Consider the following 116,108-nt stretch of genomic DNA (forward strand, 5'->3'; position numbering starts at 1 on the left):
TCCTGTCAGCTAAGAACAGGAAACTGAGGCTACAATTCACACAGGCTCACCAAAATTGGACAATAGAAGATTGGAAAAATATTGCCTGGTCTGATGAGTCTCGATTTCAGCTGCGACATCCAGATGGTAGGGTCAGAATTTGGCATAAACAACATGAAAGCATGGATCCATTCTGCCTTGTATCCATCCTGCCTTGTATCAACGGTTCAGGCTGGTGGTGGTGGTGTAATGGTGTGGGGGATATTTTCTTGGCACACTTTGGGCCCCTTAGTACCAATTGAGCATCGTTGGCCGGTGAGTGTATATGAAAAGTCTGACAGGGACCGTATAACTGTAATTTGCAAAGTTGTCCACAGATTAGATCAAATCCCCACTAACCTCCTTTACAACCGACACCACAATCATGAGTCATGAGGTGAGACCAGGACATGGGTAACATCCCAGACACATGGGCTGAAATCAATCACTGATCACTATATAGTCCACCATATAGTGAGTTCGTGATTTTGTAGTGTTGTCCGAATGTGAACATTTTTATACCCTAAATAGTAGACTTATTGTTTCCCACAATGCACTGAGAAAAGTAGTGTACAACCGATGGTCACTATCAAGCAAAATATGCCATCATGTATGTAACGCTTTACCAGAGGACTTCAGACTTGCTTGTCTCAAAGATTAAGCCATGCAAGTCTAAGTACACACGGCCGGTACAGTGAAACTGCGAATGGTTCCTTAAATCAGTTATGGTTCCTTTGAATACCAGAATTCTCGTTTAAGAGTCACTAAAATGAGAAACTATGACAACCCTCATATTATTTTTGGCAAAAGTGGGGATCATTTTATAATCCATATCTAACTTGGCCACATTTGGAAAAATTATCTCAAGGACTTCCTTTCCTTATAAGTCCCAAAGGCGTTAATAGCAATGGATGATTTTCTTTTCAGACACAAATCATTGGAATGCTCGTTCGGTAGTCAACTATAAAAACAGACCTGCTCAAAAAACTCTACAGTTAACAAATAATTATATTACTGTTAAACCCTGTACATCATTTAAATGACTGGTTCCTCTTGATCTATGACGTCATCAGCAGCAGCTTCTTTAAATGGTACCCGCAAAACGCCAGTGTCAACGTCTACAGTGAAGAGGCGACTCCGGGATGCTGGCCTTCTAGGCAGAGTGGCAAAGAAAAAGCCATATCTGAGACTGGCCAATAAAAAGAAAAGATTGATATGGGCAAAAGAACACAGACATTGGACAGAGGAAGATTGGAAAAAAGTGTTATGGACAGACGAATCAAAGTTTGAGGTGTTTGGATCACACAGAAGAACATTTGTGAGACGCAGAACAGGAGAAAAGATGCTGGAAGAGTGCCTGACGCCATCTGTCAAGCATGGTGGAGGTAATGTGATGGTCTGGGGCTGCTTTGGTGCTGGTAAAGTGGGAGATTTGTACAAGGTAAAAGGGATTTTAAATAAGGAAGGCTATCACTCCATTTTGCAACGCCATGCCATACCCTGTGGACAGCGCTTGATTGGAGCCAGTTTCCTCCTACAACAGGACAATGACCCAAAGCACACCTCCACATTATGCAAGAACTATTTAGGGAAGAAGCAGGCAGCTGGTATGCTGTCTGTAATGGAGTGGCCAGCGCAGTCACCAGATCTCAACCCCATTGAGCTGTTGTGGGAGCAGCTTGACCGTATGGTACGCAAGAAGTGCCCATCAAGCCAATCCAACTTGTGGGAGGTGCTTCAGGAAGCGTGGGGTGACATTTCTACAGATTACCTCAACAAATTAACAGCTAGAATGCCAAAGGTCTGCAATGCTGTAATTGCTGCAAATGGAGCATTCTTTGACGAAAGCAAAGTTTGAAGAACAAAATTAATATTTCAAATAAAAATCATTATTTCTAACCTTGTCAATGTCTTGACTATATTTTCTATTCATTTTGCAACTCATTTGATAAATAAAAGTGTGAGTTTTCATGGAAAACACGAAATTGTCTGGGTGACCCCAAACTTTTGAACGGTGGTGTATATACCTGGGATTTCAATCTTTAGTTTTAGGAGGTTGTTTTCCTCCTCCAGTTGGACATTTCTTTTCTTGAGAGCTGTAGTCCCCCCTCTCTTCTGTCTCTTTCGACTCTCGACTCATCTCTTCTACTCCACTCTCCGAGAGGAGCTCACCTCTCTTTCTGCTCAACTTCAATGGAGGAGAGGTGTAGTTTTCCAGCTCAACAAGCCAGGGAAACTTCCTCGCCACAAACTCTACCAACCTCCAAGCAGGCCTGCCTGGAGCAGACTGCTAAAACCTTCCAAAGGCAGCGACGTGAGAGCCTTCCTAAGAACTTCAGCACAAGAGCTGCATCGCACAGCTGAACCACAAAAACAGGAGCCACAAACCAGCAAGACGACTTCACTGGACTTCAAACAGCACATCAACCTTTTTTCCCTTTTCATGGACGGGTAACACAACTGGGCTTAATAATTATACTAGGCAAAGCAAAGACGATTCCGTGTGATGTTTATAAGTTAGATTTTTTGTTGCTGTGATATTTTGGTTATAAGTTATTTGAAAGTTAATGTTAGTTATGTTATGCTCTTCAGTCTTTCTTTGTGTAGTGGTCAAAAGTTTGGGATGACAGTTGAATGCCAATCGGGTTCACCACATATATCCAGAATAAACGGGAAGGGAGGCTGATGATTCCAGAAATAGACAATGTATTCAAGTCTGACACATGATTTCAAAAGACTGATCAAACAGCACAGGATCATGTGCAAAGTATGGAGTACTGGCCTGTACTTGATATAAATAACAGATTAAAGAGAGAAGTTAAAGGCTCAAGACCCAATTTAACAAAGCTAAATTATCATGTGTAAAACGAGCACAGCACACTTTAAGAATCCTAACACTGGTGTGATTGCACGCGATATTATACATTGAAATAACAGAAGAGGATCTCTAGTTTACGGAGCCAATAACTCACCAATATTCAAGCCATTACACCAGGACTGCACAGTACCCGTCAACCATATTGCACGTTGCCCATAGAACAAAATAAAATAAAACAAAGAAACCAGAAATCAAACAAATTAATCAGAAAGAAAACTAATTCTAAACAAGGCCAAATAATCTAAATTAAATCTTAATGTGGGAATGTGGGATCCGTTATCTTTTTTGTGGCCAGCTGCCTTTTTGAAAGCACACTCACTCACACAGGCACACGCATACTCACATACACATATTTATATAGTAAGTACACCTTTAGTAATTTGTGTTTTTATACTTTATCTTCATAATAAATGTTTTTCTTTCACAAATGTTTACATTAATGTTGCATAAGTGTGAATTTTGCCAACCTCTACACTGTCAAGAACTCTATATCCTTCAACTTAGCTATCTATATGGTAATTTTGGTTATAGTTATTAATTTAATTGTTAAACAGAGTTCCAAATTTGTAGTTAGTACTTTCCTGACTTAATCAATAACTTGGCTATCTTTTCCCTTCCTTTGAAGGGTGGTGCCCTGAGGTAACTTTAATCAATTAAAGTTATTTAATATTAATATTTTTAATATTAATATTTTTTCTGATAACCAAATTTATTGAATGCCCAAAGGCACACCATTTATTGGTGTCACGTTTAATGTATCAATTGCACAACAAGTAGTATCAAAATCTTTTACTGTCATAATGACAAGGTTCATGTTCTACATAAGACCTGAAGGGCAAACCCCCCGTCTGACCTCAGGGACCAAAGTGTGAGTGTGGCTGAGGGAGAGAGCGGTCGTCCTCCAACCAGAAGGTCGGTGATGGCAAACTGTACTGTAAAGCTCTTAGAGTGGCCATCAAGACTATAAAAGCGCTATGTAACTACAGACCATTTACCATCTTCCTAATGGACACCAGCCTCAGCGCCATTTTTCGTTCTCACCCTAAAGGCACCCTGTGGTTATTTCATATAAATTAGCAAAATTTATGTTTACAATCAGTGTTTCTCACCAAAATTCATCAGTAGTATCCTTAAACTCCCAAAAATGTGTTCAGTTTATATTGAGGGAATATTGTTTTTATTTCAGCGCAAGACTGTAAAATAACTAAATGTTAAACATGAACAGAAAAGAATGACTTTGGGGCATTCTGATGCTCTGTCCACCTTTTAGTCTCATGACCTGATTCCTTGAGGATCTTGTATATTAAAATTGAAACAGGATTGGTTACTGTCAAAGGGGAGTGGTGGACTAGCAACTTCACAGGGTAAAAAGAACGTAGAAACCTCAGAGAGAGCCACATGTGAGGGATCCCTCTCCCAGGACGGACAGAAGTGCAATAGATGCCACGTGTAAAGGCGAAAGATAAGGGTATTTGAAGCATTGATTAGAATAAACACTTTGTAGCATAATGGAAGGTAAATGAATTGATGGATTATTGTCAGTAATGGTCGAGTATCTGAGTAGACATATTGTATATCAAGCAGTCTTGTTGTAATAATAGTCCATGGTCAGCAGCCACCACGATCATGATCCACCATCAGCTGCCACCTCGATCGTGGTCCACCACCATTATCAGATGCCAATACGATACAGGTATAAGTGAGAGACATCAAAATGGTTCTACATGCACATGTTCCTGAGCAGGTCTTATCAGGTACAGGAAAACAGCAGTGAGGGCTTTAAACTGAGACTGTAGCATAAAACTAAAATTTAGGGTTTGGAGTTAAAGTGATACAATAACAAACTGACGTCAGTAAAATCATCCACACAATATCTAAGGTTTCATAATAAGAGATAGAAATAGATGGAGTTTTTGTTCTGAGGGAAATTTAACACAAGGAATTTTATGTTTCTTATTTTTTTTACTTTTGAAAAAGTGGTCACCAGTTACTTCAATTGTATTGGATTTGGCTGCAATGCTGTTTACCCGAGACTCCAAAAGTGTTTTGTTGACGCAAACACTTCAGTTCATTGGCACAGTGACTGGTGATCCTACTTTTTCTGAGACTGAGACTCTGAACATTCTGATAACTACTCTTATGACAATGACTGAAGCAGAGAGCTGTGTCCAGACCTTCAAGAGAATCAAGACATTCCTGTGAAATGCAATACAATAGGAATGTGTGAAAGCACTGGCCACGCTCCCTATGGACAAGGAACTAGTGAACATGCATGAATTTTAAAGAGTGGGTAATATATCACTTTGCATATAAGAGATTAGCACATTTTAAGTACAAATGAGTAATGTAATTTGAAGGTTCAGTGTGTAGTATTTAGTGACATCTAGTGGTGAAGTTACATGTTGCAGCTGAATACTCCTCACCCTCCCCTTCCAAACATGAGAACCTGTGGTAGCCTTCAGTTGTCCTAAAAACTCAAAAGGTGTATAATATGTCCAGTTTGGACAACTGTAAAAAATATCGCGGCCTCCATTGAGAGGACCCGCTCAGGAAGTAAACAAAGTATTTAAATATAAGTGTCACTCCAGAGGAGTGAGCCGGAGAAAGGGAGAGAAACAGAGGAGTGAGCCGGAGAAAGGGAGAGAAACAGAGGAGTGAGCCGGAGAAAGGGAGAGAAACAGAGGAGTGAGACGGAGAAAGGGAGAGAAACAGAGGAGTGAGACGGAGAAAGGGAGAGAAACAGAGGAGTGAGCCGGAGAAGGGAGAGAAACAGAGGAGTAGCCGGAGAAAGGGAGAGAAACAGGAGTGAGTCGGAGAAAGGGAGAGAAACAGAGGAGTGAGATGGAGAAAGTTGAGAAACAGGAGTGAGACGGAGAAAGGGAGAGAAAGGGAGTGAGACGGAGAAAGGAGAGAAACAGGAGTGAGACGGAGAAAGGGAGAGACACAGGAGTGAGACGGAGAAAGGAGAGAAACAGAGGAGTGAGACGGAGAAAGTTGAGAAACAGAGGAGTGAGACGGAGAAAGTTGAGAAACAGGAGTGAGACGGAGAAAGGGAGAGAAACAGGAGTGAGACGGAGAAAGGGAGAGAAACAGGAGTGAGACGGAGAATGGGAGAGAAACAGGAGTGAGAGGGAGAAAGGGAGAGAAACGGAGGAGTGAGACGGAGAAAGGAGAGAAACAGAGGAGTGAGACGGAGAAAGGGAGAGAAACAGGAGTGAGACGGAGAAAGGGAGAGAAACAGGAGTGAGACGGAGAAAGGGAGAGAAACGGAGGAGTGAGACGGAGAAAGTTGAGAAACAGGAGTGAGACGGAGAAAGGGAGAGAAACAGGTGAGGACGGAGAAAGGGAGAGAAACAGGAGTGAGACGGAGAAAGGAGAGAAACAGAGGAGTGAGACGGAGAAAGTTGAGAAACAGAGGAGTGAGACGGAGAAAGGGAGAGAAACAGGAGTGAGACGGAGAATGGGAGAGAAACAGGAGTGAGACGGAGAATGGGAGAGAAACAGGAGTGAGACGGAGAAAGGGAGAGAAACGGAGGAGTGAGGCGGAGAAAGGGAGAGAAACAGAGGAGTGAGACGGAGAAAGGGAGAGAAACAGGAGTGAGACGGAGAAGGGAGAGAAACGGAGGTAGACGGAGAAAGTTGAGAAACAGGGGGAGACGGAGAAAGGGAGAGAACAGGAGTGAGACGGAGAAAGGGAAAGAAACAGGAGTGAGACGGAGAAAGGAGAGAAACAGAGAGAGACGGAGAAAGTTGAGAAACAGAGGAGTGAGACGGAGAAGGAGAGAAACAGGAGTGAGACGGAGAATGGGAGAGAAACAGGAGTGAGACGGAGAAAGGGAGAAACGGAGGAGTGAGCGGAGAAAGGGAGAGAAACAGAGAGACGGAGGGAGAGAAACAGGAGTGAGACGGAGAAAGGAGAGAAACAGGAGGAGACGGAGAAAGGAGAAAGCGGAGGAGGACGGAGAAAGGAGAGAAACGGAGGAGTGAGGCGGAGAAAGGGAGAGAAACACACGAACAAAGTGGGGAGTGGGATATAAGAGGGGAAGAAAGTGATTCTAAAACTGTTCAATTGTTTTGAGATTTATTATCTGTAAAATTGGTTGAGACTTTTGAGTCAAGATGTGAAAACAGAAAAGGGAAATTCAAGCTTTTGCTCCCTTTATTTGAACATGCACAATTTTCACATTTTATTTATTTTCTCTTATTATGAAATGCAGCCCTACTTTTATTTAGTTAATGAGAGAACATTATACATATCTGCAATCATACATATATGTTCAGTTCTATGTCAAAGTTTTTGAATCGTACGAATTCATTTGATTTGACAGTCAGGTATTTAGTACATGCAGATGTTGATACAACTACTAGGCTACTTAAATATATATCACACTAAATAGTTAGACATTATGATCTTCCGGACCTTTGCTTCAAGAAATTCTCTAACTGGACCTCTTTACATTTTAGTTGAATACCCCTGTTGTAGAGCATGTGGAAACTATTGCACTTCTGTCCGTCCTGGGAGAGGGATCCCTCACATGTGACTGTCTGAGGTTCTACGTTTTTTTCCCCTCCGTTAATAGTTGTTTTTTTGTGGCATTTTTCCTTACTATATATTTGTGAATATGGGCTATACAAATAAAATTGGATCGATTAAAAAACATTAAAAAAAACTCATCTGTCATCAAAACAAATTTGCCTCCAAGAAATTGGAGAGGAACCGCCACTGGTTTAAAGCTGAAGTTGACTGGTATTATGCAGGTAATACACATGTTCATTAAATGTGACTAATTTTGTTGACTTTTATTAAGAGTTATGTAGCAAGAAGATTATATACAGCATGTCGTTAAAATCTAAAGCTCAACAGGAAGGAGATAAAAAAAAACAACTGCTTCAACGGTTTTTCAAACATTTCCAACAGAAATAAGTTTTGATCACAGGCGGAAACGATCAGAGAACTTTGGAGTGTGAGGGACCGTGAGAGGAACGTCACTCTTCTTAACCAGAACAGGTTTGTAGTGTTTGACGGGCTGAGCCTTGTGAACCTGCAGAGGAGATGCAGAGGAAGAGTGTCACACACACAGACCATCTGATACAGCCCATAGACGTCATTTTGTAAAAACACAACATTCAAACTGCTAATTGGTTTTAATGCTGAGGCTCGTCCATGCAACTGATTTTAAAAACATGTTGAATCTATTAACAAATTAGTCGCACATTGGTAAGATAACAATGGATTCTCAACTGCTCTTTTAACATTATGTATATCATAATTTTCATTACAGGTTAAATATACAGCTACACTGTTGTCTCATAGTATTTCCCTCTCAATGAACGGTGTTGTGTTTGAAAGTGACCTGTTCTTGCCGCAGCCTGGTGATCTCCTCTTTTTGTTGCTGCTCCTCCTCTCGTCTCTGCTCCTCCTCCATGAGCTCACTAAGAGCCTCCTTCTCGCTGACCAGTCGCTCGTACTCCTGGCGCTCCCGGGCGCGTCGCTCCGTCGACAGCTCAAAGTTCTCCACAGCTGTGGAAGAGTGAGTGACTTAAGAGAGCAGTGACAGATATCGTCAAGACGACAGGAGCACAGTGAGTTCACAATAGTGAAGGAGACTCGGAGCAGAAGGCTGCAGCTGCTTCACCGTGAGACAATGTTCAATACCCGATCATGTGATCAAATTATAATCAGGCCTTAAGCATGAAGCTGCGATCAACAACAATATTTTCCAATACTGATACAAACTGTTAAAAACTTCCAATTTCGTTTGAACTATAATGTTTCCACTGATCAGATAATAAAACTCACACAGATCAGTTGGAGTAAAAAACAGAGGTTGTGTCTTCAGTAAAGAACTGACTCAGCTCCTGTGAGACCATCACTCCACCTGATGGGAACAGAGTCCAGTGGAAACTCTACATGTAGCTTCATCAGGCTCCTGGTGAAGAGGAGAAAACGAAATGTCAGTCCTACCTGCTGCAGCTCGCTCTGGCTTTTTGGGCAGGAAAGGTTCTTTATGAGTGACGGTGTTGGGTCTGGCTTTGAATGTTGCTGCTTCCTCCTGTTGCTTCTGCTCTTCTTTCACCTACAAGGCACAGAGATCGTGTGTGAATGTTGTGAAGAATAAAAGGTGCTTGTGTGCGTTCAGAGGCAGATCCATCATACCATCTGCTCCCAGCGACTGTTCTTCACAGAACCACGTTCATCCAGGAGAAGTCTGAAGGGCTCCGGCTTTGTGGCCTCCAGCTTCTTCTTTTCAGGGAGAAGCACAGACTCAAAGTCTGGCAGCGGCTGGGCCTTGAACTGAGGGACCTGAAACGTTCAGAGGACAGTGATTGAAAACTGTCTAAGACATCCAGCATAAAGACACAGCGGCTGAGGAAGTGAGACTCACCTCTTCATTCCTCTTCTCCTCCAGCCTCTTTTCTTTCATTGCCCTCCTCTCTCGCTCCCTCTCGTCAAAGGAGAAAGGACAGACCTCCACATGGTGGTGCTCTGGGAGCCGCGGCTGGAAGGGGAGGCCAAAGTGAGGCACTGGGGGGGGCTTGATTGGTGACGGCTGTTTTACCTACAAGACACAAAAGCAGGTTTAGGTCATTTACAGGGGTCTGAGCAGGGGGAGGAGTTTGTCACAGTTGGTGCTGCAAGCATTGATTAATATCAATTACTCTGATCAGTTGGATTACCTTAACAATGGCGCCGCGGACGGCTGCCACGGTGTGTTGGTGCGCGATGTTTTGTCTTGTTTTGTTAGTTAATTCAGTGTTTTGCCTAAGAACCGGGAGCTCTTTCACCAGAGAAATGCTCATGAACATCAGGGTCATAACTCCTGAGAATTTATTTCCGACTTTTATTGCCTCATCTGTCGAAATTTTGGATATTCTGGTCAAAGGCGCCCTCACCTTCGTACACACAGTGAAGCGATGGAGGAGAGGTAAACGTGCCGGTTCGCTTGTGCGCTTGTGTCGCTGTCGCTTCGAAAGACAATGGGACAGTCCTGACACCATCCCCCGTGACACCACCCTCCAGCCCATCAACTACACCTCCCCCACCATAGCAAAGGCCTGCGCCTTTCCACAACTGCCCACCTCAGAGCCCCCTCCCTCCTCCCCTTCCACAGTGACGACTCTCTCCATCCTGGAGAGGGACGTCAACAGACTCTTCAGGAGACAGAACCCCCGCAAAGCAGCCGGGCCAGACTCTGTCTCTCCATCAATCCTGAAGCACTGTGCTGATCAGCTGTCTCCGGTGTTCACAGCCATTTTTAACACCTCACTGGAGACATGCCACGCTCCAGCCTGCTTCAAGACCTCCACCATCATCCCTGTCCCCAAAAAAACAAAGATCACTGGACTCAATGATTACAGACCCGTCGCCCTGACCTCTGTGGTGATGAAGGCATTTGAGCGCCTTGTGCTGTTCCACCTCAAAGCCATCACTGACCCTCTCCTGGACCCCCTGCAGTTTGCCTACAGAGCCAACAGGTCTGTAGACGATGCAGTAAACATGGCCCTTCACTTCATCCTCCAGCACCTGGACTCCTCAGGAACCTACGCCAGGATCCTGTTTGTGGACTTCAGCTCTGCCTTCAACACCATCATTCCGGCTCTGCTACAGGACAAGCTCTCCCAGAGTGTGCCTGACTCCACCTGCAGGTGGATCACAGACTTCCTGTCTGACAGGAGGCAACACGTGAGGCTGGGGAAGCATGTCTCTGATTCCAGGACCATAAGCACCGGTTCCCCTCAAGGCTGTGTTCTTTCCCCTCTACTCTTCTCCCTGTATACCAACAGCTGCACCTCCAGTCATCAGTCCGTCAAACTCCTTAAGTTCGCGGACGACACCACCCTCATTGGGCTCATCTCTGGTGGGGATGAGTCCGCCTACAGGTGGGAGATTGACCATCTGGTGACCTGGTGTGGTCAGAACAACCTGGAGCTCAATGGTCTGAAAACAGTGGAGATGGTTGTAGACTTTAGAAGGAACCCAGCCCCACCCACCCCCATCACCCTGAGAGACTCCCCAGTCGACACTGCGGAGTCCTTCCGCTTCCTGGGCACCATCATCTCCCAGGACCTCAAGTGGGAGCTGAACATCAGCTCCCTCACCAAAAGAGCTCAACAGAGGATGTACTTCCTGCGGCAGCTGAAGAAGTTCAACCTGCCAAAGACAATGATGGTGCACTTCTACACCTGCATCATCGAGTCCATCCTCACCTCCTCCATCATCATCTGGTACGATGCTGCCACTGCCAATGACAAAGGCAGACTGCAGCGTATCATCCGTTCTGCTGAGAAGGTGATTGGCTGCAACCTGCCATCTCTACAGGACCTGTTTGCCTCTAGGACCCTGAGGTGTGCAGGTAAGATTGTGGCCGATCCTTCCCACCTGGGTCACAAACTCTTTGAGGTGCTTCCCTCCGGCAGGAGGCTGCGGTCCATCAGGACCAAAACCTCACGCCACAAGACCAGCTTCTTCCCGGCTGCAGTTGGCCTTATCAACAAGGCCCGGGACCCCCACCTGACTTGGACTCTTATCCCGCCCCCACGCCTCAAGTCTGTGTTATATTAACACACATTACATTGCACTTTGCACATTCTCATTGCACTCCAGTTTTGCATTTTACTTTTTTTTTTTCTATCTATATCTAGATAGATAGATAGATAGATAGATAGATATATATATAGATATATAGATAGATATCTTATCAGCTTATCTTTTAAAGGAATCACACTCTTTTCTCACCATGTAAAGATCAGTGTTACTTTCCACACATCCAGTACTGTAAATCCGACACAATGGAGCAAGACAAATCTTTAGAGAATTTACTGCATTATCAATTCTTCCCAACGAGGTTTATCATGCTATAGAGCAACTAGCTGATAACAAAGCTAGTGGCAAGGATAACATCACTGCGGAGCATCTTAAGTTAGCCTGCCCCAGAGTAGCAGCACTGCTGTCCATCTGCCTCACAGGGCTGATGACACATGGTATACTGCCAGACACCATGCTGACAGTCACATTAGTGCCAGTCATTAAGGACAAGGCAGGTAAAATAGGGAGTTTGGACAACTATAGACCCATCACCTTAGCCAGCATTCTTTCAAAGGTGTTAGAAAAGATGCTACTAGATAGACTGAGTGAGTTCATTTACACCACAGAAAATCAATTTGGTTTTAAGTCTAAGCACAGTACAGATCTATGTATCTATGCCTTGAAAGAAGCTGTTGAATCCTACAGAAGGCAGGGCTCTACAATGTTTCTAGGGTTTATTGATGCTTCCAAGGCATTTGACAGAGTAAATCACCATAAGCTTTTTACTAAACTCATGCTTAGGGGTGTGCCTGGATGCATCATACGAATCCTGGTTTACTGGTATGCCAACCAAGGTATGCAGGTTAAATGGGGAAACAGCCTATCCTCACCCTTCAGTGTAGGCAATGGGGTACGGCCGGGGGGGCTTCTGTCTCCAGCCCTGTTCAACCTATACATGAACAACCTGTCGAAGCAGTTGGGGAAGTGTAAGACAGGTTGTCTGATAGGGAACACTCTGTTAAACCATCTGATGTACGCAGACGATTTGGCTATTATGTCTCCCAGCACTGTTGGGTTCCAGCAGCTGTTGGATATATGCTCCGAGTATGGGGTTGAGTTTGACGTACAGTACAATGCAAAAAAGTGTGTTGTATTGATATGTAGGACCAAGGAAGATCAGAAGCTACACTTTCCAATGTTTTACCTGTCAGGGAAATCCCTCTGTGTATCCAACTGTACAAAATATCTTGGGCACATCATCACTGACAAGATGGAAGATGATGCTGACATGTACAGGCAGAGACGAATGTTGTATGTCCAAGCAAACATGTTAGTCAGGAAATTCCACTACTGTTCTGATGATGTGAAAGTGAGCTTGTTTCGTGCTTACTGCACCCCCATGTATGCAGCCCCATTATGGGGCAGCTACAAAAAGGAGACCCTGCGCAAACTTCAGGTAGCATACAATGACTGTCTGAGGATACTGCTGAAAAAGCCCAGGTGTAGCAGTGCTAGTAAGCTCTTTTGTGACTCAGGGCTCAGCACTTTACAGGCTCTCTTGAGGAACCTGATGTTTAAGTTTATGTCTCGACTTGATGAATCACAAAACTGTATTATAATGATGCTCACAAGCCCCAGGTGCAGCTCGGTCAGATATCAATCATATCTGTGGAAACATTGGTATGGGTGCCTTTTAAGACTCATGAATAAGAGTATGTTTGTATGTATCTGTTTTCTTTTTTCTTTATGGTGTATGTCTTGCTATTGGGTCTAGAGCCTGTAATAAAGTTTATCATCATATATCTTTTTATTTTATATTTGCTTTTTTCACGTGTGTAGTACTTATTGTGTTTTTATGTTTATGTTCCTTGTATGCACCTATATACCAAGGCAAATTCCAGGTAGGTGTAAACCTACTTGGCAATAAATACTTCTGATTCTGACTTCTGATTTTAATTTGCATCTATTAAGAACAAAAAACACTGAAAATATGTTTTAAATGACTGAGAGCAGAAGGTGATGGCGTTTTGTTCAACCACTTTTAAAGTCAAGTCAGTAAAAGAAAAAAAGCAGCTGGAGAATTCTCCAGTTGGAGAGACCGTTTATTAAATATCTACTTTCACATTTCTGAACCTAAACAGATTCAAACATCTACAATGTACTTGCCAAGTGCTGGGAACTACTCTATGCAGCATATTATCTGCAGACCTGAAGATTACAGTTTGATGCCATGCTTTAGGGTTATAAGTGCTCCTTATTGTGTCAGCGACCCAAGAGGTCATGATGACTGATTGGTTAATCCAAATCAGGTGTAGATTGCATCGCTAATCGTATTGATTGCAAGAGTGAATGCAATATTACAATATATGACATCATTATCTGACGCGTCACATCAAGTCACACTAAAATGACACTTAATAAAAATGATTTGCTATGATTCTTTCCCAACAGGTGTTGAAACACTTCATCTTCAAATTGAATACCTACAGAGAAATATTGGACCATCATGCACTGAGCAGTTCTCTCTCTGTCACTCCATTTATTTTACTTAATGTCAATATGTATTTTTCCCTCTCTTTTTCTGCACGTGTCCCTGATTCCAGAGCTGCAGGATTCAGACGACAACAATTATTATTAGGGCCCGAGCACCTCCGGTGGGAGGCCCTATTGTATTTCCCTTTTGGGGCTTTTTCAGGGCCTAGACATGCTCAAATTGTTACCAAAGTTTGCAGGGAATTCAAAACCCCAAAAAGTAATTGTATTCTGGAGTAATTTGAAATGGGCGTGGCAAAATGGCTCAACAGCGCCATCTAAGGAAAAGCCCCTCAGTTAGCTTTCACCGATATCCACAAAAATCGGGACACCTGTGTATCATGACCAGACGCACAAAAAAGTCTAGAGGTGCATTGTGAAAAATGCAACAGGAAGCCCGCCATTTTGGCTTTAGTGGCCATTTTCCACATTTTTACTTTGCAGTACTTGTCCCAGGGCTTTCATCAGATCAACTTCAACTTCTGGGAATGTCATCTCAACAAGATGGAGATATGAACTACCTCGGTATATTTGATTTCATCACACGCTGTGACCGTGGCGTGGCGTGGCATTTTGATGACACGCCATCAAAACATGAGGTTCTGTATCTCGGACATATTTGGTCCAATCGAGTCCAAACTAGACATGTAAGACAAGAGTCCCGGCCTGATGACATCTACATAGAAATCATGCCTTAAAAACACAGCGCCACCTGCTGGCTACAGGAAGTGACATGTTTTATACATTGATGAACTGCTGCTGGCTGCTTTACAATATACAGCTCAAATGAGCTGAGAGAAGTGGTCAGAATTGTGACATTTCCTCAGACCGTGTAAACATTGAGGTGCGGCGAAGGATCATCCTTCGCCAAAGGACGCGATGTTGTCATAACTCCGCTGTGCATAGTCCTATCACTACCAAACTTCTGTCACATGATTAGAGTCCAAGCCTGAACAGCTCTATGTGTCAATATTTCCTCAGTGTCATAGCGCCACCTACTGATTCACCATGAAACAGGAAGTACTTTGTAAATCCACCCTGCAGTATCCAACCGGCTCCGAACTAGTGAACTATGATCACAATCCTGACCTGAACACATCGATATATTAATATTAGTTCAGGGTCATAGCGCCACCTACTGATCAGTGTGAAAATTAAGTTGTTGTAACATTGTCCAATTGACACAAAATTGTTCACGCTACATCAGAGCCCCTACTTGAACAGATATATTAGTCTGTACGTAATAATAGTGATTGCGCCACCTACTGGAAACAGGAAGTAAGCTTTGTTTGACAAATATCATTCGATTTACATAAAATTTTCACAGTGTGATGTGCTATTTGATAGCGTGGACCGTAATGAGCAATTAGCAGGAAAGGATCGACATCGCGTGACGGACGCAGGAAGTGAAGCGTTTGTCCTTGCCGCAGTGCGCAAAACGCATGCAACGCGGAGACGTGCGCTTGTTCAATGATCGCTCTCTCCACTAACCGCAACAGGCTTGAAACTGCCTGTGCTCAGGCCCGTTAGTGCTACAACGTAGCCCTAGTTATTATTATTATATAAATATCTCACTTACCATTTCCATTATAACAACCAGTCTGATGATTGCACAACTGCTCCTCTTCTCTGTACCCCTCCCTCTTACACCTCTCCCTTTTCTCTGCTCACCCCAACCAGTCGAGGCAGATGGCCGCCCACATTGAGTCTGGTTCTAGAGATTTTTTCCACTTAACGAGTTTTTTCCTTTCCTGTTGCCAAGATGCTGCTCATTGTGGGAACTGTTGGGTTTCTGTATACTTTTTCAGGTATCGACCTTACTATGTAAAGTGCCTTGAGATAATGTATATGATGATTTGGTACTATCAATAAAATGTTATTTAATATTGTCCTTCATTTTAATTTGAGACTTTTTCATGACCTGCAGAAACTCTGTCTGGTTACTTGAGCTAAACTACATTTTATAAACATCTGAACTAGAATTATCTCCCCTCAGACCCACCCAACTGACTACTGCATCTTTGTAGAAAGCCCTGGAATAGTGGACACATGCATGCTGAAAAATGTCCTGCCCAACACACATGCACAATATTTGTCCTGGTTATTGTGGATATGTGAAATATTCTTGGTGAATATCCAGTAAAGCGAATAAATGTTAAAGTTGCTTTCCATACAAGACAAACAAATGTGTCCTTACTTCCTCGACCTTGCGATCCACACGAACCCTCTTCTTCAGAGCAAAAGCTGGAGACTCTGGAACAGTTGGATGCAGAACTTTCCTTTCTGGCACTCCCTGTTGACAGAAGGAAATCGACTTTACTACGTTTATTTATGGGAAGAACCTTTAAAGCTTCATGTTGTCAGTACAAGAACCCAGCAAGTTTAATGTGAAGCCTGTATCTGACATTGAAGCGTCAGTAGCAGGTTTCAAACTCACCACGACTCCTTCCAGGATCCTTTTGGGCAGAGGCTGGGATTTAAAGGTATGTGGCCTCTCTTCTTCCTCAGACTTCTTGGAAATCTGTCTCTCCTGGAGCCTTTTTTCAATCTGCAGCTCAAAGCCTTCAGGTACTGTGGGTTCCTTCACGGCTGGCTTCTTCAAATGCTCTGCACCTTCCAGTAGTTTCCTGTTTAGCTCCAGAGCCTTGAATTTAAACCTGGGATTAGAACATAAGATTGATTAATTAATGGCCCATGAAACTCAATAATGCACTTTCCAATTGATAATAAACTTGAAACACCATCAGTGTTGGACATTAAATAAAGCCTGAGCCCGTCAGACACTTTAAGACAGGGTGTCAGCTCAGTATTTGTTGCTTGAACTTTGATAGTTAACATTAGATTGCAGCCACACTCATGTGGTGAAAAGAATGATGAATTTTAGTTTGGCTCATCAGTCTGCCCCCCCCCCCCCTAATCTTTGCCAAGAAAGACTGCATAATATCTCTGCAAGGATGTGGCTACCTGTCAGGAGCGTTGTATTTATCTACCATACCTTGATGTCTTCATCACGCACCGACGAAACAGCGCCTGTGTTTTGATACAAGTTGGGGTTCAGCGTGCATAGTTAGCATCTGAGCAGCAGTGTCAAGTGAAAAGTCTGACAGTGCTTTAAGTGACAAGAGTAGTAAATGCGGGCAGTTGCCAGTAGAGTTGCACCTTGAGTCCAACCACACATTTAAGGCAGGGCGACATCGATTTTGAGCCATGTACTGAGTTGATGAGTCTCAGGGTGCGAGCGTGTTAAGCCTGCTCATCCAGTGCAAGCACCCCCAATAGAGCCAGAGACACCAGTTTCCGTGTTAAGCACTTCATGTACTTTAGTTTTCACATTTTGTCCTCACTGCTGCTCTGATGGACTTTTCTCTTTCTGGAACAAGTTGTAGGATTTATGTCAGCAGCTCAAAATGTATTTTATGTTAATGAGTCATTCTGTCACTTTTCTTTTGCACCGTCACAGATATTAATGACATTTTTCATGTTGATTTAGTCACATGAGAAAAATGGAACATCATGCTTTTCCTAATTAAAAGGAAGATATGGGCTAACAACCCTTGACTTTTAGTGGGGACTCTTAAGTTTGACAGGTCATATCTTCCTTAACAGAAATGGTTCTCATATGGTTATAAAACTCTTTTCTAATTCCATATTCATCTTAACAGTATTCTATCCCCAACATAAAAATAATACCATTGTTGAATTGCAAAAGATTGAAATGGGCAAATTTTCTAATGTCATCAACACCTGCACAAAGTATTTGGGTCGATGCCGAGACATCATCACTGAGTCCTTGATGCAACAAAAGCAGAGCCATTGATCAGTCCACTGTCATAAGGTTATGTCAGTCCAGGCATCTGTGTCTCAGAGCTATGACAGCAAATAAGATTATAACGATTCATTTACAGCAGGCAACATTTACAGTTCTAACACTGTTTGCTCATAATATATACTGACCATGACCCTCTGGAGGAGGAAGCGGAGGGACTAATAAATTACTGAGCCATGGCGCTTTGATCCATCTAAATTAATTCATCTTTTCATACAGTTCCCACGTTTTTAAAAAGCTTTCACAGGTTGCCACGTTTCCTAAGCCATTTTCAGACATAACCTGTGGATATAGTCAGGAGAGATGGGTCCGGACTTTAACCGCAGTTTGCTTTTCACACATGCACAACACAGCGGGAGGTTCACAACAGCAACAAATCCTTCACATTATTCAGGCGAGAGGTGGTGCGGCCGGGTGCAGCAGACAGGAAGTCATGTTCATTCTGCTGCGGAGATCATATGAATTTCTTGATAACACACAGACACCGGTGTGAGCTCTCATCACCACAAACTCTCTAGACCTTTTCATTGGTGTCTTCTATGTTTATGACACCCCTTTTTCACTGAGGCATATTTGTTTTCTTTTTGTTGTTAGAATCAACATCAAGCAGGGGTTCCCACATCAAATTCACCTCAATTTGATGTGACCTCTTGGGTCGCTGACACAATAAGGAGACTTAATATCCGGGGGCCAGGTGGAGAAAGTCTGACATTTGCGTTCAAACATGGCCATCTTCAGGACTAAGTGTGGAGAATCTCTGGAGTTGAATTCATGTCTGAAAAAAGCTCTAGTGTGAGTTCTCGCATTTAGTGCACATTTGGTTGAAGGCTCCAGAAAGCAGGTCTAACCACCAGTTTAAGAAAGTGACAAAGACGTGATGGTGTGCTGAAGAACAGGCTCTTACTTGTGAAGTTGGTCCACCTCTTCAGCCTCCAGCTCAGCACTGCTCTTCACAGTGGTGGGCCGGCTCCTCTGGCGGGTCATCAGGTGTGGGGTATGAGGTTGGGTGAGCTTCAGCTGGTCGCCCTTCACTGGATGTGGCCCTCTCTCTTGACTCTGGCGACTACGCAGATGGTAGCGGTCAGGGGTTCGTTTTTGGTACTGCTCAATCTGCTGAGCCATGGGCACATAGGCTCCTGACCCCTCCACCTTTCTCTTGTTGCCCCTCGACAGGTTGAAGGGTTTGGGTATAGTGGCACCTTTCATGGCCTTTACCTTTAAAAAATAAAAAAGGAACAGAGAATCGTAAGAAAGTTTCTTAATGTCTGTTTTTATTATGTCTCATTTGTTTGCTTTCAGACCATCATATTACTGCTCAATAAAGAACTGAACTCTACTTCTATAGAGACAGGATGAGCTGAACACAATTAAGGCAACACAATCAGAGTATATTCAGAATTTGGATCAGGTGGATCAGATGAAGAACTTACTGGGGAGGAATGTTTGCGAAGCTGACTGATGAAGTCCACTTCTTTATCTGCTGTACTGGATGAAGTAGTCGCCTTAATGCGGTTGTCTGTGGTGAAATTGAATTCTTTAGGCACAGTCATGGACAGGACCACCTTCTTCGGGGGTGGATCTGAAATAACAGTGACACAGATTTCCTTCAAGAAGCAAAGTGAACCTTGATCCCATTTAACAGTCATATTCAAATGGTACCAACTAACAGCTCGTTGTTCAGCACATTGAACTGAATTAACTGCAGCCACACAAAGTCAGTCACTAATATCCACTCACTGCCAGCCAGAGCAGCTTTGTAGCTGGCCTCGTTCTGTCTGCGGTGCAGAGCCACTTCCTTCTGGAGGTTCCTGATGCGCTCCAGCTCCTGTTCTTCAGAGCTGCACAGCCTGTTTAACACATCAGCAAACATCTGTCTCATTTAAAGTCGAATCTCCACTTCTATACATTCAATACTATGAAGATAATTAAGATTGAGAGGAGTTGATCTCATTATACTTTTCTACAGACTTCTGTTTTGGAGTAGACAAAACCATCCAGACAGATTCTGCATGTAGATAAAGGCAGCCAGCCGATGACTGGTCTCACCAGAAACTATAATATTTCTTAGTTCAACATGCACACAGCATATGAGACCAAATCACCATGTTCAAAGGGCTCTGAAGTCACTGAAAGTCATAAATTAAATCCTCATATCTCAGCATTTTTCACCTCCCTCCAATCCCAGCTGGCTTTTCACTCAGCCTTTGAATGTGGCCGTTCACAACAGTTAACACTTACTTTACTAATGTGATTAGGCGACAAGTCAGATTAACATTCTGTTCTAGCACAAGCAGACCCATCAGTCCCTTCAGGATGCTTTATAGTCGCACAGATATTCTGAGTATAAGTCTTGTTACTGTGGCAACAGGACTCCTAAAACAAACAGCCGCAGTAGAAAACTTGAATGAAACACAACCAAAAAGGGGATACAAAGTGGGGGAGCCACAATCATTTGCAAGGCATCACAATCATTTGTAAACATGTAAGAACTATAAGTACTGAATCTATAAACGTCTTGGGATGAAAGGACAATCATGACACTTACGGTTTGGATTTCTTTGATGGTGTTGCAGCCGACTGTGTTGGAGCTGAACCGGTTGTTGTCACTTTACGTTTTGAAATCCTAAAATGAGGAAAAAAATAAAAGATTAAAATTTGAATTACATCAATAGTACAGAGATGCTAACAACTTAATCTCAAGTTCCCCAAACACCTGATTGTGCATTTACTATTTCCTCTGTATGGGACTGAGTGTCAATGCAACTTTAAACAAAGCACAAACAAGCAGAACATGAAACCTTTGGCCTCTGTGCTTGTGCACTTTGTCACATGTTTAATTCAGTGTTGCCATTTGATGCTAATACAAATGTATTATCTGATGCCTCAAGAGCGTGCAAGAATAAAGCTGCAGACTTCAGCAGCAGTTTCATTTGTTGTACTGTGCAGCTTGTGGCAGCACACTTCCATCACACTGTAGTGCATGTGTAGCATCACAAGAACTGCACCTGCTTGGCTGGGCAGGGGGTTGATTCGCCGTCCTCCTCTTTGGTCGGCCATTAGCCCGAGTCGCAGTTTCAGCTCCCCAGGATGTGACAAGGTTTGGAGGTGGAGATGTGGATGTGCCAGGACCTGGAACATTGATCAGTCCACATGGATTTACATTGACCAAGTCATGAGGACACTGAATTACAGAAGACCAGAGGAACGCACACTAGGACCAAGCAATCTTTTAAAACCACCTTAAAGTAGCTTAACAGAAAATAAGGAGTGCATCCTTTGTACTTGGCTATAATGCAAAGTTAACTAACCACTGTCTACATCCGTGTTGACTTGAGGAATCACGATGACTTTGGGCAGGTTGGGTGAATTGCTTCTCATAAAGGGCCAGTCAGGTCTTAAAGGTGTAGTAAGGCGACCATCTGCTCCCCCGACCTGTTGTTCTGCACGTGAGACACAGAGGAAGTAGATGTGAACTCAAACAGGTGTTTTAACCTACATACTGGTTATTCTTTCATACAGACTGTTTGCACCATCAGTTTCAGAGCCTGGGTGCGTGGGAACAAGAGAGAAACTGTCTGCACTAAGATTAACTTTAGAGTGTTTGTATTTTAACAACATGTAGAACCAGGGTTGCTCATCAGGACTGGACACAGAGGAAAACAGCGTTCGGCTGGTCAACAAAGGTCCAACAAGTGTTTCCTACCGTCTGAGGAGGTCAATGTTAAAGTGCAGTCCCACTGCGACTCACCGAACCACTGATCATCACCGTCGTTATTCTCCAGCTCCTTCAAGTCGACGACGTGGGACGGAGCATCGAACTCGTATCGGTCAGCGGAGCCACAGTCGCTTTCCGCCATTATTCAACACAAAGCTTTAGAAAACATGAGACATCAAAGTCAGTTTAACGCATCAACATGTGTTTAACCACCAATTTACACACGATAACCGTCTGAGCTGAGTTAAGAACAGGACCGAAGCGGGACAGATAACAGAGAACCTGGTTTATCTTTAAGAATAAATGATCGGAACGTTCAGTCAGTGAATGTCTCCGGAGACAGTTTCTCCGGGTGAGCTGTAGTCTCCATTGGGTTCCTGTTATGGAGGAAGCGAATGGCTAACGCTAGCTAAGCTTAAACATGAGCTGCTTCAGAAGCGTCAGGTCGTTAAATGAACCAAAGACTCTCACACGTTCAGTATCGATTCAGTCATTTGATCAGAGTTCAGCTTGAATCCTCAGTTTGTGACGTTTCACTCAATATGGAAGAAGCGTTGGAACTTACCGACACTGTTTTCTTTCTCTGAGCGTTCTCGGACTTGGAAGCTGCGCGGAGGAATGTAACGTTAGCTTTTAAATATAAACTGACCAATACCTGACGGCCTGTTCATCAACTCGTCGCTCATTGGTTCATAAAAGCCAACTTCCTGTGACCTGGCCACGTGATCACCGCGGCTTGTATACGGAAATGAGGACATGTTTTTTTCCCTTTTTCTTCAAATACACACAAACAATAACAAAGAGCCCATGGTGTAGACTAGATGACAGGTATATGAAAGGGGGATATTTGGACAAATATAAGAAACCGCGCGCACACGCGCACACACACACGGTTCCAAACCACCAAAAGGGAGACACAGGGACTTCTCTTGAATAACAAATACATTTTTAATCATTTATTTAAACTACAATGAATATGATATTTACCCAAAAATGGCCTACAGATGTGCCACATCAGGCAATGATGATGCACTTCTGGATGTTAGCCTAAAGTTGCCCACTTGTAAAATAGCAAATGTGGCCCCAACATTCCAAAACTAAACTGGGCCTTTTTGGCAAACATGCCGTGCTCTAGTCCAGGTGTAATCTGGATGTGAACCTAAAATGGCCCATGTGGTAAATGGTGAATATGGCCCAAATAGCACAAAACAACTTCAGGCCACCTTTGGTTCACATCAATTCAATTTTATTTGTATAGCGATATATCATAATATACATTATCTCAAGGCACTTTACGTAGACGGTCACAGGGAAATGTTAACAGGTCGAAATGTCATTGACATAAGTGATAATCTTTGGCCGAAATTTGTTAGAAACAGGGGATTAAAAAAACATGTGTTCTAATGTTTCGTCTGTCTAATTGCAAGGCTCCACCTCAAAATTAAACATGTTTTAAAGAGAAATTCTGCCGCAGGGTAGAAACCTTGTGTATTGTGTGTAAAGTGGGTCTCCTTGACCTTTGGGGAAATCGCCCATTTGACAAATTTGATTAAAATCATGACAAAGGATGCATTTCAAGACAGCCCTTGTAAATGTGTTGTTACATTTTTAACATTTAGGTTACACTTATCAATCACTAAATTTGGCAATCCAGAATTCACATTAGATTGCATTAAATGGTTTTGGATTAACTGAATAAAGATAAGGGGATATCTTAACAAAGCTTATTCTTCTCTCTTTGGGTACAATTTAAGTTATATTTAAAAAAGTCCATATGGTCCCAAAGGTTACCCATGCAATCCAATAGATCACTTACAGACAAATTGCCCTTCTCATACCAATAACACTTACTTATAGATTTCCTATTAGTTGTATTTAACAAGTATGTGTGCTGGGACTAACAACAACTCTCAGGTAAATGTGTCATTTATCCTGCATACAATTAAAGAAAAGTACAGAAAATAATGAGTAGACACTTTAAGTCCTGTCTGATGGTTAATGCATAAAGTGTATGTGAGGGTTAAGTCAGGGTGAGATTTCGTAAAAATTACTATTTCTGGTGGTCCAAGTGGAAAGATCATGGAGCAGGATTGCCCCTCTGGGAACCATGATTGTCTGTATCAAACTCTGTGACACTTCATCCAATAGTTGTTGAGACATTTCAGTGTGTACCAAAGTACTGAGCTGAACAACTGACTTTGCCGCCCACTAAAACATAGAGATATGTGTGTGCGTTTTGAGAGAACTGAACGTATCCAGTAGAGGAGGTCAAATTGTGCCCACCTATGATGATACTGGTGAAACCTGAACCAAACCAATCAGATCCCATTTTTCTCATGAAATACTAAATGCAAAAGATGTTGAGGGTGTATTCAAAATAATGAAAAATGATTATGCATATCGTGTATCTTAACATACTTTTTTTTAAACAGATGTTGATGTATCTTGTGACTTTTTTCTTTTCAAGTCTTTTGTGTGTGTGTGTGTGTGTGTGTGTGTGCATGTGTGTGCACGTCTGTGGATCTGGGTGGCTGATGCATGCAGTTGTCTTCATACAGAGAAATAATGTGTTGAACAAATGTTAAGTAGCTATATGGTTGGTTTTATCTTGGTCTATGCATGTTCAGTTCACAGATGAGACGGTTTCTGAAGTTCATGAGTTGTTATGGGAATGAACTGCTGAAGCTTGGTGACACTAGGATCCATCATCTAACTCAATTCTACACCATAAGAAATAGTTTGTGACTTTGAATCATGAAGTTAATAAGAGTTCTAATATGGGATTTTCAAACACATCCACATACATTTGGATGAAATGTAAAGACGACATTTAAACTTTAAATTCTTGATTCTTAAAAATTTGATTCTATTTAAATTAGATACACTGGCAGACATTAAAGTTTATCTAGTCAGATATTCATCCAGATCAGTGATTCCCAACTTACTTGTGACCTGAGTTATTTTTTACTTTTTTTAGTCTAAATGCTGAAGCCCGAGTGCTGACAGGACCTAGAAGGACAGATCATATTACTCCTGCAGCTTCTCTGCATTGGCTCCCTATACAATTCAGAATAGAGATCCTGCTCCTCACACACGAAGCCCTTAACAATCAAGTCCCTTCATATACCAAAGAGCTCATAACACTGTATTGTTCTAATAATAATAATAATAAACTTTATTTATATAGCATTTTTTAAAAAAGAGTTTGCAAAGTGCTTTGAAAACAAAACAAGTAAATTAAAACTTGAAATGAAAAAGCGGTAAAATGACAATAAAAATAAGTGAACAAGTAAAATAAAAGGTGAAAAGAAAACGATAAAATCACAGTATCACATGAAAGCAAGTCTATAAAAGTAGGTTTTAAGAAGTGATTTAAAAGAAGTCACTGACTCTGCGACCCTTATCTCGTCAGGTAATCCGTTCCAAAGCCGAGGGACCCTGATGGCAAAAGCACGGTCACCTTTCGTTTTTCAACCTCGACTTTAGAACAGCCGGCAGGGCTCCACCTGAGGATCTAAGGCTGCCTGCAGGCACATAAGGGATCAGTAATTATGTGATGTAGCTTGCTTCACTTAAAACTAATTTCTAGGACCGCCTTCTTTCACTTGCATAACATCTCAAAAATCAGACATGTCCTTTCTCAAAAAGATGCAGAAAAACTAGTCCACGCCTTTATTCCATCCAGACTTGATTATTGTAATTCCTTATTATCAGGCTCCAGCAGTAAGTCGTTAAAGACTCTGCAGCTTGTCCAAAATGCTGCAGCACGTGTCCTGACAAGAACCAAGAAAAGAGACCACATTTCTACAGTATTAGCTTCACTACACTGGCTTCTGGTTAAATCTAGAACAGGGGTCTTCAACGTTTTTCAGGCCAAGGACCCCCAAACTGGTGGAGAGATGGAGCAGGGACCCCCTACTATATATGTTGTATAAAATTGTGTTTTATATTAAAATGGGCCTAGTGCCATGTATAAACATAGCTACCCTGTTATTGTGAATTCAATACTAAGCTATTCAAATAATACACAGGTTCATATATTCATGTTGTTATTTTAAACATGTGCAAGGTATAGGAGCTGCAGTGTGTGCATTTATGACTGAAAGATAACGTCTTCTGCCACCATTTATCCGTTCGCTACAATATGTTGGATGCATGTTAATGTGTATTTAAAGACATTTAAATTTGTGGGAAAAAAATTGGTTGGAAAAAAAAATTTTAAATTAAAAAAATATAAAAAAATTGTCTAATCAACGAAAAATGCCGCGACCCCCCTGCAGTACCTCCGCGGACCCCCTAGGGTTCGCGGACCCCCTGTTGAAGACCTCTGGTCTAGACTGCTGGGGGAACTCCCATCATGCACTGAGCACTTCTCCCCTTCTTTCTGTCTCTCTGCCCCCACATTTATTTATTTAACTATATGTCACTAACTTTGTTTTTTCCCTCACATAGTCTCTTCCTCTCTCTGCAGGTAACTCTTACTCTACAGCTGCAGGATTCAGACAACAACAAAAACAATTTATAATTATTATTATTTATAATGTTGCTGCTATCATTAGAAACATATTTACATCTGGGTTAGGGTTAGATATTAAATGGTTAAAGGATTAAATATACATCCATTCCTGCCATTCAGGCCTGCAACACATTCCCCAAAAAGTTGTGACGGGGGCAATTTAGGGCTAGTTATCAGGGAGAATGATTAAAAAATGATGTGATTTGAAATAGGTGATGTCAACAGGTGATTGTAATCATAACTTGGTACAAAAGCAGCATCCAGGAAAGGCCCAGTCCTTTAGGAGCAAAGATGGGCCAAGGATCGCCAGTTTGTCAACTGAGAAAATTACTGAAATGTTTAAATATAGTGTTCCTCAAAGAAGGATAGGACTGGATTTGGATATTTCATCCTCTACGGTGCATAACATAATTAAAAGATTCAAGGAATCTGGAGGAATTTCAGTGCGTAAAGGACAAGGGCGCAAGCCTAAGCTGACTAACCGTGCTCTCTGATCCCTCAGACGACACTGCATCAAGAACCGTCATTTATCTAGAAGCAATAGAACCACATGGGCTCAGGATTACTTTGGCAAACCTTAGTCAAGCACTACAATACGTAGTTACATCCACAAATGCCAGTTAAAACTTTACTGTGTCAAAAGAAAGCCTTATGTTTACCTATCCAGAAGCGCTGTTGACTTCTCTGGACTGGAAGGCATCTGGGATGGACCATAGCACAGTGGAAACATGTACTGTGGTCAGACGAGTCAGTATTTCAGGTCTTTTTTGGAAGAAATGGACGCTGTGTACTCCAGACCAAAGATGAAAAGGACCATCCAGACTGTTACCACCGTCCCAACTTCTTCTGATTTGGGGTTGGAGTTAATGATGGAGTTTTCTCTCTCCAGTCACTAAAGGGTTTGCTCATTGTGGGAACTGCTGTGTTTCTCTCTCATTTGAAGGTCCTTTAACGACCCTCTATGTCAAGTGTCTTGAGATAATGTATATTAGGATTGGATTTATACTAAGGCTGTTAACGTTAACGCGTGCGATTAATCTGGAAACCTTAACGCGTTTTTTTTTTTTTAACGCAAATTAATCATATCACCAAGTCTGACCACAATTTCCTGCCGTAGTCCTCCAGCGCGGATGTTTACCTGCCTGTGGGTGAAGAAGTAGTGAAGTGATGAGTGAGGAGACGGACCCCGGTGTGCTTAACGGCAAATTTAGGTTTAAAGGAGACATAGCATGCAAATTCCACTTTTTTTATGCTTCTACACGTTAATTTGGGTATCTGGCATGTCTACCAACCCAAAAACTCTGGGAAAAAAACACTCACGCGTTTTGTTATGGTTCCTCTAAGTCAGAAACGTCATGCTTGAGTGACTCGATTGAGCTTCCTGGGTTTTGTGTCGTCACAATACACTGGAAGTCTCCCTACATGGCCTTGGCCCACCCCCCACCTCCTGTCCCCCCACACTCGTTTCGCCGGGTTTACACCGGAGGCTGCGAGGCAGCGCAGCGCCGTTCCCAAGCACGCAGCCGCCTGGCTGTTCACACGGGATGTGCATTTCTCCGCTGGTCAGCCCGCGATTCACTCACATGTGGCATTTGTCTGGATCGTTGGGACTGGGAGGCTGCAGCAGCTGCTCGGGCGCGACCGCTCGCTCTCCCATGCGTGAGCTGGAATTTGTGTCAACGCATGTATATATAAGGTCAGCCCGCGATTCTGCTTTCTCCGCTTGTTGTTGTACCCGTTGAATGTCGGGGTTCGGGGGTAAATGATGGTCTTCATAGCCCCCACCCCTCTCTTTCTCTCTCTGTCTGTCTGCTTGTGTGCTTGTAGTGGATGGGCAGAGGGGGACATTTAATTATGTGATTGGGAAAATTAAAACTCCAGGACAACAGAAGGGGAATACAAAGTATGGGATGCATATTTGATCATTTATATTATATAAAATATTAAATTTCTGGGGGGAGAGGGGGGAGGGGGGAGCTGGCTCATTAGCATTTAAAGGAACAGGCACTCAAAACAGGTCACTCTGTGGAGGGCTGTTTTATACAGGGTAAAAAGGGTGCTGTTTTAAATGATCCTTGTGGTATTTTGACCAAAGTATGTTACAGACATTTCATTAAGACCCCAAGGAACCATATCAACTTGTGGTAAAATGGGCATGCTATGTCCCCTTTAAAAAGCTTCGGAATGGGAGTTTAGATCAAACCAAAGTTGTGTGTACATACTGCAGCGATGAACTGTCTTTCCACCGTAGTACGAGTCTGAAGTACCATCTTCGTGCAAAGCACATCTTTGCTAACACAGACGCTAACACCGAGACGAGATCAAGCCGTGCTCCTCAAGCTACACTGGCGGAGTGCAGCAGAGCCGGCTCTGTCAACAAAACGACAACAACTAAGCTAACTAATGCTATCGCTAAATGGGTCGCAATAGACTGCAGACCCATCAACATAGTTGAAGACAAGGGGCTTCGAGACATTATCCAGATCGCCTCAGGGGACTCATCCTACAAAACGCCTTCGAGGGGAACTATTGTCACAAGAATCCATGAACTCTATGGAAGTGAAAAGGCAACGAAAGTGGAGCAGCTGGCACGAGCTTCATTTGTTGCACTGACAGGAGACCACTGGACATCAGTCAGCAACCATAACTACCTTGGCATAACAGCTCATCTCATAGATGATAATTGGCAGCTGCACTCGTCTGCGTTAGGTGTAGTGAAAACAGAGGCAAGGCATTTCGCCGAAGCATGCGCTCGCCAGTTTCTTGACGTGGGGGATAACGGACAGGGTCATCACTATTGGAACAGATAGTGCTCGGAATATGGAAGCGGCAGCAAGGAGTCTACCATTCGAGCATATGCCTTGTGTAGCGCACATTGTACAGCGGACGATCACAGGGTCTCTCCGTGACAGCGGGTTTGATGGTGCATTAGCCAAGTGCCGTAAAATAGTCGGACATGTCAAACAGTCCTGCAAACACAGCAGAGCTGACAGTTCAGCGGCACACCGGTGTCCGTGATGAGCAGGTTCAAAGGAAGACTTCATGACTGGAGCCATTTGACACAAGTTCACAAGTATCAAGTAATGTTATTCATTGTAGAGTTTGAAAAGGGACTGTTTACTTTGTCTCTTCAAAGACACCATGGCATTCATTTTCTTTTTAAACCTTAAGCCTACTCAATGTAAAATTCATGTGGGTAAAATGTCGTTTTACAAATTATTTACAGGCAAGCAGTTATTTTTGTACTTGATGTGGTTGTCTGCTAATTAAGTTTGCATTTTATGGGTGTTGTTGCTCAGTGAATTAAGATATTCTAATTGGCTGAGATGTAAAATAAAGTTTTAAAAAAGCCCTAACCAGTTTGTTATACATTTCTTTATTCAAACACCCTACTTGTAAATAGTAGTATTTTAATTGTATGATTATTCATGATTAATTACAGTCTATTGACATGATTAACTTTTTTTAATCGATTAACAGCACTAATTTAAATATAAGGGTCCTATTATCTGGTAAAGAAAACAACCATTCGTACAATGTAGGTAAAATGAAAACATCACTAAGATTATTTTATATTCAATTTCAATCAATAGATCCCGTTCACCTAAATCTTACACACAGGGATTAGATTGTGGCTATTTCAGTCATTGTAGAGCATGTGGAAACTATTGCACCTCCGTCCGTCCTGGGAGAGGGATCCCTCACATGCGACTGTCTGAGGTTTTAGGTTTTTTCCCCCTCTGTTAATAGTTTTTTTGTGGTATTTTTCCTTACTATATATTTGTGAATATGGGCTATACAAATAAAATTGGATTGATTAAAATTTTTAAAAAAATCATCTGTCATCAAAACAAATTTGCCCCCAAGAAATTGGAGAGGAACCGCCACTGGTTTAAAGCTGAAGTTGACTGGTATTATGCAGGTAATACACATGTTCATTAAACGTTACTAATTTTGTTGACTTTTATTAAGAGTTATGTAGCAAGAAGATTATATACAGCATGTCGTTAAAATCTAAAGCTGAACAGGAAGGAGATAAAAAAAAAAAACTGCTTCAACGGTTTTTCAAACATTTCCAACAGAAATAAGTTTTGATCACAGGCGGAAACGATCAGAGAACTTTGGAGTGTGAGGGACCGTGAGAGGAACGTCACTCTTCTTAACCAGAACAGGTTTGTAGTGTTTGACGGGCTGAGCCTTGTGAACCTGCAGAGGAGATGCAGAGGAAGAGTGTCACACACACAGACCATCTGAGCCAGTTATCTCAACAGACTCAGTCTATAGAAATCCATGTGTTATATACAACATTCAAACTGATAATTGGTTTCAATACTGAGGCTCATCACTGCAACTTTTATTCAGCAGTGATTTTTGTCAACAAAGAAGAACAGTGGATTTTCAGCGTTTGCCCGATAGTAGCACAGGTCTGGTGGGCCACCAGGCCCCCCCCTAAAAAGAGAGAGGAGAGGAGGAAGGACTGATACTGACTCATGTTAATCCTATAGAAACAGTATTTAGTTGTGATGACGGTTTCTTCAAATCATGTTGTATGAAGTAAATATAATTTAATGGAGCGTTCCGCAGTAACATATGATCAACGTTTTGTAAAGGTCATAGGTTAAACTCCTTATTTTAATGAAATTAAGACGTTTTATATTTTTGCATGCACCTTGCATTTGGTGATAGAGCACAAGCGGCCCTTAAAAATGTAATATGATAATTAATGTCAGTCACATTATGTGGATTATAGAATAAAATATAGCTCAAATAGTATTTTCCCTCATCTCCTCTCAATGAACGGTGTTGTGTTTGAAAGTGACCTGTTCTTGCCGCAGCCTGGTGATCTCCTCTTTTTGTTGCTGCTCCTCCTCTCGTCTCTGCTCCTCCTCCATGAGCTCACTAAGAGCCTCCTTCTCGCTGACCAGTCGCTCGTACTCCTGGCGCTCCCGGGCGCGTCGCTCCGTCGACAGCTCAAAGTTCTCCACAGCTGTGGAAGAGTGAGTGACTTCAGAGCAGTGACAGATATCGTCAAGACGACAGGAGCACAGTGAGTTCACAATAGTGAAGGAGACTCGGAGCAGAAGGCTGCAGCTGCTTCACCGTGAGACAATGTTCAATACCCGATCATGTGATCAAATTATAATCAGGCCTTAAGCATGAAGCTGCGATCAACAACAATATTTTCCAATACTGATACAAACTGTTAAAAACTTCAAATTTCGTTTGAACTATAATGTTTCCACTGATCAGATAATAAAACTCACACAGATCAGTTGGAGTAAAAAAACAGGTTGTGTCTTCAGTAAAGAACTGACTCAGCTCCTGTGAGACCATCACTCCACCTGATGGGAACAGAGTCCAGTGGAAACTCTACATGTAGCTTCATCAGGCTCCTGGTGAAGAGGAGAAAACGAAATGTCAGTCCTACCTGCTGCAGCTCGCTCTGGCTTTTTGGGCAGGAAAGGTTCTTTATGAGTGACGGTGTTGGGTCTGGCTTTGAATGTTGCTGCTTCCTCCTGTTGCTTCTGCTCTTCTTTCACCTACAAGGCACAGAGATCGTGTGTGAATGTTGTGAAGAATAAAAGGTGCTTGTGTGCGTTCAGAGGCAGATCCATCATACCATCTGCTCCCAGCGACTGTTCTTCACAGAACCACGTTCATCCAGGAGAAGTCTGAAGGGCTCCGGCTTTGTGGCCTCCAGCTTCTTCTTTTCAGGGAGAAGCACAGACTCAAAGTCTGGCAGCGGCTGGGCCTTGAACTGAGGGACCTGAAACGTTCAGAGGACAGTGATTGAAAACTGGCTCTAAGACATCCAGCATAAAGACACAGCGGCTGAGGAAGTGAGACTCACCTCTTCATTCCTCTTCTCCTCCAGCCTCTTTTCTTTCATTGCCCTCCTCTCTCGCTCCCTCTCGTCAAAGGAGAAAGGACAGACCTCCACATGGTGGTGCTCTGGGAGCCGCGGCTGGAAGGGGAGGCCAAAGTGAGGCACTGGGGGGGGCTTGATTGGTGACGGCTGTTTTACCTACAAGACACAAAAGCAGGTTTAGGTCATTTACAGGGGTCTGAGCAGGGGGAGGAGTTTGTCACAGTTGGTGCTGCAAGCATTGATTAATATCAATTACTCTGATCAGTTTGATTTTAAATTTGCATCTATTAAGAACAAAAAACACTGAAAATATGTTTTAAATGACAGAGCAGAAGGTGATGGCGTTTTGTTCAACCACTTTTAAAGTCAAGTCAGTAAAAGAAAAAAAGCAGCTGGAGAATTCTCCAGTTGGAGAGACCGTTTATTAAATATCTACTTTCACATTTCTGAACCTAAACAGATTCAAACATCTACAATGGACTTGCCAAGTGCTGGGAACTACTCTATGCAGCATATTATCTGCAGACCTGAAGATTACAGTTTGATGCCATGCTTTAGGGTTATAAGTGCTCCTTATTGTGTCAGCGACCCAAGAGGTCATGATGACTGATTGGTTAATCCAAATCAGGTGTAGATTGCATCGCTAATCGTATTGATTGCAAGAGTGAATGCAATATTACAATATATGACATCATTATCTGACGCGTCACATCAAGTCACACTAAAGTGAAACTTAATAAAAATGATTTGCTATGATTCTTTCCCAACAGGTGTTGAAACACTTCATCTTCAAATTGAATACCTACAGAGAAATATTGGACCATCATGCACTGAGCAGTTCTCTCTCTGTCACCCAATTTATTTGACTTAATGTCAATATGTATTTATCCCTCTCTTTTTCTGCACGTGTCCCTGATTCCAGAGCTGCAGGATTCAGACGACAACAATTATTATTATATAAATATCTCACTTACCATTTCCATTATAACAACCAGTCTGATGATTGCACAACTGCTCCTCTTCTCTGTACCCCTCCCTCTTACACCTCTCCCTTTTCTCTGCTCACCCCAACCAGTCGAGGCAGATGGCCGCCCACATTGAGTCTGGTTCTAGAGATTTCTTCCAGTTAACGAGTTTTTTCTTTCCTGTTGCCAAGATGCTGCTCATTGTGGGAACTGTTGGGTTTCTGTATACTTTTTCAGGTATCGACCTTACTATGTAAAGTGCCTTGAGATAATGTATATGATGATTTGGTACTATCAATAAAATGTTATTTAATATTGCCCTTCATTTTAATTTGAGACTTTTTCATGACCTGCAGAAACTCTGTCTGGTTACTTGAGCTAAACTACATTTTATAAACATCTGAACTAGAATTATCTCCCCTCAGACCCACCCAACTGACTACTTCTCCCAACTGCATCTTTGTAGAAAGACCTGGAATAGTGGACACATGCATGCTGAAAAATGTCCTGCCCAACACACATGCACAACATTTGTCCTGGTTATTGTGGATATGTGAAATATTCTTGGTGAATATCCAGTAAAGCGAATAAATGTTAAAGTTGCTTTCCATACAAGACAAACAAATGTGTCCTTACTTCCTCGACCTTGCGATCCACACGAACCCTCTTCTTCAGAGCAAAAGCTGGAGACTCTGGAACAGTTGGATGCAGAACTTTCCTTTCTGGCACTCCCTGTTGACAGAAGGAAATCGACTTTACTATGTTTATTTATGGGAAGAACCTTAAAAGCTTCATGTTGTCAGTACAAGAACCCAGCAAGTTTAATGTGAAGCCTGTATCTGACATTGAAGCGTCAGTAGCAGGTTTCAAACTCACCACGACTCCTTCCAGGATCCTTTTGGGCAGAGGCTGGGATTTAAAGGTATGTGGCCTCTCTTCTTCCTCAGACTTCTTGGAAATCTGTCTCTCCTGGAGCCTTTTTTCAATCTGCAGCTCAAAGCCTTCAGGTACTGTGGGTTCCTTCACGGCTGGCTTCTTCAAATGCTCTGCACCTTCCAGTAGTTTCCTGTTGAGCTCCAGAGCCTTGAATTTAAACCTGGGATTAGAACATAAGATTGATTAATTAATGGCCCATGAAACTCAATGATGCACTTTCCAATTGATAATAAACTTGAAACACCATCAGTGTTAGACATTAAATAAAGCCTGAGCCCGTCAGACACTTTAAGACAGGGTGTCAGCTCAGTATTTGTTGCTTGAACTTTGATAGTTAACATTAGATTGCAGCCACACTCATGTGGTGAAAAGAAAGAGCTTTGTCTTTATCTACCATACCTTGATGTCTTCATCACGCACCGACGAAACAGCGCCTGTGTTTTGATACAAGTTGGGGTTCAGCGTGCATAGTTAGCATCTGAGCAGCAGTGTCAAGTGAAAAGTCTGACAGTGCTTTAAGTGACAAGAGTAGTAAATGCGGGCAGTTGCCAGTAGAGTTGCACCTTGAGTCCAACCACACATTTAAGGCAGCACGACATCGATTTTGAGCCATGTACTGAGTTGATGAGTCTCAGGGTGCGAGCGTGTTAAGCCTGCTCATCCAGTGCAAGCACCTCCAATAGAGCCAGAGACACCAGTTTCCGTGTTAAGCACTTCATGTACTTTAGTTTTCACATTTTGTCCTCACTGCTGCTCTGATGGACTTTTCTCTTTCTGGAACAAGTTGTAGGATTTACACTACCATTCAAAAGTTTGGGGTCACCCAGACAATTTTGTGTTTTCCATGAAAACTCACACTTTTATTTATCAAATGAGTTGCAAAATGAATAGAAAATATAGTCAAGACATTGACAAGGTTAGAAATAATTTTTATTTGAAATATTAATTTTGTTCTTCAAACTTTGCTTTCGTCAAATAATGCTCCATTTGCAGCAATTACAGCATTGCAGACCTTTGGCATTCTAGCTGTTAATTTGTTGAGGTAATCTGTAGAAATTTCCCCCCCACGCTTCCTGAAGCACCTCCCACAAGTTGGATTGGCTTGATGGGCACTTCTTGCGTACCATACAGTCAAGCTGCTCCCACAACAGCTCAATGGGGTTGAGATCTGGTGACTGCGCTGGCCACTCCATTACAGACAGCATACCAGCTGCCTGCTTCTTCCCTAAATAGTTCTTGCATAATTTGGAGGTGTGCTTTGGGTCATTGTCCTGTTGTAGGAGGAAATTGGCTCCAATCAAGCGCTGTCCACAGGGTATGGCATGGCGTTGCACAATGGAGTGATAGCCTTCCTTATTTAAAATCCCTTTTACCTTGTACAAATCTCCCACTTTACCAGCACCAAAGCAGCCCCAGACCATCACATTACCTCCACCATGCTTGACAGATGGCGTCAGGCACTCTTCCAGCATCTTTTCACCTGTTCTGCGTCTCACAAATGTTCTTCTGTGTGATCCAAACACCTCAAACTTTGATTCGTCTGTCCATAACACTTTTTCCAATCTTCCTCTGTCCAATGTCTGTGTTCTTTGCCCATATCAATCTTTTCTTTTTATTGGCCAGTCTCAGATATGGCTTTTCTTTGCCACTCTGCCTAGAAGGCCAGCATCCCGGAGTCGCCTCTTCACTGTAGACGTTGACACTGGCGTTTTCGGGTACCATTTAAAGAAGCTGCCAGTTGAGGACCTGTGAGGCGTCTATTTCTCAAACTAGAGACTCTAATATACTTGTCTTCTTGCTGAGTTGTGCACGGGGCCTCCCACTTCTCTTTCTACTCTGGTTAGAGCCCGTTTGTGCTGTTCTCTGAAGGAGTAGTACACACCGTTGTAGGAAATTTTCAGTTTCTTCGCAGTTTCTCGCATGGAATAGCCTTCATTTCTAAGAACAAGAATAGACTGGCGAGTTTCACATGAAAGTTCTCTTTTCTGGCCATTTTGAGAGTATAATCGAACCCACAAATGTGATGCTCCAGATACTCAACTAGCTCAAAAGAAGGCCAGTTTTATAGCTTCTCTCACCAGCAAAACAGTTTTCAGCTGTGCTAACATAATTGCACAAGGGTTTTCAAGGGTTTCCTAATCATCCATTAGTCTTCTAAGGCGATTAGCAAACACAATGTACCATTAGAACACTGGAGTGATAGTTGCTGGAAATGGGCCTCTATACACCTATGTAGATATTTCATTAAAAACCAGACGTTTCCACCTAGAATAGTCATTTACCACATTAACAATGTATAGAGTGTATTTCTGATTAACTTAATGTTATCTTCATTGAAAAAAAACAGTGCTTTTCTTTGAAAAATAAGGAAATTTCTAAGTGACCCCAAACTTTTGAACGGTAGTGTATGTCAGCAGCTCAAAATGTATTTTATGTTAATGAGTCATTCTGTCACTTTTCTTTTGCACCGTCACAGATATTAATGACATTTTTCATGTTGATTTAGTCACATGAGAAAAATGGAACTTCATGCTTTTCCTAATTAAAAGGAAGATATGGGCTAACAACCCTTGACTTTTTGTGGGGACTCTTAAGTTTGACAGGTCATATCTCCCTTAACAGAAATGGTTCTCATATTGTTATAAAACTCTTTTCTAATTCCATATTCATCTTAACAGTATTCTAGCCCCAACATAAAATTAATACCATTGTTGAATTGCAAAAGATTGAAATGGGCAAATTTTCTAATGTCATCAACACCTGCACAAAGTATTTGGGTCGATGCCGAGACATCATCACTGAGTCCTTGATGCAACAAAAGCAGAGCCATTGATCAGTCCACTGTCATAAGGTTATGTCAGTCCAGGCATCTGTGTCTCAGAGCTATGACAGCAAATAAGATTATAACGATTCATTTACAGCAGGCAACATTTACAGTTCTAACACTGTTTGCTCATAATATATACTGACCATGACCCTCTGGAGGAGGAAGCGGAGGGACTAATAAATTACTGAGCCATGGCGCTTTGATCCATCTAAATTAATTCATCTTTTCATACAGTTCCGACGTTTTTAAAATGCTTTCACAGGTTGCCACGTTTCCTAAGCCATTTTCAGACATAACCTGTGGATATAGTCAGGAGAGATGGGTCCGGACTTTAACCGCAGTTTGCTTTTCACACATGCACAACACAGCGGGAGGTTCACAAGAGCAACAAATCCTTCACATTATTCAGGCGAGAGGTGGTGCGGCCGGGTGCAGCAGACAGGAAGTCATGTTCATTCTGCTGCGGAGATCATATGAATTTCTTGATAACACACAGACACCGGTGTGAGCTCTCATCACCACAAACTCTCTAGACCTTTTCATTGGTGTCTTCTATGTTTATGACACCCCTTTTTCACTGAGGCATATTTGTTTTCTTTTTGTTGTTAGAATCAACATCAAGCAGGGGTTCCCACATCAAATTCACCTCAATTTCCACAGACTTAATATCCGGGGGCCAGGTGGAGAAAGTCTGACATTTGCGTTCAAACATGGCCATCTTCAGGACTAAGTGTGGAGAATCTCTGGAGTTGAATTCATGTCTGAAAAAAGCTCTAGTGTGAGTTCTCGCATTTAGTGCACATTTGGTTGAAGGCTCCAGAAAGCAGGTCTAACCACCAGTTTAAGAAAGTGACAAAGACGTGATGGTGTGCTGAAGAACAGGCTCTTACTTGTGAAGTTGGTCCACCTCTTCAGCCTCCAGCTCAGCACTGCTCTTCACAGTGGTGGGCCGGCTCCTCTGGCGGGTCATCAGGTGTGGGGTATGAGGTTGGGTGAGCTTCAGCTGGTCGCCCTTCACTGGATGTGGCCCTCTCTCTTGACTCTGGCGACTACGCAGATGGTAGCGGTCAGGGGTTCGTTTTTGGTACTGCTCAATCTGCTGAGCCATGGGCACATAGGCTCCTGACCCCTCCACCTTTCTCTTGTTGCCCCTCGACAGGTTGAAGGGTTTGGGTATAGTGGCACCTTTCATGGCCTTTACCTTTAAAAAATAAAAAAGGAACAGAGAATTGTAAGAAAGTTTCTTAATGTCTGTTTTTATAATGTCTCACTTGTTTGTTTTCAAACGATCATATTACTGCTCAATAAAGACATTAGAACTGAACTCTACTTCTATAGAGACCGGATGAGCTGAACACAATTAAGGCAACACAATCAGAGTATATTCAGAATTTGGATCAGGTGGATCAGATGAAGAACTTACCTGGGGAGGAATGTTTGCGAAGCTGACTGATGAAGTCCACTTCTTTATCTGCTGTACTGGATGAAGTAGTCGCCTTAATGCGGTTGTCTGTGGTGAAATTGAATTCTTTAGGCACAGTCATGGACAGGACCACCTTCTTCGGGGGTGGATCTGAAATAACAGTGACACAGATTTCCTTCAAGAAGCAAAGTGAACCTTGATCCCATTTAACAGTCATATTCAAATGGTACCAACTAACAGCTCGTTGTTCAGCACATTGAACTGAATTAACTGCAGCCACACAAAGTCAGTCACTAATATCCACTCACTGCCAGCCAGAGCAGCTTTGTAGCTGGCCTCGTTCTGTCTGCGGTGCAGAGCCACTTCCTTCTGGAGGTTCCTGATGCGCTCCAGCTCCTGTTCTTCAGAGCTGCACAGCCTGTTTAACACATCAGCAAACATCTGTCTCATTTAAAGTCGAATCTCCACTTCTATACATTCAATACTATGAAGATAATTAAGATTGAGAGGAGTTGATCTCATTATACTTTTCTACAGACTTCTGTTTTGGAGTAGACAAAACCATCCAGACAGATTCTGCATGTAGTTAAAGGCAGATTAACATATATATAAGAGTATAAGTCTTCTTACTCTGTCTTCCCAGTTTTGGAAGCTACTGTCCCAGTCTTAGGTGCAGTCCTGGAATTTGTCTGTCCACTTCTGCGGAGGACACTACTGGATTTTCGAGCTGGTCTGGCAACAGGACTCCTAAAACAAACAGCCGCAGTAGAAAACTTGAATGAAACACAACCAAAAAGGGGATACAAAGTGGGGGAGCCGACAAGGCATCACAATCATTTGTAAACATGTAAGAACTATAAGTACTGAATCTATAAACGTCTTGGGATGAAAGGACAATCATGACACTTACGGTTTGGATTTCTTTGATGGTGGTGCAGCCGACTGTGTTGGAGCTGAACCGGTTGTTGTCACTTTATGTTTTGAAATCCTAAAATGAGGAAAAAAATAAAAGATTAAAATTTGAATTACATCAATAGTACAGAGATGCTAACAACTTAATCTCAAGTTCCCCAAACACCTGATTGTGCATTTACTATTTCCTCTGTATGGGACTGAGTGTCAATGCAACTTTAAACAAAGCACAAACAAGCAGAACATGAAACCTTTGGCCTCTGTGCTTGTGCACTTTGTCACATGTTTAATTCAGTCTTGCCATTTGATGCTAATACAAATGTATTATCTGATGCCTCAAGAGCGTGCAAGAATAAAGCTGCAGACTTCAGCAGCAGTTTCATTTGTTGTACTGTGCAGCTTGTGGCAGCACACTTCCATCACACTGTAGTGCATGTGTAGCATCACAAGAACTGCACCTGCTCGGCTGGGCAGGGGGTTGATTCGCCGTCCTCCTCTTTGGTCGGCCATTAGCCCGAGTCGCAGTCTCAGCTCCCCAGGATGTGACAAGGTTTGGAGGTGGAGATGTGGATGTGCCAGGACCTGGAACATTGATCAGTCCACATGGATTCACATTGACCAAGTCATGAGGACACTGAATTACAGAAGACCAGAGGAACGCACACTAGGACCAAGCAATCTTTTAAAACCACCTTAAAGTAGCTTAACAGAAAATAAGGAGTGCATCCTTTGTACTTGGCTATAATGCAAAGTTAACTAACCACTGTCTACATCCGTGTTGACTTGAGGAGTCACGATGACTTTGGGCAGGTTGGGTGAATTGCTTCTCATAAAGGGCCAGTCAGGTCTTAAAGGTGTAGTAAGGCGACCCTCTGCTCCCCCGACCTGTTGTTCTGCAGGTGAGACACAGAGGAAGTAGATGTGAACTCAAACAGGTGTTTTAACCTACATACTGGTTATTCTTTCATACAGACTGTTTGCACCATCAGTTTCAGAGCCTGGGTGCGTGGGAACAAGAGAGAGAAACTGTCTGCACTAAGATTAACTTTAGAGTGTTTGTATTTTAACAACATGTAGAACCAGGGTTGCTCATCAGGACTGGACACAGAGGAAAACAGCGTTCGGCTGGTCAACAAAGGTCCAACAAGTGTTTCCTACCGTCTGAGGAGGTCAATGTTAAAGTGCAGTCCCACTGAGACTCACCGAACCACTGATCATCACCGTCGTTATTCTCCAGCTCCTTCAAGTCGACGACGTGGGACGGAGCATCGAACTCGTATCGGTCAGCGGAGCCACAGTCGCTTTCCGCCATTATTCAACACTAAGCTTTAGAAAACATGAGACATCAAAGTCAGTTTAACGCATCAACATGTGTTTAACCACCAGTTTACACACGATAACCGTCTGAGCTGAGTTAAGAACAGGACCGAAGCGGGACAGATAACAGAGAACCTGGTTTATCTTTAAGAATAAATGATCGGAACGTTCAGTCAGTGAATGTCTCCGGAGACAGTTTCTCCGGGTGAGCTGTAGTCTCCATTGGGTTCCTGTTATGGAGGAAGCGAATGGCTAACGCTAGCTAAGCTTAAACATGAGCTGCTTCAGAAGCGTCAGGTCGTTAAATGAACCAAAGACTCTCACACGTTCAGTATCGATTCAGTCATTTGATCAGAGTTCAGCTTGAATCCTCAGTTTGTGACGTTTCACTCAATATGGAAGAAGCGTTGTAACTTACCGACACTGTTTTCTCTGAGCGTTCAAATTGTGACGTCACCTGACCGCCCTTTCAAATCAACCAATGGCTAACGAGCTTTTCTTCTACTCGCCGCCATCTCTTCTTCTTCCTCTCAATATCGTATTGGTGGACCGCCGCCACCTTCTGGACTGGAGTGTGATTGGAATAATACAATTATAAGTAATAAAATAATTAAAGTATTATACTCTATGTCCTCCCTGCTGATACTGAGGATATTAAATAATTACTGCTTCATTACCAATCACATCTTTACCACTCATAAATGTACTGTTAATTTTAGTGTCACCTAATCTCCTTGTCGGAATTATGTCTAGATAGATAACATTTGATTGATCGACAGACAGGATTTATTGATCTCAAACTGGGGAATTCCTATGCAGCAAGGTATCAGGCACATAACACACTCAGCAACAACTAAAAACACTCTACAAAATATAAAGAATAAAAAATCCTATGTCCAATAAAAAGATGTATCCTTCCCCAGTGAAAAGTTCTCGAGGACTTTGGAGCTGAAGAAGTTAAGATAATAATTAATTCCCACTTCCTCCTAAAATAACAGAGGCTTCAGTCCAGTAAGGATTCAGTCCAGGAAGATTTAACTAACTTCCCTGACAGTCGACAATCACATTTTTTGTTGTTGTTGAAAACAGGGTCTTGTTATTTCTCCTTAACAGTCTGCTGATGTTGGAGAAATTGTGTGTACAGAAATGAAGATATTTCAAAAACCAAAACCAGTTTAATCCACTGGAAGAATGAGCTAATAAAGATTTGATTTAAATAATTTAAACTTGTCAAACACAAGAATGCCCTTAAGCTGCTTTAATTAGTAGATATTATTAAACTAATATGAGCTATCCCTATTTTTTACTTTTCATAATTATTATCCAATATCGATATTTATTTATTTTGTTGGGGTTTGGAGTTTTGTTTCCTTATTTCACATTATTTGTACATGATTCTTTCTTTTTTCGCTCAACCTGAGATGGAATTATTTGATCAAGAAAACATGAATTACATTACATTACATTTCATTTAACTGATGCTTTTATCCAAAGCGACTTCCAATAAGTGCATTCAACCATGAGGGTACAAACCCATAACAACAAGAATCAAGAAAGTATATATATATATAATTTCTTCAAAAAAAGCCAAACTACAATGTGCTATAAGTAAGTGTCATTTAGGTGCTACTAAATTGTTAGTTTAAACTTTTGTGCCTTGTTTGTTTGTTACCTCAGGTCATTCCCTCATTTAGGAACCTTCACTATTAGACTGCACCCATGCTTCTAACAGCAGTTCACAAACCAGTGGGTTGCCAATAGTATTTCATTCAGCTTTTTTGAGATCATGTAGATTAAATCTGCTTTGAAGTTAATTCCTGCATAACATTATAACTACATAAAATTGCATTAAGCAAGAAAACAGACAGATATGGACAGACATATAAATAGAAACCAACAAAGAGAAATGAGGGCTATACTTGTTAAGAAATCAGAGAATGCAGGTATGTGGACATGAAAAACTAGTCTTTATTTGAAATGATTTTCCTGCTCATTGGCACAGGCCGCAGGCCAAGAATCAACACCTGGAACTCAACTCCCTCATTCTGCCAGTGTTTGACAGAGTAGCAGCAAGCTAGCCATACAGTAATTCACACATTGCATACATATTTAAAACCAAACTGACACAGGACATCATTCACATCTTTTCCTATGTACTCTATTATATACACCAAAAGCCCCGACTGAAAGTTAGTGTTTCCTTGCTTTGTCCCTTTTCTTCTTTTCTTCGTATTCTAGGATCTTTTTGTGGAATATTCCTGCAGGACAGAGGACAAAAGCATGAATTAGTGCACCGGGGGAAAAAGTGTTCAACAGCAGATATTTTTCAAGTTCTTCTTATCAGCTGGCTGTGATTTGGATTCAAGAAAAATGTAATATTGCGCAGGAAAGTAACTTAAACGCACATAATTAAAGGTAATTCTATAGATGAATGGTGAGACACTTAAGATAAAATACGCTATGATAACTAAGTGTCAAAGAAGAGTAAAAAGTTGAGTAAAAGTAAAAAAAAGACCTAGGTTGAAGTAAAAGAAGTGAAGTGTGTGATTAAAAAGGTGAAGTGAGTCTTTTTCGGACCACTGTTTTCCTCCTAAGGGGGACGGACATGTCCCTGGGGGCAGTCACACTGTGGTCATCCCTTTTGGAGAAGGAGTGAATTTGCATTGTTTAATTGTGTCACCTAATGTCTAAAGGGTGAGGTCGCATTCTATCTCCACCATGAACCAATTAACATTCATTGTGTATAAAATCAAACAATAAAGCAATATAAGGCAGAAGGGGAATTAGACAAATGTGTGTTGTAGGAAATCATTGATGGAACGATATACAACAACATTAGAAGTAATTTTGATAATAGTATTATGAACTATTATAACATTAATAAATATTACTAACATTCATAAATGCATGCAGCTATATGGCAAGGGAAATAAAACATAACATTCCTAGCTGCAGTGTGTTTATTTGGTAAATGTGTAGATGTATGTTAGAATATCTCAGACTTCTAAATTCTCAAATTAGCTTTCATTAAATATGAATGGCGTAGGAATTTTAATCAATTTACCTGAAATCAATTAGAAATCTCTATTAAACAAATCACATCATTGCACTAGTTAAGTTGACCTGACTTATAACTTACAGGTAATGACCGACTGTTAAATATTGTCGCCCATGTTTAGGTGTGGAGAGTGACAGAGTATGCAGTTCAAAAGAGAAATGCTGTTTTGTAACCATGTGAGGCAGCTGGATTCAACACAAGCCAGAATCCATCTTTCCAGACTCAAGGCTGCGGTTCTTTCTCTCATAGGAGAACTTGTCTGTCACCCTTTAGTCTGTGTACCTGTCACTTGGAATCTGTTGCATCTGAGAGAGACGTCCGTGCGTGTGCATGGGCACTCCCAAACCTGCCACAGATTCTGTTGCATAATTATTGATTATATTGCATATTTAATAAAAAAAGGAACTCTTTGAGCTGCAGTGTGAATGTGATGTGAGTTCACTGAAGTCCGCTTCTCACATAGATATCAAACTGCAGTCCCACAAGGAATCTGGCTGTCTGGTCCGTCTCATTCTCACTGTGAAGTTCCCCCCGTGTGGGATCAATAAAGTTTTATCTTATGGTAAATGGTCTGTATTTATATAGCGCTTTTCTAGTCTTGATGACCACTCAACGCCCTTAACAGTACAGTTTTGCCATTCACCCATTCATGCAGTGCATCTATGGATAGCACTTTTTTCAATGAGGGGCCATTCGGGGTTCAGCAACTTGCCCAAGGACACTTCGGATCGAACCGTCCACCTTCAGGTTGGAGGATGACCGATCTACCCCTCAGCCACAGGCTTATCTTTAACTTGGCTCATTTGTGTGTGATGTCTTCACAGTCCTCACCTTGCTGCGGCCCAGGCTGCTGCTGCTCCACCTCCTGGATAAACAGGTCGAACATCTGTGTCTGGAGGAACTTCTTGACAAAGTGTCGAGTGGTCTTGGGCTCAATGGCCTTGTAGAAGCTTCTCTTTTCAAACACTCCCTGTGCCCCGTGACGGTATTTCACATATGAGGCGTAATGGCCGACTGTTTTCACAAAGAAATGCAGGAAGGCTTCCGACACCACTCGGTTCAGCTCCTCCACCGCTGAGAGAAAGAACAGAAAACATTTGTGATGATGGAGCTATGTTTCTCCTCGTCACTGTCTCTTTTTGTGTTTACTCACTTGATGCTTCTTGTCTTTTACTTAGTGCCTCTAGTATTTCTGTTTGGAGCTTTGGGGGCAGAATAGAGGCTTCATCCCCAGTCTGGTAAAGGAGGGTTTTACAATGTTACACTTCAAGAAATCAAATTTTAAGATTTAACGTTATTTGAGTTACTCAACCACAAATTATACATTTGCATACAGTTATGTTCACAGGTAATATTTTTTCTCTCTCACACACACACACACACGTGGCCATGCAGGTTCCCACTCCTTCTATTAGTAGATGGTTAATATGTTCTTTCTTTTGAATCTGGCAGAGAGGACGAGAAATTAAAGAAGAGATTCTGTCTCTTTTCTTGATCAAGTGTGGGCAGCAGCCCAAGTGTCCCCTCTGCTTTTTGTCTATTACATGTTGGCTCGCGGAACACACACACACACACACACACACACACACACACACACACACACACACACACACACACACACACACACACACACACACACACACACACACACACACACACACACACACACTTTCTTGGTTGCTGTTCTCCGACATTGTCCTCGCTATATTCAAGTAATATTTCATTAATGGTTTCCATTAATGAAATATTGGTGCTTTCTTATTTTTTAAGATCGGCAATATGAGCTTATAAAAAAAAAAAAAAAAATTTATAATAGTTTGCCATCCTGTTGGGTATCTAACATATCCAACATTTTGAAATAGATAAATCCATGGTATAAATATATAAATTTACATTTACAAATTCTTTGCAATCTATCCCTCCATGTCTTCCCAAGTCTTTTTGAATGTATAAGAGAGTGGCACTGAGGGCAGCATTTTTAACTTAGAATTATTCCAAATACTTATTTGGTTGGGATAGTATTTTTTTTTCACAGCATTTAATTTACTACTAATTACAACATTTACTGATTTACCTTTTTGCTTGGAAAAAAGAGCTAGTAGAAAGCTATTAGGCTGCAGCTAATTGATTTTCCATCTGTATCCATTGTTCCTCATTTGCATTGTAAATGATTGAAACATTTGAGTTAAACTGTAAAACTCCAGGTTGAAGAGGTTTAAGCCTCCCTCCTTTTGAGGGTAATGTAATAGTTTCCTCTTTAATCTGTGAGCTTTGTTACACCAGATAAATTAGGAAAGGAGTGAGTTCATTTGTTTAAAGAAAGGGTTTGGTGAGGCAATAGATATAGCTGGAATAAACCTTTTAAATGAATCCTTAAGGTAAACTTTTTTCAGCAAATGGTTCAATTTCCAATGCAAACAAGGAACGTGATAAAGGGCATCCTTGAGCTGTACCTCTAGTTTAGACCATTCAAGTCAGTCGAAAGCCTTTTCTGCATCAACTGCCATTAGTGTTATTTACACAAATTTTAACTAATATTCAACGAAAAGATTCAATACAGTTTAGTTAACAAAGCACTCACCAAAAAAAGGAAGGTCTTCTTTTTATCCTCAGACAAGTCGACCATCAGCTGTGTCACAGAAGAGGAACGGGACAGAATGAGGACGTCGCTCTTGAATTCACAAGTAATGCCACTCCTGCCTTTGTACAGTTTAAGTAATGGTAACTCACATCACTCTGGTCGATGGCCTGGTCCAGCAGGCGCTTCTGGACTCCCAGCAGATAGGGGGTGGGTGCCATCACTACATCAATCAGGATCTCAGGAACAATGGAGATCAAGGTGTGCTGCCAGGTGAAGGGGTAAAGGAGCGCTGCTACTGCATGAATGACTTGGGATAATGTGCTGCAGAGAGATGAGAGTCAACATCAGAGCTGATTATGAGCAAATAGACTGGATTTGATGAACCAATCTGATTGATAGTAAAAATTTCAATATTTCCTAAGGTTTCAGCTGCAGAGTTTAGGCTTTCTATGAGGTGCATAGGTTTTATATCAAAATCAAAATTCAAACAAATTAATTTTCTGCAGACCAATAGATTGGGAGTCTCTGATTCCATTTCCAAGTATTTTGGGAACTTTCTTAGATGATATACTTTGATGACACCAACACTGATTCGATCCATAAAAAGGTTTTCTTAAAGGTTCAGTGTGTAGGATTTGGTGAAATCTAGGGGTGAAGTTACATGTTGCAGCTGAATACCCCTCCCCTCCCCCCTTCCAAACAAAAAGAGAACCTGTGGTAACCTTCAGTTGTCATAAAAACTCAAAAGGTGTTTAGTTTGTCCAGTCTGGGCTACTGTAAAAAACATGGTGGCCTCCGTAGAGAGGACCCGCTCCTGATATAAAGTAATTAAATACAAAGGGCCCGTTCTAGGGTAAAGAAAACAACTATTTGTACAGTTTAGTTGATTATACTTATATATCAATAGGATTATTTTATATTAAATTTCAGCCAATAGATCCCTTTCACCTAAATCATACACACTGGACCTTTAAAGACGCTGTTAAAGAAACAAAAGGTGTTCATGTTGAAAAGCATGTTCCACACTTCTTTTGTTTAGTAGGCGAGTGTCCAGGTAAGTATGTAATACCCCAGTTCATCCGCGATGAAAATGATCCGTCTCTCCAGGACAGCGGCAGCGAACACCAGTAACACCTCATCATCTGTCAGGCAGTCGAAAAGTGTGGCAAAGTTGACATGTTCCAGCCATGAATCCAGTGGACGCGTCAGACTGATGATCTGATGGAGAGTGAAAACTGTCACAAATACGTCAACAGTGGTAGCAGCAGTCTTTTCAGACTGTTACTGCACCTCGGTCTAAAGTCACTATAGCCTTGTTGAGATAAAGTGATAAATGTTGGTTAGTTTCAGTGCTTTTCAGGATTTATTACATCCACTTTACGTGAATGTACTGTACATGATGACAGCAGCAGCATCACTGCCATCATGAACCAGAGGCTTTGTTCAGAAGAACTGGTATTTACATCTGTCCTGACAGATCTGACCACAAGTGGTCAGTGTTCAGCACGTGTGTTCATGTCTGGCATTAACATACATCCTGTCTCCTGTGACCACTTGTGATCAGATCTCACTTCCCTGCTCTATAAGCACAAAAATGGTAGTTTTTAATGCTAAAATAAAACCCAACATGTGTGTTTGCAAATATCAGATTTTACAAATGTGTTCCACCCAATGAAAGTTGGCTACAGGAGTTTTATTGTAATGTCCACTGTCAGGTATATAAAAGAAATAAAGGAGACTGTATGGATCAGGATGAAAGACCCTTACTGGGCCCCAGGATGTTAGGGACACACACCCAGGTCTGATCCGCCTCTGGTGGGCCTGCCTCAGCAAAGGGGGCCTTGTGATTAAAAAGAGGAAACGCCCAATGATGCTTAGGTACACAACTCATGATACTCTCCTAACATCCACTGGTAGTCACTTATATCTGCTGGTGATCACTAACATCTGCTCGTGGTTGGTAGCTTAACACTAAACTAATGCGGAAGACCTTCAAACGTACAAGGGGTATTCACCATCTTGTCCTATGCTCTAAAACACTGTCACTATGTGTGTGTGTGTGTGTGTGTGTGTGTGTGTGTGTGTGTGTGTGTGTGTGTGTGTGTGTGTGTGTGTGTGTGTGTGTGTGTGTGGGAATGAGCGAGTGAGAGAAAGAGAGGTAGAAAGCAAGCAGAGTCAGGAGGGACTGAATGAATCTTGTGTAGTTGTGAGAAAAGATTTTACCAATTTGTGGCCTAGAACGCATTTCTGTTAATACAGCAAAAAGAATGTGGCCACATTTGTCCCACACCACTGTGGCTTGAGTGATCTCAAGATACATTCCGGATAAAATTTGGTGTGTTCACTCCGGTAATTAGCACTGACCACTTATGATCGGTTCACTCAGGACGAATGCTACCAGGTGTGAAGGGTGTCAGAGTCTTTACGGCGTCAGGGAACCATTTATCTGTCCCTCTTTGAGTCTGAGGGCTGGTCACAGTAGAACTGAACTGCAGCAGAAATTATGGCAACAGTGAATACTTGAGATGACACAGATGCTGAGACATGGTATGTGGCCTGATGGGAGAAGTGTTAGGTTTCTGCTGTGAGCTACAGGTTGGGTAATGCAGGACAGGTTCAGACACAACCTTACACTGACACACCCACCTGGAGGATCTCATGTGACACTGGGTTTCACTGTGTGTGTGGGTTTGTGGGAGTGTTTTTTTATCCTCTACATTCCCAACCTTCAAAGACATAGAAGAGAATCAGTAACCACACAACTGCCTCTGCACTCATGATGATCAGTATCAGAGCAAGGGACTGTCTCTCTGTCCACACAGCTCTTTGGAACCTGTCTTTAGAACCTTCTATCCATTGGCCCAATGTTTTCCTCTTGTGTCACTGAATGTAGTCATACTACTTTAATGCAGCTTGGCTGAAGTCCCAGTCAGCCAGCAAGAAAACACTTGCACTCCTCACTGAAGCCTGCCTGAAATCTCTGATATATATGTTTACTGTCTTTTCACTGTCCATAGTCCTTACAGTTGAGTCAGTCAATAGGCGGTGAAATTATAAGGATTTGTGCGATTCTCTGCAACCTGACTTGTAACCAGGGATGGGCAGTATTTATGATACGTGAAATGATTCATATTTTTTATCAAAATACTTAAGTGTTTTGTATTTTTGTAGTTTAGTTGCGGTTTAAAATACTTTCTGTGAGTTGTCTACGTGATGACTAAAAAAACTGAAAATCGATACATGATGCCTCTGATTGGTGTCTACTCAGTAATTTGCCCAGGCTTGTTGATATCACAACATTTAGGTTCAGAAAATTGATGATCCAGCACAAAGCGAGAACCAAAAAAGAAGCACAAGGTGAGAAATGTGTTGGTGGCCAGATCTCCATGGATTGTTAGCATAAATTGTGACAAATCTTAACAGTTCCTGTTAGGTGTTGGTGTTGTTGTTGTATCCTAGGCTAAATCAAATTTACGGAGTGTCCTAGCTAACTATTTAACCCAAGCAACGTTAGCAGACCTTAATGTTAGCTTTCAGCCTATGTTAAAATTTCATGAGTTGTGCACGGGGAAAGAAAAAACTATAAAGCGTTTCAGGGTTGTTGTTTAACATTACTTTATAATGCCACAAGATGTTTTAACTTAGTAAAACCACATGTTTTTTGTGCCTTATTGTCATTAACAACGTTGTGCTGCAGAGCCATGAAGGAACAGTTAGTTCTCTCATCCACCACTGGCGTTTGTTGTACCTCATAACTTCTCTAAGTCCAACTGTGTTACTTAGTGGGGGGTATTTTGTGTTTAAGGAGAATAACTCTGTGCTATTGCGTGGGCAGTTGAATGATTGATTAATGAATTACTTAGACACTAGTTGCTATGGCTAAATGTGCGATCAGGTGTCTGCAAATGAATGACTTGTTTGTCATTGTCGTCAGTGTTGCTGCAGCAAAGTAGCCCCTTCATTACTGTAGGTCTGTTGACTGGTTGCAGACATAAAAAAAAATGTTTTCACACCCCACACATGGGACATGTTGACAATACAGATGTTTATTTTGATACATGGCGTCGCTGCTGTATTTTGTAGTTTATTTTGATACACTTACAATAAGGGTATTTGATATTTTATTTTTAAATACATTTGGATGTGTCTTTGCACATTCCTGCTTGTAATCTGGATCCCAGCAGTACAGGATTTTAGTTTTGATCATTTTGATCTTGGCACCCTGAGTGTGATGTCACAGGAAAATAACAACTGCATGAATTTGATTCCAAAGCTGCCTTCAGACGTCCAGTGAGCTTCAGACAATCTCCTGACATTCTCCGATAGGGTCTGTATCTGAGAACGCAAATGTCTGACCAGCCTCCATACTCTCTTCTGCCAGCCCTCTAGTAAAAACTCTGGATAATGTCAGAATGAGCCCATGTGAGAACAAAGCAGGAGATCCGTAGGCTACGGCGTAGCTTGGACGCAGAACCATGAATTGGGCTTAATATGTGACGTCCTGCCTGCAGCACCACCCCTCACATGAGCGCTCCACAGATTTCTGTGTTGTCAAAACGTCTCAACGGAGAATGTGAAAGGCAAACTCCAGAGAAAGTCGGACCTCAATTCTGTGGACATCCTCCAGAGTTCATGTCTGAAAACGGCTTTAGTTTGTCAATAAAAAGGTATTGACTTTTTAATTAACATTGGGCTAACTGATAAAACTACAGACAAACTGTTAATTCCTGATAAGATGCTACCAAGACGAGAAGAGAAACGACTATGTGGATCTGCATAGTCTACTGTGTCAATAAAGGAAAAACACTATTGATACAAGCATCGTTAAACTTTATGTGGACTGTTGTGAACAGAAGGAGGGGTTTAGGTCTGACCTCAGTGCCCGACTCAGGAATGAAGCTCTTAATCTCCACAGTGTTTCCCGGAGCTGGGAATGGGGCCTCCCGCAGCTTCTGCATGAATGGATAGATCATAGCCATGGAGATCTGCCGCCGCTTCTCCACCTCGTCAAATATCTGGACACAGACAGGAGAACGCACAGTAATGGGGCATTAACAAAATATCTCCACTTACTAATTAGACCAAATGAAACAAGAACATAGTGGGATAATGTGATTCTTTTCTTTTATTGGATAGTAGGCAGTGTTAAAGTCAGCAAATTTATTTCCACACCACTAGTACCATTAGTACAGTCATTGCATACTAATCAATCAGCTGAAAACACTTTCAGTCTAATAGCTTCCGGGTTTACTGCAGTGTTACACAATTACAATCAAATAACAGGAAGTGGATGATAAAGATATTTCTAAGTTTCATTCCCATTTAGAAAGGGTCCTCCTTTGACCACTGTTTTAAAGATAAAGAGCTGTAGTTCCAAGCAGGACATGTTTTATTGTGAAGTCTGACCTTTAAACACAGTGGAAACCTCAAAATCAAGCAGAACTTTAGTACTACAATACTGAGACTGTAGACGAGGACAACAGGTAAACATTTTGGAAAAAATATAGTGCTGTGCTAAAGTTTTCAGCACTTATGATTCTTAGATTGTGACTCATCATGTGTCTGACTGAAACTGGTCCCAGATTCCTTCTGCAGCTCGACGATGAGCCCTAACACTAAAGAGACATGGAGAACAAGGAGTCGAGCAGCAGATGGTCTGGTCCCCCCCAGGGAGCTGATCTCAGCATCCTGGAGTCAGTGTGTGATCACACGAAGACACAAACACTGAGGCCTGTACACACCTGGCATTAACATCTGGCCTCACATGCGTCTTGTGATCAGATCTCAGATCAGATCTCACTTCCCCCCTCTATACGAAGAAACGCGTACGTCATTTCTGTTCATGAATATCAAGGTCTGTTATTTTCACCCAGTCTGAGTACATGAGAGGGTCCGATGTCACTCTGTTTGTGTGTGTGTCGGCACGAGCGAGCGAAAGAGAGATAGAGAGACGAGTCAGGAGAGTCTGAATGAATCTTGTGTGAAGAAAGAGTTGACCAATTTAAGGAAAGTATCGATCATTATATGGTGATCAGTGTTGATATTGTGGCGGATGTTACAAACAAATCAACGAGAAGAGAATGAATACGTTTGATTTATAGTATATATAGTATATATATATATATATATATATAGTGAAACTGCAGCGGGTCAGAGGACGTCAACTGAGGTCCTTCACATGTGGCCCAGGACACATTCACATTCCCACTGCTGAAAGAATGTGGAAACATGTGGCCCAGATCACCTCCCAATCTGATCAGATCTATGTCGGATTGGAGTGCATTCCCACCTGTATTTAGAGCTGTCCACTTGAGATCAGATCACAAAAACCACATGTTCATACCAGTTGTGACAGACTGAATCCACTGACTAACTGTGGAAACTCCTCCAAGATGCTCTGAACAAACCACCTGACAACTGAACCTTACACACTGTGCAGGTGAACAGAGAACTGCTGCTGCTTTAAAGGCAGAGTGGTCACAGCAAATATGAAACAGGTTCTTTCTGTTTACTGGAGTTATTTGTGGTATTATTACTATTATTATTTTTAAATGATTTCTTTATTATTATTATTATTTTAGACAGCATCTTCATCTTATTTTCAGTGCCCAAAACATTTGCTCCGCACTGCTAAATTACATTTAACTTAAAGTTGCTGACTGTTTCTTAAGGAAAAATATTTCCAATTCCGGGAGGCAGAGAGATTTAAGTGAGCCTGACGCACGTCAATATGGAGCACTTGATTTGGTACCACAAGGTGACATTTTTAAATCTCTTGTTTTGTCCAACCAAAATATTCAGTTTAATCCCACACGAGACGAAGAGAATCGGAAAATTGTGTGGGTAAGGAGGTGGTTCAGTTCAGCATCTCCAGCTAAGCCAGGGGGTGAATAGTGCTGCCGATTGCTGTTAGCTGATTACTCCCCTGTTTAAAGGAGGCAGCATGTGAGAGCTGACACTGACACAGAGAGACACACGCTCTGTAAGTGCAGATCCAAAGAGATTAACGTGAGAAACAAGAATTTATGAAAAGAACTGTGCCCCAGAACAGCCGGGCAGCAAGGTGCGAGGTGGCGTTGTGTTTTTGTGCTGTGTTCTACACATCTGGTGTTACACGTTATAAATGAGAAACTGGAGAAACCAAACGTGCGGTAATTTTGCTTGAAAGTTTTTAATTATTAGAGATTGATATATATAGATTAGATTGTTATATTAATTTAGTCAACCTGTCAATAGCATATGGAAGTTGATCATGTGTAGCAGTGTAAACACACAATGTTTGTCTTTGTGTTTGAGACCCTGTTAAAGGTCAGACTTACAGTTAACTGGGCCAGATTAATAAATGGAAAAACACTCACTAATTTCCTCTTTTACAAATGTTAAAAGTTGAGCTCACCTTGGAAAAGAGGCCGAAACAAGCCAGACTGCTAATGATGCAGTACGCCTCCGGGGGACGAGCTCCTTTCCCTCCGGGCTTCAGGTTGTCAAGTGAAAATAGAGAATACTTCATGAGCAATACGTGAGTTCAAAATTATGACACACAGTGAGACCGTTTCAGAAAAGACACTGACCAATAACCTCCTGCAGTATCCATTTCTTCTGCTGCCATCAACCTCAGTCAGAACAAAGGAGAAGGTCTCACTACAGACAGAAGAGGAAAACTCACAACCAGAGCTTTACACGACATTTCACATTGTATGAAAGTTAGGACAAATTTAATATTTTGCTGAATACTTTTTGTGAGTGAGAAAAAGTTAAAGAAAAGGCTCAGCAGCAAACAGACATCCATGTTCTGCTGTTACCTTGTATTTCCTAAACTTCGAATAGATCCTCAATGATGGCGTGAGCAAAGGTCTGATCAATTATATTTGTAAAACAGTGAGAACTTCATTAACTCATCAGGCTGCATTTGACTTATTAGCACATGTAGTGCAGCTCAGCTGTTGATAAATGATACATCCACATTACTCCGTTTTCATTTGAAAACACATTACAACTGTTTACATGTGTAGGAGATGAGCTATTATTCCAGCAATCTGTGAAAAATCTGCAATCAACAACCAAATACTTCCTGTGTGCACCGGCACATGCATGTCCAGTGTCCCTGAGTTGTCATGTGACATTTCAGGCGTGTAAGTATGGACAGGGATTAAAACTGTTAAAGAGCCAAACGCTTGTGTGAACAGAGGTCGTTTTAGTTAGAAAACACTGTTTTTAAACAGAAAGTAGCAGTATGGAGGTAGCCAAAGTCTCTGACTCTCGTGGCAACACTCAGCCAACATGAGCTCTTATAATAAACTGACTGCAGCTCTGAGATTAAAGCTGACAGATGCCTACACAGGCAAAGGGAGCTGTAGTCAAAGTGCTTCCAGCAATAGGTTTCCACTGTCACACATGTCATGAAGAAATGACAGATCCTTTGCATTCTGACATGAGTCATGAGAACAAAATCTTTGCTTTGACCTCATCAGAGAAGTGAGCTTCTGAAGTCTCCAAAGACACATCTGGATAGGACAGAGTGGAAATAAGTGCTGTGGATAGATGATGCCATAAAATCTCTAAAGATGTATTTGGAGCAACTTTTGATGAGACAAACAATTTAGCCATTTGCCAAAATGTTGTGCTGTGGAGCTGTGAAGCAGCCAGTGGGATGGGAAACATTGCACCGGTAGATTCAATTAAAAAAAATCAGTAGGTTAAAACAGTGAAGGTGAAAAGAGGCCTCAGTCCCCTGAGCTGAACGTCACTGTGGGTAGATCTTAAACAACCTAAAAATATCTTGGAGCCTAAAGTGATCTGCAGGGAGAACATTCTTCAGTCAACAAGAGAAAGACTCTGCTACAGAAAGTGTTTGCGAAGGGTGATTCTATCCAGACATTTGGCACAATCACTTTTTCTTTTTTTTAGATTTGAGTATGTGAAATAAAAAGAGAGTATTAACATTTAAAGAAGAAAGACTCAGATTGACCTCTTTTCACTCATGGATCTTTTATGAACTTTAGTGTAGAGTGAAGCAAGAACACAGGAATTAAGGTTGTCAGAGTGATTAAGGAGCCGACAAACCTGTGGTATTCTGTTAAAGGAGCCCAGCTGATGCCTTCTGGGAAACAAAACAATGTGATTGCCTTTAGCGTCTTCTCTTCATCCTCCTTCTGGGATCTGGCCATCCCATCCCTCTGAAAACACACAGTAGATAATATCAACATATCTTGATTTGGTTTGCGTGCTTCATATTGGTAATTTAACACATCCTCTTGAACAAAGTGTTAACATTGATAAGCTGGGAATTTAATGATTTGGGGACTGAGTTATGACAGAAGAAGGGGCCGACTACAGCTACATCCACACTACCACATCAATTCTGCTCCAGATACGCCCGGTGTCCGCACTACTCTGGAGTTTCAGAGCCGCTTAAACAGAGAAGTTTGGAAATGCTGCTGGACCCGTTTCAGTATGAAAACTTTAGGACAGTGTTTAGGTCTGGTCGGGCAGCAACAGGGATGTTTGGAAACTGTGATGTAAACACTCACAGCCGCTTGCTGGTCTTTACGGTTATGACGTAGCCTTTGCTGATTCATCAGGCTCCTATCACCTGACCCCCTCCCAGAAGAAAACAACTGGCATTGGCTTCAACTACCAGTGTAGAGCACAACATGGATAATCAGTTACAAGCATTGCTGACCCTGTGTTCTTTGCTAACAGCATTTTACAATGATACACCTGATTACACACGTAGGAGCCAAGCTATTATTCCAGCAATCTGCAACAATTCCCGTGTCCAGCTGGTCCTGAGTGGGACGCCTTCCTGTTCACCAGCACACGCATGCCCAGTCTATGGGAGTTGTCACGTTTTCAGGCGTGCTAGTATAGACGGGGATTCAAACTGATACAGTGCCAAAACGCTTGTGTGCACAGAGACCGTTGTAGTTTGAAAATGCCTTTTCAAACTAAAATGTATTAGTATGGATGTAGCCTATGCCCCCACTTTTTAAACTCTGTGTCCTGCAATCCTAATATCAGAATCTTTTACTTGTTGCTCGGGTTCATGTTTTGGAAACAGCAGCAGGTTAAGTTTCCACACAGGTCATTATGACCTTGCTACAGCAACAGAACTGGCCCCTGTGCAGTTAATATAGTTATGGCATTTGTGTTACAAATGTTACATCAATAGAAACAGGGGACCTTCTTAGAGCCAGAGAAAAATCAATAAGTTATTTTACTTTGAGCTTTTTTTAATTGTTGTATTTCTTACCACCAACTGTGGATAATATACTACGTTGGACAGACCACACAACTTTGCCTTGGATCGTGTATTACTGTGATCTGTCTCACTCACCAACACATCAGGTGTACTTTCTCAGGCTGATCTCTTGTGTCTACATGGTGTGACAGTGACAAACTGACCTTTGGAAACTGGTAGGTGATCTGAGGCTCATAGTTGCTTCCATCCTTGTTCTTCTTGAGGCTGACAACCACCAGATACTCAAAGAAGTACTGACCACTTAAGTAGCGGTGCTGCCTGGATGTGTTGGGTTCCACTGTTTGGCCGAGTGGCTCTGCAGGCTCCTGGTCTTTCGATCCTTCACAGAGTGCAGAAATACATTGTGCAGGGTTACTGCTGTAGTCCAAACAGAAATGTCCACAGGCCTCTTTCTCAAACTACCCATCTGTCCTGTTGACTGCACTCTACTGCTCTGCTCAGAAACCATCCGTCACCCCCACATCAACAGCCCAGTTCACCCTGTCTCCCTCACAGTCCGCCAGCCTGCTCATGTGTTCTCTGCTGCATTCCTCCCTTTTTGTTCAGAACAAAAGGACACCAGCAAGGAGGGTTTTTTTCTAAGGTCAGCAGGCTCCTTTTCCTGCATTTACTAGTCTGCTCTATTTTTCATGAAATGAGAAAGGAAGAACTGTCCATAAAAACTGTCCGATTCCTTTGAGCCTCTGAATTATAGGGTTATGTAGAAATGACTTGTTTATACAATTTTTTTCTTAATACCCTTGAATTAAAGCTGAAAGTCTGCATTTCACTTACATCTTGATGTTTCATACTCATTGTGGAGGTGTAAAGACAAAATTTAAAAAAATTGTGTCACTGTACAAACACGTGTGGACATGTGCGTTTTTTCTTTAGATTATTTCTTCAAATTGTAGAAAAGTGGAGAAACTTGTGTATCATGAGTTGCACTGTTGTCACTGTGGAGACAACTATCATTGGATAACTCGGTACCTGATGATTTTCAGATAAGTGCTACACTTACATTTTTTATTTCTGAGCAGATTCATGGGCATTTATCCATTAGCTATATGACTATATCTTCAGAAAGTGTAAGTCACACTCAGTTACAGGAGTGTAACTTTTGATCAGCCATCGGGTGCTGGAGGTCAGAACCCATGAGTACTGCTGCAGCTCCAGCTGCTGACTGTGTTGATAAGCAGCCAAATAAGTGGGTAAAAACTCACGATAGGAATAGAGAATAGAGCACAGAGAATAGAGTATTGAGTAAAAAATTATGTATAAAGTGTACTGTAAGTGAAAATATCACTTACAGCAGTAAATACAGAACCACTGACTAATAGAAATAACAATAGAAATGAAAAAATAAGTCAGTTACTTGAGTCAGTAAACTAAAACAAAACTAAAGTGGTACTAAGTAATCATGATAATAGGAGTAAGTAATAAGGAATATTGCATGTGATAACATAACAACAACAAAAAACTGTTTGCAGATCTTCATGCACTGCAATGCACTTGCATACACTGTCCTTTTTACCTCAGGCAATATACAACAGCAGGTCCTGTTCAGTCTCTGTTCCACCAGTCAGTGTAATGCCTAATAACACTTTGACCACATGTTCCTGAATCATGTCGCTGCAACAGAACACTCACTGTCTTTTCTGCCTCTGCGGAAGGAGGACCACATGGCACTAAACCTCTTGAGGGCCCCTTGTCGTCCACCTTCATCTTCACCTGATGGGATGGGACCTGATGGAGAAACAAAAGCTGCTCATCACTGACACTGTCACACAATCACACAACAACATTACCCCCCCGCTCCTCTTTTTAACTTTATCGTTAAAACTATATTTAACAGAATAGACAATGCAGAAAAGAAGTTTTGGAATTTTGGTTTACATTTTAGATGAAAAGCATGTATATTAATTTCCTAATTCAAGTTCTATATTTTTGGTAGAATTTGTGTTTTGTTTTTTTATTCATTGTTATTTATAAATAAGTTTAGGTTAAGGTTAAACTAAAATATCGAGGCTCAATTATATATCTTTGTCATAAATATTTAATAACATCATCTTTTTTTGTTTGTTAACATGTCAGTATCTATATCGTTGGGCTCTATAAATAATACACACTTGATAATATGTTTATAATTAAGAATCTTTTGAGTAATTTCTTTCCATCATGATGCAGTAAACATCTGGCCCACTCATTGATTGATCATTGAGCTGAAAGATTTATATGTGTGTGTGTGTCAAATATTGGTTGTATGCAAGAGATGCAGATGTGACACCATAGCAGATCGAAATAATTTTACTTTTAATTCAATACTGCTACTGATAATATTTTAATACATCCACAGGAAAACAACCCTGTGTTAGCATTTGAGTAATTTATTTTACCACAAATGACAAGTTAAGATGAAATTGACTCATAGCATTATTAATTATATCATATCTATAGAATGTTTAAAAAATAATATATCGTCAATCTGCCGCACAATAATGTGATATCATGACAGTCCTATTATCAGTTATGAAACCTTATTTTGACTATGCTAGGTAACATGAAAAGAGAGACTTTTATATTGTCAGTCAAAAGTGAAATGTATCATGAAGAAACAGCCTTATTGGACTTAAGCGACTGTTCTTACCGTGGTTTCCAGCGACATCAGAGATGATGTTCCCTATGGGCTGTTCACCTACACAAGACAGAGGTTTGGTCAATATAATGCAACTCAGGAACAGTCCTGATTCAGTGACAGGGACTGTCCAATGGCTGCCATTCTGCTGGCATTATGCTACACTGTGGGAAAATATTATATTATTAAACCTGAGGTAAAAAATCATCTAAACTCAAATCCAGCACCCAGTAGAGCTCATACCTCCAGCCGTGCACTTAAATTCCATACCAAATCCATCATGTTCATTCGGACATGGTTCTATAACTTTTGAGCATACATTTAAGCAGTTGATGCCATACCGAATCCACATTATCTCGGCTACACATTAGTGGTAGTTACAGGATTGGAACATTATTTGTTAGCATACATTGGCTGAAAAATCCCTACATACTATGAAAGCCCATTTAAATCTGCTCGAACCACATTTTTATTTGGCTCTGCACCAGATTGCATGGATGTCAGTCCCCTAAACGTGCCTGTTTTTTTTTTTTAATCAAGAGCATGAATTATTCCCTCAGATATATTGAAGAATGTCAAATAAAACTTCTCTAAATGTTGAAGAAAGTGATTAAAAAAATCCTGGATCCATCCCTTCGTCTGGACCTGCGCCAAAACTTAATGGCTTCTATCTTGGCTCACGTCCCACCTTTCCAAGGGCATACAAGGCATTTCTGAAATACTGAAAGAATTCCTTTAATTTATTTTTGCACAAACTTGGGTCAACTTTGGAACTCTCAAAAATATACAAATTAGGATGTGAAAAGAAGAAAGAACGCAGCAGAATCAAATACTGCAGAAAACAAAGAAGACAAAATGACTATCAATGAGATGCTGATCAAACTTGATGAAGTAAAGACTGTAAAATGTGAATCCCACATGAAGAATGTGAGAACCTACTCTGTACCAGTAAATTGTGAGGAAGTTACTATATGATTTAAAAAATTAAACATAGGAGGAAAACTGAACATTGAATGGATGCAACATACATTTGGCCTGAGAAAGAACACAATGAAGTGACTGCATGACTTTTATGAATTTGAGAGGGGAGATTCCTCTTGATTATAAATGCATAAAATAAATGTGCAAGATGTATGAGAAACAACGTGACAACAGAAAATAAGACCTCAGTAAGTTAATGTTATGGCAATAAAACAAGTGCATTTGCATTTTTTAGGATCTGAAGCTCTCTCAGTTTACACAGATGTATTTCCATGCGATGGAAATAATCAAAATACTTATTTAAAAATAAATTTCTGTGTGTCTGTTGAAAGAAATTGCTGGGAATACTACGCATTATTACCTTTAAATTCAGGTCACAGCCATGAGTTACTTATTAACCTTGATATACGCAGTCAAATAGTCAAATAGCCTAAAGCAAACACTTGGGAGCCTGGAATACAGACTGAACTTTGAGTCTGAACAACTGCAATAGTTGAAGCTCAACTATGTTAAATCAAAGGTCAACAGTGTGATTGTTATGCTTGCATTTGTGACTGAATAACTGAATCTTAGAATGAATGTATGACTGTATTTTAGAGGTGTTCAGACTGCACATAGTCTTCAGTGCAGAACCCTGCAGCATGAGCCACTCAAAATTAGCTAATGTGAAGGTGAAATATTCATGTCACATCACATGAATATTTCACTGTCAGGAACCAAGACCACAGTAGTTTGATCAAGAAGCTCATAATAATTGAGGTGAGTGAGATAAACTTATCTATAGCTGGGTTATTTCACTGTGTCCGATACACATGCTGTTTGATAAACATTTAAGTATATGATAGGATAGTGAAAATAATAACATGCAATTTATTGTAATTATTATCAATACTGTATATTAGATTCACAACTTTTGATTTCAAACTTAAATCACAATGTACTCGAGCAGCCATCAATAACATCTCCTTGTTGTATCAACAGCAGCACTCTGTTGAATCATTTGTTTACTGCAGACTCTGAGGAAAGAATTTTTATACTTGTGCTGCATTCAAGTCACATGGGAAAAAAGCGTTTGTCATCTTGTAGATAGTGAATGTACAGCAGTGGTTTAGCATAACTAATACAGACACAATCTTAAACTTATACTTTTTTCTGTAATAAAATAGAATAACATAAAACAGAAGACTAGCTATCACCACTACAGCTGGAAACATGATGAACTGGATGAGTTGCGAGAACAAATGCTCTAAGCCAACAATCCCAAGATCAAATTCTAACAGAGACAATCCGGTTTCATGGTGAGCAAGCCAATAGCTAACAAGCGCCCCATAGAGGTGACACTGCATGAAACTCTTCAGTGTTATTTAATGTCTTCATCTAAGTGCTGGGGCTAAAGTTAATTTTACAATCAGGGGAAGCATTCAAGAGTGGAAGTAGGGGGAACTGATTTGACCTGACCCACAAAATCATAGGAGAAATGATACATCATACTGCGGTGTCCAAACATTATACGTGTCCAAATTTGATGAAAGATGGGGAGTCAATAAATGTCGCAAAACATTCATAGTGCCAGAAAACTTCTACTGACACAAAGGGGTGTGGTCTATAGCCATCCCTTCAGCATCAAACACAAACACAAACACAAACACACACTCTTCAGCATCACAAACATACCCACATAGACACACACTAAAGCATTACACACAGAATCTTTCTGTCTCCTATGCCTCAGTTGAAATTCAGTTGCTACAGCAGCAGTAGGCTGACTTCAGCAATGCTATCAGGAAAGCTCTCTAACCTTTGCGCCGTGGCTGCAGTGCTACTTGCTGACTGCTCGCTCGCGCTATCGTCCATAAAGTTGTTACCATCCATGCAGTCAGTCAGACCTCATAGTTTCCACTGCAATTGCACACTTACCCATACGTGGCGAGCATTGCAGTTCTCTCCCTCTCATGCAAGTCACTCCAGTCTTTGTGAGAGCCACGTTCTTGTGTACAAACACACCCCTGCCACCACCGTAGAGTCAATTAACTCTGTGGGAAACACTGCAGTGCAAGTGAAACACATTCCTGGATCCGCCCATTTATTTGGATCAGCTTAAAAATTGGATGAGTTCTTTCCTAATCCATACCGAATCCTTCAAGTTTTGTGGTAATCCATCAAGTAGTTTTTGCTAAATCCTGCTAAAAGACAGACAGTCAATCCATCATCATAACCTCCTAGTGGTAAAAAGAGGGCCACTGAGAGTGTATACATACGCCAAGGCCCAACAGACCCCTTATAAAACCACATTTAAATTCATTCCTTCCAGCTGTTTTTGCGTAATCCTGCTAACTGACAAGTGCAGATGAAAACATAACCACTTTGGCAGAGGTGGCCATAGCTGTTGCCTCAAATGCACTGAAATCAAAAAAATTTAAATTGTATGACGAAAATCATATTTACATGTCAGAGATGAAAACTGGACTACAATGTCGTTTCAACAAAACCTAGACAAAAACTGAAAAATCAATTGACTGAAATTTGTTAAAACTGATACACAATTTCACCAGAAGATAAAACTAATTTAAACTCCAAAACTGCCAAAATGAACAATGGTCACCAGACAGCTCTAGTCCCTGCTGAATCACTTAAAGACAAAACTGGTAACACTTTGCCACAAGCTGCCTTCTTTTAGGTTTGTGGTTGTCAGTGCAATGTTTGGTTTGCTGTCAAATAGGTCTCACATTTATCAACACTTAGACTCTTATATTAATTAAAAAAGCTGAGTGAGCACAAACGGTACATAATAAAGACTGAACTCCAAAACAAAATCCCCATGCACTTTTTCCTGGTTTCACTTTCGGCCTGGTTCACCTCCCTGGTTCCTGAAAACGACCTTTTCTTAAGTTAACAATACAAAATCTCTATTGACAGGAGAAGGAGCTTGCACTCTGTCAATAGCAATGGCGTGATAAGGGTGTAAATAACAGTCCTGTTGAACAGCTTTATACCCTGAGGCTGCTGAACATGTTACAACACCAAGCTGTCTGGTCTGTAAGCAAAGGAAGGTGTAGCCACTGAGGCTTAAAAAAGCACTGAATCCTGTTCATGAGGTGTTTTCAACTTAGGAAACATGAAACCTGTTGATATAAAATAAAAGCTGCCCACTTTGTGTTTAGGTTGTAAATTGTGTGTGACGTTTTATTCCAAATAAAGCATTTTTTAGCTAACTTTTCCATTTCTTTTTCACTAGTGATCCCTTTTAGGGATCCTAGTGTGAAGCCAGTGCGGAAAGACTCAGTTAAACTGCAAAAAAAGATGTATTTGTCAATGCAGCTGTTGAGGCAGAAAAATAATCACCCGTATTACACATGTGGATCCATTAAAAAGCTAAAAGTTGATAAACTAATATCTGATGGCAAATGTATTAGGTATAAGTTGATTTTAGTTGGGAAACTAGCTTAAGTACGTGCACTGGTTACAACCACACATCCGACTTTAGTCATATAGTTAAAAAGATCAACAAAACACCGAAATAACTTGCACAACTTAACTGAAACACACCAAAGTGCATGTTGTATTTAGTGGAAATAATCGGATGGCTCTAAGAAACAAACCACTGAAGTAAATTATTATTATTGTTGTTATTATTAATAATAATAATAATAATATTTAATAATAATAATAATAACAGGCCGTCCTATCAATAATAACATCATTACATCTATAAATATCACTCTTCTCATTTCCATTATAAAAACCAGTCTGACAAACTAATGGGGGTGTAAACATTGGTGGAGCACATGACACCCGGATATAAGAGTTCCCAGACCTGTTGGAGACAGGTTACAGGTTCGCTACTGAACCAGTTAGTCGGTAACATGAGTTTTGGTTCCCATGTCACGTTGTGCTGCTCGTGCCGGGCTCGCACTGTGAGTATGTGGTCCCTGGAGCAGTCTCCGTACAAAGTTCATGTCAGTACTCACTCCATCTGTTCTGTGCGCCTCCTCTCCCCCTCCTCCTCGTCACCGCTTCACTCATGGCTGCTCCACACACACCTCGGTCCTCTGGGTAGTTTCAGAGTCAGTGACACAGCAGCAGCGGCGGCTCTCATCGTGTCCTCTCCGACTCAAACATGTCATCCTGCTCCGTGTGCTCACCTCCAACTAAAACCAGCAGCACCAGCAGCAGCACCAGCACTCCGTCTGAGCGCAGGAGCTGCTCTCCGTGCTGCGTTCAGGGGACGAGCGAAAAAAACCGGTGCGATGCGACTTTAGTTCGCTGAAACGAGGAGCCTGGTTTGCTGCCAGTGAACACAACAAGCAAGTCAGCCACATTTACTTAACAACAGCTGGACAGAGCCGAGGGTTAACTTAAGTTCATGTAGAGAAACAGAGATCAGCCAGGCTCCTTCTTTCCAGCTGCAGGCAACAAACAAGCTCTAACACGAACATCTGGAGTAGACTAGTGCAGCTCTTACCTAATAAGAACCTGTTTATGGAGGGTTTTCTGGGCCAAAACTATATATATAAATACATAAATAATTATATAAATACATAAATAAAAGGATAAATAAATATATAGATACATAATTATAAAATTAAATGCCTAAATAAATGTGTATTCATACATTTATATATACATTTATTTATGTACTTATTTATACATTAATATATTTTTTAATTTTTTTATACATTTATTTATATATTTCGAATTTTATCTATTTATTTATCTATTTACTTATTTATACTTTTATATATCCTTTGTGTAACTTGCTGGACAGTACAAAATAAAACTGTCAACTTCAGTCATCAAAAGGCAGGGGGCGGGTTAAAGCTTCTGATTGGTTTGTGAACAGTGTTACAGACCCAGCAGGCTCAACCAGTCGATTCAGCTCTCTTGGATCGAGCTATGAGTTTGGTTTGCACTGTGAAGCTACAATCCAGCAGATGGAGATGAGGCAGAAAGAAGTCATACGATTCAAAATATATATAATATGGTCTTTTTAAAATAATTATTATTAATTATTATCTGGGAATATTACTAGACATTCTAATCTACTCTCTATACCAGTTGGTGGAGGTAATTAGGGCTGCAAGATATTAGGAAAACATGCGATATGAGATAACGTTGTTTAATATCGCGATGACTATATGATTTGCGATAAATAAACATAAACAGTCCCTGGCTAAGGTCGCAGAGTCCACGACAGCTCCGTGGCCGGGAGAAGGTGTACAGCCCAGCCACAGCGCCACCAAGTCCGAGAAAGACACCAGGGAGCCATGCACAGCTCCACTAAGTCCACTTACAGTGTTAATTTGAGTCTTGTCATACATGTTTGGACCGCGGCTACGTCAAATATCTGTTTTCAAATTCTCTGTTTTCTTTCTATTCTCTTCTTATTCTCTTCTTCCGAACAATGATTCACTGACAGAAAAACCCGTCAATGATCTGAATGACTTCCATGTATCATCTAGGGCAGCAGGGCTCTTCTTATTCTTATTCAATTCGATTGCCGGTTAGCAACCAGATGCCGGTGCTATCTTGAATTAGGCAGAAGCAGTAGATTCATGTTCAACCACCAATCAGAAGCTTTAACCCGCCCCCTGACTTTTGATGACTGAAGTTGACAGTTTTATTTTGTTCTGTCCAGCAGGTTACGCAAAGGATAAATAAAAGTATAAATAAAAGTATAAATAAATGCATAAATAAATAGATAAAATTCGAAATATATAAATAAATGTATACGTAAATAGATAAATAAAAGAATAAATAAATGTATAAATACACATTTAGTCATTTATTTAGGCATTTAATTATATAATTATGTATTTATTTATGTATTTATTTATCCTTTTATTTAGTTTTTTATAATTAATTATGTATTGAAATATACAGTTTTGGCCCAGAAAACCCTCCATACATGTTAAATGTCAGACAGCTGAATCTGAAACACTTTATTAGCCCTTCCTCCTACTGCTGACACAAAGTGAATGGCCAATTAGATAGATAGATAGATAGATAGATAGATAGATAGATAGATAGATAGATAGATAGATAGATAGATAGATAGATAGATAGATAGATAGATAGATAGATAGATAAATAGATAGATTAAAAAACAAAACAACAACAAAGTTGCTGAAATATATGGTCTGTATTTATGTGTTTTGATAACCACTCAAAGCACTTTACAGCACAGTTTTGCCATTTACCCATTCACACACATATTCACACATGCAGTCACTGCATCACTCATCACTCATGCACTGCCAGCACAGCCATCAGGGGCAATGTGGTGCTCACTAACTTGCCCAAAGACACTTTGGCATTCACACTGGGGGATCCTGGGACCGAACCGTCGGACGACCCATATTTCCCAACTAACTTCCAGCTTTTCGCTACAATACTTAAATTCATATTGGTGCTACAGAACTGCTTGCATCACACGGATAAAAGGAGGCAATTGCAGATTTTAAACTGATTCTGCAGATTTCTAAAAGACTGGTAAAAGTTTAGCAGAGAAACCATTATACACCAATCAGACACAGCATTTAAACAGTTAAAGTGTTAATGTTGTGGTGGGTCTATGCATGTAAAGTAGTGATGTGTTCCATTTGAACGTCCCCTGAAATTGGATTTCAGACGCAGAGACAGACGAACCTCTTCAGCCATGACCTCATAATCCAAGATGGCTGTTCCATGCATTAAAAGTCAAAAAGCAGATACTATTATCGCGTTCGTTTTATTTGTCTCTCATTAAAGCAGTCATACACACAGTGCTGCCCAACATTCACATGTGGACATATTGGTATGCACAATATATTAAAATATATATTGGTGGTTTATACCTGGCTTTAGAGCAAAGCCTTTGTCCCCCACACTATGAGATAAAAAAACTATTAGTTTTTCTAGAACCCAGTGAACTGAAGCCTGAGGTAAATGTAATACAAAATACATACTGTGACATATTCATAAAGATCCCATCACAGCCACAGAGGTCATTGTACAACTTAATTCACACAACTAATAGAACTTCTCATGAATAGTAAATTGACCTTGACAGAATTAGATTGTCAATGTGACAACATAAATAAGGTAAAAGAAATTATGACATCATTTGCAATAGTCCTAAGCACAGTGTTGAGATTTCGTCCCTCTAACATCCCAGACTCATGATAAAGCTTATGTTTTCTTGTTTCCTCTTATGTTGAATTATTTCTTATTATTTTGTATACTCAACTCTTGTGTCGTCTCAGCGAACTTCACTTCCTGTCCTGTGTTCCACCAGCTGTGGATCACCCTGATTATTTCCACCTTCACCTCCCTAGTTTCTCCCTCTAGTGGATTTAGTCTCTGTTGTCCTTCTTCTGTTTGAGAGTTCACTGTAGTATTTGAGTCTCACGTCCCAGCCCTTTGTTCCCAGTATATTTGTGCTTTTGGACTCATCTTCTGTTTTTTAACTTTCTCTTTGCTTAGTGATGTGGATACTGTAACCTGAACTCTATTTTGAGACTTTAGCTCAACTACTCGGTGTGTCTTGACTCCTCTGTCTGTTGGCTGCCAGCTGGGTATCACTCCCTCCTTCTTCTCTTGTTTTTCATTTCCCCCTGTGTGTGAATGTGAATGCTGCTACAGGATGTGGCTGCAGGTCTTCTCCATCCTGTCTCCTCCTCACCTGATCACACCCGCTGCCTCCATATCTAAGCCCAGTATTCACCCAGTATTCATTGAATCCTCTGTTTAACCCAGTTGTATACTGAGACTTCTGTTCCTGCTTTTATTAACATGTTTTCACCTGCGACCCTGACTCCTGCCTGTTTGTGTGTGTCAGGTTCAAACCCTCCATCTGTTTCCACTGCTCCCTGTCCGGTTTCTGTCATGTTCCACCTGGATTAGATTCATCACCTGCCTCTCCGCTCTCACCCCGTTCCCCTACAAACTGTTAGATCATCCGGATTCTTCTGTTGCTCATTCTAATATTCAATAAATCTCTGTTTAACTTTTACTCTGCCTTCATGTCTGAGTTTAGCGTTGAGGTCCAATTCTTGCTTTAAACTTTACACACAGGTGTTGTCATAGACAGAAATAATATATATAAGATGGAAGCCCAATATAAAATAAGAAAATTACTGAAAACATGTCATGCAGCCTCTGTGTGTTCCCATGTTTAAGACTCTGCTCTGTCAGGGAGCTTTCAAAAATTCAAAGCAGCAACAAGATTCTCCAGGAAAAATAATCCCCCAACCCAATGCATGATTATTACATTTCAGTTTATGTGTATGTCATCAGAGTAAAGGTGTGTTCAGACTGAACACTAGGGAATATTTCCCTTTTTGTTCTAATGGAACACAACTCAAAGTGCCAGGTTATAATAGCTGCACCTGTTTGAATATGATTGGATGTTATTCGTCACCTGGAAGCCAAGCAGCTTCTGAATTAGCCAGTGACAGTGAAGCTTGAATCAAACCGCTGATCATTTAATTGTGTGACTTTGTAACATACCTGTCTTCTTCACCTGGTCTTGAGAACCACGGAGCTGGGAGGCACCATCACCATCGGAGACCGGCTCTGAGATTGAAATGCAAAAAATAAAGCCTACAAGGTTTGCATTGACAACTGTGACCACTTGGTGTTCTTCATGAGGGACCAAACTGATTTGTCATGGTATTGAAAGAGAATGTCTAATTAATGTCACCATCTTGGTAAATTAAAATGAGTGAGAGGAGCTGAAATATGAAAGTATTATGTTTACCCTTCCTTGATGAATCTCGCACTGATGAAAACGACCGCAACCCTCTGGGCCTTCTAAATCCACCCTCTTCATTGCTGTTGTGCCTTTCTGTAGAAAATTCATGACATGCAGTAAGAGGTGTCAGTAACTAAAAGGCTGTCTGAGATGCAGGTATTGTCTTGGACCAAATATAGGCATTTTACATCTTTGTGAATGTGTGTGACTTGATCATACTTTTTATACGAAGAGATGAGAAGTTGAAACATCTCCTTGTGTTTGGAGACAGTTGCTGCTCCGCATCACAGCCACAGAGGTCATTGTACAACTTAATTCACACAACTAATCGAACTTCTCATGAATAATAAATTGACCTTGACAAAATTATATTTTTCATAATGCTGCATGATTGCTAATTAGTCTTAGATTATTATGACATAATGTCAATGTAACAACATAAATAAGGTCAAATAAATTATGACATCATTTGCAATAGTCCTAAGCACAGTGTTGAGATTTCGTCCCTCTAACATCCCAGACTCATGATAAAGGTTATGTTTTCTTGTTTCCTCTTATGTTGAATTATTTCCTGTTTTATTTTGTATACTCAACTCTTGTGTCGTCTCAGCGAACTTCACTTCCTGTCCTGTGTTCCTCCAGCTGTGGATCACCCTGATTATTTCCACCTTCACCTCCCTAGTTTCTCCCTCGAGTGGATTTAGTCTCTGTTGTCCTTCTTCTGTTTGAGAGTTCACTGTAGTATTTGAGTCTCACGTCCCAGCCCTTTGTTCCCAGTATATTTGTGCTTTTGGACTCATCTTCTGTTTTTTAACTTCCTCTTTGCTTAGTGATGTGGATACTGTAACCTGAACTCTATTTTGAGACTTTAGCTCAACTACTCGGTGTGTCTTGACTCCTCTGTCTGTTGGCTGCCAGCTGGGTATCACTCCCTCCTTCTTCTCTTGTTTTTCATTTCCCCCTGTGTGTGAATGTGAATGCTGCTACAGGATGTGGCTGCAGGTCTTCTCCATCCTGTCTCCTCCTCACCTGATCACACCCGCTGCCTCCATATCTAAGCCCAGTATTCACCCAGTATTCATTGAATCCTCTGTTTAACCCAGTTGTATACTGAGACTTCTGTTCCTGCTTTTATTAACATGTTTTCACCTGCGACCCTGACTCCTGCCTGTTTGTGTGTGTCAGGTTCAAACCCTCCATCTGTTTCCACTGCTCCCTGTCCGGTTTCTGTCATGTTCCACCTGGATTAGATTCATCACCTGCCTCTCCGCTCTCACCCCGTTCCCCTACAAACTGTTAGATCATCCGGATTCTTCTGTTGCTCATTCTAATATTCAATAAATCTCTGTTTAACTTTTACTCTGCCTTCATGTCTGAGTTTAGCGTTGAGGTCCAATTCTTGCTTTAAACTTTACACACAGGTGTTGTCATAGACAGAAATAATATATATAAAATGGAAGCCCAATATAAAATAAGAAAATTACTGAAAACATGTCATGCAGCCTCTGTGTGTTCCCATGTTTAAGACTCTGCTCTGTCAGGGAGCTTTCAAAAATTCAAAGCAGCAACAAGATACTCCAGGAAAAATAATCCCCAACCCAATGCATGATTACTACATTTCAGTTTATGTGTATGTCATCAGAGTAAAGGTGTGTTCAGACTGAACACTAGGAATATTTCCTTTTTGTTCTAATGGAACACAACTCAAAGTGCCAGGTTATAATAGCTGCACCTGTTTGAATATGATTGGATGTTATTAGTCACCTGGAAGCCAAGCAGCTTCTGAATTAGCCAGTGACAGTGAAGCTTGAATCAAACCGCTGATCATTTAATTGTGTGACTTTGTAACATACCTGTCTTCTTCACCTGGTCTTGAGAACCACGGAGCTGGGAGGCACCATCACCATCGGAGACCGGCTCTGAGATTGAAATGCAAAAAATAAAGCCTACAAGGTTTGCATTGACAACTGTGACCACTTGGTGTTCTTCATGAGGGACCAAACTGATTTGTCATGGTATTGAAAGAGAATGTCGAATTAATGTCACCATCTTGGTAGATTAAAATGAGTGAGAGGAGCTGAAATATGAAAGTATTATGTTTACCCTTCCTTGATGAATCTCGCACTGATGAAAACGACAGCAACCCTCTGGGCCTTCTAAATCCACCCTCTTCATTGCTGTTGTGCCTTTCTGTAGAAAATTCATGACATGCAGTAAGAGGTGTCAGTAACTAAAAGGCTGTCTGAGATGCAGGTATTGTCTTGGACCAAATATAGGCATTTTACATCTTTGTGAATGTGTGTGACTTGATCATACTTTTTATACGAAGAGATGAGAAGTTGAAACTTCTCCTTGTGTTTGAAGACAGTTGCTGCTCCGCATTCTGAGAAAAAGAAAGAAGAATACACAAATATAAGACTAGGTCCATGATACACATCAATTTGTCGACTAGAAAGGAATTGTATCATAAAAAATATAATGTTCTGACTTGCAAGCAAAAGAAATGTCTATATCCCACCAGATCATTTTGATAATTCGATTAGTTTTGTTTTACCATATTGGAGTGACACACAGACACATAGCACAGGTGCTGACCTTAATCGTGATAACAACATTCATAGACTCGCTTTCCCTTTAGCAAGTTGTCTTGCAAGAAGTTGTGAACTTTGGTCTGAAGAGTGTGTCGATTTCTTAACAAACCTCTGAAATAGCCAACATTCAGTGTATGACAAAGTAACCAGTTGAGTCAATTATTCAAACTTATAATATATAATATAAAAGCCACTCACATGAAGAGTAATAGTTTCATTTGATAAAAAACATTGACTATAAAATCTGTGGATAAAACCAGGTAGGATGAACACAAAGTTTTCTAACTTCACTCTGCACCATAGACTGTCTATAAAAAGCTCTGCACACAACATCCAGCACACAATCAATAAAAAGTATATTGTACAACAGTTTGAAGGGGACTCACTAAAGACAAGGAACAATTCTGAAGTAGCTGCAAAGCATTAGCACAGGAGAAGAGAACAGAACATTACAAACAGAGGTTTAGAACGTTAGTAGTTGATTTTAAATAAACATCACCATTGGTGGGATATGGGAAACAAACATGACTTTATTATTTACTCACTCATTAGATTTTTCTGACTACATCTAATTTGCTATCTAATTTTGTGTTCCATAATTATCGTCTTCAATGTTGTATCTTTAAATGAAGGCAGGTCTGGCTGTTGTTCTACATTAGAGCAGCATTTCTAAGAAGTTACAGTGACCACACCTACAAAACACAATACGCTGTTGGTACACTGACTCCATAACTAACACACATTTATGACCAAAGTGCAGCGTTTCTTTAGGTTATCTCCTAAAGGTTAGCAGTAATCAAGAAGGGGCATTCTATTCTCTGTTGTGCTGCTGACATGAATGTAAGTTTCAACTGCATGTGGTTCTCTCTTCATCCTTGTTCATTACACAAGCTGGATTTACAACCTTACTCCTGCCAGTGGTGTCATACAGTATATCATGAAGCACGCAGCAGAACCACAACTTCTACATTTGATAGTCCAAACATGTTACAATGATGACACTTTGTACTTTTGCTTCAGTAAAATTTAGAATGCTGGACGTACGTGTATACATGTATTGTTTGTGGTCATTTTAATTGTTGTTAATTATTTCCTAATAACAAGTGTACGAGTGCAAACCACAGAGGTAGATGAAGTGTACTGGTCAAACTAGTACGGCAAATCAAAAAATTCTAAATCTTACTTCTCATTTAAAAATTTTAATTAAAAGTGTTCATTATGTAGAATGGACCCCAGTGTTTTATTAATTAAATACTTTATTTGTCATGATTACCAGTGAATATGCAAAATCTTCAGAATTAAATTATTATATTACTTATTATAAAATCCAAAATGTAGTGCAGTATTTTGACTTTTAAAATTTAAAATTTTTGAATTTAAACGTGTACTATAAATAATGTCCCAGAATTCTCTGTTTAAGTTTGACATGTCCGAGCACGGAGACAGACGTTTAGGAGAAACCATATTTATTATTTGAAACACTTAGATCAAACCAAACCAGTGAAAAACTAAATAAATGAGTGAATTATTAAAAATTGAAATGTATGCAGAATAGAAAACGGAATGCAGAAATTAAATCATACATAAGTTACAAATATACACATTCTGAACTACAGCCAACAAGCTGTGGGCTGTACTATACAATCCCAAATATTTGAGGACCAGTTTTTGTTAGAATCAGTTCCTCATTCATGCCATTTGGGTATAAATGTAAAAATCCTCTTTGTTTTGACACACACACACACACACACACACACACACACACACACACACACACACACACACACACACACACACACACACACACACACAGACAGGTTAGTTTTGTGTTAAAGTTAAAGTTAATGTGATGCTCTCTGAGCAGGCCCCCCCCCCCTGCAGGAGTTTGGTCGTCAAGGAGATGTACCTCATCTGGTCTGGCTGCATTTTATAAGCTGGTGACGCTCAGTCGATCTCTCTCCCTATGGCTTCCACAGCATTTAGTTTCAGTTCTGATTTGATTTCTACATTTACATTTCCTTTTCATTTCTTTAAATAATCGTATTCTTAGTTAAAATTCATGTGTGTTCTACACTACTTTGTCCAGCCTTGAGCCAGGTTGTGACAGTTACCAAAAGATCAAATAATAGTAAAGCAAGTAAAGTACAATGTTTTATTGATTCCAACAATAAAAAGACCATTCCCCCTTTTAAAATGACATAAATTATCATGAGATTATCAGTATATATACTGCAGGGACCCCAATTTAAAATTTAGTTTGTTTAATCAGCCACCACCACAAAGTAATTAGTAACATGTATAGTCAGTGTTTCAAGTTCAGGTTGATCAGCACTTCAGTCTGCTCCTCCTCTGATACCGATCAAATAATTTTTGTTTCACTTACACAGAGAGGAAATGATACAAACATTGAGATGGTTTGAACCCTGGTGAGTAAAATGCAATGTGAACTGATGAGATGGAACTTGTTTCACACTAAAGTAACTGCAGTATTCAGGAGGTAATCCGTTATCAGTTCTGGATTTTACAAGTTTGACTGCAGAAAGACTGTCACTTGTACTTTGTGGCCACATTTACTGTTTTTTACACATGATTAGAGTAAATGGTTCAAGTTCAAGTAAATACATTTGAAGCCTTACCCTCTGAGTCAACACCAAAATGGTGTGCTGATGTAAATCTGCAGGAAGTGAAAGTTGACAAGATGAAAGTTCTCTATTCCTGCTGTCATGTGTTCACAGCAACTGTTTCTCACACTTTACATTTCACTGTGCAACATTTGCTCTGGTTTCCAACCTGCTGCTGACTGTTTCATTGCACCTCAATCTTTATCCAGAATTCAGTGTCAAGTTGATCATAAAGGAGCAACAGACAAAGCGCGTGGAACACACTTACCACTTGTGCGTTGATCATAAAGGAGCAACAGACAAAGCGTGTGGAACACACTTACCACTTGTGCTTCCTGTGACATCTTCTCCATTGTCTTGAGCTGATGTAAGAAACTATTTATCCACTGGATTCCCTGTTAATGAGCTGACTCCGACATAACGTTGACTTTATTTCTCCATCAGTAAATACAAGCTCAAGAGGTTCTCTTTCCCAGCAGTCAGTAGTATGCAGAAGCAAGTGCAAATGTATGAGGAAGCGCTTATTTAAGTGAGCGGTTGGACTTCAGTCTATGGCTGGGATTTCCTCTGACAATGTTTAACCACAGTACTGTGACGCAGATGACACAATATGGGTGTGTGTGTGTGTGTGTGTGTGTGTGTGTGTGTGTGTGTGTGTGTGTGTGTGTGTGTGTGTGTGTGTGTGTGTGTGTGTGTGTGTGTGTGTGGGTGTGTGTGAGTGTGTGTGTGTGTGTCTGCGTATGTGTGTGTGTACTGTACAGTTAAACCGGTTCATCTACTTTTTGGATAATGTTTAGAACTGTGTACTTTCCTGACTCTTTAAATCATTTTGAGGCTACTGGCCCAAGTTAGATCCTGTGTAAGCCTGTTTGATTCTCAATAAATGATCTTCACATCCTTGGAGTGCTCTGCCTTTGGGTCCTGAAATCTTTGACCATAACTGACTTGTGCCATCTATTGGTGATATAAAGATGGAGCAGGTGCCAGACGATAAGATGGGTGTGATGGAAGTAGTCCTGCTGTTTTGGATCATTTGTAGAGATGACTTGAGGGAACTGCAGTTGTCTATTCAGATGATATAAAAGTGTGAATAATCCTCTGTACCTCTGGTTGTAATGCAATAGTCTTGAGTTTTGGCCATCTTTCTTAAATACATACAACATATGATGGCTAATAATTTGATATGCTGTTCAGAGTGCAAAGGGCATGATCAAAGTAATCTTGGAAATCTCAAAGTTATGACAGTACGGCGGAAGAAAGATAAAGCTAGATGAAGACACTTGAAGCTTTGCTATCTGAAGCAATGATAAGGACCACAGTATTATCAGCATTTAGCTGTTGTTAGCCATCCAGACTTTTATGGCTGTCAGACAAATCCCCCAACAAGACGTTTATCCGCTTAAAAGACAAACTGCTGAATGTGTTTCGGGAGATAGGTTGTCCACTAACCAGAATGTTGACGGTTCCATCCCAGTCGTAGCCTTTCCGCATGCCGAAGTGTCATGGGCATGATACTGGACCCCAAATTGCCCCTGGTGGCTTTGTCGGCATTGTTTGATTTATGTCTGATAAAGAAATTGTTGTACATAGTTGCACTGCATGAATGTGTGTGTGAATGGGTAAATGGCAAAACTGCACTGTAAAGCTTTGACTAGAAGAACGCCGTATAAACACAAACCATTTACCATTTACTTCAGGGACAGGTGTTAATACCAGGTCTGAGAAAAGTGTTAGTTTGGTTCATGTGATCAAAAGTATGTTATACAGCAACATATTGCTTCTACCAATGCTGAAGAATTCTCACTATCATCCTAAGAAAGGAGAAAGAAATATTTTTACATTAAATAAACTGTACATATACATACTGTAAAAATAGCTAATCACTTTAGCTTGTTATACTAAAACCCCTCTTGTTATTACCAGTGGTGGCTCCAGCCACATTTACCGGGGGGCACCTCTTTTAAGGATGGATGAGGTGACCTGTTCAATGTGTAAACGTAAAATATTTGGGTTCTACAGTGGCAAGCCACTATTTAATCACTGTTTGAATTACATTACTCACTTATGCTGAAAATTCATTCATCTCCCATTCAAAGCAGCAAAGTGATCAATTACCCTCTCATTAAAATCATGCATGTACCCTGCCCATGGGGAGCTTGGTCAGTGCATTTAGATGTCCTCATCCCATTGAGGTTCTAGTAGTACAAAGTACATCTTATATAGTACGCCATACTCCACAATTGGAGTACCTGATATCTGAATGAAGAGCCTCACAGTCCATGACAGTGATCTGGTTGAAATCATTCTGAAAGAGGCAGTACTACACTGAACATGCTGCAGCCAACTGGATATTCAAAGGTATGAAACCATCTCAAGGCGAAATTATGAAAATCTAATTAATTTAACTATTCTTAAAAAGATTATGACAATCATGAATTCATTATTATCTATATTTTCTTTTGTAGATCAAGGGGGTGGCACCCTATCGCCCTCTATTGACCAGCAGCGACCTACTGTAAACTCAATTGAGTTACTGCTGCTTTTGATTCTTATGTTAATTTGAGGGTAAAATTTTACAATTTAGCTAAGATAAATTTGTACGTTTCTATTTTCAGTTAGTTTAGATTATAATGGACTGGACTGAGTGCTGTAGTCACATGGTGGACTTTACATTTGTGTTTACACAAGCGACGACTACACACTATTGATCAGAGTGGGAGAAATGGAGACTAGTGATGAAGCAGGTTGACTGTGAAGCACTCCACCAGAAAAAGACATAGAAACGTGAAGTTAATGTTTCCATGTGGAACAAGATTTACAGACATCAGTCAGACAGCGGCAGGATCTGAAAAAAAAGAGCTTGCCTGCGTTGATCTTAGTTTTCTTATCACATCTGTGAGAAGCTTCATTCAGGGACAGGACAGTTTGATCACAGCTCAGACTCTTTGGAGTGTGTGAATATGTTACTCAGACCACAAACTCAGCTGACTGACATCAGTGAGAGCAAAGTATAACGTCTGTGCTGATTCAGCATGGTGAATAAAAAATGTTTCCTCTTTTTGTTTTTACAAGGTAATTTTCTAACTGTATTGACTGTAAATAGTCTGAGCTCCACCTCCGAGTTGGCCAGTCAGGCGTGCTGCTTTGACACGGTTTAGCCACTAGGGGTCATGCTGAGTTGTGACTGATGGTGACACGCAGCACTCAGTGACACAGAGGAAGAGACGGCAGGCACCGCACCTTCGACCAAGGTAAGCGAACAAAGACAACTCTGAAAATACACAACAAACAGACTAAAGGACAACATGTCGGGTGTTTTCTTTCTTTAACCTTTACACCAAATTAACTGTCGACACACTACCGTACAACCTTGTATTTGAAAACAGACGACTCGAGGTGTTTTAGCAGAGAAGTGGCTAACGTTGGCGAGCTAACTTTCCCTTCGCTGTTTGCTTTGGGTAACTTCAGGTTGTCAAGTTCGTGAAAGTGAAGATCGAGGTTTTCCGACGAAATCTTTCAAAATAAAGTTCCTAATAACGAACGGGTGCGGAAACTGTCCTTCTCAAACGGGTCAGTTTTATTTTGAATAAGGTTTCCGGTTTAGTGTCATACTTTATCTTCTGACTTCACCCAGTCAGGAACTTTAATAGCTAACTAGCAAGCTAACTGAAGTTAGCTGGTTAAAGTTGTTGTTTATAAGGCTGTGGGATATCGGGAGCTGCGTAAACTTACCATCGTATATCAGATTTGAGCCAAGATAACGTTTAAGCACCTTAAATGTTAAGTTAAGTTCGTATCTGCTTGTTCTGTGGGTGATGAATGGCTACGTTGCAACCGAGAGGAACAACTTCAGAGGCTACGTGGTGTTTACGCTGACTGAGTCCTAGAGCTGAACAAAACTAGCTTCACTATATGTTTTTTAAATAGTTACCAACACTATATGTCTTTATGGAGGACGACACGATGAGCCCTCGTTTAAATTCTGTACAAAATACGTTACCTAAACCTAAGGTCCGGTTGCAGGAAACGCTACAAACATTTAGATTATCATCAATACAAGGCTGAGGATACAAACTGCTCGTTCTTAATACAATGAAACTTCTCACTGCTTAACATGAGGCGGTTCAGTATGACAACAAACACATGGTTTCTATTTCGGAAGCCTGACAGCACCACAATAATTTGAATGTAGCCCCCATGGTAAAGGTTTTTGTAATAAGAAAACATCCCCATATTTTACATAGGGTCGTAACTGTATCAGGTTTTCACTCTATAATGAGTTTGGGATTATATCACAGTATATGCCATTTCACAATTATTATTTCCATCACTTTTATGAAAGTTGAAACATGAAATGATTTAGTTAAATGAATTGGTCGTTAAAGTTTGATATAAATATATATGTGGACATTTATTTTGCAACTAAATAAAATAGACAAGAAATTATGTTAAAAATACTAGTATCAAAATTCAATTTGAAAAAGGATCGTGACACAGAGTTAGATTCTATCTGTGTCAGTACCTGGTATTAACACCCGTCTTCAGTGATGTGATCATAAATGGTCAGTTCTAATTACAATGCACCCAAGTGTATTCAGAGATCCAATCACTCGGAGATGGTCCCGGACGCATGTGACCACATTGATTATGCTGTGTGAACATCAAACCGTCCTGGGCCAGGAAGGACCACCTACTTAACTGCATCTTCCAACCTGCTACCGTTTCACAATTAATCAAACAAACTTCATCGTTTCTCAGTGACCATACATCGATTTACCACAATCTCAACACTGTTCAGCACATAATGACTGAAACTTTCCTTAAATTGATAAATCCTTTTCTTAACAGCATAGCTGCATGAGCTTTGTTCACTGCCTCCTGACTCCTTTCTATCTCACTCATGCACACAGACACAGTGACATCAGACACACCTTTATACTCAGACTGGAGAAAAACAGTATAATAATAAATTCTATGTGAACACAGGACATTTGTGATTGTTTGCGAGCAGGGAAGTTCGATCCAATCACAAGTGGTCACAGAAGACCCATTCAGGATACATTTTACTGTGTGAAATGACAAACATAGAGCTGACCACTTGATGGGAGTTCTCAGGATGGATGTTGATACCAGGTCTGAACAGGGCCAGTGAGACAAAGAACATTGCACACAGCTTTACAATGAAGCAACAGCACAAAATACTATAGTTATTCAATTCAATTGTATTTGTACTACTCAGAATCACAATCCACATTATTGACAATATTCAAGAGGAACCCAACAATTCCCACCACAACCAAACCCAATCCCATTTGAATCTTTTATGTTGTTATGGGGAGTGTAAACATTTCTTTAGCTTATTATGAAACTGTAGCAGGACAAATGATTCTGTAGAGGGCTGCTATTGGGGTAGACAATGCAGGGCACCAGAGTGTGACACATGCGACCAAAAGGCTGTGAAGTGAAACATTTTCCTTGGACAGTTTAGATCTAATTAAAATGTCAGACTAAATATTCTTTAGAATTAAGTTAATTTACCTTTGAAAGGATATACTTGCATGATTATGCTATAATATTCTCATTATACTAGTGGTTTAAAACGGTTTCACAATGATGACAATAATATAATTTATCACAATAATTTCTGGGACAAAATATCGTCCAACAACATTTGTTATTGTGACAGCTCTACCTTATTACCTTTTGAATAATGCACCACACCAGAGGTTTTCTTGCACAGTTTACAGCTTTAGTTCCATGAGGGCAACTCACAAAAAACATGACTGAAGCGGCGTAAAAATATTTTTGATGGATGACAATTGTGAACGCATGTTGTGATCGTCCTCTCTGGTGAATGCACAACCAACGTGCTTGATTTGAGACATTACCCTGTTGGAAATGTATGCACTACACCAATCAGTATACTCTGTACAGTACACAATTTACTACATGAGAGTGTACTGACTGCAGTATCCGATTTGATTACAGTGTAAATGTAGACTCAAATATGAGCTCAGTTTCCCTTAAATCTCATCTGTCTCAAATATGGAATCTGCTAACATTGCACAAATCCAATTTCGTCATTATTTCTTCATAACTGCAGTGTCACAATGTTATTGCTCTGTTCAGGCAGCAGAGCCCATAGCTTTCCTTCCTCTTTCTCTGGGTAGCCACCATTGTAATTTTTACATTTAATAGAGCAGACATTGCAGCCTACTCGGCTGCTTCCAACAGCAATCCATTATCTAATCCAGCGTCTTTCTTCTCAGTGGTACAGTAGTACAGTGCTGTACTTTTGCTCAGCCTATGTGGCAGCAATGTGGACTGACAAAAGGTGGACTGTGTACTGTATGGTGGACATGCGGCTCACTTTGTTGTTTTCGTGTATTTGCAGGTAAAGCATGGCGATGACCGGCCAGAGCTCATGCTCCTCCATGAGTAACCACACTAAGGAGCGGGTCACTATGGCCAAAGTGACCCTGGAGAACTTCTACAGCAACCTTATTGCCCAACATGAGGAGAGAGAGATGAGGTAATGTCCAAGACTTTCACATTGACATATGGGATTCTTTTTAAATGGCTACATGCTGAGTTTTTGCAGTGCTGCCGACAGATGTGCCCGGATTAAATGTGACCCCAATGTTTGAAATCCACTGTACTCTTCAACTATCGTTTTATCTCATAGCGAAACAGAAAAATGACTGCGTCTTCAAATTCTACCCTAATATAACTAGAGCTTAACCTCCTTAACTCAAGGTTCGGCATCAAGGACAGCACTGTATACTACAGTTATACTTTAGTATAGGTTTTCGCACATTGCAACCACATTATGTGTGGTATCTACACTTGTAGATACTTTATTGTGCAAGAAACTGTCTCTTCAGAAGAAAGAACCACAAAGACTTGGAGGAAATTGCCTTTTTTTTCGGATGCAGAAATGTTTGGTAGTGGTCGACTGTAAGGCGAGGTTACATCTGTGTGCTATTCAAAGGAATTTTGTAGTTTTTCAACAATCAATGAATCGGACTTGATTGATTGATCGTATGGTCTCTCCTTTTGCTCTGAATTGTTGTACATTGTTTTACAAAGTGGCAGTGAAGTCTATGATTTTGCCTTATTTCCATATGATATAATGCTATATGCCAAATGATATAATGGGGTGTGCATACTCTATTTGGTGGCTATAAAACACAAGTAATTGTCTTTCCAGACAGCAGAAGCTGGAGAAAGTGATGGATCAGGAGGGCTTGGCTGATGAAGAGGTGAGTTACATCTGCAGGGTTTCCCACAATGCTCTGTTGCAGTATGTGTTAATTCCCTCAAAGTATTTGCGTCAAAGTGTTGGTCAGATCATGAGGCTTGCTGAAACAATACTGTGAGGTGCTTGATGTTTGTTGTCTTTGAGTGAACAGTATTTTAGCATTCATTATGACTGTCTTCACAAGTGTTTGATCCAAAGTGGCCTCTTGTACAGATGTAGCAGATTTTTTTAATTATCAGAACGATGTAGCTGTTTTCTGTTTTACCCCTTTCCAACAAGTAGTTGGTTGGTAGATGTGTTTATCATTATTCCAACATATCTACAAGGCAGTTCTTCTAATTTAGTTCTCAATTTGTAAGCATCACAAAGATATATATATATATATATATTTAAAAGTAGGGTTTGTGCTCTGCAGAAACGTATTCGGCGCTCTCAGCATGCAAGGAAAGAGACAGAGTTTCTGCGTCTGAAACGAACTCGTCTGGGTCTGGAAGACTTTGAGTCCCTGAAGGTGATTGGCCGAGGAGCTTTTGGAGAGGTAAATACCCTTTTACACACAGTGTAAAAATACATTGCTACTAGTTTATTTGAACCTGCATGTGCTGTTAATATGGTGAATTTGTTATGTTTGACAACCCGTAGATGATAGTACTGATGACATCATCAAAGGTGATGCTCCAGTTTGACAGGCACCGCATTAGACTTAATAATAAACACACCTACAGAAGTGTGTACTCTGTTGGATCACAGTGGCACGCAGAGAAGATACTCTTTTATCTGTGACAACACACACAAAACACTCAGGTCATACCAACAATGTCTTTCTACACAACTGTCCCCCCTGGTCTTATAACTTACAAGGCCACATCTGAAGTTCTTAAGCTATGAGCAATAGAAAGTCAAGATTCATAAAAAAATATATATAAACCACTCAGGCACACTGTAGAGACACAGCAGTGGAGTGTGTGTCTGTGCGCAGTTACCTTTCCCTCAGGTTCTGGGATCACTACACAGCTACACAATTATTTTATATAATCAACCGCTCATAGTGATGAATTTAACTCGGGACAAACGTTTCCACACGGTAGCATTTAGTTGGAGGAGGCGGACTGACTCCATCTGATTGGTCAAATATATTGACATGCAGAGTGTGAATGCGCGGCGCATGAAACACCATTTATCACAGTTTTTGCCAACTTTAGTGATACCTCTATTGCACACGTTGATCTCGCCAAGACGATAGATTTCTGATATATCGTGCAGCCCTAGTTCTAACTAGAGGTGGATCGCTGTCAGTGCAGCCATCCTGCAGCCGCAAGTTATGTAATGTGACATGGTGGTGTTCTGCAGCACCGGCAAAAGTTGGACACAATTTCTTACCAGCATGCATTGCTTTAAGTCCAGCATGCATCGTTAAGTCAGAGCTGCGAAGCACCGCATTAAGTCAAATGAGTCGACTGCTTGTATTTAACCATCAGTCCACCCATCCATCCCATTCTTGTTGGAATAATTACTCAGGAATGTCTTGAGGGAATTTCTTCATGGCCTCTTGGATAAGTGATTAGAATGTAGTTGTCGGAGATCACTGTGACATCCCAAGACGCATCTTTGGCCATGATGCAAGAATTCATCAAATTCATGACACAATTTCAGAACATAAAATGATGACTTTATATGCAAAAGGTCTAAGGTCAGTTTTACCCTGACATCATTATGTTCCGATACAACGGCTTTCTGGTCTTTAGACAACATTATAACTCTGGGACAGAAGGGACTGTGACCAAGTGTCACATTAAAGCAGATGCTAAATTTGTTGTACAGATCTTCTGTTAAAGTCTCTAGACAGCATGTTACACACTGGCAATCATTCACTGGAATCATACATGTCAGTATAAGGATAAAAACATACGTCTGCATAGAGATGGGTGTAAAATGAAGCACGACTGGTTGAGAGACCAGAGACGATTTTCCACTGATGAAGCATCTGTTGGTCTGAGCTTTGCTGTGTTTGCCTCTAGGTCCGTCTGGTTCAGAAGAAAGACACCGGTCACGTATATGCCATGAAGATCCTCCGTAAAGCTGACATGCTGGAGAAAGAACAGGTGAGGCAGCAAAATGCTCAAACTGGAATACTACTGCTGTTGTTTGTGAATGACATTTTTGAACCCGCCTGTGTTTGTCCCTGTCTGTTAGGTTGGTCATATTCGTGCTGAGCGCGATATTCTGGTAGAGGCAGACAGTCTGTGGGTTGTCAAGATGTTCTACAGCTTCCAGGATAAGATGAACCTCTACCTCATCATGGAGTTCCTGCCTGGAGGTTTGACCTCTAACCCAACAACACTGTCATCTGTTTTAATCCATTTCTCCTGACTGTAAATCTGACTGTTTCTGCTGCTGTGCTGCAGGTGACATGATGACTCTGCTGATGAAGAAAGACACTCTGACAGAAGAAGCCACTCAGTTCTACATAGCAGAGACAGTGCTGGCCATCGATTCCATCCACCAGCTGGGCTTCATCCACCGAGACATCAAACCAGACAACCTGCTGCTGGACTCCAGGGTGAGTCAGTTTTCATTTACTGTTTTCAGTAGACTAGATACAGATCAGTTTAGCTTCTTCCGGACATGCACTGAAATCTGCAGAATCTGCTGACATTCTCCTGAGGAACTGTATGTGAAAATGCAAATGTCCAAGTCTCTGGACTTTCTCTGGACTTTCACAGCCAGCCTGCCTAGTAAAAACTCTTGTGTCTTATGTCTAAATGAGCTGATATGAGAACACAGTAGGATATCTTCTGAGGGATGTTTTTAACATGAGACAGATGCAAAAATGGAAAAAACTAAAAGAAAACAAATATCTCAGGATGATGCAATACACGTGTCATGGTCTGTTGACAGTGTTGATGTGCTGTGATCACACATGATCTCCGCAGCAGAATTATTACACCACACCACACCCTGCCCCTGCTTGCTGCACCACCCCTTACCTGAACGCACCAGAGATTCCTGTGTAATGAATGCGTCAGAGCGGAGAATCTCTTGCACTGTTGTTCATGTGTGAAAGACAAACTCGGGTGAAAGTCTGGACGCAATTCTGTGGACATCCTCCAGAGTTCATGTCTGAAAACGGCTTTTGTCAGTTTACATGTGTTTACGTAAAGATGGAGTAAGTGATTCTGGAGAAGGACTGCTTGACTGAACTGAAGGGATAGCTAAAGCTAAATATTATATTATATACAATACTCTGACTACTGACAACAGGTGCAATGAAGAAGCAAAAGCAAGACAACACCCAACAGGGGAATGGTTTTGCATGTGGTGGCCACAGACAGCTGCTCTCTAATTATCCTTCCTGACTGATTCAGGAAGGATATGTTCTGCTAGTGTCCTTGTCACTACTGGTAGCATGAGGCGGTACCTGCAGCCTAATCAGGTTGCACAGGTAGTCCAGTTTGCGGTGTCTCCCAGCACAATCTCAAGAGCATGGAGGACATACCAGGAGACATTTATACAGGGAGAGCTTGACAGGGCTGTAGAAGGGCATCAATTCACCAACAGGACCAGTATCTGCTCCTTTGTGCAAGGAGGAACAGGAGGAGCACTGTCAGAGCCCTACAAAATGACCTCCAGCAGGCTACTGGTGTGCATGTTTCTGACCAAACTGTCAGAAACAGATTCCATGAGGGTGGCATGAGGGCCTGACCTCCTCTAGAGCAGAGGTCACTAACAGGCGGACCCGGACCTACAGCCAAAACAGAAGGTTATGATTTAAAACCTGACGGGGCGCTTCTATTTGTAACCGGCGCAGCTTTTGTAGTCTTTACGGTAGTGGTTTAGCGGATGAGGAAACGCACAGACCAATTGCATGCGAGTTAAGCCATCCCACGTGATACCACTCAGCCAATCAAGTCTGTGCATTCCAGGCGGTAAACATTGTGACTCTACAGTGCAGACAGATGAGAGAGTTAGAGGCAAGTTACACATGAAAAGACGGTAGAAAGAAAAAGAAAGATAGAGATACAGGTAGAGAAAACAAAGGGAGAGAAACAGAGGGAGGAAAGGAGAAACAGAGGAGTGAGACGGAGAAAGGAGAGAAACAGAGGAGTGAGACGGAGAAAGGGAGAGAAACAGAGGAGTGAGACGGAGAAAGGGAGAGAAACAGAGGAGTGAGACGGAGAAAGGAGAGAACAGAGAGTAGGAAAAACATGAGTGAGATGGAGAGAAGGAGAAAGGAGAGAAACAGAGGAGTGAGACGGAGAAAGGGAGAGAAACAGATGAGTGAGACGGAGAAAGGGAGAGAAACAGATGAGTGAGACGGAGAAAGGGAAAGAAACAGAGGAGTGAGACGGAGAAATGGAGAGAAACAGATGAGTGAGATGGAGAAAGGAGAGAAACAGAGGAGTGAGACGGAGAAAGGGAGAGAAACAGAGGAGTGAGACGGAGAAAGGGAGAGAAACAGAGGAGTGAGACGGAGAAAGGAGAGAAACAGGTAGAGTGAGACGGAGAAAGGAGAGAAACAGACGAACAAAGTGAGGGAGTGGGATATAAGAGGGGAAGAAAGTGATTCTAAAACTGTTCAATTGTTAAGATGTGTTGAGATTTATTATCTGTAAAATTGGTTGAGACTTTTGAGTCAAGATGTGAAACAGAAAAAGGGAAATTCAAGCTTTTGCTCCCTTTATTTTATTTTTCTGAAGTTAAGCCCTTTATTTGAACAATTTTCACATTTTAATTATTTTCTCTTATTTTGAAATGCAGCCCTACTTTTATTTAGTTAATGAGAGAACATTATACATATCTGCAATCATACATATATGTTCAGTTTTTTGTTACGTGACAATAAATATTGTCAAAGTTTTTGAATCGTACTGAATTCATTTGATTTGACAGTCAGGTATTTAGTACATGCAGATGTTGATACAACTACTAGGCTACTTAAATATATATCACACTAAATAGTTAGACATTATGATCTTCCGGACCTTTGCTTCAAGAAATTTTCTCTAACTGGACCTCTTTACATTTTAGTTGAATACCCCTGCTCTAGTGGGACCTGTGCTCACAGCCCAGCACCGTGCAGCTCGATTGGCATTTGCCAGAGAACGGCAGAATTGGCAGGTCTGCCATTGGCGCCCCATTCTCTTCACAGATGAGAGCCGGTTCACACTGAGCACATGTGACAGGCGTGAAAGAGTCTGGAGAAGCTGTTGTGAATGTTATGCTGCCTGTAACATCATTCAGCATGACCGGTTTGGCGGTGGGTCAGTGATGGTCTGGGGGGGCATATCCTTGGAGGGTCACACAGACCTCCATGTCATAGCCAACGGTACCTTGACCACTGTTAGGTACCAGGATGAAATCCTGAGAGAGATTGTCAGACCTTACACTGGTGCAGGACAATGTCCGGTGTCATGTGGCCAGAGTGTGTAGGCAGTTCCTTGATGACTAAGGCATTGATGCCATTGACTGGCCCTCTCGTTCCCCTGACCTTAATCCAATTGAGCACCTATGGGACGTTATGTATCGGTGCATCCGACGCTGCCAAGTACCGCCACAGACTGTGCAGGAGCTCACTGATGCCCTGATCCAGGTCTGGGAGGAGATCCCCTAGGACACCATCCACCAACTCATCAGGACCAGTCCCAGACGTTGTCTGGTGTGCATACAGGCACGTGGGGGCCATACACAGTACTGAGTCACATTATGAGTTGCTGTGATAAAAGTCACGCAAGTTGGATCACCCTGTGAATTCAGTTTTTTCTTTGATTTTCGGTATGATTTTGAATCCAGCCCTCAATGGGTTGATGATTTTGGTTTCCATTGACCGTTGTTACATCATTTTGTTCTCAACAAATTATAGAATGTACATCAGTAAAGATTTTTATCTTGAAGAATTCGTTCATCAAGATCTGATGTGTTATTAAAGTGTTAATCTTAATTTTTTTGAGCAGTTAATATTGCAAAACATCATCAAACAAACAGCATCCAAAACAACTAGAGACAGTTAGTTATGTAGATTGTTTTTATAGAATTACAGAGACAGAAGAGATGTTCTTTAGTTTGTAGTTAAGTTAACAAGGAAGCAACATTACCTGCCAGAGTAATTCAAATAATTTAACAGTCCAAATAATCCTGTTAATAATCTGTTAGCAGACTTGTGTTTTCAGGACCCTTCACACATTTACAAACATATACTGGGATACAGATCAGAAAGTGAGACTGCAACTAACATTACTTGGGTTGTGGGTTGGCAAACTCTACAAATGCAGATAGGGTTACACGGTTTCCCATAGTCGCCACAAGATCTCAAGACAGTGATATTCGCAATCACACTGCTAGCCACCAGCATCGTCCATCAGCTACATAGAGAGAGGCACTGCCCCTCATCTTACCTCCAGTCTACATATGAAACACACATCTAAGCTACTAGTGTTATTTATGATTGCAGTGAAGACTTAGCTTGCAGCACTGTACTGAACTTGGTTATGGGCTCGCACTGTGTGCTACAGACCTCAGTGTTAGAATATTGTGTTTCGTGTGTTTCCAGGGTCACGTGAAGCTGTCTGACTTTGGTCTGTGCACTGGGCTGAAGAGGGCTCACCGCACTGAGTTCTACAAAAACCTGAACCACAGCCTGCCCAGTGACCTCAGTAAGCAAAGTCAGTAAACCTTTTCCTTTATTTCATCTAAAGTCTGCATGCAACCTCAGCTCATATTCATCACACATTAAGGTCCTTAATACAACAGGAGGGTGTCACTTTAAATAGTGTGCTGCGCTCTCTCCACAGCCTTCCAGAACATGAACTCCAAGAGGAAAGCAGAGACCTGGAAGAGGAACAGGAGGCAGCTGGTACGTCTGAACAGATATGATAATATTTTGACAGCGTTTTGGTCATATTTAATGAGAGCTGGCTTTTCATCCACATTTATGAAGATTGTGTATGGAACATATGAGCATATAGATTACAGTTTAAAATAAAATGGGTAAATTTACCCTCACCTGAGGCCTAAATGTTTTTCACAAAAGGGAATAATGCAATAAGTCAGCTAATATTACGATTTACTTCATATTTGATGCGGACTGGAATATGTCTGTATTTTTGTCTTTAATTAATTTTTTTTAAAGTGAAAACACTCCTGTAAAGTAACATGTTTATTTTTCAAAGCAAGTTATTTTTTAGTATATAAAGTAATCTTGAAAATATCCAGCCCCACAAATATTTACTTTTTTGACTCAACACTTCAACATCTGTTTCACAGGCTCAACAATATACCAACGTCATGTCTAGAATTCTGTTATGATTTATCTAGGTGATAAATATGAATACAAATTAAACAGGCTTTTATGAATCTGAATCATTTTGAATTCTTTCCCAAACACATTTTGGTTAAGCTTTTATTAAAAATAATTGAAACTCAAAAGACTCGGTCGAGATGAACACATTGTGTTAGTTCAGAAACAGTGCCAGTTTACTGACTGCCTAACATTTGCCGAAATATCAGAGTTGTGATTAAAATGGTGTCAAATTCAGATTTTTTTTTTTGTCACCTTTTCTCATCCATTTTAAACCAGTGAGAAAAGCACAGGGCAGAAACTCAAATCTAGAAAGGTCTTATGTGACACGTGAACTCGGATGAAGAAACAAATGTTCAATGTTCATAACAAGAAGCCTATTAGAAAATGTGTCACCTCACAGCAAACTTTGTGTTGTTCCTGTCAGGCTTTCTCCACAGTGGGAACACCAGACTACATCGCTCCAGAGGTCTTCATGCAAAATGGATACAACAAGCTCTGCGACTGGTGGAGCCTGGGAGTCATCATGTATGAGATGTTGATCGGTAATGACTCACGCACACCACCTCATTCACCTCCGGGAGACTTAGGCCAGATGTGGTCAGAATGACGATGACTGGTCTTTGTGATCTACAGGTTACCCTCCGTTCTGCTCTGAGACGCCTCAGGAGACGTACAGGAAAGTGATGAACTGGCGAGAGACGCTCACCTTTCCCCCAGAAGTTCCCATATCAGAAAAGGCCAAAGACCTCATCCTCAGGTAAGATACACCTCTGGGCATCTCCCACCACTCTCACACTTACTATAGTCGTTGATGCAGCCGGTGGTCACACGCTGATAAGTGCTTGCACTCGTTTTGTATATTTATGGTGGATGCATTGTTGTTTTGAACAAAGATCTGAGACAGCATCTGACACCTGAAATGGTTTGCATGATATTAAGTGAACACATGTCATGAACAGGTTCTGTTGTGAGGAGGAGCACAGGATCGGGGCTGTAGCTGTCGAAGAGATAAAGTCCAATCCTTTCTTTGAGGGCGTGGACTACGACCATATCAGGTAAGGACTGTTGACATACGCTCATCTTAATTTTGACTTTACGACATTGAGACATGTGAAATCTTCCCTCGTTCTTAGATGAGTGATAGTTATCACTATCAACTACTAGAGACAGTATGTTGCTTTCAGGCATGCACTGAACTCTAGTCTAATCTCCTGCAATTATCCAGAGGGGCTGTAAGAGAGAACACAAATGTTAGTCAGTGGCTCCGGACAATCTTTGGAGTATTTCCTGCCAGTCCCCTTGTAAGAACTGGATAATAATAATATCTGAGTGAGCCCATGTGAGATTAAAAAGAGGTATACACGTAGAAGTCGCCAACGAAGACATTAACTTGGAGAGACTGCAGCTGAATTAGTATGTTATGTCCTGCCTCTACCTGCTGCACCACCACCTGACCTGAATCCTCCGGAGATTCCTGTGTTGTTGTGAACCCGTCTAACTGGAGAATCTGCTGCTGCTGCGTTCTTCATATGTGAAACACAAACTCCGGTCCCCAGACATTTTCTGGAGTTCATGACTGAAAACAGCTTTTCTGCCTTTTAGCTGTTAAGATGTGTGTGCTCTAAATTGATTGTAATAGGTTATCTTTACTCTCTAGAGAGTTTATGAAACAGCTAAATCAGATAATACGTTCACTCAAAAGAGCCTCTTTATGGAGCACCCCTCTGGTGAACCCCAGCACAGACCTTGTGTCATGTATGAGTTGTGTACTAATGTTTGTGTGTTCTTTGAAGCTGCTTTATGAAGGCCAGGCTCATAGTGCAGATCATAGCTGTTTCTCAGCTCTGATTCTCAAAGTTCTCAAATGCAACATTTCCCCCTCTGACTCTTCTCTAACTTGACTGATCTGCTCTCCAGGGAGAGACCTGCTGCCATTCCCATCGAGATCAAAAGCATCGACGACACCTCCCATTTTGATGAGTTCCCTGATTCCGATATCCTCACACCAACAGGTACCGTACTGTTCCTGATGAAAACATTTCAAATTTCATGCCTCTGCTGTGAAGTGCTTGAAAACCCTGCTCCTCCTCTTCCTCCTCCAGCCACCCCAGTGTCCAACCAGACTGAGGTTGACCTGAAGAACAAGGACTGGGTCTTCATCAACTACACATACAAACGCTTCGAAGGCCTGACCGCCCGAGGAGCCATACCGTCCTACATGAAGTCAGGAAAGAGATGAGCACCTTCAACTGGCTTTTATCCGACACCGCCACGAAACCTGAATGAGTCGTCCAAACCCCTGAACTTCAGCCCTGAAGGAGAACGCTTCCTGTTCTCAGCGGTACCTGACTGATGAGGATTCTCGTCACAGGACTTTGCAAATAATAAAGGGGCTCAATTACATCCATTGCTTTCCACCATAGGAACTGCTGCCTTCATCTCCGCAGGTCTTCTCTTTCTCTGATGCTTCCGAGGGTACCTCTCTACTTCCTGCTTATACCTGAGAACAGAACTGTGGGATTAAAGTGATTCTCTCCACTTGCCTTTTCCACCAGTGGATGCAGTGGGAGGTCTTCACTCCTGATACCAGCATCATCTACATTCCCTCTCTATAAACCAGCAGCAGTCTGTTGCACCTACCAGGGGTTCTTGTTCTAAATCAGGACATCCACTCGGCTCACTGCTTTATGTTGACTTGTCAACTCAGACGTTGCGTTCAGCTGTCACTTGAAGTGAACTAGGTGCTCTTCAGGGATTCTGTCCAAATGTTTCTCGTTTCCTCTAAGAGCTCAGTGCTGCTGGCTCTTTCAGACGATCCAACCAAAGACTTTCTGCTTCATCTCTCTGACACGTCACGTCCTTAAACTTAGATTTTTAGTCCTTTTATAGACTAGTGCTAGGAATATTTGCTTGTTGATAAGTGTGAATATGAGAATGATGCATTTTGTGAGAAACAAAACACAAGAGTCTTGTTACATTTACATTTGACATTATGTTCAATTACCTTGAGCACCTTATGTGATGTCTGATCAGTAAAGTCAGGCCCATTGGTTTGTTTGGATTGGTGTTTTCATTCGACCGGATAAGAAAACTTTCCCCACAAATGTCTGCATTGGAATATTTTAATGCCACAAACTTGTCATATGTCAGTACATCTTCCCATTCAAACTTAAATTAAAGCAGATGAATGGATATATTAATAGAACTGCTGAACTCACTGCAGCCACCAAGACAGAGCGTCAGCTCGACTTGCTGCATTAATGTAACGCCGCAGAAAAACCGGGGACAATAGTTCTAGATTCAAAATCTTCAGCCTTGCGAGAATAAATAATTGTTTCATGACAAATGGCCTCAAATGATCCTGGATGAAGAGAAACAATTCTGCTTGTTAATGTTAGCCCCCCCCCCCTTCACCTCTGCTTCAGCTGCTACATTCACAAGACATTGAAATGTTTTGGTTGATAACCGTATGTTGAGATTTTTTTCTTTAATATATTTTGATGTGTAATAGCATAATTGTTCATTCCTGAGGTCAGGATGTTTGAACTTTCAAATCTGGGAGCACAGGGCTTAACATTTTCCAGTGAACACAATATCCAAAATGCTGTCATTTAAAATGAATGTAAATTAAGTTTTATGGAGTCGTGGAGAAGAAGTTCCTCCTTTTTTTTTTTGCCACAATAATTTTAAAATGGTGTTTGTGTGACTGGTCTGGACCTTTTATTTTCCTCTTCGTCCTGATCTGAGGTGCAACTAGAAGAACATTTCTCCTTTCCCAGGAGAAAATATGAAACGTTTGGAATGTGACAATATTGACACCATAAATTGAATCATTTAGCCTCTTACATGGTTGAAATTTATCGAAAAAAAGATTCATGAAGTCAAATTATAAGCTACTCTTGTAGGTTTGACTCACTAAGTCCAAATTGAATCATATTGGTAAGTCAGAATTGTTTTTTAGTTTATATCACATTTTGATATATGTATATATATATTTTGTAAGATTGACATTAATTTTAAATACACAGTTTTGACTTAAATCAGACCAAGTATTTTATAATTTTGACTTTTAAAAAAATGACATTTTGTTCTCTTTAACATTTTCTCACGTTTTCCCTGTTTGTGGCAGGAATGCTCTTCTGTATGCACCAGCTCAGTCTGAAGGTTTTCCTTATCGTCTGTTGTAAAAAGCCTCTTCAGGTAGTGTGTAGATGAAGCTCAGCACGTTGTAACACGTTGTAGAAAAGCACACAAGGAGCTTTTTTCTTTGACTATTATTGGAATGCTCCTGCTCCGCATGCTTTGACCAGACAGCAGATGAGTCTGATTCCAGCAGCAGAGCATGTGGTCTGGTTTCATGATGCCACTTGGTGGGTGAGTGAATGAGATTTCAGATAGTGCGTGTGGATGTTTTCATGATCTGGAGAAACGATGCAATGTTCTCCACATGCAATGCTCAGATGTGTGTATGCTGTAGCACATGTGACCTGAGAGTGAGAAGGGGGGGGTTTGGGAAGGTGGGTGTACATTATTTAAACCACTGTTCTCACTGTGGCGTGTGGCTGTTTTTGTTTTCTGCTATTTGACAATGAATTACTCTGCACTTACTGAGTTGTGTCTTCCTTCACATCTGATCGTCTTCATTGTAATTCCTCTGTTGTGCCTCCTAGAGGAACAGTCAGTCCGAACCAGAGTCAGTTGTCAACTTAAGATCCGATCTTCAGCAGACTGGAGTCCCAATGAGACCAACTAAACCTGATTTTAAACTTAAAGCAAAAATATCTGAGTGCCAAGTTTAAACCCTGTTAAACTGAAAAACAGGTTATGCATGCGTACAAATTAATCATTTAATCAATGAATCATTTAAAATAATTATTGCTTTTATCAAAGCAATATTGCTCCAAAATCAGTTTTAAAATTGTCTCAAAAAGTTCAAATGATGCGTCACGTTAAAGCCTGAGAGAACATTGAACTGCAGTTTGCTCGACATTCACAGGAGCTGAAAATCTCATTTGTAGGATGAAGTGAAACATTTCATCAGTCACGGATTAACAAAACAGTGACATCACTCAAGCTGTTCTTTAATGGCACATGTGGAAATTAATATATGGTGTATTAACCATTAGTAAGGCCATTGGTGACAAACTTTAATCCTTTATAAAGTGAGTAGTGACAATGACATGATTGATGTAAGCAGGGGCAGATGTTACTGGGGGGAAAGGGGTCCAGTCTCAAATATGTTGCAAACATACACCTGGACAAAAGGATTAAAGGATTTCATTTTGGTAGCCAAAGGTCACGGTGGCCTCACAAAATATGGTTATGTTTTTCTTGAGGGTGATATCTTGAGATCAGCTGGAGGGAATGTCTTCAAATTTGGTTAAAACATTCACTTGGACTCAGGGCTGAACTGAATAGAATTTGGTGATCCAAGGTCAAATGTGTAGGTCACAGTAACCTCCCAAAACACCTTTTAGTCAACACTACTGGTTGGTGGAGGAGTGCAACTCCAGGGCTGCCACAACAATATGAAAAACATGAGGTCTGAATACTTAGTGAATGTAATAGATAAAAATGACTTAATATCTAAATTTCCACTTGAGAAGACATTAAATAATTAATTGGTTTGATTTTTGTAGAAATGCATAAAATACCTACTCTATATCCCGTTTTACATTTTATTACTGAGAAAAAAATCCAGCTGCCTTAATAAAGCAAATGTTCATATTAGAACATCAGTGAAAATATGAATATTAGCATTAACTTTAATAGATAAGTAAGTTGGAGGCAGATACTCAGGAAGACAAACATGAGACACAAACATGACACAAACACGTAACCCTGAGCATGTTCTCATAGATGGCTAAATAACTGCTCCATTAAACATGAGCTATTTATTTATGCTTTAAATGGTGCCTTATTAGAACTTGGTGCCCAGATACTGAACATGAATGGAACACTGCTGAGTAGGAAAGCTTTTATTTTGGTAACAGCCGAGGAAGCATGAATGAAAACACAGCTCCACGAAGAAAAAAGACAAGCGACGCGACCAGTTTAAATGCAACACATTTTTCAGCTTTATGGAATAAAAAAGTTTCTGCAGAAAGGTATTCTAAAAACAAACTGAAAACTCTTCAAACATGATATAAAAGTAAAATTTAAGACACATACTCCTGTACACATGTACATATTTAAATATCTTGTACTGTTTTACGTTTTTACCATCATATGTAAGTTGCATTACATAAGTTGTGTTACGTTGCAGCCTGCCACACACACAAACAAAAAATAGCAATTCTTTATATAGTCTCAGTAAAACTAGACACACTATTTCCACAAACAGGAACAAAGACACTGTGTAGAACTGCACTGACACACAAAGCCTCCTGATGCTGCTTGTCCTGTGTCGTTTCAGCCTCACTGTCATCGTACTGTGTAACAGTCATGGTGACTGGTCAGAATGTGTTGGGGTTTGTGTTTGATCATGTGATAAGATCAATGAGGTTATAACAGCTGCTGTCTGCTGTCGATGGAAACGTTGGTTGAGGATGTTGATGTACTGCAGAACCCCTGAGCCTCTGCAGCTGGCCCTATGGAGAGGTGGCCATGACATCCGAGGAGGACGCTGCAGTCGAGAACTAAACAATGCAAAGTAGTTGAGAACGAGCTCTGTCCTCACCCCACTGAGACCAAACCAAAGCTGATGTTTGATGGCAAGCGAGAAACTGAGTCTCTGCTGAACATCCCAGCAGGGTGACAGTGATGATGTCAGTTCTCGATGGAGGGCAGGGAGGTGACAGGCACCCAGCGGGAAAAGAAGCTGGATCCTCTGTAGAGCTGACCCTGACAGCGGGGAGGGGGGGGGAGAGATTATTATTATTGAATATTGATAAGTCTCAACTCTAAACCTGGTCAAAGGGACTTCATAGAAACGATGATTTTAAATGAGGAGTATATTTATTAATATCATGTTAAACATAAGTCTTTCCACAGGATGAGTGGGAGTGACAGAGTGGGCGTACCTTGTGGCTCAGGTGACTCCAGCAGTGCAGCCAGGACTTGAAGATGGGAGAGCGAGGAGGAAGACCTGCAGCCAGACTGACACAAAGCCCAACCAATCACACTTCAACATCTTCGCCGGGATTCTACAAATACCACTAACTATGTTGTTGCCCATTCAAAGAAGACAATGTAATAGTTTGTGATATAGCTGCTGTGTGTGCTATGATCAAATGAAAATCAACAGCTACAACCTACAACCTTGGAATTTGCTGAAAGCTCCAAGTTCACAAGGTTTGACGTGTTTGCTCCTGTTTTCAGAAATAGTGGAGGCCAACAGTGTCACGATCTAACCAATACAAGCCGGCTGTGCACACTTGTTGTCACCATGAGCTCTGCAGCAAGCAGCAAGTCACTCAACACTGCATCATCAAAGCAACATGAGGTCACTGCTGATGTCACCATTGTGCACAGGAAGTGCAGTCTAGGGTTAGGGTCTCAGGACGTAGAGTGTGAAGGTCAGCGGTACTATTGATACTGAGTGACGACTACACGTTGAATCCCGTCATTGAAGAGTGAAATGATTTTCCATGTGAGAATTTAATCATGTTGGAAGAATCGACTCACCCACAGTTGTTGACTGCCATAAGATCAGCCACCAACATGAATGGATATGTGAGAATACTCACTGCAATCTAGAAAACAACACTGCATTAATCTGAAGTCATGACAAATAGGAATAGGAATAGTTCAAATAACAATGGAACTGCTGAACTTACCCCCATCACAAACTTAGTATAGCTTCTGACTGCTGAGGCCTGACTGAACTGCAACACAACAAGAGAGGACACAGTGTACTGGCTTTATATGGAACAGGACATTTGATTTAATTTGGAAGTTGAAAGCTGGAGGAAATTGCTAAATCAAATGAAAGTCTGAAATATAAAAGTGGAGTACATTAGGTGAAGAAGCCGAGTGTTGAAACATGTTGTTTAACATCAGGTAGTGAGGTCCCCCTCTCAAATAAAATTTGATTGATTGATTAGACTGTTTGTACACACACACACACACACACACCAAAGTTTTTCTGAAAACCACCAGGTTTTAGATGGTTGCTTTCAAACAAGGCATTCGGCTTCGGGAAGGGTTTATACAAAGATTTCTTCTTTATCATTTGTGCTTCCAGCTTTGGCAGCAAATCACTTGCCTTTCAGCTGTTGAAGCAACATGTTTCAACTCTCAGCGTCTTCATGTGATGCACTTTAGCTCCCAGCTAACAGTTGTTGCAGAAGGTGTAGACTAGTTTCTTTTACATGCGAGTGATTCAGATATTCCAGTCTTCCATTGGAACTTTGTTTATGGCTTTTTGTAAATGTATATGCATAACAAACTGTCTTATTCATTACTTTTCATCAATATTTAATGTATTGTGTAGTTATAAAATAATAGTGCTTGTCATCACAGATAGAGATACTTACACTGTCGTCTACAGCGTAGGTATTAATAAGGTGAGAGAGGAGGTTACAACACCACAGGAAGAGAACCTCTCCCAGCATGTGGGGTATGAGACCTCTGCAAACACACAAAACACTGCTCAGACTGGTGGAGGTCAAAGATCTAATCAACATGTCGGAAGTATTTTATTAAAAATAACTGTAAAATGATTTAATTACTCACACATAGAATCCAGCCACTCCTTCCTCCTTAAATATGTTGGTAATACAACTGATCATCCCACTGTAAATATAACATCAAATCCATGAACAATGTAAAAATCTACAAAGAAAATGGGTTTCTTGTTTTCAGCTTTTAAATGTCAGCTTCATGACTCAGCTATTGTCTAGTGTCTAAGCTGGTGAAAATGAAGCAGCTCTGAGTCGGTTCTTCCCAATGCTCCTCGCAGCAGTTTGAAGTAGATGGGATGATGCTGTCATACTTATGTGATCAAATCCCACCTACAGTGTCCTGATGAGGCAGATTAGCTAAATTTCCAAATATGAATCAACTAATAATAATAATAATAATAATAATGATGGTTGTGACAAAAGCACCTGAAAAATCTGAATATCTGAAAGTTAAAAAAAATCTGACACCAACTTGTTAACCTCTGTATATAGTGACCTTCATTAATAGTGGACTAGTCCGCCATTCGTAACCTGAATTCAAATTGCGTACCCATGTACAGGGATTAAAGTGAAGAAAAATCTTCCCAGTTTACACAGAAACATCGTAGAACAGCTGCGTGTACACACTGTCCTGCATTTGGTTGTTTATCTGTCGTTACAAGTTCACTCAGTATGACCCACACTCAGTCCTTACAGCTCATTCTGCAAACGGCTCTGAGCTCTATCCTCAGTGTTCACTGTTATGATGATTATATATTTATATAAGTATACATTAGTAGAACCTGCCAGAGTGAGACACTGGGAGACATGAGCAGAGTCTATGTACTGAACACAATAAGCAGAAACATAAGCAAAGAACAACAAGCTGGTAATAACACTAGGCTTTAAATGAAACACTTCAACTGACCCAATGAGCCTTAATTCAAACTTTAAACACATAGCACCTACCAACCCACCTACCTACCTACCTATCGACCTACTGCCCTCCCTACCTTCCAATCTACTGGATAACTAGCTAACTTTAGGGGGAACTCCAGCACATAGACTGACCTATTAAACAGCAGACTTAGTGTTACCTTTAAATATTGTTGAATAAACTGCAAGTATAAAATCAATGATAAAGTTGTTTTATCCTTGCTGATCCCATACATGGCCTCTCTGGAATCTAACTGATATTAATCTGTTGTAGTGCAGGGGAACTATAATCCCTACATGTATTTAAGATTAAAAGAAAGAAATACATAAATCTACTTCAACAGTTAAAAATATAAAGCTGTCTGACTGACTGTGGGCCTTGCTAGTCACTCACTTCAGTCAGAGGAGAGCTCTGTGCAAACCAATCGTTTCCTACTGCTGCTAGTGCTTCACATTAAGTGCTTCACTGGTGATCTATGGCCTTTATTGTGAAGCAGCTAGAAAAAAAAGTCCTGTATTTGTTGATAGGGGTTACACTGTGGGGTCAGAGAAATCTGAAGGATTATAACTTTAATAAATAATAATTCAGGATGTTTTTCTGAACTTTAACCTTAATTGTTGGTCATTTAGTCGTGCGTATTTAATGGTTGTAGAAAAAACCTGGTTTCAAAGGCTGTACAGGAAATTACTGCGGCATAATACCAAGTCTTACCTGTACTTGACCTCTCTGCCAACAAACTGGGCCATGCAACGCACTGACATAACTGCCAAAAGGAAACAAAACAGGTGATCAGCAAAGATATGTCATTTGTTCTGACAGCAATTTTCTGCTCCTCTATTTTATGTAAAAACAAACATTTTTCATCATAGCCGGTCGGACAAAACAAGACATTTGAAGAAAATCATTGGACTCAGAATTTGTGATGTGAATTTTCACAATAGTCTAACAATTATTAGACTGAAGGATTCATTGAGAAAATAACTATAAAAATAACTTCACAACTATTCAATAATGAAAATAATACAGCTGCTTTTGTATATCGAGCATAAGCTTTATATGGTGGAATAAAGTTTGACAGCCTTAATGAGGACATACCATGAAAAGGATGAGTGGCTACTCTGGACAGGCACTGGATGATCATCTCATGTGTGGTCTGAAGACATGAAAACAATGCGAAGAGACAGTTTGATAAAAGGATGAAAAGATGTGAAATGAAATGTTGGCTATAAGCCTAAATATCTGTTCATTTTCTGCTGGATAAATGTGTTTGAGTAGGACTAGTTTCTTTCTGGTAAAAACTCCGAAAAATGTCCAAATGAGCCAATGTGAGAAGGAGATCCTCCGCAGGATTCACCACCATTGAGTGGGTGTGTTGATGGCATTTCTAAAATGCACTACACGCAAAAATGTTTTTAAAAAAATAAACTAAACAGAATACATATCTGAGGATGAAAAAGACGTAGAAGACACAGACAAAAATGTGAGGAGAGATTGCGGTGATAAGGACCGATGCCGGTGTCGATGTGCTAAACAAAAACACGTGATCTCTGCAGCGGAGTTAATACGTTAGATCCTTCGTCTGCCTGCTGCACTTCCCCTCACCTGAACACTCCCGTAATTTGTGTTCTTGTGAACTTTGTGAATATGTGAAAGGGAAACTACGGAAAACGTGCAGATCCAATTGTGTGGACATTCTCCGGAGTTCATGTCTAACCTTAGTTTCTAAACATATATTTTCGCCACATCTCTTTTTGTAGTTTAACAAAAGAAGCCTTGAACAAACATGAATCAACACAGTGATCATGTACAGAAAGTCTGGCCTAACAAAATGTTGTCTATTAGTGAGATATTATAGTCTGAAACTGTCTGATTATCAAATCAATCAAATTTTATTTGTATAGCCCATATTCACAAATCACAATTTGTCTCATAGGGCTTTGATTAAAGAATGAGAAAAATTAATAAGAGTTATTATGAGTAATACGAGTATAATTTGCTGTACACTTTTGGTATTTGCCAATTTTCCATACTCTGGTCTTGAACATTTTTAAGAACTACTTTGACAGATTTATTTTACACTGGAACAAAACTACCAACATGACAAACAGAAAGTAGGTAGTGAGTATAACAACACAATGCAATTACATCTCAGCAGTAAGCCTCCACATGAATTGAGCCAGGGATGATCCCAAAGTCGGGAGCAGGGTGACCTCTCACCTCTTTAACCACTTTCTTGAGTGAGGTCTGAAGGTCGTCTCTCTTGGCTAGAAGCTCCACCTGCTGAATAAACAAGTTAATTACTCTGACAACTCTTTATAATACCTATACCTTTCGATTCTTTAACACCCTCGACAGCTGTTTCTGTCCGTCCCTCTGTCTAAGCTAAGGTGTAAGGGCGATCATGTGTTTGCCGTCGCTGCTCAAAAGCTTTGGAAGAATTTTGCGTGTTCTAATTCTACAACTGAAGCCACACATATTTTCTCATGCTTTTGGGTATTCTTAAGTTTTATTCACTTTTAGCATATTACTTTTTGTTTTAATTTCCATCTGGAGCTGAGACATTCTGCTTTTATACCCTGAAGGCTAGTTCCATAATCGGCATGTGTGAATCCACTCTAGGTGAGGCCCTTGCAAGTAACACTACGAGTTAGTAATACGGACTGACTTGTGGTGTCTCCAATTTAGCATTTCTGGTGTGGTCATTCTCAGTCCTTAACCGATGTCACAACAACTGGAAGCTGGTTGAGCAAGGTATTTTTTCCTTCTCTTGTGGTTTTGGGCTATAATCAGAGGTATATTGGCGGTCATTTGATTGATTTTGCCTGTGGGTTTCTTTGTTTGGATAAGAAATCCCCAGTTTGAACATCTTCTCTGCTGTCATTCAAAGTCTCTAATAGCAATCTTGTCTTTTGTATGGGCTGGTAAAAATACCCAAATTCATAAATCTGTGCTTCAAAGGCTAAGATCTGCTGCAGTTTAACTTTGCCCAATCCACTCTTAAGATCTGGCTTCAGTTTCGGCCTTCAGTCAGCTTTCTGCCCCAATACAAGGCCCCGTAAGCAACAACAATAACACTGTCATGATATCTGTGGAGTCTTAGTCACAGAAGTTGCCTACCTGTTTAACGTTGCTCCTGACCATGGTGGAGATGGCACTGGTTATGAAACGAGGTGAGAAGCCACGGAAGAGTCCCCTCTTTCCATCCACCTTCACAATGTGCTGTGCTGAAAACAAACCCATCTCCTGTCGGCTGGTCTTAATTCATGTCCAGCGAAACTGTTACAGAGCACTCACACATATGAGACCTCAGCAGGAACGTGTGTAGTAGAAGCTGAGAAAAGCTCAAATCTTCAAGTGGCAGTGCCAACACCAGCCAATCAAATCACACTTAAACTAGCCAATCAATTTATATTCTTTCTAATACAGATCCTTCCTGGCATCAAATGAACTGAGCCTGGAGAGAGGAGGTAGAGGCAGTGGTTGAACCTGGTATGTGTTCGTCTGTTTGTGGAGTTTGACACCATGTCAAAGCCCTATGAGACAAATTGTGATTTGTGAATATGGGCTATACAAATAAAATTTGATTGATTGATTGATTGAGTATATTTTCAAAGTACTTCCCTTTGGCATTTCATGAAGAGCTAGCATGGCACGTTAGCATGTTAGCACGAATGCCAGATATGTTGTGAGTGCTCAGTAAGATCTGGTATAAACATTCATCCTGAATGATCCAACAAAAGTGGACAGCTCTTTGTACAGGTGTGAACACACCTGAATAAATCCTCAAAGCATCTTGAGATCCTATCACTCAGATCTCTCTCTCGCACCGACTCAAACCCATTGACAACAGGAGCATTTATAAACTCAGACTGGGTAAAAACATAATTTGGTCTTCAGGAACAGAAATGACGTGCATGATTATTTGCATATAGAGCAGGAAAGTGAGATCTGATCCCAGTGATCACAGGAAGCATTTTAACGGCAGGTGTGAACAGACAAACTTAGAGCTCTCCACTTCGGATCGGATCTAGGACAGATTATGAAACCAGGTCTGAACAGGGCATAAGACAATAAATATTCACACCTCACTCACCATAGGAGAAGAAGCCAGGTAAGTATAAGACTCTTCTTCCAAACATCGTTGTGCCCACAGTTGGAGGAAGAGGTTCATGTCCCACCTGGAAACAACAATAGCAGAGATCAAACACAGCTTCTCTGCTTCGTGGGAATGAAGGAAACCCTGACAACTATTGTAATGACCAACTAGAATTACTGCATCAGAGTTGTATGCAGTCAAGTTGCAGGAAATATGGTCACAATCCCCCGTCTGTTCCTGAGTTGTGGTGTTGAATAATGACCAGAAAGTTGAACTTTAATGTCTTGAAGTAATCCTTCACATTTTTGTGTGTGATAACACAGTGCACCATTAATCTTAAAGGGAAAAGATTTGAACTCCAAACAATGCAACAGCGTTTAGCTGATCAACAAAATCTTAGTTTCATTTCTGCAGAAAAGTCGTGGAGACGTTAAATAGTTTTCCATGGAACACCAAAATGTTCATAAAGTGCCTTTTTTTCAGTTTACGGAAGCGCCACCAGATATACGCCAGGTGTTCTGCCTTAAGGTGCTTGTTAACCATGGTCAGTTTAACACTATAGCTCCTTCCTCTCAAAAAGGCACCATCCACTGGCCTCTGTGGCACCTCAGATTTATCTGAATTTCTATTACATGCGACGGAGAGGAATTTTTAGGGGTTTAATCAATGCCTCGAGAGGAACTTTAATTATATATATTCTGTTTGGACATTTGTGGTATTAAATGGCACTGTTGTCAAGCAGGCTTGATAACTGTAATGCTCTCCTATCTGGTCTACCCAAAACAGTTATAAATTGTAAATGGTTTGTTTTTATATAGAGTTTTTCTAGTCTTGATGACCACTCAGTACAGTTCGCCATTCACACACACATACAGTGCTCTGAGACACATGTGCTCACATTCTGTTTGCTGTGTAAACACAAATGCATCCTGGGCTAAGTCTACTCAGCTGACCTCTGGCCTGTTACAGTTTCACAATGAACCAAAATATTTCTACCCTTCTCAGTGAAGAATTTAATTAGAAAAAAATTCTAATTAATTTGTTCCCGATATTAAAGAACAACTTCATGCACCCATTTTATACACATTCCATATTAGGGATGAAACGGTTACCGGTTTCTACTGTGGTCAAATTCCTGACTGTTAGAAGTACCATTTCATCTTTAATTACTATAGTGATTGTTGATAATGTAGCATTGGCATCAACCAAAGTTAGCAATTCTCCAAGACACGGGCGCAGCAAGCAACGTGCATTAGTTGTGTGTTGTGCATGTGTGAATATGAGAATGTGTCTTTTCATTTAACAGCCATCCATCCATCTGTCAATTTTTCCTGATAATCTGGGGTCAGGTTGAGTAGACACTCACTTAAGCAGGTATTGTAGACATTTCTCTCATCAGCAATGCCTTCCAGCTGCTACTGGGAAATTCTAATTAGCCCAAGTGCAGATTTGTCTGATTGATGCTCAAAAGTTCCAGTGCAGTCAAACTATTGTTGAGAAAGCAGAGCAGAGGTAAAGGTCTTACAAACAACTCAAAACGTCCACATGGACAGGCAGGAAGGCAGCCATGAAAACAGCTGAAAGTTAGGGTCTCATGGCACAAGACAGCAAAGATGGTGTGCTGAGGTTTAGGAAAGCATCATTTATTAATATTGAACATGTTGCATGTCTGAATCGCATTAAGGTTTGCACTAGACTTTATCAAGCATGTTACAATCGACCTTCCATTTGTGAAGTCGATTAGATGAACGGCTCACAAGTCATCCAGGTGGAATTAGTAGGTAGATGGTGAACCTGTCAGTCTACACCAGGGTTCAATCATCAGAGCAAGTCACGGTAGACACTGTCAGTCAAAACTAGGAGAATATTTGACATATGACATCATTATGTAAATTTATTTGAAAAAGAAACCGAGGACTGAATTGTTCCTGAATGTTTGATAAAACAGAGAATAGTCCAAACTCTTGTTTTTTGACGTCACTGCTCTGGACCTCTGTCCCAGCTGCGCTCAGGTGAATGAGCGCACTGCATCATGGGACATGTGAAGGAGTCGGCCCCCACCACAGCCTGTATATAAACAGGTGGCCAACAACACACCAGCGGCGGTGATGTCGGACTGTCTTTCTCCGGTTAGCTACTTAGCTACATTGGCTACCTGTATTAGCAGCTTCACGTACAGCAGCGGGTGTGTGACGGCTGTCACTCCCGCTCCCAGCAGCAGCACGGCGGTGTCCAGAGCCACGGGGGTCGGTGTAGCATCCGGGTCCACACCGACTGACAGGTTTTCTGACGGCTCCATCTTTAGCTGCCGTGACAGGAGGACACCGCTCATCCCCGCTGTGCGCAGCTGAAGGCTAGAAAGATAACTTCCGCTTACAACTTTCAAAATAAAACGCGGTGCTTCAGAGGTGATAGAGGTCCTGTGCATCGAACACACGCAGTATAAACACATCGTAGTTTCTACGCGACACGAGGGCACAGAGTGGGTTTGATTTGATTAGCCTGCTGTTTGTCACACGTGGGCGGAGCTTCGTTCGTTTGGGACTGATTGACAGGTGACCAGTAAACGTGAGCTGCCGGAAACTGCAGTGGTTATATATCTATGAGATTATAAAGACAGGATATAAGGATGGAGTTAATAAAAACAGCAGAGTCAAACTATAAAAAAACATATACAACATATGTATGTGAACTAGTCAGACACATTGTATTTACTGGAATGTGAGTGAGCTCATAACAATCAGTTATAGTTATAATTGTTATCATGGACTTTATATAGTTTGAATTATGGAGTGTATATATGGTCCGTACCATTGACTGTATACAGATCATGGGCTGAATCTATGGTCTGTACTTTGGACTGTATATAGACCATGGACTGTATGTATGGTCTCTACCGTGGACTGTAAACACACTATGGACTGTCTCTGTGGTCTATACGGTAAATAAAGTCTTTGATTTAAATGCAAAATTGCGTCACCAATCAGCAAAATACATTTTTTGTTATTTCTACTTTTTTTTCACCAACTCACCAGAAAAGAAGACGAAGGAGAAATTTTAAAGGCACAGCTCAGCCAATGTCTACCATATTATTATTATTATTGCTGTTATTGTTGTTATTATTATTATAAACCTAACATGCAACACATTATGCACCCTTGTTTCTGCAGCAGGTTGACTGCAACTCTGTAGAAAGGGTTTAAATTCAGCTCAGAGTCACTTCAGGATCTGCAAAGCAAAGAGCACATAATCAATTGTATGCATACAGTCAGCTCATGTGAAAGGTTGAAGATTGTCTAAATAATCTGATGTGAACAAAGAAAACAGATGACGAGGCCACAAAGACCCATCCACTCTTACCCACACTCTCAAGGGACACGAGGCCTTAATTCCAGCAGGTGGTGCTATTAGCCTGACAATGGTCTTCAAGTATGGACCAAACAACAGTGGCTCGATTTTAATTTGTGTGTGTGTGTGTGTGTGTGTGTGTGTGTGTGTGTGTGTGTGTGTGTGTGTGTGTGTGTGTGTGTGTGTGTGTGTGTGTGTGTGTGTGTGTGTGTGTGTGTGTGTGTGTGTGTGTGTGTGTGTGTGTGTGTGTGTGTGTGTGTGTGAGAGAGAGAGAGAGAAGGCTACCAAACTTGTATTTATTGATTAATATTATTTTTGCAATGTCACTGACCCACATCACTGACTCACATCACTGACTCACCTCCTGCCAGCAGTTAGTGGTGTGCAGGCTTAGCTAGTGAGGGTGGTGGGTGGAAGGAAAAATAGATCTGGTAATTATATTTATAAGTAAAATTTAAAGAAACAACAAATAAGCTCCTTGAAGGTCTGTGTAATAAACAGGGTGACACTAGACTCAGGGTTAGGGTGAAAGCAAAGCTTGGGCATCCCTGTCTCACTTCTCATTCAGTGAATTTAAGGACTGTATTATGAATCTAGGGAACATGAGATGATAATCTATCTCCCATCTTCATGATTCTTTGTCATATGTTGTGTCTTGGATATGTCTTCATCCATAGATTCTCTCTGGACTACATCAACAGGCAACCCACCCCCCACCTCCAAACAACAACAACTGTTACTGAATCCTTTCAATGCAAACATGCACCTATCACTTTTTGTAGTAATTTCACCTTTTTACTTTAAATGCTTATATCATACGACAACTGCTGCTATCTTGAAAGGCTATTTACTTTATCCCGTGAATGTACATTACATTACTTCCCATGAAGTATTTTTGCACTCTCAATCCATTTAAGCACTATTCTGGTTTGCACTACCCTCATCCTATCAACCGTGTGCCTTATGACTGCATACTATGTTGTACTGTTTACTATGTTTGAGTACTTAATAGGTTGCGTACTAATATGTTGTTTTTTTGTGTACTTATATGTTCTGTCATCTTATGTTTACAGAGGAGTGGCAGCAGAGACATCATTTTTTAATTACAGTCTAAACATAACACTGATTCAATCATGAAATACAACATTCATTCCCTGATTGAATTCCCTTGTTAAAGCTTGAATTGTGGAAATGTCAACAGGACACTTTCATTTACATATCATCTGGTGTCTTTGTTTGTGCACAGTATCGTCACAATGTCATTCATGGAAACATATTTAACATCAGTTTATATGCGAGACTTAGAGCCACTCTTGCCACATACAATGTCTAACTGAAAAGTTTAGGATAAACAATATGATTGGTAGAAATATAGGAGCAAGCACACACACACACACACATACACATACACACACCTCACAAACAAGTGTAATTTAACGAGCAGACGCAGTGGGTCAGTTGATTTACGATTATTATGACAGATGCTGGTTTCAGCCCACTGACCGCTTCCATTTACACTGACAGACAAATGGATACATCAGTTATTTCAAAGTGCTGCAGTCTGAGCAATAATGCAGTGGCAGTAAAAATGAGGCTTTAAGAGCCGATCCCTTCTTTCATCACAACACGCTATCCTCATGTATTGTACCCATGCCTCATACTGCTTATACTGAAAAATCTGATTTGAATTCAGGTCACAGATGAAAACTAAGGTGAATAATCAGTTGTTTTTTAAATTAATTTTATATTAATTATGATTGTAATGGCTATGTGATATGTGTGATGATGATTAGATGGATTTTTATTACCTATTCTGCAGTTCCCTGTAGCTCTTTTAGCAACTTAGCAAATGGTTCTGGTTTTAAAGCCCATAACTTTACTGTTTTGGTTGTGTCTCTGTGCTCTCATCAGCCTAGTTTCTAACTGCAGCAGACAGCTGTTTTCAGTGAAAGCACTTTAAAACCACTGTAAACCTCCTCCTCTGCAACAAACAGCAGAAACTATACCTGGTGAACACAATGGAGCATTTAGCAGTTCAAGAAAGATTTGTCTCAGGAGGTTGAAGGGACCAACATTCATCAGGTGAACACCTTTGCTTTGAGGATTGGCTGGAAGTGCCAATAGGGAAACGTTTGCTAACATGTAATAACATAATAATCATGTTCATTTTGTTGAAGTAATTTACAGATCTCAGGGAATGGTTGGTTTTGCCTCAGATACTGTGAAATGGTGGAGGGTGAACAGTACAATTCAGGAGGAGTAGAGGAGGGAGAGTGAGCTATACTACCATTAGCACCACAAAGTCCTTCTATTATTAAAAAAGAAATCATGGACTTCATTGTCGATGAACTTAGATACACAATATATCAATGTGCTTTTCTTACCCAATGTGCCGTTAGTGTTTTCGGGTAGAGTAGAGAAAATTCAGGAGGGGTAGAAGGCAAAGTATTTACGCACAGGCAAAAAGGTCATATTTAATAAGTCATTCTGAATCAAGCAATTGTAAATTGGCAAGGAGCAGACAAAAATCCCCCACTTGCAAGAACAATGCTAGAAGACATATGTACACAAAGACAACAATGACAATCGGCGACTGGAAGGGCACTCAGAGAGCTCCTACTTCCGCAAACTGTCCCCTAATGAAACCACATTTAACTAGATCAGTTTGTTTTTTTAAGATTTGCACCCAATATCAAACACTCATAGATATCAGTTCCTTAAACATGCCTGATTTTCTTCATCAAGATCCTGGAGTTATTCTCTGACAAACCAGCAAAAAACTGTAAATCAACAGAATATTAAAGAAAGAAAAAAAATGAATGGCTCTGCTCCCTGATCCGTATCCACACCAAAATGTTATGGCTTCATAATCCCGCTAAATAACAGACAGTACAAGTTATGGCTATGACTATGGATTTATGAGACAGAATGATGACCATCACTACAGTCTTCACCTTGAATGATGCCCTTTGACCAAGTCATGTGACTGACCTGAGGAGGCTTGGCTCACCATCTGGGTGAACATGCCTCTTCCTCTTGCCTAGAATGCCTCAGCCCGTTCTGAGGGACAAGAGATGGTTATGGTCGTTGCTCGGTCTCATAGATCCATAGTTATAACCTTAACTCACGATCTGTTTCGACCTCACTCAGATCGTTACCACAGTCTTCACCTTGGATGATTTATACCATCAGGGTCACGAGGAACAGGGGGTCGCGAGATGCCGTCCAAAAAACAAATACAATTTTAAAATAATTGAAAATGGAATATTTAACCCATTATTGTATGAATATATACATAAATATGAGTTGAAATGAGAATAAAACCATGCAATAACAACATTTCTATCAGTTCTTTCCTTTTTCTTTGTTGACCCATGAGGTTATTACGACACGGATTAGCGGAATGAGTGAGAGGTACAAGGCCAAAAGAAAGTCCTTACTAAACAAACAGACAATCCCAGCCGAAGCTCCAAGGGCATCATATGAGGTGGCATATTTAATTGCACAGGCAAAAAAGCCACACACAATCGGCGAAACATTAATTAAACCCGCTGCTGGAATGATCTGGAATCAGTGCCGCTGTCTAACGGGACTATTGCCCGGCGCATCACCGACATGGCCCAGGACATAAAGTGCCAGCTGGTGGATAGAGTTAAGAAAGGGAAATATGCTTTACAGTGAGATGAATCCACAGATATATCAAACTCTGCCCAGCTGCTTGTTTTCATCAGATACAGTTTTGACGGAAAACGTAATGCTGTTTTGCTCCGCGCTGGAGTGGACGTGCACAGGTGTGGACATTTTTACAAAACTAAAAGAAGAGGGACTATCTTCGGAAAACTGTATTGGTGTGTGTAGGGACAGGGCTGGAGCGATGCTGGGGAAAAGAAAGGACTGAAAGCGAGAGTCTTATAAGTGGCGCCGCACGTAAATTTCAAAAACTGTATTATTCACAGATAATCTCTTGCAAGCAAAACACTTGAACCAGAGCTTAAACATGTTCTTGACATTGCGATACAAATGGTCAACTACATAAAAACACGTCCACTCAATATCAGACTTGCTCTTGCGGGGAAATGTGCTGAGCCGCCTGTATGAGCTGCGGGACGAGGTGCGCATATTTCGCTGACCACCTCACTGACCCTGACTGGTTAACAAGGCTGGCGGACTTGTGCAAGACTTTCTCAGCCCTGACATAATTAAAGAATAAATACAGAGCGCAGCTAAACGTGGAGAATGATCTCCGAGTCGCCGTCTCCAAAATAAAGCCGAGAATGGACTTGCTCTGCTCCATGCATATTGCCCACCTATCTCATTAGTGAGTTTAAGAAATTAAAGTAATGTTTAGGCTAAAATAAATAACCCTAAAGTTTTTTGCACATGGCAGCAATAAGGTGTCTGCTGCTCGTTATGCATACAAACGCGCACAGACGCGCACAGACATCACCTGCGCACTTTTTTATACTTACAGTATGTGCTCACTCAGCCCTGCTGTTTATACAGGGCGTTTCCCTGTATTCTGGTTATATTCTATTTCTTAAATTGCTATAAAATAATATCATGGCTGTAAGGCTGCTGTTCTTTTGTGTTGTATTAATGCCCGTGTTTGCATAGGCCTAATAGTGCGTGTGCGTGGCTGTGCGCAACATTATATACCACATCCAGGGTAGGTGGGGGTCGCCAGTCTCTGGCACCGTTATTTTGGGGGTCGCGGACTGAAAAGTTTGGGAACCCCTGGCTTAGAGAACAGAGGTGCCGGCTATGCCATGTTGACCCTGTAGAACATGTGCATTGAGGACTCCACAAATCTCTGCAATACATATCCCTTTATAGCAGCCCAGGAGGTGGCCATACTTGTAGTATTTTGTATCGAAAGACCACCAGGGACAGGAAGGTTCTGCCAATCATAGGCATGGGAAATGGTGTCTTCCTCCCAGTGTGACACTGCTTTAGACACAGCAAGGCCAGGCTTGTTAACACACAAACAACTGAGTTTGAGCTTCTCATGTGTCAAGTAAGCCCTTATCACCCTCACAGGTGTATGATGTCCACAACAGAGGCCGACCCTATTGAAATGAGCTGATTTCAATCACCTGTCTAAGGGTTTACTACCTCAGGAAGGAATTGAGGATTCGGCTACAGTAACCGTCACCTCAATCTTCCACCTCAAGCCCCTCAAGCACCATTCACTGACAGACAAAGCACTGACCATTTTGGCACAACACATTGCCAAGAGACATAGTGTTTTATGGAAGAAACCTGAGGTCTGCCCGCTTAATAGGTTCATAAAGGGCTTGAGTCAGTGATCACAATAGCAAGGGTCCCCATGAAGGAGCTCTCAGTCTGCTCCCTAGGTGCAGTCGGTATGAGCCATTAAAGAAGTGTGATACCAAGGGTTGTCTCCCAACTGACACTCCTGCTGCCACCTCATAAAAGCAGGAGGGGGTCAACTGGTCTTAATAATGCTGGATGGTCTATCTGAGTCCAGGAGTGACAGGTGGAGGCGTGAAACCATGTTAATAGAACAAGTGGCTTGGTCTAGTTGCTGATTGCGACACTAGTCAGACAACACACTCCCTTGACGGTCGTAGGTAACTCTAGTGGAGGGAGCATTTGCACTATGTATGGTCTGCATTACAGCTTCTCTAACAGATGAGTGGGGGGCTGTGCTGTGGCCATGCCCACAGCCTGGCACGTGCACACGTAGACATCAAGGGCGGCTTGAGCCTTGGCCCTTTTTCTTCCTCTTTTTCTGAGGTGCTTTTTAAAAAAATGTATTAATATTATACTCCTGTTTGTGCACAGCTTCTCTGTCAAACAAATATATTGTTTGAATAAACAATCAAAATATCAGGTCGGGAGACCGCATAATCGAATCATGTTGTTCTTAGCGATGTCCAGTCGCTGAATAATTATAACACCGCTGCTTCAAGACAGACGCTCATTAAAGGTCCGGTCATCCTGTGTCAGAGTCTCTGTCGGAGCTTCCTCCTCACTCCACTGACCGACGCTCACTTTACAATTTAACAATAAACACCATCACTGATCACAAGTTATTAGGACACGTACCGGACTGACTTTGTGTTTTTTTGATACTCTAGAACAGAGGTTCCCAAACTTTTCCATGCAAAGGACCCCCATACAGCATAAGCCTCTGGCGGGGACCCCCCCAGTTGCAAACTTTTTTAAAATTACGTGTGCAATATGATGGCAAATATCCAAAATCAAACATACAGCTTCTTAATATATTTCCTTTATTTTTATTAATAACTAATAATCCTTGTCATTTCTGTACATGTGTATATTAACCGTTAACATATAAAGTATATATATATATATATATTCTAGTTTTTCTATTTTGTTATTTATTCATTACATCCAGTGTCTCTCTTCCGTTATAAACAGTGCTTGTCATTTAAGTATGTTTATCTCTGTGTGTATACCTGGTCCCTCACTAGTGGGAGGGGTGGGCTAGGTGGCTCCTACACAGTTGATCTATCCAGGTTTTATGGCTGTCAGTGCCAGACGAATGTCATTCTCCACTTGCAGACATGCTCTGTGCTTTGTTTTCAATACCTTCAATGTAGAACAGCCAGACTCGCAGAGGTCTGTGGTGGCAAATGGAAGAAGAGATTTCATACCTCCGAGTTTTAGATGCCAAGGTGGTATTAGGTGGTTGTGGCAGTTTTGCAGCTGAGTCATCTTCAGTCTGGTTGTCTGATGGTCTTTTATTTTTAAAAATGTGTAAATTTTTTCCTTTAGCAGGAGGTAGCTAGCTATTTTTCAGGCACACAGCAACTTTCTGATGCAGCGGCTGCTCGATTCTGATTGGCTTGAGCGGGTTGTGTTTTTTTTAATTAAAAGATTGGCATTAGAAGAAAAAAAAGATTGGCATCCAAGGACACATATATTTCGATATGCAGTGATTAATAACATCTAAAAAACATATTTAATTAATTAATTAATAATTTTATTTTTATTGTCACATTGTCCCCCCCTTTTCCCTTACAGTTTCCCCGTCCCCCTGGCGACCCCCTGCGACCCCTGGCGACCCCCACTTTGAAAAGCAGTGCTCTAGAGTTTATGAGACGCATGAGATGCTAGTGAAGATGCACTAGTGAGCACACAGTCATCACAGTCATGTCAGACAGGCAGCACCTCCCACCTCCTGTTCCAGTTGTCGTGGTTTTTCTTTGCTTGTGTGGAGCTGAGTGGTGATGAACAAGTTAAGCTACAGTGCCTCCAGTTTACAGCTAATTAGCCTGAAGACAAAAACAAATATAGTTAACTTGTGTCTTGCTAGCAAACAGACAGAGGGTACAACAAACACCATCTAAATGTATATTTTGGGAAGTTTTCTTTCCATGACATTTTTTTGTATAAATAATTATGAAAAGAGCCCTTTTTCTCACTTGAGTCCCTGCCCCCCAAAATGTCTGTGCACGTCCCTGCCCACAGCTGTATAGTTGCTGGTTTGGGGTGCCAAATCTGACCTCCCACCTGGGAGAGGAGATCTGGGGCCACGGGTGGTTGTGGACTAGATGGAGGGGAACAGGAAACCAGTGCCTCCTCAGCCAGCTGAGAGTTATTAGCAGGCCCTTGTTATATGGCATTTCCGGGTAAAACAGGAAATGCAGAATAAACAAAGACAATCGACGTTACATCAACATGCTGATGTTTAGCAGGAGTTGTTTTCTACGCTATCTATAGACAGTACAGCTGAGGAGGATGGAAATGTCATTAGTTTTTTTGTTAGTTTTGCAGTTATTTAGTCCAAAGTATTTAATGAATGTCACCCAAGTCCATCCTCTGAATATGTACTACATTTCACAGCAATCAATACAATTGTCAATGAGATATTTCAGTCTCGACCAAAGTGATGGAACCGTGCTGCCATCCACCCTGCTAGCATGGCTAATCAGAAAAAAAAAGTATTTGTCTCATGCTGAAACATTGTAGTAACTGTTGTTGAGGCAAGACATATTTAAATTGATTGCAAGTCACAGTTTAATAGGCTGAATAAATTCCTATATGAGAATGAGGAAACAGATGTGGGAATAGGCATTTCTCTTTCACCCTTTCAGACTTTATACAGATAATATGTTTATAATAAATCTTGGTGCCTGTCAGCTCATCATAAATTTAATTGATAGTCTCTAGTGCTGGTTCCTATCTGCAGAGCTGGGACAAGTACAATTCTCCACAGCTCAGTTCTTTTTAAAACCCCATCTCTTTCTATCTTTTATTGATTCCAGGGAAATAATTTAGCTGCTCTTTGATATATAGCCACACAGCTTGATTGTTTTATTAGCTGGTGGTCATATGTGTTTGGATGGATTGCTGCTTTATGGATTTCAGCTTGTGGGAGGTCAGTGGGATTGTCCCCAGGTTAAAATAGGGTCAATTTCTAAATGCAGGTCAATAATATGTATATTGGGTAATCAAATCAATTTCACATTCAATGTTGTTGATTAAGTAATATGGGCTAATTGTTAAGATGTGCTGTAAATGTTCAAAAATAACTGATTCACAAACTATAGGAATTTCACCAAGTTTATATTGAAATAATATATAAATCAGTAAAATGATGATAGCATTTTCATTATTTATCAAAGGTTGACAACTTGTTTGGTTAAATGCAGATGTCGACCCCAAATGTCAGAGTTGGGACCAAAGGCACACAATGTGGTGACAGTGGATTTTAGCATTTGAGCACATGGCAGCAATAAGGTGTCTGCTGCTCGTTATGTATACAGACGCGCTCAGACAAACACAGACATCACCTGCGCACTTTTTTATACTTACAGTATATGCTTACACTTCTTCTGCTGTTACAGCCCCAACCTGCCTGCTGCGCCTTCTGACATATTTTTATAGCACACAACAAATGCTGCACTTGCTGTGCCTGCATTTTGGAGACTCGCTTACTTTGGTTAATGCTGGACAGTATCAACCAAGTCATCACGGTAATTATGGTAATTAAAGATTAAATGATACAAGTAACCACCGGGTTATTGTTTCATACCTACTGCAAACTCCAGACGGTGCAGTCATGTCATGCTTTCTGGACTGAAGTGAAAAGGTCTGAAGCACAAATTGACAAAAAACAGCCTGAACAACTGCCCCTTGTTCAAATGTATCTGGTCATGAACAGGCATTTTTCATGAGATGACATTTGTTCAAACATTTGTAAAGAAAACTATGAAATAAAAGAAGTTCAGATTCTCTATAACTTTTTCGTGTTTAATAGAAATCAATAGATTTGCTTGCACACAAACAATACATTCCACAGAAGCAGCTTTGTCACATGCTGCATTACTTTGACGTACTGTACTATGCAGCACCCAATATGAATTTATCTTCCATAATTTTCTGTCTATGATGAAAAGTTAACTAGTAAAAAAAACACAAATTGCATTAATATATCTTTAGTTTTCTGTGCATTAAAGAATCAGCTTTCCCCATTGTTGCAGTTTTCAACATTTACTTTGTTTTCCCTTATTAAGTCCTGAGATTATAATTCACCAGTGTCTCATGGTGATACTACAAATGCAAACTAATTAGGGCTCCGCATCCAGATCATTAAAATAAAAAAATCCCTGCCAACAACTGGAAAACATTCCCTGTGGTACTGCAGGAAAAACTATTTCCTTTTACACTAATGATCCTGATGATAATAATGTTTGCTGGAGGTAAAAACCTTGCATACTGGAGCTGCAGAGGATGAAGCACCAAAACTGCAGATTGTTGTCGAAGAGTTGGAAATGTGTGGTCATCTCCTAACTGTAATCTTGGTCAATTATTGATCCCCAGAGGAAAGTTAAATAAATCATTAAATAAAATTAAAAAATCGCCAACCATACATCTTAATGGTTGTCGTCCTCTTCTTCCTAAAGGTACCCTATAGCCTACTCTATACTGTATAAACGTTGTAACAGAAATGGTAAAAAGACTGACTGCAACCGTACAGATTGTTCTATAGGTCTCATTTACTCTGGGTACACTAGGGACATGACTCCTTTACATTTTGAAATGGACAAGTCTGTCAGCGTCACAAACTAAAAGCATTATTTGTTAAATGGAATGTAAAAAATCTTGACATAATGACACTAATGACACTAATGAAATCCTTGCTCCAGTTTGCTCATGTTGTTGTCTCTTAGGTGTGTAAAAGGGCGACTGCAGCGTGGCTGCTCGTCAAACTGAGTTAGTATGGTAAGGTGAGATTCTTTGTGTTACCCTGAAGTCTTAGATTACATATCCAACACCTCATTCCTTATGAATGATGATTCATTTGCTTCTCTCTGATGTTTTGATAAACAGGTAGTGGAGGTAGCAGTTCATCCTGCTGCCTCCACAGATCAGCCTCCTTTACAAACTGTGTAGTGTGACTCATTCACCCTCACTAATCCAAATTATAATTGGCATCTTCAATGAGAACATCAGTTGATAGATAAAAGCCTCAATCACTGGCTTCAATCACCTAAATAAGTCTGCTCTCAATCCCAATATGATCCATGAACCATCTTCTTTTGTTCTTGGAGCTGAGCTTCCATTTCACTTCCAGAATGCTTTGTACTGGTCTGTTCTCGTTAGGTCATTTAAATGTCCCGAGCTGATAAGACGAGGCTGTGCGCACAGCGAGGGGAGCGAATCAGCAGCTCAGTGCTCCCATGCACTGACAAGGACAGAGGACGCACACTTAAGTTAATTAGTAAAGGTGCCTTCATCTGTGAGATGTGACAAACTCATTAGCAACAAAGACTTGGCTGCTCCGAAAATTGCACACTCAATTGACACTCAAACACACAAACACACACACACACAAACACACACACACACACGCACACACACACACACACACACA

The 116,108-nt window shown here is 40.9% G+C and overlaps 5 protein-coding genes across 21 annotated transcripts; 1 reads left to right on the forward strand and 4 right to left on the reverse strand.

Moving 5' to 3' along the window:
• Positions 1-7,670: 7,670 nt before the first annotated feature.
• Positions 7,671-22,190, reverse strand: LOC118110686 (targeting protein for Xklp2). Of its 4 annotated transcripts, none has more exons than XM_035158636.2 (15): positions 22,062-22,190; positions 21,530-21,652; positions 21,090-21,221; positions 20,787-20,910; positions 20,327-20,404; positions 19,519-19,628; positions 19,212-19,360; positions 18,686-18,996; positions 16,393-16,612; positions 16,153-16,248; positions 9,283-9,456; positions 9,054-9,200; positions 8,862-8,973; positions 8,251-8,417; positions 7,671-7,938 (listed from the first exon to the last, which is right to left on the reverse strand). In XM_035158636.2, the coding sequence occupies exons 2-15, from the start codon at positions 21,636-21,638 to the stop codon at positions 7,828-7,830; spliced, it is 2,040 nt and encodes a 679-aa protein (XP_035014527.2). In that variant the 5' UTR covers positions 21,639-21,652; positions 22,062-22,190; the 3' UTR covers positions 7,671-7,827. The 4 variants fall into 4 exon arrangements, with proteins under 4 accessions (XP_035014527.2, XP_047196397.1, XP_047196399.1 ...); XM_047340441.1 differs by having other exon boundaries at positions 8,251-8,435; XM_047340443.1 differs by having other exon boundaries at positions 8,251-8,435; positions 21,530-21,647; positions 22,062-22,143.
• A 7,771-nt stretch (positions 22,191-29,961) lies between these two features.
• On the reverse strand, positions 29,962-40,758 carry LOC118111551 (targeting protein for Xklp2). 7 transcript variants are annotated; one of them, XM_047340452.1, is made up of 16 exons: positions 40,680-40,758; positions 40,148-40,270; positions 39,706-39,837; positions 39,403-39,526; positions 38,943-39,020; positions 38,663-38,779; positions 38,341-38,450; positions 38,033-38,182; positions 37,500-37,809; positions 33,723-33,942; positions 33,483-33,578; positions 31,864-32,037; positions 31,633-31,779; positions 31,441-31,552; positions 30,833-30,999; positions 29,962-30,218 (listed from the first exon to the last, which is right to left on the reverse strand). In XM_047340452.1, the coding sequence occupies exons 2-16, from the start codon at positions 40,254-40,256 to the stop codon at positions 30,108-30,110; spliced, it is 2,157 nt and encodes a 718-aa protein (XP_047196408.1). In that variant the 5' UTR covers positions 40,257-40,270; positions 40,680-40,758; the 3' UTR covers positions 29,962-30,107. The 7 variants fall into 7 exon arrangements, with proteins under 7 accessions (XP_047196408.1, XP_047196403.1, XP_047196406.1 ...); XM_047340447.1 differs by having other exon boundaries at positions 30,833-31,017; XM_047340450.1 differs by having other exon boundaries at positions 30,833-31,017; positions 40,148-40,265; positions 40,680-40,713.
• Positions 40,759-42,207: 1,449 nt separating this feature from the next.
• On the reverse strand, positions 42,208-74,269 carry LOC118111117 (DENN domain-containing protein 2D). Of its 4 annotated transcripts, XM_035159455.2 has the most exons (19): positions 74,023-74,269; positions 70,804-70,870; positions 70,591-70,677; positions 70,341-70,406; positions 68,494-68,580; positions 68,244-68,309; positions 58,788-58,835; positions 57,791-57,886; positions 56,305-56,480; positions 54,964-55,076; positions 53,472-53,541; positions 53,297-53,374; positions 50,775-50,915; positions 46,970-47,118; positions 46,050-46,221; positions 45,901-45,948; positions 44,473-44,554; positions 44,151-44,393; positions 42,208-42,519 (listed from the first exon to the last, which is right to left on the reverse strand). In XM_035159455.2, the coding sequence occupies exons 1-19, from the start codon at positions 74,050-74,052 to the stop codon at positions 42,452-42,454; spliced, it is 1,887 nt and encodes a 628-aa protein (XP_035015346.1). In that variant the 5' UTR covers positions 74,053-74,269; the 3' UTR covers positions 42,208-42,451. The 4 variants fall into 4 exon arrangements, with proteins under 4 accessions (XP_035015346.1, XP_035015347.1, XP_035015348.1 ...); XM_035159456.2 differs by lacking the exons at positions 68,494-68,580; positions 70,341-70,406 and having other exon boundaries at positions 74,023-74,268; XM_035159457.2 differs by lacking the exons at positions 68,244-68,309; positions 68,494-68,580 and having other exon boundaries at positions 74,023-74,268.
• A 2,569-nt stretch (positions 74,270-76,838) lies between these two features.
• stk38a (serine/threonine kinase 38a) lies at positions 76,839-92,759 on the forward strand. Its single transcript, XM_035159705.2, has 14 exons — positions 76,839-76,950; positions 80,094-80,231; positions 80,910-80,961; positions 81,376-81,498; positions 82,979-83,062; positions 83,154-83,277; positions 83,366-83,520; positions 87,508-87,619; positions 87,749-87,810; positions 88,682-88,799; positions 88,891-89,014; positions 89,217-89,312; positions 90,175-90,269; positions 90,360-92,759. Exons 2-14 carry the CDS (start codon positions 80,101-80,103, stop codon positions 90,494-90,496), a joined length of 1,413 nt encoding a protein of 470 aa, XP_035015596.1. The 5' UTR covers positions 76,839-76,950; positions 80,094-80,100; the 3' UTR covers positions 90,497-92,759.
• Positions 92,760-94,220: 1,461 nt separating this feature from the next.
• Positions 94,221-104,435, reverse strand: LOC118111639 (mitochondrial carrier homolog 1). 5 transcript variants are annotated; one of them, XM_035160399.2, is made up of 12 exons: positions 104,049-104,433; positions 101,891-101,975; positions 100,915-101,021; positions 100,015-100,074; positions 98,893-98,950; positions 98,509-98,560; positions 96,934-96,993; positions 96,735-96,828; positions 96,036-96,083; positions 95,884-95,951; positions 95,280-95,344; positions 94,221-95,100 (listed from the first exon to the last, which is right to left on the reverse strand). In XM_035160399.2, the coding sequence occupies exons 1-12, from the start codon at positions 104,343-104,345 to the stop codon at positions 94,700-94,702; spliced, it is 1,395 nt and encodes a 464-aa protein (XP_035016290.1). In that variant the 5' UTR covers positions 104,346-104,433; the 3' UTR covers positions 94,221-94,699. The 5 variants fall into 5 exon arrangements, with proteins under 5 accessions (XP_035016290.1, XP_035016289.1, XP_035016293.1 ...); XM_035160398.2 differs by having other exon boundaries at positions 100,015-100,077; positions 104,049-104,430; XM_035160401.2 differs by having other exon boundaries at positions 94,885-95,100; positions 95,280-95,355; positions 104,049-104,435.
• Between the last annotated feature and the right edge of the window lie 11,673 nt (positions 104,436-116,108).

Source organism: Hippoglossus stenolepis, chromosome 6 (genome assembly GCF_022539355.2).
Source record: "Hippoglossus stenolepis isolate QCI-W04-F060 chromosome 6, HSTE1.2, whole genome shotgun sequence".
Taxonomy (NCBI): domain Eukaryota; kingdom Metazoa; phylum Chordata; class Actinopteri; order Pleuronectiformes; family Pleuronectidae; genus Hippoglossus; species Hippoglossus stenolepis.

Excerpts from the sequence above, each read along its gene's own strand:
- LOC118111117 (XM_035159455.2), bottom strand. The coding sequence starts at position 74,052 with ATGGAGAAGATGTCACAGGAAGCACAAGTG. Across the intron at positions 57,887-58,787 it reads TGATGTCGCTGGAAACCACG|GTCCCATCCCATCAGGTGAA; the intron begins GTAAGAACAGTC and ends TTTCTCCATCAG. Across the intron at positions 55,077-56,304 it reads TCACCTACCAGTTTCCAAAG|AGGGATGGGATGGCCAGATC; the intron begins GTCAGTTTGTCA and ends GTGTGTTTTCAG.
- LOC118111639 (XM_035160398.2), bottom strand. The coding sequence starts at position 104,345 with ATGTGTTTATACTGCGTGTGTTCGATGCACAGGACCTCTATCACCTCT. Across the intron at positions 101,022-101,890 it reads ACCTGGCTTCTTCTCCTATG|CACAGCACATTGTGAAGGTG; the intron begins GTGAGTGAGGTG and ends GTTTGTTTTCAG. Across the intron at positions 96,994-98,508 it reads GGCAGAGAGGTCAAGTACAG|TGGGATGATCAGTTGTATTA; the intron begins GTAAGACTTGGT and ends TTATATTTACAG.
- stk38a (XM_035159705.2), top strand. The coding sequence starts at position 80,101 with ATGGCGATGACCGGCCAGAGCTCATGCTCCTCCATGAGTAACCACACT. Across the intron at positions 81,499-82,978 it reads GCCGAGGAGCTTTTGGAGAG|GTCCGTCTGGTTCAGAAGAA; the intron begins GTAAATACCCTT and ends GTTTGCCTCTAG. Across the intron at positions 88,800-88,890 it reads CATGTATGAGATGTTGATCG|GTTACCCTCCGTTCTGCTCT; the intron begins GTAATGACTCAC and ends TGTGATCTACAG.
- LOC118110686 (XM_047340441.1), bottom strand. The coding sequence starts at position 21,638 with ATGGCGGAAAGCGACTGTGGCTCCGCTGACCGATACGAGTTCGATGCT. Across the intron at positions 20,405-20,786 it reads CCCCCTGCCCAGCCAAGCAG|GATTTCAAAACGTAAAGTGA; the intron begins GTGCAGTTCTTG and ends TCCTCATTTTAG. Across the intron at positions 16,613-18,685 it reads GAGGTGGACCAACTTCACAA|GTTTAAATTCAAGGCTCTGG; the intron begins GTAAGAGCCTGT and ends TTCTAATCCCAG.
- LOC118111551 (XM_047340447.1), bottom strand. The coding sequence starts at position 40,256 with ATGGCGGAAAGCGACTGTGGCTCCGCTGACCGATACGAGTTCGATGCT. Across the intron at positions 33,943-37,499 it reads GAGGTGGACCAACTTCACAA|GTTTAAATTCAAGGCTCTGG; the intron begins GTAAGAGCCTGT and ends TTCTAATCCCAG. Across the intron at positions 31,553-31,632 it reads ACAGTCGCTGGGAGCAGATG|GTGAAAGAAGAGCAGAAGCA; the intron begins GTATGATGGATC and ends TGTGCCTTGTAG.